The 121896-nt window shown below is 52.0% G+C and overlaps 2 protein-coding genes and 1 pseudogene across 2 annotated transcripts; 1 reads left to right on the top strand and 2 right to left on the bottom strand.

Annotated features, from left to right (window-relative positions):
• Window positions 1-2369: 2369 nt before the first annotated feature.
• On the bottom strand, window positions 2370-22978 carry LOC136303643 (olfactory receptor 14A16-like; annotated as a pseudogene).
• Window positions 22979-25695: 2717 nt separating this feature from the next.
• Window positions 25696-92701, bottom strand: LOC136303642 (zinc finger protein 420-like). The gene is made up of 6 exons (XM_066207240.1): window positions 92551-92701; window positions 92205-92370; window positions 89312-89472; window positions 82039-83002; window positions 76376-76901; window positions 25696-26220 (listed from the first exon to the last, which is right to left on the bottom strand). The coding sequence occupies exons 1-6, from the start codon at window positions 92699-92701 to the stop codon at window positions 25696-25698; spliced, it is 2493 nt and encodes an 830-aa protein (XP_066063337.1).
• LOC136303676 (spermatogenesis-associated protein 16-like) lies at window positions 55486-68770 on the top strand. The gene is made up of 13 exons (XM_066207267.1): window positions 55486-55608; window positions 55805-55885; window positions 57695-57930; window positions 58276-58444; window positions 60290-60435; window positions 61102-61191; window positions 61637-61721; window positions 62413-62560; window positions 62936-63076; window positions 63318-63430; window positions 65419-65583; window positions 66852-66929; window positions 68595-68770. The coding sequence occupies exons 1-13, from the start codon at window positions 55486-55488 to the stop codon at window positions 68685-68687; spliced, it is 1668 nt and encodes a 555-aa protein (XP_066063364.1). The 3' UTR covers window positions 68688-68770.
• Window positions 92702-121896: the final 29195 nt, after the last annotated feature.

Below are 121896 nucleotides of genomic sequence, written 5' to 3'. Positions count from 1 at the left end.
GGGAGAATTCGCTGCCATAGGGGCCGGATCTGTGGTTCACCCGGTGCCGATCGCAGGATTGGAACTGTATTTTGCTAGTGGCTTTATCGAGGGGTTTGTTGGGGTTTTATTTTGGTCAATTTTTAATATATTCTTTTGTTTTATGAAGTTGGCTGATCATTTATGACACATTCCAGGATTTATAACCATTCCAGGATTGCATGGGGAGGAGGGGCTGTTCACTGGACTCCATCCACTCCCTTGACTCCTCCTTGTCTCTGCTGAAGCCCACATCCAGCAGCCAAAGCCAGCCCATCTCTGGCCTTTCCCCCCTGCCCCAGGGGCTGCCAGAGCCAGGGGGGCAGAGGTGACCTTTGGGCTTTGCAGGGCTCAGGCACAGCGGCTGTGCCAGAGTCAGGGCTGAGGTGACACTGTGTGGGCTGGGGCAGAGCCCAGGCAGAAATGAGCCCTGAAGCAGCAGCTGTGCAGTGGTGGCCACCAGGCCGGGCTGCCAAGGGAGGCTTCTGGCCATGGCCTGGAAGCAGCTGCTGCTGCCAAGGTGCCTTTGGTGCCTCAGGCTCTCCCTGGCACAGCTCCCAGCATGGCACTCCGCACTTGTGCCTGAGCCCTTCCCTCTGTTGGGGCTGGCCTGGGGCTTTTCCTGCAGCAGGATCTGTCCTGGTCCTGGCACAGGAAAGGCAGTTCCTGCTGGAGTGGGAGGCTCTGCCTGGAATGGGCTCCAACAACTCCAGCAAGGCCCTGTTTACTTCAAAATTGCACTATATTCCAATAATTGTTATAGCTCCTATACTGTGGAGTAAATAACTTTTTTAAATTTACTCTGTGGTGTAAATGAATCTTTCTGTCTAATCCTGATCAGAATCAATCATAGCTGTATTTATAGAAATGTATCTGGTGTTCCATCATTAATCCTGTGGGACAACTTGCATTTTGGTTCAATTCCACCAGTCCGGTCTTTTACACATAAACCTTTGACAAAGTCTGGGGCTAGGACTGGATCTGGCTGATCCCAGTCTCCTTTCTGAGATGGAATTTTTAACGTCTAGGTGTCCTGGAGGAATTCAAGGGTCCATGGTGGCTGCTGGGTGTCATTTCTCCCGCTCATCACTCAGCAGGAGTTTCTCCAATGAAGAAGTGAAGCTTTTGCCTGAAGCTTTTCCCACTCTGCCCACGACAGGAAGCCCTGTGAGTGTCTGTGACATCCCGGCTCTTTGGCAGCCTGGGCACTCCTGGGATGTCACCGTGGAGCCCCCGTGAGTGCCTGTGACAGATGGGTGCCTTTGCAGCCCAAGGTGCCCTGGGATGTCCCTAGGGCATTGCTGGGACTGCCTCTGACCACAGGGCTCTTGACCATCCCAGCTCAGGCCTGGAGCCAGAGTCCCTTGCCATGGCAACCATTTGCAGTCCCATTTCCAGGGCCATGGGATCCCAGAAGCACAGAACTGGCTGAGTTGGGAGGGAACCATCAGGATCCTGGAGTGCAACTGCTGGCCCTGCACAGGACACCCCAACAATCCCGGCCTGGCCCTGGCAGCGGTGTCCAAACGCTGCTGGGAGCTGAGAGAGCCCTGGAGCTGTGACCTTTCCCTGGGAGCCTGTTCAGTGCCCCAGCAGCCTCTGGGGGAAAAACCTTTCCCTCAGATTCAACCGAAACCTGCCCCGGCTCAGCTCCAGCCGTTCCCTGCAGTCCTGTCCCTGGGCCCCAGAGGGAAGAGGTTCCACAGCCCCCAGCCAGGGACCCACTCCCAAGGCTGTTGCCAGGGTAGCCAGGGCTGGCCCCAGCTGTGATGCTCGGTTTCCACGGGCCGGGCTTTAGGAATGGGATTCCCCAATTTCCTGCTCCTGCTAAAACCGTGCCGGCCCTCGCTGACCTCCAGCCTCCCACTGAAAGTACAAAAGGCAAAGATCCCAGGCTGGGATAAGAAAAATTTATTGAGAACAGCAACAAGATAAGCAACAAATAGGAACAGAAACAATATTAATAACAGAAGGCATAATACAAACGGTGTACATGGTAAACTACAACAACTCCTACTACAACTGACTGGCTCTTCCTGGCCATGCATTTCTACCTGCCTGGAAAGGACACCCTTCTCCTTGGGAGAGAGAGAGAGAGTCCCTTTCCTGGCCTTGGCAATGACCTGAGTTTGGACTGAATACAATGACAGGGCCATGACCAGACTCTGACGGTCTTCCATCCCACCTCACATCATTGCCAGGGGCAGGGAAAGGGACAGGTGTCCTCCCAGCGTGGATCACAGTGAACGTGGGTCCCCAGGGTCCTTCCCGGTGTGGGTACTCTGATGGGGAATGAGGTTGGAGACACAGACAAAGCTCTTGCCACAGTCGGGGCACTCACAGGGCTTCCCTTAATGGTGCCTCCGTTGGTGTTGGGTCAAGGCAGAGCTCTGGGTGAAGCTCTTCCCACACTGGGGACACTCGTAGGGCCTCTCCCCAGTGTCGATGAGCCGGTGGGTGACGAGCTGGGAGTTTTGCTTGAAATCCTTCCTGCAGTCAGGGCAGCGGAAGGGCCTCTCCTCTGTGTGAATCCTCTGGTGCCTGAGGAGATTGGAGCTGGTCTGAAACCTCTTCCCACACTGGGGACACTCCTAGGGCCTCTCCCCGGTGTGGATCCTCTGGTGCTTGATCAGGTTGGACCTCTGGCTGAAGCTCTTCCCACACTCCAAGCACTTGTGAGGCTTCTCCCCATCCATGCTGCTCATGGACCACAAACTCAGAGCCCCGGCTGAAGCTGTGTCCACCTTCCTGGCACAGGTTTGGTCTTTCCTCCTCAGAGCACCCTGGGATGAGTTTGGAGCCCCTCCTCCTGTGGCATCTCTGGGGCTTTTCCTCCCCATTGGATTCCTGCACTGCAGAGCTGCTCAAAATAGTCTCTTCCATGAGGTTCTGCTGCGTGGATTTGTCCTTCCCAGTCTCCATGTTCAGCTCCTTGGCTGGGGAAGGAAGGAAGGAAAAGGAGAGGATGGGATTTGCCTCTGTGCCAGAGGGAAGGGGAAGCAGAACCCCTCAGCTCATCCCTGGCAGGACGGCATTGTCCTGCAGCCGGGGGCCATGCTGGGCTGGGACTTGGAGCAGGAGAGAGAGGGAAAGGGGCACTGACTTCTTCCTGACCTGTCTGGCTCTCCCAGGGCATCTTTCTCTTCCTCGCAGACTAAACTATAAAATTAATAAATAACTAAAGTTGAAGTATAAAAAAAACCCAAACCAAACTCTGGCAGAGTCAGAATACAACCTGACATCCGGGGAGTCCGTGTTTTGGTAGTGCTCCGATCATGTTGTACCTGCAGTCCTCCTGGAGTGACAGATGTGGTTTTCCTGAAGCAACACTCCTGTAGAAGGGTGTAGTTTTCCTCTGAAGGTCCAGTAGTGGTGTAGATGGGTCTGGTCCTCCTCTGGGAATCCAGTGGGGACAGGCTCCTTCTGGTGTTTTCAATGTCAGATTATATCCAGGTAGGAATGTTTGGCTCCTCCCTCAGGGTGAAGCATCTCACAATGGGATGATGTAATATTATCAGTCATGCAATGAGACTCAATGGCCCATTAACAGAAGATATCTGCCTGGAGGGAGGATGGGTCGTAGAAGAGATAAAGAGCACTGCCCCACCTGGTTTTATCAACTGGCCCATTAGCAGAACATACCTCCCCTTGGAGTTGTGAGGCATGGGTCATGGAAGAGATAAAGAACACTGCCCCACCTGGTTTAAACAGATGGTAAGAGAATACAAACTTTTGGTTACATCTTGCATTGCAACACGAGACAATTGATCAAATGCATATTCATGAAGATTATACACATTTAAACATGTCTTTGTGTGCACATTTTCGTGGAATTCTTTAGCTTAGTTTGACCCCTGACCTCATCTTCCTAAAGCACGTGTCACAGCGCAGATGTGATTTTGAGACTTTTGTATTTTATTTCCTCTCGAGGCTGCCTGATCTGGTTTGACAGTTATTGATGGTCAAAGGGTCGGTGGTGGATCCCTCTTGTCTCTTTTGGTGTTATTTGTCAGAGGTTTTTTTTCAATGTTATCTAATCATCCAGACATTTTAGGCAAGGTTTTTCTTTCAATCAACATCAGCTATTTCTCTATTGTCAGTCAGTTAAAGAAATAAAGTCATCAGTCATTATTTCACAACCACAGTCACTTGTGCAAAAGTTAATAACACACAGCATATTTTAATATTTTAATGTTATTATTTTCTATTAAACAATATCATTTATAGTTATGGTTATATTTATGGTTATGTTTATCATTTTTATAATATATATTTATTGTTTTACAATGTACTCTATTTCAATATTTAGCAAAACCCTAAACTATAATACATTTATCACACTGAAATATGCAATGTCCACAGGGATTAGAGTAGTACCAAAAAGGGATGACAAATTATACTATATCAAAATCAGTTAAAAAGAGATGACAAACTGTACTACATCAAAACAATTTGCAAAAGCCAACACAGAACAGCAAAAGCTAAGAACTACACAGTTATTTCTAACAGGTCTCCTGGCCCAACAGAACACCAGGGCTGTGCTAAATTTGCAGATTTAAGGAATTACAAGTATTCATGCTAGGACTACTAAGGATACATGAAAGGTATGTAAATGAAAAGGCAAAAAATCATCTTGACAGATTAAGACTGTCTTGGGTTAAAAAGTCATATAAAGGTGTAAAACAGAAAAATCCTCAGTCCGTGCTCTGCAATACTTTACCAACTCCAAAAACTGCTGTCAATCTTTCTTTTTTTGGTCTGGCGTAATGGTACATGTCAAATTCCTTGTATTCTTTCTTGATTGATTGTCCTGGGTTGAAGTATATTCTATCACCATCTTCATGAACTGTTGAAACCAGGTGAGGCAGTGCTCCCTGCCTCCTCCACTCTGGCTTATCTTCTGTTAATGGGCCATCAGCACCTTTGCTACACAGCTCACAGATAACCCCCTCCTGGACTACCTCCTGTTAATGGGCCCATCAGGCCTTATCACATGACTCACCATCCCATTGTGGGATGCTCCGCCCAGAGGGAGAAACCAAGCATTCCAGCCTGGATATAAGCTGAGACTCTGAACACCAGAGGGGCGCTTACCCACTGGATTCCCAGAGGACCCGAGCTACCAGACCTTTCTACAGGATCACTGCTTCAGGAAGACCCTGCTTCAGGAAGACCACCTCATCTGGACTGCTTCCATCACTACGCTCAGGTTGTTTTCTGACTCTGTCAGTGGTCTTTTGTATTATTGCATCGATTTTATTTTACTTTCTTTCCTTTTTTTTTCCTATTAAATTGTATCTCTGACTTGGAGCCTCTCATTTGTTTTGCCTTCAAACTACTACATTTTTGGCGCCCAACGTGGGGCACAAGGCACTGAGAAAAGTCAGAATTACAATTTTGTATTGAAGAAGACACCTGTTCACTATGATGCTCAACATGCTTACATGTGTCTTATATCTATCTCTCTATATTTTTCCACAACTGGGGTACTATCTGCCAGTCTTAATGCTCCTGCGTAGACCAGGGTATGGTACTAAAATTGCTTTAGTAGTCTACTATGTCCATTGCTTGATAAACTCTGAGGCAATGAACATTATTCAGAATATACACCCACTTTTGTTTTCTTGTTCTGGTCTAGGATGCTACATCTGGGGCCTCAACAATCTCACCCAGCCCCTGTGGGGAGGAGTGAAGAATGATTTTTTCCAGCTTTTCAGGCATGACACAGCAGTTTTTGAAAATATGGAATACCCTCTGGATGCCAAGGACAGCATGATGTTGTTGTTAGTCCTGCTTTGTCTTCTCTGCACGGCCCGCACCATGCTTAGAATCAAAACACTACATGGTATGATACAGCGTGTTCTGAAGGAAGAGGAAGAGGGAAAAAGAAGCAGAGCAACAATATCAGTGTCTACACAGAGTGTCACAGAGGTGAAAGGAACCAAAGGCAAGGCAACAGTGTCCTCATCTACACAGACCGTCACAGAGGAGAAAGAAGCCAAAAGTGAGGCAACAGTGTCCACATCTACGCAGACTGTCACAGAGGAGAAAGGGACTAAGGGTGCCATCAGCATCTCCACACAAACCATCACCGAACCGGAACAGCCTAAACCAGTAGCAGTTGCCCCCGTTCAGAAGAAGAAATCAAGGACCAAATCAGTCCGCATAGTGACTGATGAGGGTGCAGCAGGACCTTCACAATCAGCAGAAGAGACAGAGCCAGAAATCATCACTCGCTCTCTATCTCTGGGTGAGCTGCGTGACCTGCGAAGGGAATTCACCCGCCAGACCAACGAGTCCATCTTGACCTGGCTGCTCCGCATCTGGGACGCTGCAGCCAATGACACCATTCTGGATGGAAGTGAGGCCAGGCAACTGGGATCGTTGTCCCGGGATGTGGTCATTGACCAGGGGATTGGGAAAAGCCAAGAACCTCTCAGCCTCTGGCAGCGACTGCTAACAAGTGTGAAGGATAGATACCTTTGTAAAGAAGACCTCCAAGTGCACCAAGGAAAATGGAAGACAATAGAACAAGGTATCCGATGCCTGAGGGAATTGGCTGTGTTGGAAATCCTTTTTTCAGAAGATGAGAGATTTCCTAAAAACCCAGATGGTGTCCAGTGCACATCACGGATGTGGTTGAGATTTGCACGGCTTGGACCCGAGATGTACTCACGTTACCTGGCAACACTGCAATGGAGGGAAGGTGAGGACAGGGTAGGTGTCTTGGCTAATAAACTAAGAATTTACGAGGACACTGTCACTGCCCCAGTTCGTACCCATGTCTCGTCTGTGGAAACAAGACTGGCTGAGCAAGTCCGGAACTTGATTGAAGAAGGCCATCAGAAACTGAAAAAAGAACTTAAGGAAGAAATTTACCATATCCAGCCAGAGCCAATGAGAGTCTCTGCCATTAGGAGCAGGCGCTCCCCAGCCAGGGAGAGAGGATACACACCCCGAGGTAACCTCTGGTCTTTTCTTCAGGAGCATGGAGAAGACATGAGGAAGTGGGATGGAAAACCCACCTCCTCCTTAGCAGCCCGGGTACGTGAACTGAAAAGAGAAACACCTACCACAAAGAGCCCATCTAGAATCAATGTTGCTCCGGTCTCTCGTGCACAGAACTCCAGACAGTACAGGAATGATGATATGACTGATCCTCTTGAAGGAACCTCAGAAACATATTTACAAGAAGAGAGCAATGTATGCCATGACCAGGAATAGGGGGGCCCTGCCTCTAGCCAGGTAGAGGAAAGGGACAATCGGATCTACTGGACTGTGTGGATCCGATGGCCTGGAACATCTGACCCACAAAGATATACGGCTCTGGTTGATACCGGTGCTCAGTGTACTCTGATGCCATCAAGGTACGTGGGAGCAGAACCCATTTCCATTTCTGGGGTGACAGGAGGATCCCAGGAGCTGACTGTACTGGAAGCTGAAGTAAGTCTAACTGGGAAAGAATGGCAGAAACACCCCATTGTGACTGGTCCAGAGGCCCCATGCATTTTGGGCATAGACTATCTCAGAAATGGGTATTTCAAAGACCCAAGAGGATACCGCTGGGTTTTTGGCATAGCTGCTCTAGAGACAGAAGGCATCAGACAACTGAGTACCTTGCCTGGACTCTCAGACGACCCCTCTGCTGTGGGACTACTGAAAGTTGAAGAACAACAGGTGCCGATCGCCCAAGCAACAGTGCACCGTCGGCAATATCGCACCGACAGAGACTCTGTGGTCCCCATCCATAAGATGATTCGTGAGCTGGAGAGCCAAGGGGTGGTAAGCAAGGCTCGTTCACCCTTCAATAGCCCTATATGGCCCGTGCGTAAGTCCAGCGGAGAATGGAGACTGACAGTGGATTACCGTGGCCTGAATGAAGTCACATCACCACTGAGCGCTGCCGTACCAGACATGTTGGAGCTTCAGTATGAGCTGGAATCCAAGGCAGCAAAATGGTATGCGACCATTGATATTGCAAATGCCTTTTTCTCCATTCTTCTGGCAGCAGAATGCAGGCCTCAGTTTGCCTTCACCTGGAGGGGCGTGCAGTACACCTGGAACCGACTGCCCCAGGGGTGGAAGCACAGTCCCACCATTTGCCATGGACTGATCCAGGCTGCACTGGAAAAGGGTGAGGCTCCAGAACACCTGCAATACATTGACGACATTATCGTGTGGGGAAACACTGCAACAGAAGTCTTTGAGAAGGGAGAGAAGATCATTCAGATTCTCCTGAAGGCCAGCTTCGCCATCAAGAGGAGCAAAGTCAAGGGACCTGCTCGAGAGATCCAGTTTCTGGGAGTGAAGTGGCAAGATGGACGGCGTCAGATTCCCACTGAAGTCATCAATAAGATCACTGCAATGTCTCCACCGACCAACAAGAAGGAAACACAAGCTTTCCTAGGTGCCATAGGCTTCTGGAGGATGCACATTCCCGAGTATAGCCAAATCGTGAGCCCTCTCTACCTGGTTACCCGCAAGAAGAACGATTTCCACTGGGGCCCAGAACAGCAGCAAAGCTTTCGCCCAGATCAAGCAGGAAATCGCTCATGCGGTAGCCCTTGGCCCAGTCAGGACGGGATCAGAGGTGAAGAATGTGCTTTACTCTGCAGCCGGGAGCCACGGTCTGTCATGGAGCCTTTGGCAGAAGGTGCCGGGTGAGACTCGGGGACGACCACTGGGATTCTGGAGCCGAAGCTACAGAGGATCCGAAGCCAACTACACTCCCACAGAGAAGGAAATCTTAGCCGCCTATGAAGGAGTCCAAGCTGCCTCAGAGGTGATTGGTACTGAAGCACAGCTGCTTCTGGCACCTCGACTACCAGTGCTGGGGTGGATGTTCAAGGGAAAGGTTCCTACCACACATCACGCCACCGACACCACGTGGAGCAAATGGATCGCCCTGATCACGCAGCGCGCCCGTATTGGAAACCTGAATCGCCCTGGGATTCTGGAAATTATAACAAACTGGCCTGAAGGTGAGACCTTTGGATTATCCTCTGAAGAAGAGGAGGAGCAAGTGACACGGGCCGAGGAAGCCCCACCATATAACGAGCTACCAGAGAGTGAGAGACGATATGCCCTTTTCACCGACGGTTCCTGCCGAATTGTAGGTACTAACCGGAAGTGGAAAGCTGCTGTATGGAGCCCCACACGACGAGTTGCACAAGCTACCGAGGGAGAAGGTGGATCGAGTCAGGTCACAGAGCTTAAAGCTGTCCAGCTGGCTTTGGATATTGCTGAACGAGAGAAGTGGCCAAGGCTCTATCTCTACACTGACTCATGGATGGTAGCTAATGCTCTGTGGGGATGGCTGGACCGCTGGAGAAAGGCCAACTGGCAGCGCAGAGGGAAACCCATCTGGGCTGCTGAGATTTGGCTGGACATCGCCACCCGAGTAGAAAGGCTGACCGTGAAGGTTCGACACGTGGATGCGCACGTACCCAAGAGTCGGGCTAATGAAGAACATCACAACAACGAGCAGGTGGATCGAGCTGCCAAGGTGAAAGTATCTCAGGTTGATCTAGACTGGCAGCACAAAGGAGAATTATTCCTAGCTCGTTGGGCTCATGATGCCTCTGGTCATCAAGGGAGAGATGCAACATATCGATGGGCTCGTGACCGAGGGGTGGACATTACTATGGACAGCATCTCCCAGGCTATCCATGACTGCGAGACCTGTGCTGCGATCAAACAGGCCAAGCGAGTGAAGCCTCTGTGGTATGGCGGACGATGGTCAAAGTATAGGTATGGGGAAGCCTGGCAAATTGACTACATCACCCTTCCCCAAACCCGCCAAGGCAAGCGCTACGTGCTCACCATGGTGGAAGCAACCACTGGATGACTGGAGACCTACCCTGTGCCTCATGCTACTGCCCGGAACACCATCTTGGGCCTGGAAAAGCAGGTCCTGTGGAGACATGGCACCCCTGAGAGAATTGAGTCAGACAACGGGACTCATTTCAAGAATGGCCTCATAAGCACTTGGGCCAGAGAACACGGAATCGAATGGATATACCATATCCCATACCATGCACCAGCTGCTGGGAAGGTGGAACGCTGCAATGGACTGCTTAAAACTACCCTTAAGGCACTTGGTGGAGGGACCTTCAAAAATTGGGAACAGAACTTAGCGAAGGCCACCTGGATGGTCAATACCCGAGGGTCCATCAATCGAGCTGGTCCTGCCCAGTCTGAATCCTTGCATACAGTGGATGGAGATAGGGTCCCTGTGGTACACATGAGAGGTATGTTAGGAAAGACTGTTTGGATTAATCCCACCTCGGGCAAGGGCAAACCCATCCGTGGGGTTGTCTTTGCACAAGGACCTGGTTACACTTGGTGGGTGATGCAAAAGGATGGGGACACCCACTGTGTACCACAAGGAGACCTTATTTTAAGTGAGAACTGTGTGTAGGATTTCATTATATATATATGTGTGTGTGTCTGTAGTTTAAGGAAGGTATTGATTTGGGATGATGTAGATGGTAATAGAATAAGGGGTGGATAATGTCCTGGGTTGAAGTATATTCTATCACCATCTTCATGAACTGTTGAAACCAGGTGAGGCAGTGCTCCCTGCCTCCTCCACTCTGGCTTATCTTCTGTTAATGGGCCATCAGCACCTTTGCTACACAGCTCACAGATAACCCCCTCCTGGACTACGTCCTGTTAATGGGCCCATCAGGCCTTATCACATGACTCACCATCCCATTGTGAGATGCTCCGCCCAGAGGGAGAAACCAAGCATTCCAGCCTGGATATAAGCTGAGACTCTGAACACCAGAGGGGCGCTTACCCACTGGATTCCCAGAGGACCCGAGCTACCAGACCTTTCTACAGGATCACTGCTTCAGGAAGACCCTGCTTCAGGAAGACCACCTCATCTGGACTGCTTCCAACACTACGCTCAGGTTGTTTTCTGACTCTGTCAGTGGTCTTTTGTATTATTGCATCGATTTTATTTTACTTTCTTTCGTTTCTTTTTTTCCTATTAAATTGTATCTCTGACTTGGAGCCTCTCATTTGTTTTGCCTTCAAACTACTACATTGATGCACACATGTAACTCTCCAGTCAAAACCTGTCCCAGACATTTTCCCAACTATTTTACCTTTTTCTCTACCAACTGCGCCTTCTTTTCAGACACTCCAAGCCCCCTTTTCTAGCAAGGAAATTAGGCAGCTTCACAGAAAAAAAGCCTTTTCAGCTACCTTTTTCTACTCTCCCCAAAAAACCAAATGTAATTCAAATTTTAATTCAAAATCTAATTTTAATCCTAAATGCAACAACCAAATTCCTGAGGGTGAGGTAAATTCTCTTCATATTTTCTGTGTCATTTCTCACCGTTATTAATTTGCATTCCCACTTTAGCCATCAAATCCCTCCCCAGTAAATTACGCTCAAAATTAGGAACAAAATTACGCTCAAAATTGGGAACAAAGTGGAATTTGTGCATTTCAAACCTATCCTTCACCTCTACTAAAGTGCACTCACTCATCCTATCCACTCACCGCTTGAATAATCACAGATCTTTTTGACAATTTTCCCTCCTTAGGAATATAATTTAGGGTTTAAGGATAAAAAATTAACAATCCATCTCCATTATCCTCTGGACTTCTATCTGTCCATGATCCCATTGTCACTCCTGGCTACTTCTCTCCCTCCTTTCTCTTTTCTCTTCCACGCAAGCCTAACTTTAAACTTTCTCCACCTTTCCTCCCCATTTTCTTCCTGAATTTCCCAGCTCCGGGAAACAACATCCTTTTTTCCACACAACAAGAGATGATCCAGGTAATTCTCTTCTTATCCTTAGCCACTGTCCTCCTACTCAAGCACTGTCTGCTCCTTCATAATTTGTCAAGTTATTTATCCCTGCTCTTTCCAGTCTAACACCCACCCCAGTCCTGGGGGATTCTAAACCCAGCAGTGGGGACTCCACCCCAACCCGTGGGGGCTCCAACCCTATTATTCCTTAAGGGTATCGTTGCTTTTACCCAGGACTAAATCTGGGAGACCCCAGTCTTCTCAGGTCTTTCAATCCGCCCTCGGGGACTCAAAGCCCACACCTCTCACAAGTACGACTCAATCAAGCAGCAAACACCTGAATTTGGTGCAGGTGGTTCTTGTCTGCCCCTGCCGTGAGCCAGAGGACAGCTGAGCTCCCCCTGAAAATTCAGGAATCCTGCTGACAATAGGTTTTGTTTCTCTTGTCTAGGCAAGGCAAAGGTGCATCCTGCTTCTTAGGCATGTGATTAATATTTGGTGACTCCTAATAGTTAACTCATGCTTACATGAGTGAACTATTGATCACCTCCTTTCACAGGCTGTGCCGGGCTCTGGGCCAGCAGAGAGGCCGGGCAGGGCTGGCCATGGCCGGCAACAGGCCCTGAGCCCCACAGGAGGATGGAGCTGGGCCACAGCCAAACTGCCCCGCAAACCTGGGCTGAGCAGCCAGGGCTGCCAGCGCCGGGGGACAGAGGCTGGCATGGGTGACAAATGTCCTGGGCCCCCTCCTTGCTCTGTCCATGACACCAAGGGCACAGGGCAGCCTCCTCTGTGGGGCACTTGCCTGTTTTCAACGCCTTCCACAGGCGCCGGCCCTGCCCCACAAGGCCTGGGCTGAGTCCTGCCCCTGCACGCTCCCACAGGCTGAGATGGACACTGATGGTTTCTGTGCCAGGCTGTCTGAGCCCAGCCCAGCTCCCTGCAAGCTGTGCCAGCTGCCCTGAGCTCTGCGCAGCACCAAGGGCCTCTCCCCAGCACGGCCCAGCCGGCTCTGGCCCCACAGCTCTGCTCAGGGCAGGCGGCTCTGGGCAGGGGCCCCACGGCCTCAGCCCCTCGCAAGGGCACAGCAGCAGCTGCAGCTCAGAGAGGGCTCAGCCCCAGCCATGGGGAAGGTGCTGGGCCAAGGGAAGAGGAGGCTCCCTGTGTGCCCTGCTCCCCTGTCCCTGAGGTCCTGAGAGCTCTGCAGCCCCTGCTGCCATCCCATCTGCCCAGGCCAGCACAACAGCCCCGGCCTTGGGGCCCTGCGGAGCTGCTCCTGCTCCAGGCCCAGGGCCCATCCCAAAGCTGGAGCAGACAAAAAACTGTGCCCATTGCTGTTCATTCCTGCTCTGATGAGGATGGATCCTCAGCCCCTTGCAGGTTGCTGATGAATTTTACTACTGCAAAGGACTCTTCTTTCTTGAGCTCTTCCGTACAGGAAATCAGTGAAGAAAGCTCAAAAACATTTGTTCAAAAAAGTTGAACAAATCATGTCCCTGAGAATAATTTAATTTTTCAGTTATTCTATGGTTAATTAGATTTCAGAAGTGTATTCAAAGTGAATATAATATATTGAAAACAATGCAGAGAGAACTGTTTTGTCCTGTGAAGTTTTCCTTTTCCTGTTTATAGATTGATATCAGCAATATGCAATTGATATTGACCCCCAGCACCTTCTGATGCAGTCTGAATAGATATGAAAATCAAGACCCTTCATGGCTGACAATCCATCAGACTTTGTCCCCAGGCCCTCCCCACAATTTCCCTCATCCAACCCTTGGCACTCCTATGGATCAGGAGCAGTGTGGCCAGCAGGAGCAGGGCAGTGATTCTTCCCCTGTGCTCAGCACTGGCTGGGCAGCACCTCAAGTGCTGTGTCCAGTTCTGGGCCCCCCAAGTTAGGAAGCACATGGAGGGGCCGAAGCATGTCCAGAGAAGGGAAACAAGGCTGGTGAGGGGTCTGGAACACAAGTCCTGTGAGGAGGGGCTGAGGGAGCTGGGGTTGTTTCTCCTGGAGAAGAGGAGGCTGAGGGGGGACAAGGTGGTGTCAGGGCATGGGTTGGACTTGACGATGCCCAAGGTCTTTTCCAACCTTGCTGATTCTGTGATTCTCTGAAACCACCCTTGCAGCAGTTGCAGGATGACGTCTGGGCCTCCTCTTCAGAAGGTGCAGCAGCCCAGGTCCCTCAGCTTCTCCTCATAGCCCCAAAGCCCATCCTGTCAGTCTTGCAGTGTCTGCAGCTTCTCCTCATGGCCCAGAACAGGGAGCCCCAGAGCCAGACACGGCAGCCCAGATGTGCCCCCCTGGCCTGTGGTGCCTCTGGCAAGGGAGCAGCGCCAGGCCCTGCAGGAGCCTGTAGACAATTCCTGAAGCACTTGGAGGGTGATCCTGCTCCCCAAGGGACGTTCCCATGGTGCCAATTTAGAAACTGAAATGGGGAGTGGGGGCAGAGGGGAAAGGACAAGCAGGGATTGGCTGTTTGCAGGGGAGAAAACAGGGATGGGCAACAGGAAGAAATCTGGACAAGGGAAGAGTAAAGAAAGCCAAGGTGAAGCAATGGAAATGCTCAGGGTAGTTTGGGGGTGGCTGCCAGGCAGTCCTGGCTCTGAGCAACAACATCTGCAATGTCACAGGAAACTCACAGTTGATGGGAACAAACTTTCTGGCTGACTTCTGAGGGCACGACAAAGCTGAGTGGTTTCCGTCCTGTCCCCCAGCCCTTCCTGGCCCCAGGGGCTGATGGCATTTGTGCTCCCTCAGGTTCATCTCCCCACACCAGCACCATGGGGGTGCTCAGGCCTGCTCTGGGCACTGAAAACAGGGGCTCCTGAGCCAGTGCTGCCGTGTCTGTGCCTGCAAGGATGCGGCCCCTGTGTGAGCTGGGAGAGAGGCCAGGGCTGCAGAGGGGGGATGTTGTTGGCAGGTGCATGAGGATGCTCTGGGACGCTGCCTTGGGGTGTCCAGCACAGTGGGGATGGATCAGCCCCTGTTCTGCTGCTCCTTCCCGTCTCCCCCAGGGACCTTGCAGAGCCCCAGCTCTGCTGTTTGCCCCCAGCCTGCCCACGGCCACTCTGGGGCTGCTCACGGGGCTTTTCTGTGCAGAGCATTGGCCTGGGCGTGTGTCTTGGTTTAGGAAGACAGGTATCTGCTAGGTAAAATTACAATCAGAGGCTCTTTGGCAAAGATTTGGGAAATAGGAATAGCAGTTCTTTACTAGTATGTAATACAAAGCAAACAAACACAAAAAAAAACTCCCCCCCCCACCAAACAACTACAGCATTAATGACAAACGACAACAGTACCAAGAACCTTGAGGGCTTTGTTTCACAAAACCCAGGGCAGTTTGGTTTCGGTGTCCCTGCAGGATCCTCAGAGCACCAAGCTGGAACAGTGGAAAAGTCCCGGGCTGGTAGCTGGGATGGCAGGGTGTCCCGGCAGGCAGGGGCAGGATGTCCCGGCAGCGCAGGTGGTGCAGGGTCACGCTGCAGCAAGAGGAGCAGCGCCGAAGAAGCTCGAAGGCGAGGCAGAAAGCACCCAGCTTCTCCTCAGCGTGCTTTGCGGCGGCTGAGATCCTCGAGGAGCGGCCGACACGCGTCTCCCGAACGCCGGAAGCAGAAAAGCACGCAGCTGCCTCAAGCTGTGTCTTTTACCTGCGTTATCTCCCCCTTCCACCTTTTGTCCATCTCTTTGTTTCAGCCAAGCACTCTCAAGTATCCAACACCCGGTCCCCTTGGCAACCCGTGGGGAAAAAATTCCCCAGAGAAAGAAGGAACAAACCCAACCCCCAACATTATCCACCCCGAATTTTTTTCCCATACAAACATATTACATTGAGTTTTAACTATTAAAAATACATATATATATATATGCAAATATGGATGCAGCCACATTGTCATGGATAGTTCACCCCAAAACAAGGTCTCCTTGAGGTATGCATCGGGTCTCTCCATCCTTTTGCATCACCCACCAGGTGCAACCTGGTCCCTGAGCGAAGACAACCCCACGGATGGGATTGTCTTTGCTGGAGGCAGGATTAATCCAAACAGTTTTTCCCAGCATACCTCTCATGTGTACCACTGGAACCTTATCTCCGTCTGTCTTTCGCAAGGGCTCAGATTGGGCAGGACCTGCTCGGTTGGTGGAACCTCGAGTGTTCACCAACCAGGTGGCCTTTGCTAAATTAGTATCCCAATTCTTAAAGGTTCCCCCACCCAGTGCTTTCAAGGTAGTTTTAAGCAGGCCATTGCACCGTTCAACTTTCCCGGCCGCTGGTGCATGATAAGGAATATGGTACACCCACTCAATGCCATGTTCTCTAGCCCAGGTGCTTATAAGACTATTCTTGAAATGAGTCCCATTGTCCGACTCGATTCTCTCAGGGGTGCCATGTCTCCACAGGACTTGTTTTTCCAGGCCCAGGATGGTGTTCCGGGCAGTAGCATGAGGCACAGGGTAGGTCTCCAACCATCCAGTGGTGGCTTCCACCATGGTTAGCACATAACGCTTGCCCTGGCGGGTTTGGGGAAGGGTGATGTAGTCAATCTGCCAGGCTTCCCCATATTTATATTTGGACCACCGCCCACCATACCATAAGGGCTTCACCCGCTTGGCTTGCTTGATTGCAGCACATGTCTCACAGTCATGGATAACCTGAGAAATACTGTCCATGGTTAAATCCACCCCTCGGTCTCGGGCCCACTTATAGGTGGCATCTCTGCCCTGATGACCCGAGGCATCATGGGCCCATCGGGCTAGGAACAACTCTCCCTTGTGTTGCCAATCTAAATCTATCTTTGACACTTCTATCTTGGCAGCCTGATCTACCTGCTTGTTGTTTTGGTGTTCCTCATTAGCCCGACTCTTGGGAACATGGGCATCTACATGGCGGACTTTCACAGGCAGCTTCTCTACACGAGTGGCAACGTCCTTCCATTCATCAGCAGCCCAGATTGGTTTTCCTCTACGCTGCCAGTTGGCCTTTTTCCACCTTTCCAGCCAGCCCCACAGAGCATTGGCTACCATCCACGAATCAGTGTAGAGGTAGAGCTTTGGCCACTTCTCTCTTTCAGCAATGTCAAGGGCTAATTGAACAGCTTTGAGTTCAGCAAGCTGACTTGATCCCCCTTCTCCTTCAGTGGCTTCTGCAACCTGTCGTGTGGGGCTCCATACGGCTGCTTTCCACTTACGGTTCATTCTTACGATGCGACAGGAACCGTCAGTGAAGAGAGCGTAGTGTGTTTCTTCTGCTGGCAGTTGGTTGTATGGAGGAGCTTCTTCAGCTCGTGTCACTTGTACCTGCTCCTCTTCGTCCGTGAAACCGAAGTTTTCTCCTTCCGGCCAGTTTGTAATTATCTCCAAAATCCCAGGGCGATTTGGGTTTCCAATACGGGCACGCTGTGTGATGAGGGCAGTCCATTTGCTCCATGTGGCATCAGTGGCATGGTGCGTGGAGGGAGCCTTTCCTTTAAACATCCACCCCAGCACTGGTAGTCGGGGTGCCAAGAGGAGTTGTGCTTCTGTGCCAATCACTTCTGAGGCGGATTGAACTCCTTCATAGGTGGCCAAGATCTCCTTCTCTGTGGGAGTGTAGTTGGCTTCAGATCCTCTGTAACTTCGACTCCAGAATCCCAGTGGTCGGCCTCGGGTCTCCCCTGGCACCTTCTGCCAAAGGCTCCAGGACAAACCGTTGTTCCCGGCTGCAGAATAAAGCACATTCTTCACATCTGGTCCCGTCCTGACTGGGCCAAGGGCTACTGCATGAGCAATCTCCTGCTTGATCTGGGCAAAGGCTTGTTGCTGTTCAGGGCCCCAGTGGAAATTGTTTTTCTTGCGGGTAACCAGGTAGAGAGGGCTCACGATCTGACTGTATTCAGGAATGTGCATCCTCCAAAAACCTATGGCTCCTAGGAAAGCTTGTGTTTCCTTTTTGCTGGTCGGTGGAGACATTGCTGTGATCTTATCAATGACCTCAGTGGGGATCTGCCGCCGTCCATCTTGCCACTTTACTCCCAGGAACTGGATCTCTCTGGCAGGTCCCTTGACTTTGCTCTTCTTGATGGCAAACCCGGCTTTCAGCAAAATCTGGATGATCCTCTCTCCTTTCTCGAACACTTCAGCTGCAGTCTTTCCCCACACAATGATGTCATCAATGTACTGTAGATGTTCCGGAGCCTCACCTTTCTCCAGTGCAGCCTGGATCAGCCCATGGCAGATGGTGGGGCTGTGTTTCCACCCCTGGGGCAGCCGGTTCCAGCTGTACTGCACACCCCTCCAGGTGAAAGCAAACTGAGGCCTGCATTCTGCAGCCAGAGGAATGAAGAAAAATGCATTGGCAATGTCAATAGTGGCATACCACCTCGCTGCCTTGGACTCCAGCTCGTACTGAAGTTCCAGCATGTCCGGCACAGCAGCGCTCAGCGGTGGAGTCACTTCATTCAATGCACGATAGTCCACAGTCAGTCTCCATTCTCCATCAGACTTGCGCACAGGCCAGATGGGGCTGTTGAAGGGTGAGTGGGTTTTGCTGACCACCCCTTGGCTCTCCAGCTCACGGATCATCTTGTGGATGGGGATCACGGCGTCCCGATTTGTCCGATACTGCCGACGGTGCACTGTCGAGGTGGCAACAGGTACTTGTTGTTCTTCTACCTTCAGGAGTCCCACTGCAGATGGGTTCTCTGATAGTCCCGGCAAGGTGTTCAACTGCTTAATGTTCTCTGTCTCCACAGCAGCTATTCCAAAAGCCCATCTGAGTCCTTTAGGGTCTTTATAATATCCATTCCTGAGGAAGTCTATGCCCAGAATACATGGAGCCTCTGGGCCGGTCACAATCGGAAGTTTCTGCCACTCCTTCCCGGTCAGGCTCACCTCGACTTCAACCAGAGTCAGTTCCTGTGATCCCCCCGTCACCCCGGCAATGGAAGTCGGTTCTGCCCCCACATGTCCTGATGGCATTAGAGTACACTGCGACCCAGTATCTACTAAAGCTTCATATTTTTGTGGCTCTGATGTGCCAGGCCATCGAATCCACACAGTCCAAAAAACCCGATTTTCCCGTGCCTCTTCCTGGCTAGAGGCAGGGCCCCTCTAGCACTGGTTATTATTCCCTTCTTGGACGTACATGGTAGAGGTTCCTTCGAGGGAATCTGACACAGCATTCCCACCTCCGTAATACCTGGCAGCTTGCTCATGGGAGGCTGAGGCTACCTTCATTCTAGTGGAACTCCCTCTGTTAGCGTTTCTCTCCTTGAGCTCACGTACCCGTGCTGCCAGGACAGAAGTAGGTTTCCCATGCCACGCTCCCATGTCCTCCCCATGGTCCCGCAGATAAAACCACAGGTCAGCTCGAGGGGTGTACCCTCTCTCTCTCGCTGGGGGATGTTGGGCTCTGATTCTGGGGCCTGTGACTCGCACCGGTGCTACATGGGAACTGTTCCTTCTCATCTCCTCTCTCATTTCCCTCATCTCCTCTTTGAGTTCCTTCACCACCGCAGAGACATGAGCCTGCATTGGACCACTGATCATACTTTCATAATTTCTGAGCTTGTTGGCAACAGAACCCACTGTCTCTCGGTTATCCTCGGCATTAATTGTTGCGATGAATGTGGCGTATTGGGATGGTCCATGAGTTGCCAGATTCCACAACATGTGCCCTGTGCATTTAACCTTGTCGGGGTCATTATCATGCTGTCCGGTCCTCCCAAAAAGTACTTCCAACACTGCCACTTCTCTCAACTGTTGGATTCCTTCCTCAAGGGTCTTCCATCGCATTCTATTGTTGTGCTCTTGCATTCTGTCTCTGTGGACAAATCTCTCTCTCACACTCATTAGAAGTCGTTCCCAAAGGGGAAGGGGCCTTTGCTCTCTTACAAATACCTGATTTATACCTGAGTCCTGGGTCAAGGGTCCCAAATTCCTTGCTTCAGCACTATCCAGTTGCACACCTGTACCCATAAGGTCCCAGACTCGAAGTAGCCAGGCTGTATAAGCCTCACGTCCTCGTCGTGCAATATCTTTTTGCAGATTACGTAGACTTTCATATGTCAGGGACTCAGTGATGATCTCAACCTGTGGCTCTTCTGTGGACTGTGAGGACCCTCCTTTCTTACCCTTAATATCAGGATCTGACGATTTCACTTTACACTTCCTTGTTTCCACAGGGGCGACTGCTGCTGGCTGTGGCTGCCCTTGTGGTTCAGCTGGAACCTGGACAGTTGTAACATCTGTGGGTTCCACTGCTGCACCATCAGTCTCTGCCTTCTCGGGGCAGGGGGAGGGTTTTTCATGAGCTGGGGAAATGTACTCCCTCAGCATCTGGCCCATCTCATGTATCTCTTTTACCAGAACCTCAACCCAATCCGGGTGGGTCCTTTCTGAGGCAGGCTGTGGGGCAGAGTCAGGCTCTGGGGTATCATCCCTATTCTGTGGGCTAGGTATCAGGGTGGTTATCCAGGTCAATCTTCCCTTATCTCTGAATGCTAAACAGAATACGCATATTAGCAGCACCAGCCATTGTATGATATCATTAGCATTCAGAGAGGATTTAAACCCTTCAAAAACTGGTGGGGCAGACCCAAAGAGATGGGTAAAGGGTTGGGAAAAAGAAACTTCCCCCGGTGTCATTTCCTCACAGTAGGTACCATTGTTAAAGTAACTCCAAAAACACACAGTTAGTGTACGATAGCCCTGAATCCATGTGCCTGCCTTCCAGAGGAAATTAAAAATCCATGAGTTCTTCACCTTATTAAGCCATAAAATAAACTGGATGACAGTCACAGTAGCCTTAGTTATAGGGCCCATGTTTAGATAAGGGCCTGCAAATGGAAGGAATACAGCCACAACCACATGCCACCCAAACCAGGCTAAGTTAGACCACATGATGCAGCCTAATGAGGTTTTTATATCCAACGCACACAAAAGAAAGTACTAGGTTAGTTAAGAACTGCTATTTCTCTTCCCTTTTCTTTTCTCAGTGCCCTCAAGCCCCACACTTGGGCGCCAAAATCTGTCTTGGTTTAGGAAGACAGGTATCTGCTAGGTAAAATTACAATCAGAGGCTCTTTGGCAAAGATTTGGGAAATAGGAATAGCAGTTCTTTACTAGTATGTAATACAAAGCAAACAAACACAAAAAAAAAAAAACTCCCCCCCCCACCAAACAACTACAGCATTAATGACAAACGACAACAGTACCAAGAACCTTGAGGGCTTTGTTTCACAAAACCCAGGGCAGTTTGGTTTCGGTGTCCCTGCAGGATCCTCAGAGCACCAAGCTGGAACAGTGGAAAAGTCCCGGGCTGGTAGCTGGGATGGCAGGGTGTCCCGGCAGGCAGGGGCAGGATGTCCCGGCAGCGCAGGTGGTGCAGGGTCACGCTGCAGCAAGAGGAGCAGCGCCGAAGAAGCTCGAAGGCGAGGCAGAAAGCACCCAGCTTCTCCTCAGCGTGCTTTGCGGCGGCTGAGATCCTCGAGGAGCGGCCGACACGCGTCTCCCGAACGCCGGAAGCAGAAAAGCACGCAGCTGCCTCAAGCTGTGTCTTTTACCTGCGTTATCTCCCCCTTCCACCTTTTGTCCATCTCTTTGTTTCAGCCAAGCACTCTCAAGTATCCAACACCCGGTCCCCTTGGCAACCCGTGGGGAAAAAATTCCCCAGAGAAAGAAGGAACAAACCCAACCCCCAACAGCGTGTTCTGGAGAGAGCCTGGGCAAGGAGCCTGGAGCCCCCAGGCCCTGCCCTGAGGCATCAGAGCTGCCCCAGCGGTGCCCATGGCCTGTCCCTGCTGCAGCCCCGGCACTGCCACCCCCAGCCCTGTGCCCGGCGCCGAGAGCACTCAGGCCCTACAGCAACACCAGGGCCAGGAGGGCAGCGGGGCAGGGCCATGGGAGCAGCACTGCCAACACCAAGGGCTGCTGCTCCTGGGCACAGCTGCTGTGCCAGCACTGATCTGCCCCCAGCTCTGCACACAGACATTGCTGCTGCAGCTGCAGAGAAGGGAACAAAAGGGGCAGCTCTGCAGGAAACTTGGCTGGGAGATCCTTGAGTTCCTTTAAAGCCACCAAGAGTGCAGCCCCTCATTGACACAGTCTGTGGCCACAGGGGAGGTGGAGAGAAACAAAATGGGAAATGGCACAGAGAGTGACACTTTTTGAGAACAAGATTAAAATATAAAACACTGGAAAAAAACCCCACAACCAAAACAACAAGAAGCATCAAAGAAGACGTCTATTACAAGTGATTGGCAGAAATTGCCAGCAGTTTAATGTTCCCGAAAACCATCCAGTCATCAGACTCCACACTGCAGCCTTGAGCTCCTGGTTCCTCAGGCTGTAGATGAGGGGGTTCAGGGCTGGAGGTACCACCGAGTACAGAACGGACACTGACAGATCCAGGAATGGGGAGGCCATGGAGGAGGGCTTCAGATGAATAAACACTGCAGTGCTCACAAACAGGGAGACCACAGCCAGGTGAGGGAGGCAGGTGGAAAAGGCTTTGTGCTGTCCCTGCTCAGAGGGGATCCTCAGCACTGCCCTGAAGATCTGCACATAGGAGAAAACAATGAACACAAAAGAGCCAAATAATAAACAAGCATTAACAGCAGTAAGACAGAGGTCCCTTAGGTAAGACTTGGAGCAGGAGAGCTTGAGGATGTGTGGGATTTCACAGAAGAACTGGCCCAGGGCATTGCCATGGCACAGGGGCAGGGAAAATGTATTGGCTGTGTGCAGCAGTGAATAGAGAAAGGCACTGGCCCAGGCAGCTGCTGCCATGTGGGCACAAGCTCTGCTGCCCAGGAGGGTCCTGTAGTGCAGGGGTTTGCAGATGGCACATAGTGGTCATAGCACATGATGGTCAGCAGGAAATACTCTGTTATAGCGCAGAAAACTAAAAAAATACTTGGGCAGCACATCCTGCATAGGAGATGGTCCTGGTGTCCCAGAGGGAATTGTGCATGGCTTTGGGAACAGTGGTGAGGATGGAGCCCAGGTCGCTGAGGGCCAGGTTGAGCAGGAAGAAGAACATGGGGCTGTGCAGGTGGTGGCCGCAGGCTACGGCGCTGATGACGAGGCCGTGGCCCAGGAGGGCAGCCCAGGAATGGGCAGATGCCCAGGAAGAGGCAGAAGTGCAGGAGCTGCAGCTGCCGCGTGTCTGCCAATGCCAGCAGGAGGAAGTGGCTGATGGAGCTGCTGTTGCACATTTGCTGTCTCTGGGCATTGGATACTGCCATAGAGAATAGGATAGTGAAGATTTAGAGGAGATAGCTGTATCCAAAATCAAAGTCATTTCCTCTATACCGTCCCCTTGAACACACAGACACCCTTTTGTGTTCCAGAATTCTGCAGTTCTCTTTATAAGCTCACACATATCTCTCCTGGTATTCTTGGATGTTAGAAACCCTCTGCATTTCTGCTGCCCCCAGGGAGAAGAGAGCAAGCTCTGTGAGGGAAAGTGATGAGTGGAGAGTGAGGGAACATGGTTTGTCATTCTGACTTGTTTATAGAGTTTCTCTGGTGTTATGGTTTAGGTTTGCTTATCTGAGTCACAGCACCATTTATATGCTGGTTTTACATTTGCCAAATTTGTTTGCTTACTGGGAGATAGGATTTTGGGAGAAAAAGGCAAAAGCAGGCTCAACTTAGAAGTAAAAACCAATAGATTTTATTAACATACACTAAGAGAAGAAAATCAGGAAAGAAAAAACCCCACAAATTAATTTCTAAACCCAATCCTTTCTCCCACTACAAACTATTCATTTTCTACCAACCATGTAAAGAGGCAAAACTCAGAACTCTAGGTCAGCACCACTTATAAAACAGTCTTTCCTTCAGTCTTTGAGAGAGAGAAGTCACTCCTGTTGTTTGGTAACTTTCCCCAAGAGAAACAGTCTGCTTGTGCCTTCCAACTCACACAAAAGCATCCTGCCCAGAAGATTCTGCAGTTGTGCAGCTTCCCACATCATGTAGCCTTTCCCATGACTACATATGGCTGTAGATTCACAGACTGGGGTGGTACCTTCTAAAAATGAGCTGTTTCAAAAAAAAAAAAAAAAAAGCAAAGGACCTTTTTCAACTCAGGGAACAGAGATGTCAGTTCTTCACTGGCTGAGGGCTTCTTCTCATCTCTCTCTGTTCAACCTCTTATGGGGTCACAAAAATCACAGCTGCTAATTCAATATTCACTCAGCTCATCAGAGATGCCTTTGCTCAAATCCACAAATCATCTCCCTAGTTTATATTGTCCATGATTTAATAGATTATTCTAGCATATTACAGCCTGTTACCATAATCCATAGAAGATTTTCAGCCTAGAACAAAGGCAACTTGTCATCTCTACCACTTAAAAGTCACTCTTCCTTTACTGACTTTGAGATCTCTATATTGTCTTTTATACATGTCTCCAATTTGGCCTTTTCTCTCATCTCTGAGAAGGGGTAGAGTTTAAGAAAGTCTCAATCTGTGTCAGGAAAGAGTTAAAGCTTGCAGCAGCCCAAAGGTTTCAAAGCCATGCCGGTGGGGGGGAGGCTGGTGGATGCCTTTTCTTCACCCCCTCGATCTGAAGGTGTGAGCGGCTCAGAGCTGCTCTGTAAGGCCCAGCGTGGGTTGGGGAGAGAGATCCCATCCTCCCCTCGGGCCAGGGCTGCCGGGGCACGGCCCTGCCACGACCGACCGGACCCGATGATCCCTGCTGAGGCCCCAGACACGGGGCCAGCCCTGCCAGACTGCAGCCCTGCCAGACTGCAGCCCTGCCAGACTGCAGCACTGCCAGACTGCAGCCCTGCCAGACTGCAACACTGCCAGACTGCAGCCCTGCCAGACTGCAGCCCTGCCAGACTGCAGCCCTGCCAGACTGCAGCCCTGCCAGACTGCAACACCGCCAGACTGCAGCACTGCCAGACTGCAGCCCTGCCAGACTGCAGCCCTGCCAGACTGCAACACTGCCAGACTGCAGCCCTGCCAGACTGCAACACTGCCAGACTGCAGCACTGCCAGACTGCAGCCCTGAAAGACTGAAACACTGCCAGACTGCAGCCCTGCCGCCAGCAGCCAGGGGAGAAGGGCTCAGCCGGCCCTGCCTCCTCTGCGGGCAGAGGCTCTCGGAGGCCTGGCCGGGCCCGGCCGCCCTGGGGCAGCGGGGCCAAAGCCGGGCCCTCCTTGACTGCCCACGATGTTACCTGGAAGCCAGCTGGGCGGAAGAGAAGAGGGCTCGAACTCAGTCTCAGCTTTATAAGGATATTACTAAAAGTCGCATTCCATTTTCTGAGTGGTCAAAACTACATGCCAATCCCAGAACTGGCCCCTGTAAGGTCCCTGTCCTTTCCAAAGAATTCTAAGGTCCTAACAGAGAAATATTCTAGTAACCATTAAACCAAACTGTATTAACTAACAGACAACCAGAATTCCTGGAGAAGAGATGGGCTCAGGTGGACACGTTCTGCTGCAACAACTACAAGATCATGGCCATGTCTCTTGGCTTGGATGCTCCCAGAACACCTAAATGCTCCTGAATATTCCCCTGAACCTCAAATTCATGCTCAAATCCCAGTAAAGTATTCAGCTTTAGATCTCTTTGCTTAGTTTCTTTATTTTTAATCTAGTTCTGGGTGTTCTGATAGCAAAATCATGGAAATTATTCAGGTGGGAAAAACATATCCTTGATCATCCTACTTAGCTTGATACCATCAGAAGAAAAAACAGAGCAGAAAAGATATTTTTTGGCAGTAAATGAAAAAAAAATCATCGCTTCCCAATTAATTTGCAATGTTGATCAGAGTCCTGGTAGCTGTTCTTGCCCCTGCGTTCATCCAGGTGTCTGTGGAGATCCAGGGCTCTGCCCAGTGGGGGTCCATTGATGGGGGATAGGGTAAAAGCAGTGCACGAAGCTCTTCCCACAGTCGAGGCACTCACAGGGCTTCCCTTAATGGTGCCTCCGTTGGTGTTGGGTCAAGTTAGAGCTCTGGGTGAAGCTCTTCCCACACTGGGGACACTTGAAGGGCCTCTCCCCAGTGTCGATGAGCCGGTGGGTGACAGGGGTGGATTTGTACTTGAAGCCCTTCCTGCAGTCGGGGCAGCGAAAGGGCCTCTCCTCTCTGTGAATCTGCTGGTGCACGAGGAGACTGGAGCTGGTGTGAAACCTCTTCTCACATTGAGAACACTCGTAGGGCCTCTCCCCAGTGTGGATCATTTGGTGGATGATCAGGTGAGACCTCTGGTTGAAGCCCTTCCCACATTCCCCACACTTGTATGGCCTTTCCTCAGCGTGGATGTTCTGGTGGCTGATCAAGTTGGAGCTGGTGCTAAAGCTCTTCCCACATTTCTCCCACTCATAGGGCCATTCCCTGGTGTGGATCCTCTGGTGGTGAATCAGGTGGGATCTCTGGCTGAAGCTCATCCCACATTCCCCACACTCGTAGGGCCTCTCCCCAGTGTGGATGCGCCGGTGGGTGACGAGGGTGGAGTTGCACTTGAAGCCCTTCCTGCAGTCAGGGCAGCGGAAGGGCCTCTCCTCTGTGTGAATCTGCTGGTGCTGGAGCAGATGGGAGTTGGTCTGAAACCTCTTCCCACACTGGGGACGCTCATAGGGCCTCTCCCCAGTGTGGATCCTCTGGTGGCAGATCCGGCTGAACCTCTGGCTGAAGCTCTTCCCACACTCCCGGCACTTGTGGGGTTTCTCCCCATCATGAAGCTGCTCAGTGACCACCAGCTCAGAGCCCCGGCTGAAGCTTCGGCCACTGTTCTGGCACAGGTTTGGTCTTTCCTCCCCAGAGCACCCTGGGATGGGCTTGGAGCCCCTCCTCCTGTGGGATCTCTGGGGCTTTTCCTCCCCATTGGATTTCTGCGCCGTACGGCTGCTAAAAACACCCTCTTCCATGAGGTTCTCCGCTGGGGATTTGTCCGCCCTGGTCTCCATCCTCAGCTCCTTGTCTGGGGGAGGAAGGACAAAGAGAGGATGGGATTTGCCTCCATGCCAGAGGGAAGGGAAAGGAGATCCCTTCAGTGTATCCCTGGCAGGATGGCGTTGGCAGCAGGGTTGTCCTGCAGCTGGGGGCCAGGCTGGGCTGGGAGATGGAGCAGGAGAGAGGGGAAAAGGGGCACTGAGTACCTCCTCACCTGCCTGGCTGTGCTGGGGATCATTCCTCTTCATCACAGCCTTCCCCTACATCCAGCCAAGTTCTGGGAATGGGAAATCCTGGTTAGGGGAAATACAAGGGATAAGCAAATTGAGTTTGAAGGTCCCTCTGCCCAAGTCCATCTCTACAGGTCATTGGGCATGGAGGGTCCATAAAAACCTCTCAAACACCAAGATTCAGCCCTGAAAATGCCTCCCAGGAGTTCCCTGTCTCTGCTCTCTCCCCTTGGGTGTTTGGGGGTTCCCCCCATCCCAGCTGCTGGGGGTCACGCTTGTATTGTGGGTCCCCTGTCTACTCAGTCCCTGCCCTCTCCAGGCTGCTGGGAGTCCCAGGAATCGAAAAAGTTCCCCTCTTCTGCCTTGCCACTTAGGGATGCTGGGGAATTTGGAGGTGGGTCCTGGGGTCTTTTCTCCCCTTATTCTCTGCTTTGGGGTGCAGGGGGTCCAAGGAGTCCCCCCTGCCCCTCTCCAGGCTGTTGAGGGTCCCGCCAATGGCGGCGCTCCCCCTCTCTGGGCTCCCCACTTTGGGCTCCAGGGGGACACAGGGCTCTGCTCCTCCAGGCTGCCTCTGCCAGCAGCTGCCACTGGCAACTCCCAGTGTCCCCCCAAGGGGCATTTTCCACTCAGCTTTGCAGTTCTTAATTCTCCAGATATTCCCCCTAAAAAAACCCAACCCAGGGACCCCACAGGATATCTGGGCCCAGCTCCCCCTCCCCAGTCACCTGTGGGATGGGGGGTGACCATCCCATGGGAGGGGGCCTGCAAATTCAGGGAGTGCTCGACCTCATGGTTCTTCTCTTTTCCTTGATCCTCCTTTGTCCCTCCTCTTCCTCTTCCTCCTGCTTCTCCTCTTCCACCCCTTCTTCCTCCTCCTCCCTAACCCCACCTCCTTCTGCTGCTTCCATCCCTTCTCGCTCTCCTTCTCCAGCTCTCCTCTCCCAGCCCTCCTCCTCCCCCAGGAGCAGGCACACCCTGGGTGCCCCGTTCCCGAAGCCCTGGCAGCTGCAGGAAGAGCAGGGATGGAGCCGGGACAGGTCAGGATGGGCAGCGCGGGGCTCTCGGCTGCTCCCACCCGTTGGGGCCGGGGAGAACCCGGCCTGGGGAAAAGGAGAGGGAAACTGGGAAAACTGGGGGCTGCACATCCACACTGGGCCTTGCTGGGGACCCTGGCTGGGCACTTCCAGCCCTTGGGGCTCCTCTCGGGAGCTTGGATAGCTGGGAGGGGGGAATGCAGAGAGGGGTGGGGGATCCCAGCAGTGGCATCACTGGAAGGAACTGGGCTGTACTTCGTAACTGGAACATTACACGGGCAACTGGGAGTGACTGGGAATGACAACAAGCATACCGAGGGCAAATGGGATATACTGGCAGTGTCTGTGACCATAATGGGGGGACTGAAACCACACTGGGAACAGCTGGGACCACGCTGGGGAGAACTGTGAGCAAGTGGGAGTGACTGGGTCTGCACTGGGGGCAGCTGGACATGACTGGGACCACGCTTGGTAGGACTGTGATTATATGGGAAGTTGCTTGGACAATACTAGGAGCAACTGGGTGCAACTGGGACCACACTGGGAAGAAGAGGGAGCAACTGGAACCATGCTGGGGGTATCTGGGATCCTACTGGAATCACAGTGGGAGAGGCTGGGTCCTGCTGGGGGAGACTGGGATCATACTGGATCTTATTTGGGGACACAGAGGTTGCACTGAGGGTGACTGAGAGTGGTTGTGAGCATCTGGGATCAAGCTGGAAGCAATTGAGGAAAACTGGAAGGAACTGGGAACATGCTGGGAGCAACTGGGATACACTGGGAGAGACTGAAACCACACTGGGGGTAAATGGGAGCAACTGGAATCAGGCTGGATGGTGATGGGAGCAGCTGTGCCCATGCTGGGGTCCTGCTGGGATCCTATTGGAACTGGCTGGGATCATACTGGGAGTGACTGAAATAGTACTGGGAGTGTCTGAGAGTGACTGGGATCCTACTGGACTCAGACTGGGAATGACTGGAAAGGTGCTGGAAGTGTACTTCCATGACTGGAAGTATACTGGAAGTGACAAGGTGCAACTGGGCCCACACTGGGAGTGACATGGAGTCACTCTGGGCATGACTGGAATCATACTGGGAATATCTGGAAGTTACTGGGGTGACTGGAACCAAACTGGAGGTGACTGGGTGCAACTTGGATCATCTTGGGAGGCACTGGGATTACAGCAGGTGTGATTGGATCCTGACTGGGGGTTATTGGGAGTTACTGGGAGGAAAATGTGGACACCTTGGGAGCAACTGGCATCAACTGGAAGGCACTGGAACCATGCTGAGGGGAACGAGACCACAACTGGGGCAACTGGAAAAATACTGGGAACAAATGGGACCACACTTCGGGCAACTGCCAGAAACTGGGATCATGCTGGAGGCAACTGGGAGTAACTGGGAAAGACTGGGGTCATTCTGAGGTAACCAGAACCTGACTGGGATAACTGGAATATACTGGGAGTGTCTGAAATCATACTGGGGGGAATGGAACCACACTGGGAACAGCTGGGACCATGGTAGGGGCAACTGGGAGTGACTGGGACCATGCTGAGAGGGACTGGGACTGTTCTAGGGACAACTGGGAACATACTGGGAAAAACTGGGAACAACTGGAACTATTCTGGCAGCAACTGGCATCATAGTGGGAGCAGCTGGGCCAATGCTGGGTGAGACTGGGATCACACTGAGACTGACTGGACTCACACTGCGATTGACTGGGAGTGGCTGTGAATGATGGGAATCACAACGACACAAACTGGGAATGACTGGGAACATTCTAGGAGAGACAGTGATATACTGGGAGACTGGAAGTCATGGGGATCCTACTGGAGGCTACTGGGTTCATGCTGGCATTGACAGGGAGACACTGGGATTACACGTGAGGGGACTGGCATCATACTGGGATTTTACTGGGTGTGACTGGACCCTGCCTGTGGGTTACTGAGAGCTACCAGACCCATGGTGAGGATCAACAGGGGATACACTGGGAGACACTGGGAATGACAGGATGCATACTGGTGAAAACTGGGGGGTACTGGCAGTGACTGGGATAAAACTGGGAGCAACTGAACCTTGCTGAGGGAACTGGCAGTGTCTGGCAATGACTACAGGGACAACTGGGATATACTGGGAGTGTCTGAGACCATGCAAGTGGTGACTGGGACCACACTGGAAGCCACTGGGAATCTGCTGGGGGTAACTCGGGGTGTGTGTGAGGGACTGGGGCCCTGCTGGGAGAGACAGGCATTATACTGGGAGACACTAGGACTATACTAGGGGCAACTGGGAGAACTGGGAACACAGCAGACGATAGTAGGAGGAACTGAGAGCAACTTGGACCGTGCTGGGGGAAAACTGTATCATAATGGGGAATGATAGGGAGTGATTAGTGAAGTAATACTGGGAGCAAGAGAGATCCTACAGGGAGTGAGGGGAAGTGACCAGGATCATATTGGGACTGACTGGGCTCATACTGGGAGTGCCCAGGAAACTGGAACCACACGGGGGGGACAACTGGGCTCATCCTGGGAGCAGCCACTGCCGGCAGCGGGAGCCCCGAACCCCTTTCCCGGCCATCCCGCCCCTCCAGCCCCAGCACCCCCCAACGGGGTCCCGGCAATCCCAGGGGTCCCCCCCTCTCGGGGTCCCCGCTTTGGGCTCCTGGGGCTCTCCTGTCTCTGGGGTCCCGCTCAGGGGGTCCCCAAAGCCCGGATCTCTGCCGGGCTCCCCAAACCCGGTGTCCCCCCGCCGGTCCCGCCGCTCCCCACGTGGCCCCGGCAGAGCTCGGAGGGCCCGGCCCGGGAAGCCCAACCCCCACCTGGGGGGACCCGCATTCCCCCGACCCCCGCCGGGGCTCTGCCGACACTGGGACCCCCCAAAAGCACCTCTCAGGGACCCCGCCGGGATATTTGGGGCGAGCTCCCTCTCTCCGGGCACCTGCGGGATGCGGCCAATGGTGTCCGGGCGAAGGAGCTGCCGATTCAGGGAGCGGGGAACGCACGTGGTGCTTCCTCTGCCTCCTCCAGGTCCTTCTGCTCCCCCTCTTCCTCCTTCTCTGTCCCTCCTCTTCCTCCTCCTCCTCCCAGCCAGGACACGATGGCCACGGGCTGGGTCACTCCAGGCCGAGCTCGGGGGAGCGTAAGTTTGGGGGGAACAATGGGAAGGGGTTGGGAGAGGGGGCACAGGGGGATGTGGGACCCACTGAGGGTCCCCCAGTTCAGCCCAGGTGCCAGCGCAGTCCCAGGGATCCCCAGTGCAGCCCCACAGGTGCTGTGGCAGCCCCACAGATCCCCCAGCCCCAGCTCCCCGCGCTGAGCCCCGCTCTGGCTGTGCCGCTCCTGCGGCATCTGCAGCTCCCTGGTGGCCCCGTGCCGGTGCCGCTCGTTGTGCCGGCTCTGGCCATCCCAAAATCCCGGCTGGGCTCTGGCCGCCATCCCCGGCGGCTGCGGCTCGGCCCGGCCCCGCTGGCCGTGGCGGCGCTGGAAGGGAATCCCATCCAGGGAGCCCATGGACAGGAACTGGGGGAAGTCCAGGCCGGGCTCCGACAGCGCCACGGGCAGGGAGCGCAGGGAGAGGAGAACTGGGGGGACACGGACATTTGGGGGCTGGGGGGTCACGGCTGAAGGAAAGGGGCAACGGGGAGAGCTGGGAGAGCAGGGAAGGGGCTTTGGGGCTTCCAGGGTTGAGAAAAGGGGTGGGTAGAGGTGGGATGGGTGGGATTAAGAGGGTTCCTGTGACCAGGAAAGGGGGCTCCAAGCGTCCCCGGTGTCCCTACTCCCATCCAAATGTGGGGAAACCCGGGATGGTTTGGAATAGGGGTCCTCACTGTTGGGATAGGCGGGGCTGGGTGCTGGGAAGGGCAGGAATAGGGGTCCAGGGGATCTCTCTGTCAAGGAAAAGGGAGTTCTGGGGGCAGGGAGAGGCGGTGAATTATTAAAAAAAATATGAATATCGCCCCAATGCTGATATCCAACTATGACGGACAAAAGACTCTCTAACAGTTTAAAGTTAGAAAGTGTATGTTTAATTACAACACCGGGCAGCATGCGGGATAGCTCCCAAACACGCGCGCTCACAGAAGATCACAGGGTCTTTTTATGTACAGAAGTATTGAATACCCAAAACACAAATGTATATTCATGACTTTAGTACATCCCATTCCCCGCCTCGTATGGTAATTAGCCAAAAGCTATTAAGCATGCATTGTTTGTTCTTTGAAATGGGTCGGTGGTTCTTTTTATGGGGCAGGGTCTCAAAATGATGAAGTAAGTGAGTCTTCTTCACTTTGACTTTTTAACCTTTTAGTGTTGTGTGACAACTGAATCCTGTTTTCCCAGGAGTATTTGATTTATGAATTCATTGTCCTTCTTGAAGTCTATTGATTAGTCAGAATACACAAACATAAGTTGACAGGCCTCATGATTTATCAGTTCCTTAAATCTGGCTTCTGCTTATCAAAAGGGAAGTCTATCTGTCTTACTTCAGCAATATCTGGTTTAACTAAAATCTTTAATTCTTCAAAATTAATGTTTCAACTCTCACTTCCTCTGTAAAGTGAGTAAATTCTTTTACTCAATACATAGAGTCTTCTTCATCTATCCAAGTTGTACAACTAGTGTCTCTCAAGACTAATCTATACGCTTTCAATAGTGAAGTTAAGGCTGTTACTCTTTGTAGCATCCTCCAATTCCAAATAAGTATCACCACAGATAAAACTAAACTTATACTAACTAAAATAAGTAACACAACTATAGGGTGGACTAAGGTATTTAGTATACCGGTTGCTGTCGGAGACCACCCAAAAAGCTCATCCCACCAATGATGAGATACATGTTCCTCAAGCCTTTTAAAAACTCCTTTGATGGTCTCTGTGTCATGGTGTATTGTAATTAACATCTTTTTCCCCCCTTCCTTAATTTCTTTTAAGATTTCTCTCAATTCAGGATGTCTCATCTACTGAGTGACTAGAGTCAGATTCATTCCTATGGGCACAGGCAGTATTTTCTCCACAGTGGTTATTGATGTGCTACTACAGGTGCTTGATAGGAAAAATCACATCCCCTAATTCTAACAAAATTACAAACACACAAATTGAATTGCATCTCTTTTACAGTTTGGTTATCTACCCTTATGATGGGGCATGCTGTCCTTAGACAGGCACACCCCTGTCCTGTATACACCAATGAAGTTTTCTGTTTGCCTGGATGTGTTTCAAAGTGACAAATATGTTGGTCCGTAACCAAACAATTGCCTTTGTCACCTTCTAATGTCCTTTCACATATGTATCCTAGTTGTCTCCTTGCAGTACAGGGTTCTAGATTAACAGTTTGCCATTTTCCTTCAATTTCTCTTGCCCACATCCTGTGTTCAGAAGGGTACAATACAGCGCCCTCATGGTTTAACCCTAAGGGCACTATTGGGTGTATTAGGTCCACTGAGGCATCGTGTATGGTTAAAACAAAGGCTGTCACTATACTAGTCTCAGGGTTATAGGTGAAATTGACCAATACCCACCAAGACTGAAGCTCCTTCTCCATATCAGAGGCATTGTCCCAAACAATTTTGCGAATTTCGGCAGGAAATGTTCTCTCTCCACCTTCTCTGATAACTGCAGCAGCCACTGATTGCATCCACAGTTGTGCCTGAGTACACCCTAGAGCCAGCGAAATGTTTTCACTAGCTGTACTTAGCGCATTAATTATTGCCTCATGATCTCGCTCTTCTGTGTTTTCCCATTCTGGTAGTATTTGGGTCAATTTCCAATGATTGTTACCCAGTGCAAGTAGAGAGGATTGCAAAGGTTGCTGTAGTTGAACTAAATCATTCCCTACTGAGGCTAATTTATTCCTCAGTACTTCTGAATCTATGGTATTTAGGACTCCCAGTCTTGTTCCTAGCAATCTGGTGAGATCCTTCTTACTTCTAAAATTAGAAGGCATACTCTTTTGGAGCCAAGTGGTCCAGTCCATAAAGGAGTTCTTGAGAGATGGAGCACATTCTGGTTATTTACTTGTACTCCCATTTTCACTCATTTTAAAGACCACTTTGGGTTAATTATCAGCCCAATTTTGGTCTTATTGCACAGTCCTCTATTTTGAGTCTAAACTGAGGGCATTTACTCGAGTATTTGTCACAGCATTCAGGACTAATTCGGATGGGTCTCATGGGTGGGTGGTAGGCCTCATGGAACCCATCCTGTACAAATGCATACTTACAACCCCACACATTTCTTCCTTCCCACAAGCTTGCATTCGTGACTTTTAGCATCTTATTTAAAGCCTTACGAGAGTAAGCATCGTAAGCTCTCGCTTCACACTTGTTTATCTCAGTCACATTGTACCTATGTGGTATTGCGTTGATTCTTGTTATAGTTACAGTAATTACTGCAATAATTACAATTTTCTACATAATGTCCATGATAACTATTAGTCCATCTATTGGTAGTTCCGAGTGAGCTTCAGCTTCAGTTCATTATCTCCTGGTGTGATCTTCCAGATTCCTTCTGGGGCTTTCTTCACTCAGGAGTGATGGATCCAGGCTTTCTGTTCTTTGATCTTGATTGCAGTGAAGGTAGTAAGAAGCACCTGGAATGGTCCTTCTCACTGTGGTTCCAAGGTCTTTTCTGCAAAAGACTTAACATATACATACTGGCCCATCTAATTCTCTGTTTTGAGCTCCGGCCACATATTTCTCAATTTCTCTAAGTTGTCTATTCAGGGCCTCCTTATGCCTATGTAGGGTCTCTTCCCCTACTTGCATAGGTGTTGTTCCTTCTTGAACTGCATATGGCCTTCCATACAGTATTTCAAGAGGGCTTAGTTTCTCTTTTGCCCTTGGTTTTGTCCGAATTTGCAATAATGCCAATGGGAAAGCCTGGGGCCAGGATAAGTTTACTCCTTGCCCCAATCTCACAATTTGTTGTTTAATCAAGTGGTTCATTTTTCCACTTGACCACTAGATTGAGGGTGGTATGGGGTACGCAATTCTCAATCTATTCCCAAGTGATTACTCATTTGCTGCACAATTTTTGAAATAAAGTGTGGCCCTCTATCTGAGGATATGGTGGCTGGAACTCCAAACCTCGGTATTATTTCTTGTAACAGTGCTTTGGTTAGTTCTCGGGCCTTAGCTGTCCTGGCAGGAAAGGCTTCTGGCCATCCTGAAAAGGTATCAGTTAACACTAATAGGTAACGATATCCTCCCTTCCTGGGCAGCTCTGTAAAGTCAATTTGTCATTGTTGCCCAGGTCCACAGCCCTTCCCAATTTGTCCCACTTTAGGCTTTGGAGTATTTTTGGGATTAGTTTGGAGGCAAAGGCTACACTGACGAGTTACTTGTATCACTGTGCCCTGAAATTTCCTGGCCATGATCCTTTCTTTTAAATGGTTATACAGGGCATCTATTCCCCAGTGTGTTTTCTCATGCTCCCTCTGTACTAATGCTCACAACAAATAGGAGGGTACTACAAGTTTCCCTTCTTCTGTTACAGCCCATCCCTCCTGGTTATAACTTGCCTTTTCTGCTCTAATGAGTTTCTTATCCTTTTTATTGGATATTGGCTTACCGTCAATAGAAATTTTTCCATCTGGAATCAATGCTGCTTCAATTGTCTCATCAGGTATCTCACTTTTTGCTGCTTCTTTTGCCTCTCTATCCGCCAGCATGTTCCCCTCTTCCAGTTCCGAGCTCACCTTCTGGTGTGCTTTGATATGCATGATGGCTACCTTCTCAGGTAATTGTACTGCCTCCAACAGTCTCAATATTTCCTGTGCATGTTTAATACCCTTCCCTTGTGAGTTTAACAGTCCTCTCTCTCTCCAAATGGCTCCGTGGGCATGCACAACTCCAAATGCATACCTTGAGTCTGTGAAGATATTAATTCTTTTTCCTTCTGCCAGCTCTAGGGCTCGAATTAAGGCTATTATCTCAGCCTTCTGTGCAGAGGTATTTGTTGGTAATGGTTTGGACTCTATTACCTCTCTGCTTGTGGTAACTGCATACCCAGCATGCCTCTTCCCACTGATGACATAGCTGCTCCCATCAGTAAACCAGGTCTCGGCATTTTCAAGCAGGTTATCTTTCAGATCCGGGTGACTGGAGCAGGTGGCTTCAATGGTCTCCAGGCAATCATGGATCACTGGTTCTCCCATACTTCCGCTGAGGAAGGAAGCTGGGTTCACAATGTTAGTTACCACAATCTCAACATCATCCTGTTCCACCAGTATAGCTTGGTACTTCAGGAATCTCTGTGGGGAGAGCCAATGCGCCCCTTTCGCTTCCAGGACTGTAGACACTGTGTGAGACACTAGCACCGTCATCTTCTGGCCCAGGGTGAACTTGCGTGCCTCTTGGATGTTCACAGCCACTGCTGCAACGGCTCTGAGGCACCCTGGCCACCCCCTAGCTGCCGTATCTAGCTGCTTAGAGAGGTAGGCAACTACCCTTCGATACGGGCCCAGGTTTTGTGCTAGTATCCCTAAAGCGATCCCTTGCTTCTCGTGAGAAAACAAAAAGAACGGCCTACTTACATCTGGAAGTCCCAAGGCTGGTGCTGACATGAGGGCTTTCTTTAGCTGGTCGAAGGCTCGAGCTGCTTCTTTGTTCCGCTGAAGATCTTTGCTTCCTTCCATGCTCAAGGCATACAGAGGTTTAACAAGTAACCCATAATTATAAATCCACAGTCTGCACCATCCTGTCATGCCTAAGAAGGTTCTCAGTTCTTTCACTGTCTGAGGCTTTGGGGTGTGGCACATTGCCTCTTTGCGATCTTGCCCTAAGGTTCTCTGTCCAGCACTCACTTCATAGCCCAGGTAAATTACTGTTTGCCTCACCATTTGGGCTTTCTTCTGGGACACCCGATACCCCTGCAGGCCCAAAAAGTTTAGGAGGCTTACCGTCCAGTCCACACATGTTTCTTGGGTCTGGGTGGCTATTAGGAGGTCATCCACATACTGGAGCAACTGTCCCTCTCCTGGTGGAGGTTCCCAAGACTCCAAATCCTTTGCAAGCTGTTCCCCAAATATGGTGGGGGAGTTTTTGTACTTTTGAGGCAAACACACCATGTGAGCTGAGTTTTTCATCCAGTTTTGGGGTTCTCCCACTCAAATGCAAAGATTTTCTGGCTGGCTTCATGGAGAGGGAGGCAAAAGACAGCATCTTTCAAATCTAAAACAGTAAACCAGGTTAGTTCAGGAACTAAATGAGTTAACAATATATAAGGGTTAGCAACTACTGGATACAAGTCTTCAGTCATCTTATTAACAGCCTTTAAGTCCTGTACTAGCTTGTATGATCTGCTAGGCTTCTTCACTGGCAAGATAGGAGTGTTAAAATCAGACTGACACTCTTTTAGTAGTCCTATCTTCAAATGTTTTCAATAATTGGACTAATCCCTTCTCTGTCTTCCTTCTTTAGGGGCTATTGTTTAACTTTTACTGGCTGCCTTCTTTCTTTAAGTTTGACTTATACTGATAGTGCATTCTTTGCCCTGCTTGGTATGTCAGAAGCCCACACCCCAGGAAACACTTGATCTAATATTTTCCTGAAATTCTCTTCTTCATTGGCAACTTCAATTTCTTTGGTTATCATTATTAAGCTTAACAGTTCTACATATTGTTGATCTTTTACCTCCAAAATAATTTTCCCATTCTTAAATATTATTTTTGTCTCCAGCTGCTCTAGCAGATCTCTGCCCAAAAGTGCAGATGGAGCTTTAGGCATATAAAAAAAATCAATTAATTCAACATTGTTTTCCAATTTATATTTCAATGGTTTGCAAAAAAATAAGCTCTTTCAGATTGGCCAGTCGCTCCTTTTACCATAACATAGTCATTGGCTACAGGTATTAGGGCCATATTCAGCACTGAAAATGTTGCCCCTGTGTCTATTAAGAATTCTCTCCTTTTTTTCTTTTTTTTAAATGCTTTTTGATCTTATTCTAATTCTTAAGTTTCACTTGGTATTCTTCTGGTACAAAAATATGCTGGCCACACTCGACTTTAGGAATTTGTACTGGTTTCTTTAAGATCTTTGAAATTTCGTTTTCTAGCAACTCAAATATTTTACTGCTGCGTGGGCTTATAGTTCCACTCTTAGGTACTAGCCACTTGTACCCTTATCGGACCCACGAGCCTTGACAGAGTGCACCACGAAGCACAGTCCACTGATTACAGTAGCAGCCCCTCCTTGGGCAGGGGAACTCTTCTGAACCAGCCTCCCAATTCTTGTGCCTCCTATTCCTGGGCATATATCAAAATCAACATGAGAGAGAAAAAACAAAGAAACAAAACTAAACAAAAACTAGTTTGTTAACCTTAAAAAGGAGAAAGTTAGCTGTACTTTCAGCTGTTGAGGAAAGAATTACGGTTAAAAAGCAAGAAAGGAAAACTCTAAACAAGGCTCGAGGCATAAAAAGCAAAAAAGATTTTTTTTCAACATAAGGCTCGAAGCATTACCTGTTGAGAAAAGAACTTATGGTTAAGAAAAGGATAAACGTCTTTTTATTAAAGCAAACAAACAAAAAGCAAAAACAGACAAACGAAAACTTTTCCAATCAGTCAGGCACAGTTTTAGGCTTGCAAAGGAAGCAGCCAAGGTGGGGGGGAGATCCTCTATGACTCTGAATACATTCTTAAAATCCCACAGACTTCGGCCGGGACACAGCACAGACCCTCCTGCAGGAAAGCGGGGGCGGGGCTGGATCCCACACTCCCCCTTCGCTCTTCTGCAGTCGCAGCCGAGGACTACAGCACTTTGAAGATATTATCACACACTCTGGCAATTGCAAACTTCACAAACAGATAAGAATACTTCTTTTAACCAAAAACGTCCTCTCGCCAAAAATCCCTCGGCGTTTTACAAGAAGCTGGGAAACATAGCCTTAGGCTGTAAGTTCAGCCTGTTGTCTGACTACCAAGGTGACACTAAGTACCCTTGATCACCGGCTATGTCAGGCATGGATGCGAAGAGACGAAAAAAAACCTCCTTGCCTCTTTTGTTCCCCCCCCCCCTTTTTTTTTTTCTCTCTCTATAAACAGTAAACAGCTTATTCACTCACGGCCCTTTTCTACTGAACAACAAACTAATTGAAGTCACACTATCAGTTAAACGATCAAAACTAGCACACAGCCTTCCCAAATCCCTCCGCCTTCTCCGACAGAGGTATCCCTCCGCCAATGAGCGGGAGTTTTAAAATCTCTTCCGTGTTGCAGAATTTCCAAAAACAGAGATTAGTAGCACATTCCAAAATTACACAAACCGAAATGACTACTTCACAAGCTTTCACAAACCGCAACACAAACGGTACAAAACTGATTCACAATCACAAAACCTCGGGATCACCAAACAGACACAGGTCTGTCTGCAATACACACACATCCGGCGCACGGGACCACGACTCAAAACGGGACCCTTTGCATCTCAAAACTCAGGCTAGCCCCTCAGATTATGCATTAGCAAGGTGCACCTTTAAGCTACAAGCCGAAACCGGAGCTAGTACTGCTTTAAAACCAACAAGACTCAAGACCGGCGGCTCTGCTGCCGCCGTTGCTGCCCCTCCACTCGGGATGCAGCCACCAACTACCAGGTTCTTTACCTGGAAACAAAACAACCATCTACAATACTCGGCGGAGTTTTTCCAAAACTCATTCAGGCCGCTGCTTTGCATAAGACGTCTCTTATGACTTACAAGCTGCCTCTATTCAAAGGTACCTGTCTTCAGTATTTGTTCTTTATTTTATTTTTTAAACATACCTTTTTGTCCGTAGTTCCAGCAGGCTCTGGTCTGTCTCCGGGGGTGTCAGGGGGGTCGCAGGAGCCTTCTACCCAGAAAATCCTGGGGGGCAGCTAAAAGGGTCCTAGACCCCGATGGCCCCCTCGGCGAGAGAGAGCGTCTCCTACCTGGCTCGCCAAAATGAATTATTAAAAAAATATGAATATCGCCCCAATGCCAATATCCGACTACGACAGACAAAAGACTCTCTAACAGTTTAAAGTTAGAAAGTGTATGTTTAATTACGATGCCAGGCAGCGTGCGGGATAGCTCCCAAACACACGCGCTCACAGAAGATCACAGGGTCTTTTTATGTACAGAAGTATTGAATACCCAAAACGCAAATGTATATTCATGACTTTAGTACATCCCATTCCCGCTTCGTATGGTAATTAGCCAAAAGCTATTAAGCATGCGTTGTTTGTTCTTTGAAATGGGTCGGTGGTTCATTTTATGGGGCAGGGTCTCAAAATGATGAAGTGAGTGAGTCTTCTTCGCTTTGACTTTTTAACCTTTTAGTGTTGTGTGACAACTGAATCCTGTTTTCCCAGGAGTATTTGATTTATGAATTCATTGTCCTTCTTGAAGCCTATTGATTAGTCAGAATACACAAACATAAGTTGACAGGCCTCGTGATTTATCAGTTCCTTAAATCTGGCTTCTGCTTATCAAAAGGGAAGTCTATCTGTCTTACTTCAGCAATATCTGGTTTACCTAAAATCTTTAATTCTTCAAAATTAATGTTTCATTACCTGGCAGATACCTGTCTTCCCAAACCAAGACAATGGTGATGATGTTGACGACGGTGATGGATGTTGATGCCAGTGATGACATTGACTATGATGACAAACAACACTGATGTTGATAGTGACATTTACAGTGATGACAATAATGATGTTGATGATGACAATGATGACAATTGTGGGAATGCACAAGATCCATCAGTCACCGATAGACGATGATGTTGATGATGACAATGACAGTGATGAAAATGACAGTGCCACTGTCATTTGACATCCTGTTCATGCCGCGCTGTGGGAAGGTGCTGGGATGTTGATGGATGTCGATGACAGTGATGTCAGTGATGCCAGTGATAATATTGACAATGACAATGATGACAAGGACAATGCCATTGTCCCTAGACATCCTGCTTGTGCTGCACTGCCGGGAAGGTGATGGGATGGTGATGATGTTGACAGATGTTGATGATGATGTCAATGATGACATTGACAATGACAAGAATGATGACGATGATGACAATGACAATTATGACAACGACAGTGCCATTGTCCCCAGGTGTCCCATTCGGGACGGTGCTGGGATAGTGATGGATGTTGATGACGGTGGTGTCAATGATGCCAGTGATGATATTGACGATGACAATGATGACAATGACAATGCCACTGTCCGCAGACATCCTGTTCGTGCTGCGCTGTGGGAAGGCGCTGGGATGGTGATGGATGTTGATGACAGTGATGTCAGTGATGCCAACGATGATATTGACGGTGCCAATCTAATGATGGCAATGATGTCACTGTCCCCAGGCGTGCCGTTCGTGCTGCGCTGCTGGGAAGTTGATGGATGGTGATGACGTTGATGATGTTGATGGATGTTGATGATGTTGATGATGTTGATGATGTTAATGATGATATTGACAATGCTAACAATGATGATGTTGATGATGACAATGACAATGATGACAATCGTAGTGCCACTGTCCCCAGGCATCCCATTCATGGTGCGCTGTGGGAAGGCGCTGGGATGGTGATGACAGTGATGTCAATGATGCCCATGATGATATTGATGGGTCCAATGATGTCACTGTCCCCAGGTGTGCCGTTCGTGCTGCGCTGCTGGGATGTTGATGTTGACGATGTTGGATAGATGATGATGATGATGATGATGTCAATGATGACATTGACAATGATGACAATGATGATGCCAACGATGTCACTGTCCCCAGGCGTGCCGTTCATGCTGCGCTGCGGGAAGGCGCTGAACGAGCGCAAGGCCGAGGTGCGGCTGCAGTTCCGGGAGGTGCCCGGGGACATCTTCGCCCAGCAGTGCAAGCGCAACGAGCTGGTGGTGCGCGTGCAGCCGCGCGAGGCCGTCTACGCCAAACTCAACACCAAGAAACCCGGAATGTTCCTGCAGCCCGAGGAGTCCGAGCTCGACCTCACCTACGGCAGCCGCTACAAGGTACCCCAAATGGGCTGGGGACGTGGGAATGGGGCTGGGGACACGGGGACACGGGGGTGGGGAGATGGGAGTGGGGAGATGGGAATGGGGACACGGGAATGGGGACACGGGAATGGAGTTGGGGACATGGGTCTGGGGACACAGGGGCGGGGACACGGGAATGGGGCTGGGGACACAGGAATGGGGACATGGGAACGGGGACACGGGGGTGGGGACATGGGAATGGGGGTGGGGACACGGGAATGGGGGTGGGGACACAGGAATGGGGGTGGGGACACGGAAATGAGGGTGGGGTCATGAAAATGGAGTTTGGGGACACAAAAATGGCGTTTGGGAACACAGAAATGGGGCTGGGGACACAGAAATGGGGCTGGGGACATGGAAATTGGGGTGGGGATAGGGAAATAGGATTTGGGGACACAAAAGTGGAGCACTGAGACCCAAAAATGGGGTTTAGGGACCCAAAAATGGAGTTTTGAGACATGAAAATGGAGCACCAAGAGCCAAAACGGGGTTTGGGGACCCAAAAATCTAACATTAGGACCCAAAAACGGGGGTTGGGGACATGAAAGTGGAGCATTGAGATCCAAAATGGGCTTTGTGCACCCAGAAACGAGGCTGGAACGCCAAAATCGCAACACTGAGACTCAAAATTGTAGTGTTGAGACCCCAAAACTGGGGGTGGACACCCCACATCTCAGGGGGGTCCCCCACCTGGAGGGGTTCCCAAAACCCACCTGGGTACCCCCAAATCCCAGGTGTTCCCCACACACCTGGGGCCACCTCAAACCCAGAGGAGCCCCCAGAATCGCCAAACCCCACACCTGGCAGGGTCCCCCCAAAGCCCAGGTGTCCCCCCACACCTGGGGGTGTCCCCCACACCTGGGGGGTGCCCCCAGACCCCCACCCCTGACCACCCCGGTGCCCCCCAGGATGTGAAGCTGCCGGACGCCTATGAGAGGCTGCTGGTGGACGTCATCTGTGGGAACCAAATGCACTTTGTGCACAGGTGAGACGGGACAGGTGACACCTGGGGACAGGGGGGACATGGGGGGACAGGTGGGACATGGGGGCAGGTGACTCCTGGGGACAGGGAGGGCATGGTGGGGACAGGTGGGTCATGGTGGTGACAGGTGGGACACAGTGACAGGACTGGGGACAGGGGGGACATGGTGGGGACAGGTGAGACACAGTGACAGATGTGACGTCGTGGGGGCAGGTGTGACTTGGGATCAGGTGGGACATAGAGGGGAGGGCACAGGTAAGACATGGGGACAGGTGGGATGTAGGGGGTCAGGGGACCAGTACCCGTGGGACCATTTTGGAGGAGCTGAAGAGTCTGGGGGGGCACAGGTGGGACGCGAGGGGGACAGGTGAGTCCAGCTTGGGGAGGGCCAGTGGGACCAGTTTAGAGGGACAGGTGGGACCATTTTGGGGGCCCAGGTGAGCCCTGGGGTTTCCCAGGTAACCCTGGGGAGAGCCCAGGTGAGCCCAGGTGAGGTTTGGGGGAGTTTTGGGGTCCCCCAGCTCAGTTTTTTGGGGTGTCTCCTCCCCTGCAGTGACGAGCTGCGCGAGGCCTGGCGCATCTTCACCCCCCTCCTGCACCAGATCGAGCAGCGCCGCGAGCCCCCCATCCCCTACCCCTACGGCAGGTGAGACGGGGGGGCACCTGGGGGGGGGCTGGGGGTGATATGGGCTGGACTGGGGGGCCTGGGGGGCTGAGGAGTACCTGGGGGAGAACCTGGGAGGGCGGGGGGGGTGGGTACCTGGTGCAGGAATTTGGGGGTCTGGGGGACACACCTGAGGGGGAGGGGCTGGTCCCAGGGGTCCTGTTGAAGATTTGGGGGGTCCCAGAGATTCCACTGGGGGGTTGGGTTGTCCCTGGGATTTGGGGGGATCCCGGGGGTCTCACTTGGGATTTGGGGGGATCCTGGGGGTCTCACTGGGGATTCGGGGGGTCCTGGGGATTTGGGGGGTCCTGGGGGTCTCACTGGGGATTTGGGGGGTCCCAGGGATTTGGGGGGATCTCGGGGGTCTCACTGGGGATTTGGGGGGATCCCGGGGTCTCACTGGGGATTCGGGGGGTCCCAGAGATTTGGGGGGATCCCGGGGGTCTCACTGGGGATTTGGGGTGTCCTGGGGATTTGGGGGATCCCGGGGGTCTCACTGGGGATTCGGGGGGTCCTGGGGATTTGGGGGATCTCGGGGGTCTCACTGGGGATTCGGGGGGTCCCGGGGCTCCCCCCTGACCCCGTGTCCCCCCTTTCCCAGCCGGGGCCCCCCCGAGGCGGACGAGCTGCTGCGGCGGGCGGGGTTCCTGTACGAGGGCACCTATCGGTGGGTGCCGCCCCCCGGGCCCGACCCCCACCCCTGACCCACGGCTGGACCCCCGGACCCAGGGGGGGACCCTCGCAGGGGCCTCTCCAAAAACACTCCAGGGCTCTGGGCTGGGGGTTGGTGCCCCACGGGACCCCCCGTGCCCCATAATCGCCCCGATCCTACCCCATGGACCCCTCAGTCCCGACCCATTGACCCCCCCCTCGCCCCCAACACACTCCAGCCCCCCAAAAACACTCCTGGGCTGGGGATGACCCCCAAACCCCCCCCGCCCCATAGAGCCCCCCAGCCTTGCCCCATAGACCCCCCCTGGGCCCCCCAACCGCCGCAGCTGGGACCAAAGCTCCCCCACCCTCCAATCGAGTCCCCGAAGCATAATTACCCCTCCCCCCCCGCGCTGGGAGCAATTAATGCTTAACGCCAATCAATTAATCAATTACCTCGCCATTAACCAGGACCAATTAAACCCACCTTTGGCTAATTAATTACCACCAGCACCTTCTAATTGCCCCCAGGCACTTATCGGGCAGACCCCCGCCCCCCATGGCACTTATGGGGCAGAACCCAAACACTTGGGGGGGTCACGACCCCCGGCACTTTTGGGGCACCATCCCCACTGCGGGGGCGGGGGGAGCCCCTGGACCCCCAACGGGGGCGGTGCTGAGGCGCAGGGGCGGGGTTTATGCTAATGAGGACGGGGGTTATGCTAATGAGGAAGGGGGTTATGCTAATGAGGAAGGGGTTATGCTAATGAGGAAGTGTTGCCATTGCCATGGGAACACTGAAGGGGACGGGCCAATAGGCCAGCAGCCAATTCAGAGGCAGCAGAGTGGAAGGGGTGGGGCCAAAGCAGAAGGGGGCGTGGCCTTGCCGTAGCACCGGTGTCGCCGCTGTCGCCTGAGCACTCAGCGGGGGGATCCACGCCCGGAGCGTGTCAGGGACAGGCCCAGGCGTGGGGACACCAGGACACCAGGGCTGGTGGCACTGTCTGCACGCTGTCCCTGCGGCCTCGCCCCCAGCCGCTGAGGGGGCAGCAGCTCCGAGCCACCCCCTGATGGCACCGAGGGGCCTGGGGACACCGCGGGGGACCGGGCGCTGGTGTGACACCGCGGGGCCTGAGGGAGCCCAGGAGAGCCGAGGGACGGGATGGAACCTCTCTGAAGCAGGTGTCAGCCCTGGCAGAGCTGGGCCTCGCGGAGCCCCGGGGCCACGGGGAGCTGCCAGAGCTCAGGGTGGAACCCAGGCCCCCGTGTGACACCGCTGGGCCCCGTGGGAGCCAGGAGAGCTTTGTGACACAGTGGAGACTGATGGAACCAAGTGTCCCTTGGGACACAGAACGGCCAGAGGGAGCCCGGGAGAGCAGAGTGAGGTTATGGCACCTCATGGCACCAAGGCTGCAGAGTGTGACACAGAGGGGCCTCGTGGAGCTCAGGAGAGCCCTGTGAGGCTCTGGGCCAACACGGCACCAAGGTTCCCCTGTGACCTGACAGAACCTCCTGCACGCAAGGGACCATTTTCCCCTGTGCTTGGCACTGGTGAGGCCACACCTCGAGTGCTGTGTCCAGTTCAGGGTGTCTCAGTTTAGGATGGACACTGAGTGCTGTGTCCAGTTCAGGGTGTCTCAGTTTAGGATGGACACTGAGTGCTGTGTCCAGTTCAGGGTGTCTCAGTTTAGGATGGACACTGAGTGCTGTGTCCAGTTCAGGGTGTCTCAGTTTAGGATGGACACTGAGTGCTGTGTCCAGTTCAGGGTGTCTCAGTTTAGGATGGACACTGAGTGCTGTGTCCAGTTCAGGGTGTCTCAGTTTAGGATGGACACTGAGTGCTGTGTCCAGTTCAGGGTGTCTCAGTTTAGGATGGACACTGAGTGCTGTGTCCAGTTCAGGGTGTCTCAGTTTAGGATGGACACTGAGTGCTGTGTCCAGTTCAGGGTGTCTCAGTTTGGGATGGACATTGAGGTGCTTGAGTGTGTCCAGAGAAGGGCAATGAGGCTGGTGAGGGGCTTGGAGCACAAACCCTGTGAGGAACGGCTGAGGAGCTGGGGTTGTTCGTCCTGGAGAAGAGGAGGCTCAGGGGAGACCTCATCACACTCTACAACTCCCTGCCAGGTGACTGCAGCCAGGTGGGGGTTGGGCTCTGCTCCCAGGCAACCACTGGCAGAAGGAGAGGACACAGCCTAAGGCTGTGCCAGGGAAAGTTGAGGTTGGACATCAGGAAAAGATTCTTCATTGAAAGAGTGATTGGGCACTGGAATCGTCTGCCCAGGGAGGGGGTGGAGTCCCCATCCATGGACGTGTTAAAGAAAGAATGGACGTGGCACTTGTCCCTGTTTGAAAGACAGGAGTCTGCCACAGGAGGCGGGAACCTCCTTTGAAATAGAGAATGTGACCCCCTTCCCTCCGAATTATCCTAACTTTGAAATTCAGGGGCTTTCAGGCAAAGAGATGGGAAAAGGAATAACAGTTCTTCAGTAGTCTGTGTAACAAGGCAAAGCGACACAGACCCCCAAAGGAGATCACCTGATTGTAGAAATCTCCCCCTTTATGTACCTTTCTCTGTACCTGACATAACTGAAACTAGACTGAGACCCAACAGAAGTGAGCAGAAGGAAGGCACCTGCTGGCTGGCCCAGCTGCAGTGCTGCTGCCCGCAGGTTCCACCATCCGGTCACCGTCCTGCTCTGTCCACGCGTCTCTCCAGCCTCACTCCCGGCTGCCTCTCATCCTTCAAGCGATTTCCAACCATGCAGCCTGCAGCTGTGCCTTTCCCACGGGGCCTTCCCGTGAGAACAAACCTTAACCACTTCTACAGTTATAAACCAAACCCTTCGTCTCCCCCATCTTTTTTAATTAAGCAACAAAAACCTGCTAAGAAAACCCCAAACAATTTCTAAGACGTTAACAACAGTGGTAACAAGAATAACTGTTAACAGAAGCCTGCTAGAAAAAAACCAAACAACTTCTAAGACATTAATAACAGTGGTAACAGTCAGAACTATAGCAACCTTTCAAAACCTAACACAGGCATACAACCTTGTAACTATGTGCACATAGAATCGGGAGGGTGAGACAAAAGGCCGCACACACGCTGAGGGAATCCATTTAACTCGGTGGCCTGTGGAGACACAGGCATAACCTCTCCCCATGTCAAGAAGTCCATTCTCCAATCAGTAAGTCCTTTATCATCACAGGAGGTTTGGGATGAGGCTTTGTGTCAAAGGAGCTCTGCCTCTCACCTGCCGTTTGTCTTGTATCATCACGATTTAAAGAATTGAGAATGTATAAGGCCTTGGTTAGTCTGTTGTGAGGGCGCTCCAGTTCTCCCTTTCTTTGTTTCTCAAGCATGGTTTTCAAGGTCTTATGGGCAATAGCTTGCCCTGTGGGTGAGTGTGGAATGGCTGTATGGTGAGACACGCCCCGCTGCTGTAAGAAGTGATGGGTTTGCTCTGAGCTGTTTGCTCTGAGCTCCATTGTCTGTTTTGATGGTATGTGGAAGGCCTAGAGTGACAAAACAGATGAGGCAGTGCCAGAGAGCCTTGGAGGGAGTCACACGGAGTTCTTTGAAGTCTCCCCCACACAGCATTTCTGGTCACAGTTTCCCCTCATTCCGTGATCTCTGCTGCCTGGGGTTTTTACTCTAGGGAAGCTTTTTGTTTTTTCCCTCTGTCAGCACTCAGAGAAGGGAAAGGGCAGGGCACAACAACCCGGTGGGTCCAGCAGAGGTGATGCTTGTGCTTCTGTCAGCAGAGCAGCTGCTGAAGGCACTTTCAGAGTCTTCAATCAGACCTGCTGGTCACTCCAAGTCACAGCTCGGGGTTCTCAGTCACTTGTTCAAGGAGAGCTCCTTTTGCATTTTCCCGATTCCCCAAGAGTATGAAATTGAAATCACAGACTCAGGGAAGCTCCTTATCTTTATAGTGATCCCTCCCTTGATCTTTCCCTTGCAAAGTGCCCTCAGCAATGTCCTGGAGGTGATGTAGAGCTGGGAGAAGACCGGACCCACAGAGACCCTCCTGAAACCAGAAGCCCCCTCTCCTGCCTGGGCACCGCTGGTGGCACACGAAGCTTCCCAGCCTGCAGCCATGCCCAGGGAGCCCACACACCCCGTGCCTCCGGCAGGGCAGCAGGGAGGCTGCAGGCTGGGGGCTGTGCCAGCTCTGGGACATCATTCCAGGCAGCTGCACTGCCCTGCAGGCAGACACTCACCATGGCAGGGGCTGCCAAGCCTTGGCTCCGAGGGAGCTCTCCTGTGTACTCCCAGCCCAGACTGCCTTTCCCCTCTCTCTGCCTCCCACCAGATGCGAGGGATAACCCTAACCCTAACCGTCCCACCAATGGAGGCATCTCATCCTGGGTTTGCGTTCCCAGCGTTGGAGGAACACCCAGTTCCCATCCCATACCTTCCACTGAGCCACAGCAGGTGAGTTTCCTCTTGCCTCTGTACGTGTGTGCCCAGACCAGACACCTGTGTGTGAGTGTGTTCTCTCAGCTGCCATGGGAATTAATGAGCACAGAGGGCAGGAGTGAGCTGGTCCCAGGTAAATACCCAGGCACAAATGCCAGAGGTGGTCCCACGTCCCCAGGAAAAGGAGCAGGTTCCTATGGAGGACTGTAATTGTCCTGGCATTCCCTGGCCAGGCAAAGCAATTGGGTGCCAACGGCCTGAAGGAGTTTTGGACAACTTCTTGGGTGGGCTAAGAAAGGTGATTCTCACTGGGACTTGGAGCTGACCAACAGGGAGGAGCTGGTCAGGAATGGGCTCAGCAGTGTCCCCCTTGGCTGTCCCGACAATGAAATGGTGGGGTCTCAGGTGCCAAAAGGCAGTGAGCAAGGCCAGCAGCAGAGCGTGGGCCAGGGCACTGCAGAGGAGAAGAATTTGATGTTCTGGGACACAAGAGGTGCCATGGCAAAGGCAGGTCTGAAGGCTGAAGGAGCTCAGGAAATCTTAAGAGGTCCTGCAGGAAAGCCTCCTGCCAGGACAAGAAGGATCCCTCCAAATCCCCATGAAATAGGCATCCTTCTCCCGAGGCTGCCCGGCTCAACAGGCACAACTCCAGGACAGAGAGGCAGCAAACAAGAGATGGAAACGGGGCAAGTTGCAAAGCAGGGATTTAGCACACCTCGTCCCAGGATGTAGGGATGAAACCAAAAGCAAAGCTCCCAGGGGTTTGAGAGATGCTGGGAAGGGCAGAGGAAGCACCAGGAGGTGTCCAGGAATAGAAGGTCCTGCTGAGGGAGTCTCGCCCATCCTGGAGCTCTGGCACAAGTGGGCACTGGGGCTCCTGTGGGCATGTCAGCCTTCCTCTGGGAGGGATTGGGCTTGTCCATGGCACGGCTCTAGACTCTGCAGAATCTCCTTGAAGCCAGGCTGATGAGCTAAATACGTCTGCATTAATGCAGAATTGGGTCTCCAAAATCCATCTGGTTTGAATTTGTCTCCTTAGGTTGAGACCTCTTTGTTTTGTCTACATTCCTGAAGTCTCAGCCTAGGAGTTCAGGGATTAGGGGAAATCGTCAGGATGTTTACATTGGCAAAATCTCTGAGGGTGCCAAGGTCCCCCTGCACTCAAGGTCCCTCCTGAGAGCTGGGATGGGTGAGGATGGCTCATCCTGAAGCACAGTTGCTAAGGGGATCATGGAATGATGGAATCATAGGATGGGTTGGGTGGGGAAGGACCTTTAAAGGCCATCGAGCCCAACCAGCTGCCATGGGCAGGAACATCTCCAACCAGGGCGAGCTGCTCAAAGCCCCGTCCAGCGTGGCTCTGGATGTTTGCAAGGATGAGGCATCCAGCCCCTCCCTGGGCAGCCGGTTCCTTGCTTTCACCACCCTCCGTGTAAAAAATCTCTGCCTCTGGTGGGATCCCTTGGATGACAGTGTGAGGAGCAGAAGGCCAGCGCAGCTCAGGGAAGGGAGAGACTCATTCGATGGCACTGCTGGCCTGGGCAGGATTACCACGGCTCAGAAAGGCCACAGGCAGGGCAAGGGAAGCCAAACCTGGGCCAGTGGTGAGAGAGCAATCAGGGCTGGGCTGAGGGCTTGAGAGAGGATGAGGAGGATGAGGAAAGAGGACTCCCTGTCCTTGCCTGCCCAGAGGGTCCTTCCCCAAGAGCTTTGCAAGTGCCTGAGCTCTTGGTGCCCTTGGCCATGGCAGTCGTCTGCCCCAGTGAGGTCTGTGAGGAGACAGGTTGTCCTTGTGGCACTGGGGCTGTGTCCTTGCGGCCCTGGGGACGCTGGGCACCGTGACACTGCTGTCCTTCCCTGGGCATGGCCCAGCACAGCCCAGGCTGCTCCAGGGAGAGCCCTGGGCTCTGGGAGGGACAGGATCGCCCGTCCCAGGGAGCAGGATTCAGGCCTTGGCCCTTCCGCTCCCTCAAACAAAGGGTTTGCTCAGCACCAGAGCCAGTGCCCAGTGCCTCTGCCTGCAATCACAGCCTCCAATTCCCAGCTGTAACGAGGCCCTGGGGAGGCTACATCAGAAAGGGCTTTCAGTGGCAACTCTTAAGGCTCCAAGGCTCTTCGGGTTTTTCTTCTGACTTGGATTTCTTGAGGGACTGCTGCTGTCTCCTGTCAGGATCTGAGGATCCTGGACTCAGGACACCAAATCCACCCCAGGGCTCATTCAAAGGAAGAAAGGCCTAATGAGTCGTTACCTTCCCAGCCCTTTGTCAAGTCTTTAAGACTTGTACAGCTAATTAGAGAGGTTCGAGGACGTGAGATGAAGGTTCCAATGCCCATTTTGAAGGGGTGAGAACAGCATTGTGCAGCTGACACCGATCCAGGGTATCCTAAGGATATCCTAAGGACCCATGGAGAAACAGTTCCTCATGGCCCAAGACGGGATGGAGAACTCTGCCCATCTCCCCCAGCCCCGGCCCTTTGTCTCAGTGACCACCTGGGACCTGCCTCACTTTCTGTGACATGAGACTTGTCCACTGAGTTCTGTAGTGACGTTACAGCTCCTCTGCACCAACTTCCACCTCCTTTCACCCTAGATCTGGCTGCCAACAGGCACGGAAGGGTTTCTGCTAATCATAAAACAGAAAAGATGTTAGTTAAAAATAATAACAACAAAAAACCCCATAAAAACCCCAAACTATAACCACCAGCAACAAAAGAAACAAACTAACAAGCAGAACCCCAGAAGCCCACCCAGCTCCAGAGGTGGAACATGCAAAAGAGCCGGACACAACAAATGATTCCCACATCCTCCACGACCCCTGCAGGCGGTGCCCCTCGGGCAGGTCCTGCCCAGGGACCCCTCACAGCCCCACAGGTCCCGGCCCCGCTGGGTTTGACAGGTCCCCTCCCAAAATGCCGAGTTCAGTTCTGACCCAGCATTAAAAACCCCAAGACTAAATAGCAGATTCCAGAATCCTGCAAAATCCCGCCCAAGAACATTTCGCTATAAAATCACAAGTATTAACAAAAGCTGAGAAAGTCAACAACGTTCGAAAACAAGCTTCAAGCACTTGGACTAGAAGAGCTCAGGCAATAAAATGAATTGGAATGAACCCTCACTTTCTAACATGTGAGCAGTGCAATGAAGGATTTATCTTAATTTTACTGTAGCCGCTATTAATAAAGTGCAAGATTTAAGAGTCTCAAAAAATAAAAATAAATAAATAAAAAAGACCCCCCCACTATACCAAAAAGACAAACCTCATTTTTATTTACTGTCATGAAGCTCCTGAAAAAACAATCAAATCATCCTGCAAGTTCAGAGGTACAAAAGAAATCTGACTTGAGTTTCTGCACCAAATCACAGGAGGGTTTGTCCCACTGGCCATTCAGAATGGGAGTAAATGAACAAATCCATATTTTCCAAGATATTTTCCATGGTCATCCTCCATTTCTTTAAGGCAGATTGCACCAAAGACTGATTATATTCTGCCTGGGAAGAAAGATGCTTTGAGTTATTTAGGCTTTGAGGTGCATTTAAAAATGACTTTCACTAAAGTCAGATAACTCCCAGGCTTGAAGGTAAGGCTTAAATAAAATTAGCCACTTGCCTGCAATATTTGCAGACAGAACACACTGAAATGCCCTTTCACACGAAAATCTAAAACAAATCTTAAATCTAATTCTGGCCAACACCAGCCGGAGACAAGATGAGAGCTGTTACCAATTCTGAGTTTGGTTCCCAAAGTGATTGACCCCAAAGCCTGCGATGAACTTTGGCAGAATTGTGCACAGCGGCTCTGAAACCCGGGCCCGCAATGACAGAAGTGTTTGGACCTGGGTGACGTCCCTTCTAGCCACCAATTGCACAGTGACAGCTGCTGCTCCCACAGGAAAATGGGCTTTGGGGTCATTGGAAGCACCAGCCCAGCCCAGGGCCTGGCTGCATTGTAATGAACAAGAGATTCACTCAGCCAATATATCGAGCAACAATCAATTTATCAATTCATTAGTTCAAATGATAAAATGTGAGCAAAGCAGCGTGCTGGGTACAGTGGGGGGTTCCCGAATGCTGAATTTTGCTGGTATTTATTGCCCATCTTCATAAAGCACTACTCAGCCGGTTTTTTTGGTGGTTTCCTCCTAGTTTCTATTTGTGAAGTCCGATTTCCATACCTCATTGTGATCAGTTCCTATTGGTGACATCGAATTTCTATTACCCCAAGGTTGTAAATTAGTGATGGTGATGTCCGTTTTCTCTTTCCAGAATCATACATCAGTGATGGTGATGTTTGGCTTCCCCTCCCAGGATCATGCATCTGTGATGATGGGGTCCAGTTTTCCTTTCCAGGATCCTCAGTTTTTTTAGCTTAGGATAAGCTCACTTCCTTCTTTTATTTAGTGGTTACCACTCCTTTTATATATCCTAAAGCTGTAGTTCAAAACCTCTCACTACAAAGCAGCTCAAAGCTTACAATAATTTTGTTTTAAAGCAAATAATAATACTTATGCATTCTTCTATCCTATATGCTAAAGGCCTAAAAAAACCCTTTAAACTTATATTGTGAGAACTTTAAAACTCACATTATTCACGTATAAGCATGCAAAATATTTGTCCAAAAAGCCTCTTTCCATGCTCTTTTTCCTGTTTGTTTATTAAAACTCGTTTTCATAACTGTCCTGTGGCCTCATTCGACATATTTCACAACAACTACACGGGTCACTTTTTGGTGGTTTTTTTTTTTTTTTTTTTTTTTTTTTTTGTTTTTTTTTTGTTTTTTTTTTTTTTTTTACCTGACAGGAAACACAACCCCACATTTCACTGCAGGAACCCTGGCAGGGGAAGGAGGGGTTGGTTTGGAAGCTCCTGAGTGCCCCCAGTGCAGCTGAGCCCGGAGCCATCCCTGCCTTGCCGAGCAGCAGCTGAGGAGCAGGAGCACTGCCCAGTGCGCCCCGTCTGTGTTGAGAGTGTGAAAAAATGAGTTTCGCTCTCTTGGAAAAATTTATAAGTTGTATTAAAAAAAAAAAAATAGACAGTTTAGGAGACAGGAAAGCAAAGGTATCTCGGCCGAGGGTGCCTCCCTGGAAAAGGACACTCACTCCTTCAAAATCCTTGTTTTTAAGGATTAACCTTTTACATATGCGGTTTTTTTCAAACATTCTTTTGAGTCCAGATGTCCTTTTGGTTTTTGGCCCCCCTTCCTTCGAAACTTGCCCCACTGTACTAAATTATCATTTTATTAGATAGAAGTCCTTGTTGGTGCCTGGGAGTTTTTCTGATACCAGAAGATCAATGAACTCTCTCTTGTAGCCTTTGTTTCACCACTGTCTCGGTCTTATCAATTTCAGCAATGTAGAAGGATCTTCTCTCTCTGCATCTTCTGGTTTGGTCAGTTCAGATATTACAAAGAGAAAAAAAACCTAGTCTTTTTACTATTCACCCTATGTCACAATCAGAAAATACATTCATCACCTTTCTAAACTCTATTAATAAAACACAATACAGTATAATTATACAGATAATGGTCATTTTAATATTTGTGAAAAGCCCACTTTCTAATATGCATTTATAACAAGAGGAATGACAGACTTGTCTTTACAAACTAGCAGTGGAGGATCTTCTGGTAGATAAAACCAGCACTGAGAGATGAAAGAAACAATGGGGAGGATTCCACTGATTGATGAATGGAAAAGAAGATATTTGCCATTACAAACAAACTGTAGGTTTGCTGATAAATGAAACTGGATATTGAAAGAGGAAAGAAACAATGGGGGAAACCCATAAATTCCGTAAGAATTAAAAATTAAAAGGGGGGTTATACATTCAAGGGGAATTTTAGGTATTAGGCACTCCGGGAAGTCTGTAACTCTCAAGTACCTCAGCCAATGGAGAAAGAGAGAGGGAAATGCAGCCGGGAAATGAGGATAAAACAGGAGGCTGCGTCCTCCAAAATTTGAGGGAGCCCAGGGGGAATGCCCCATGGCCTCTCCCTTAATTTGAATACAGTAAAAGGACTCCTTAGTCTCCTTTTTGGACATAAACCTCTGGCGTTTGTGGATTAATTTTCCTAACAGTGTCGGGCTGGCCGGGCCTGGGCGGGCTCTGGGGCAGTTGGGCCGGGGCAGTTGGGCCGGGGCAGGGCTCTCCAACCGCCCCGGGTGTGTAACTGCAACCCGGCAGCTGCCAGAACAGCCATGGAGCCCCGGCAGGTGGGTGGGGAAGGGGCAGCTCCCCCTGTGCCGGGCCCCGAGGGGCCTCGTGGGCCTGGGCTGTCCCACAGGGAACAGCCGCTTCCCTTTGGGAACAACGGGGCATTCCCGGGGCTGTTCTGGAGCCGGCAGCAGCTTTGGTGCTGGCCGTGGGGACGAGCCTGGCAGGGAGCGGGGGCTCCTGGCCGTGCCAAGGCCTCACATCTCCTCCGTCAGTGCGGGCACTAACGAGGGAGCAGCTCTTCGCTGCATCCCCAGCACCCCAGTTTACAGCCCAGCCTCAGCGCTGCCCAGACGCCGCGCTGGGTTTCTCCCAGTCCCCTCCCAGATGATTGCTCGTGGCCCAGAGGAGCCCGCAGGGAGGGTCAGAGGGTGCTCCGGGGGCTGGAGCACTTCTGCCACGGGAAAGGCTGCGAGAGCTGAGACCACTGCCTGAAGAGGGCTCACGAGAGATCTTAGAGCTCCTTCCAGCCCCTGAAGGAACTCAGGGAGAGTTCCCTAAAGGAACTTGGGGAGGGACTTTGGACAAGGATCTGCAGGGACAGCACAAGGGGGAATGGCTCCCAACTGAGAAAGGGCAGGGATCGACTGGACCTGGGGAAGAAATTCCTCCCTGGAGGAGGAATGGTGAGGAGGGTGGGGAAGCCCTGGCACAGGTTGCCCAGAGCAAACAGAGGTTGCCCTGGAAGTGTTCCAGGCCAGGCTGGATGGGGCTCTGAACAACTTCCCTCCTGGTGTTCTCATCAGGTAAGATATTTTCCTGCAGGTTGCTTGTTCCATTTTCAAACTCTGGGGTTGAAAGGATTCCCAGGGAGGGGAGGAAGACCCGAGCTGGAATTCCTGAGCTGGGGTAGGCTGGGAAAACATTTAGGGACTATTTAGGACCAACGTCCTCAGGGACAGCCATGCAAACCTGAGTGTGCTCATCCCTGTGTTCTTCCAGGTGGCCCAGGAGCTTGGTCTGAGCCAGCAGATCCTTTCCCACATGTTCCTTCAACAGGAACCTTCCTCAAGAGCCCCAGAGGTGAGTACAGCTGTGCCGAGCTGCCTCAGGACCCTTTTGAGGTGGGACTTCGGGAAGGGAACTGCAAGAACCCTGCAAGGGGGAAGCTGCTCGGCCGTGGCTCTCCTGTCCAGCCCTGAGTGGGTTTCATTTCTCTGTGCCTCATTTCTGGGCGCCCATTTTACCCCAAAGGAGACTTCTTTTCTCTGTCTGGTTTGCTTAACAACACTTTTGACGGGGAACACGAACAAAGAGAACAGGAACCTGATCTCTGATGGTGCTGTTTAATTTCACTGTAGTCACCGATAAGGACGGGCAAGGAGACCAGCTCCTTTATAATTCTTTTATTAAGATCAGCTGTAGGTGGGGGGGGGGGGGGCTCGTGGGGCTGTGAACGACGCAGGGGAGGAGGCAATCAGCTTTGCCGCAGAGCAGAGCTGGGTTTTCCATTCCCGTGAAAGTTTTTTGGACAAAACTCGGGGCAGAACGGTGTTGGCCTCCTGGTCTAGAGATGCCGGTCTGGTCGAGTGCTGTTGAAGTTATGGTGACGAGGTGGAATCCAGCTCTGATTGCTGAGGTGCTCTATGGTTCTGCCGACCCAGAGTGGTTTTAACCTTGGCCCTTGGTTTCATGTTGGCTCATTGTTTTTAGGGTTTTTTTTTCTTCTCCTTCTGGGTGCTGAGGTCCATGGGAGTCTTCTTCATTTCCATGCCGGGTGGTGTCATTGGTGGCCATGCGGGAAGCGGCAGGGCAGGAAGCGGCAGAGGCAGCAGGGCCAGGGCGGGGGAGAGAAGCGGCAGGGGAAGCGGCAGGGCAGGGATGGGTACTCGGCGGGGAAGAATACAGTTCTAAGTGAAGAGACTTTGAGGTAAATAGCATTGAACAGGGAAAGCATTACAATAACAATGGGTATGGGGTAAACAGTATTTAACAAAGCAGACCTTTCAGTAGGTACTAGATAATGCGATAAGTAGCCTTTAACCGGGAAAAAGGCCGGTATGGGGTAAACGGTATTTAACAAAAGAGACCCTTCAATAGGTACGAGATAACAAGGGAACCAGTATTTTAACTGAGAGAAGGCATTTTACAGTAGAATTCTTTAACTGAGTTTAGAAACTTGGATTTTATTTCTTACAGTCACAGCACAAGCAATGTGCTCAGAGTAGAAATAGATTTCATATGTTTCAGCAGATTTTGAAATCGGTGCTCCATGAATGAACACGCATTCTTGTTGGGAGCAGAAGAGGCATTTCAGATGGTACTTTGGAATAGGACGGAATACCTCTGCCGTCCTCTTAGCAGGATAAAGCAGAGAAGGAACATTAGATCTCCATTCCAGACTATGAAAAGACTTTTTTTTTTTTTCCCCAGACACTTGCATTTCATTTCATTCTTTTTTCTTTTCTTCGTTTAACACATTGCCCCTTCATGTCATCTTGTTTGGTGCTAAAATCCATGGTAAAGCATTTTCAGAAATCACTTCTGGAAACAAAAGGAAGCTCTCCTGGGACATTTCACAAAGGCAGGCAAGCTGTGACAGGGACAAGGGGGAGCGGCTTTAAGCTGAAATAGATGTAGATTGGATATTAGGGAGAAACTCTGGGCTGTGGGGGTGCTGAGGCCGGAGAAGCTGTGGCTGCCCCCGAGCCCTGCAAGTGCCCCAGGCTGTGTTGGACGGGGCTCAGAGCAGCCTGGGATAGCAGAAGGGAGATGGAATGAGATGATCCTTGATGTCCCTTCCAACCCAAACCATTCCGGGATTCTCTGCAATGAATTTAAACGCCACGATTCTCCCCTCACCACCCGCTCCCTCTCCTGCAGGCGTGGCAGGAGGCAAAAGAACACAAAGAACGACCCCGGAGCGGCGCAGACAGAGCGAGACGCAAACGAAAAGCAGGAAGCCATGGGAAAGCGTCCGGGACGAGAGCAGAAACACGGGCAGAGAGCGGCACAGGGACATTCCCGGGCTCGCCGCTTCACATCCCTCCCGCCGGGCTCCGGGAAATAGAAGCGGAGCTGATCTGCGCTGACGAGGCGGACACGGAGTTCGGCTCCGGCGAGCCGGTGGAGCCGGCAGTGCCGGTAGCGGTGCCAGCGGCGGTGACAGCAGCGGTGCCAGCAGCGGTGCCAGCGGCGGTGCCAGCAGCGGTGCCAGCAGCAGCAGTGACAGCAGCAGCAGTGCCAGCGGCGGTGCCAGCAGCGGTGCCAGCAGCGGTGCCAGCAGCGGTGCCAGCGGCGGTGCCAGCAGCGGTGCCAGCAGCGGTGCCAGCGGCGGTGCCAGCGGCGGTGCCAGCGGCGGTGCCAGCAGCGGTGCCAGCAGCGGTGCCAGCGGCGGTGCCAGCAGCAGTGCCAGCAGCGGTGCCAGCGGCGGTGCCAGCGGCGGTGCCAGCGGCGGTGCCAGCAGCGGTGCCAGCAGCAGCGGTGCCAGCGGCAGCAGCTCGGGCTCCTGGCCAAGCCCGGGAGGACAGCCGCGGGCTCGGCGCTGGCGCGGGGCTCCAGGCGGCCCTGCGGGAAGGCAGCGCCCGGTGCCGGCAAGGGGAGTTCGCAGCAGCCGCCGCCAAGTTCTCCGCGGCGCTGGAGGTACGGTATCGGTGCGATTCAGGACGGCTCGTGTAGAACTCCGACTTCTTCAGAGGGCACTATAGCAAAGTTGATTGAAGGACAGGTTCTTTTTATACAGTGTTTGGGTACAATGAATAGGATCGCTCCTTTAGGGCACCACCTTTTTGCTAACGTCTCTACCAGTGATTAAGTTGGGAAAACACCAGGTGTCAGGAGGAGGATATCTACAGGGATTGTTTCGGGTTCCTCCTCACGATTTCCCAGGGCAGACTGAGAGAGTTTTGTCCTTGGCTCTCCCACAGGCTTCGAGGCACTGCCTGGAGCCTAAAATCTATTTTCTGACCACTCTCAGCTTCCCCAGTACGGGGCTAAAGGGCTGTGACCCCACGGCAAAGCCACGGCTGGGGCACGGGTGTGACCTGCAGGGCAAAGCCAGGGCTGTCCCCGCTCTTCCTGGGGCAGGAATAGCAAAGGGAACCAGGAGCAGCAGCCTGGAGTGCCTGGGATTGGGGAGAAATCCTGAAAACTGGGGTTATAAATAAGCCACAGAAGGGGGGAAGTGTTGGGCTGAACTAAAGAATGTCAGGTGATTTCGTACTTTTCTCCAGTTATTAACTGTATTAATGTGTGGAGGAAATTGAAGTCCCATAGAGTGAGGGGGAAAAAAAAAAGCTTCTCTTTTTAATCTTAGCTCTATTAGCAACAAATGCCCTCTCAATAACTGGGGAGTTTTCACTCTGCCTCAGCGAATGTTTTCTCTCCACTCTGACTGCAATCCCTTCAGCCAGGCACTTGAAACTCTGAGCAGGGCACTGCATGTTTCTTTAGCACTGTTCTGCCAAACTTGATTCGAAAACATTTGTCAAATATTAGAGATTCCCAGTTCACAAGAAAATATCCTATTCTTAATTTTTTTTCCCTGCAATAGTGAAGTAATTTCTTAATCAATAAATACTATAGCAGTCAGTGAGTAAAATGACAAAGTGTCATCTTCCTTAAGGGCTTTTTTGCCCCCTGTATTCTGATATGAGCTGTGGTAGAGGCAGCACCACGGGTCACTTAAGAAGAGAGGAGGACTTTGTCTCCTCCTGTGAGGAAAAGCTGGCGAATGAACATACCAGGAAAATGGATGAAGGAATTAATCCCTGGGATTGCAGACAGAGGGATTGGGACATCACAGAATTGTAGGGCTGGTGCTCCTCAGTGTAAGGGTTTAGGCTTCTTTTTTCTCTTGCCAAGGTCAGGATGAATACATGGGAAACGAAGGACTGAGTGTGGACTTGGACTGTTCATTATATCTTATCAATTTACAGTATTTACAGGCTCACACACTGTGAGGCACAACTAGCACGCCAGGAAAACGAGGTACAATGGAGTGCTTCTAACTCCTTCCGAGGCCTTTTAAATGATAATTACCCAGTACCAAGGTGACACTATATTATTTATTGTTTTGATCCAATAGTGACCACTCAAAACCTGCAATGTAGACCTTTTTCACCCAATTACAGAAAACCACCTAAACCCATGAAGAAGAAGGAAGAAGGTGAAGAAGGACAAAGACAACAGCCAAAATCCTCCATCTTGACTCACATGTATTACCATACACTAAAACCCCAAATTCTAAGTTTCTAGGACTCCAACACCTCAGCAGTCTCTAAATCCAGCTCTCCTCAGAAACAAAAAACCCAGAACATCCCTGAAAGATGCTCCTGTCCTCTGTGCTGAGTTTTGTAAGGCTGACTTTAGTTAAAGGCAGAGTCTATTAGACGTCAGTTTTCTCCACTGATCAGTGACAAAAAGCATTTCCACCCAGCAAATGGTGTATTTTAATATTTGGAAATCACGGTTTTGTTTCATGTGCAGCTTTGCAGCAAAGGCTTCGCTCCAGAGGATCCCTTGAAGTCCTCTCCAGATGATATTTCCAGGCTTTCCAGTTGGATCGAGTCAATGCTCATCGTCTGCTACTTAAAACTGGGGCAGCCTGACCTTGCTCTGCATCATGCACACAGGTGAGAGGAGATACAGATTAGATCCACTGCTGAGACTGAAATCCAAATTGAAGCTAAGACTAGGAATAAATGCTGTGCAGGAAGAACCAGTGTGATAGTGAGAAAAGAGGAATCAAGCAAACACACCTTACACGTGGCACTGGTGTTCGGATCGGACTGATCATCTCTGTTGAAGGGTCAAGTTTTGCCCACGTTGCACCTCTGCCTTGGACAGAGAGTATTTCAGAATACCTCAGGTTCACCTTCTGATGCATTCCAGATGCACAGTGCTGCCGGGGAGATGGGCCAGACACTGGCTGCTCCTGTCAGGGGAGCTGGGGGTTAACAAGAGCTGGTGCTGTAGCAGTTTTGTTTATGTTACTTACATGCCAAAGGCAAGAGAGACTATTACCCCCGGAACATTTTTTTCTGGAGCAATACGCAAACCTCTAATGAAATTGCATTTAGGATAAAACCACAGTGAAATGAACCTTTAAGTGACATTTTTTAGTAATGTTTTCTTCACTGAGCACAGCTGGAGAGAGAGGAAGAGAGAGGGAGTTCCCCTGACGCTTGAGATGCAGCACTGAGCTGAGGCACACAGTGTCTGCCTCAGGCACCGCTTGATTCTCAGGAGCTTTTGAGAAACCCCAGTCTCACCCTGTCCATCCCTGTTCTCTCCCCAAGGAGCATCATTCAGAACCCCTCTCACTTCTGCAATCACCTGCGCCAAGCCGCTTGCTTTCGCTGCCTGCACAGATACTCAGAGGCCGCCAGGTACTTCTGCTGCTCGGGCTTCCACAGGGCTCCTCTGCATCCCTTTCCTTGCAGCAGTGACACATTCTCTAGGAGCCAGGCTTTTCCCAAATCTCTGGGAGCCTTGCCCTGGCTTTGCGTGTGTGATCTCAGGGGCAGCAGAGCAGAGCTCCAGCCCCCCCAGTTCACATTAATGTGAATAATCCCAACTGTTTTCTGGCAGAATTTGGTGAGCTTAAAAATGCGTTTGCTGATGTTTGTCTAAAAGTTGGGCAAGGACTGGGAGTTCTGTGTGAGCTTTGGTGTTCAGCTCAGCTGACACTCTTTGAGCAGGACCTCCTTTCAGCCTGGCCACAGAGCCCCTCCTGTGGCTGTCCCCTCCTGTGGCTGTCCCCTCCTGTGGCTGTCCCCTCCTGTGGCTGTCCCCTCCTGTGGCTGTCTCCTCCACTCTCTGCTTTGTCCCCAGGAGCGCCATGGTGGCGCAGTGTCTGTACGTCCTGGCCGACGGCGCGGGGCTGCAGACCAGTGACCTCCTGCAGCTGTACTGGCAGGTAACACCTGACAACCTGGGCCAAGCTGGGAGGGACCCGCAAGGATCGCCCAGACCAGCTCCTGGTTCCCAAGAGTCACACCCTGTCCCTGGGAGTGTTGTCCAGCTGCTCCTGGAGCTCTGTCAGGCTTGGTGCTGTGACCACTTCCCCAGGGAGCCTGTTCCGGTGCCCAAACAGCCTCCGGGGGAAGAACTTGTTGCTAATATCCAACCTAAACCTCCCCTGACACAACAATTCTGGATACGGCTGCTGGAGGCATTTCACAGAATTCACGGAATCACAGAATGACTGGGTTGGAAGAGACCTTCAAGATCACCGAGTCCAACCCATGCCCCAACACCTCAGCTAGGCTACGGCACTGAGTGCCACGTCCGGTCTTTTTTTAAACACACCCACGGATGGTGACTCCAGTCCTTTATTATTCTTTCCATGAAAAGCTTTTTTCCTAATACCCAACCTGTATTTCCCTCGAGACTGTGTCCTTTTTTCATAAGGCTTCATGATGAGGCTTTCAGAGAGCACAGAATCATTTTTTCTCTCCATCTGAACGACAGTTTCTCTTGTCCCTGTCTCCTGCTTGAAGATGGAGGCTCATGGAGTCTCCACCCAAACCACCTGGTTGTTTTGTTTGGGTTTTTTTTCACTAGCCTTTACCCAAGGTGAAACGTATCATTTCTTTGCCCGTTTTTAGGCTATGATTCAAGAAGCCCTCAGTGGAGAAGACTCTTTTTCTGCTCTGTACACACCTTTTGAGAAAGAGGACAAGGCTGACAAGATAAAGGAGGCCAACAAAACCTTTGCTGAGAAGTACCCTGATTATGTGCAGCACATATTTACAGGTAACAGCAGGTTTCAGCTGCCCTTAAGCACTGTGGATTCTGTTTGTGCAGCCGAATTCAAAAGGGTTGGAGGCAGTTGGAGGGTTTGAGCTGCTTGGCCTTCAAACACTTCTGCTGCTCTGGGGAATTGGGCTGAATATATTTATCTCAGGCATCAGCAAAATTTAAACTGTTGATGCAGACAGGTGCAGAGCCCAAAGATTCAAAGCCCAGTGAGAGCTGGATGTGTTGGTTTTGTCATCTGTGTTTTGGCAAGGTTTCTGGAGACCATTTCACTCCTTCTTAGACTTCCCTTTTCTTTCCTGCATAAAAGTAACTTCTCTTACAGCTGTAAAGAAATATGACAGTGGAAATTATTTTCCTTTCCCTACGCAGATCCTTATGGAATTCACCTGTTGCCAGAGAAGGCTGAATCTCACCCTGGCCAGCAGTACTTACTGACTCTTGGCTTCAGAAACAGAGAGATTGGTAAAACCGTGGAAAAGTTTGTAACTCGAAAACTGCCAGTCTTTCCAGGTGTGCCAACTTGCTGAAGAACTGGCCTGGCTCAGGGGGGACCCCCACAGTCCTTACTAGATCAGGTCGTGAGGGGTGTCTCAGGACCCATTTCCATCAGTGGCAGCAGCCCTGACAGCCCAGGCAGCTCTTCCCATCCTCTTCGCTCCTCCTGCAGTTCATCCAACATTCTGCCAGATCCCCTAAAGAAAATGGAGATGAATGAACGAAGCCTCTGTGGCTCTGTGATTTCATTTCCTAGGCCAGAAAATAACTTTCAGTCCCAGCACGGAGGAAGAAGCCGACACCTTTTGGCAGAGCACTGAGGAAAGGATCATGGCAGCCTTGGCTTTTATCGGAAGCACCAAGATAAAGGTGAATATCCCATTCCGGTTATGTGGTGTGTGGGAGGGACATGTGCTTTTGGGGAGGAATTCCTGCTGCTCATGCTCCTCCAGGGTCTGGAAATGCTCCCTGGAGAGGATCTGTTCCTGCTGGGGGCATTCCCTTGGATGCACTTCAAGAAGCTGCACCTACAAACAGAGTGTGGGTTGGACACTGGAAACACAAGAAAATCCTGCTCTTTCTGAAAGCCCCAGAAAAACTGCAATTTTTAAATTTTTGACCCCTCCCAATTCTCTCTTTGCTTTTGGAGATGAGATTCCTCTATTGCCACTACTGCAGTCTCAAAAGAGTAACAGGAAGAGAAAAAACTTTGAAATCAGGCAGGTTTTGCATTCCCCACGACTCCCCTCTTCTGTAAATGGATTTGGAGGAACGGGACCACACAGTTCGAGCAGAGATAAGCAGAGAGGTCTGCTTCCCAGGGCACAGGGAAAAGGAACGCATCCTGTCAGAGATGAGAGCAGAGTGCTGCCTTAGGGCTGCCCAAGCCAGTCCCCACTGTAGGAATTTACACTGCTCCCGCAGAGCAGTATTTTCCACTAGCTTTACACCTCCCCTCTGACATTTAAATGTTCTTGCTGCAGCACAAGTGCCCTCGCAGAAAAGCCAGGTGAGACCCCAGCAGCACAGAAGGCAGCAGCCAACTGACCTTTTCCCCAAGGAGGTTGGCACAGCAGCCCCGGGGTCCGGGCAGGGGCTGCCCTGGTGCCACGTCCACAGCAGCCAGGACAGGGAACTGGGCTGAACCAGGGGTTCATAACCAGCCTCAGGGATCAGTGTGGGAGCTGCCACGGAGAGGAGGAAAGCCCCAGGGGAGAAGAGAGAGTCACTGAGTTGGAACAAACAGCTGCCAGGTCCATGTCCATAGTCAGAGGAAACACATTCCCGTTCCCTTCAGCTTTCAGAGCGTTCAGTGATCCCAGCAAGACCAAACCTCTGACCCATGAGCAGATGGCAGTGCCAGTCCAACGTGGCAACAGAGATGGGCACAGGGCCAGAGCTGCTCTGCTGATGGGGACTGACATCTCTTTATGGCCCTGACAGAGATTTTTGGGCCACTTTTGTTTCCTTTAAAGTATTCCACAATTGTCTTCAAGCCACAAACATGATTCCACATTATTTCCATCACACATCAGCTAAATTAAAAATGGCCAAACTTCAGCTACAGACTCAAGCACTACCACTTACTTGGATAGGAAAAGATAATATATTTGGGGTTTAACAGAACAAACACTTCTTTCTGCTGCCCTCTTCCTCATTTGTGGATGCAAACATGCGATCTAATTTGTTCTGCTCAGGCTGGTTTTGACCAAGCCCACTCAGTGCTGAACCCAAGCTCATTCAACCATGGCACCACTTAAGAGAAGTCAATTCTGCCCCCCCGGTTTTGCAGCCACACAGCCTGGAGTTCAGAACATCATTTATACACACTCTGTTGTGGCTGAGATAGGAAAGGAAAGCTGGAACATGCTCCAAACCGGCCATGGTCCTGCTGCCTGGAGGCCAGAGACCACCTCTGCAGGTTTCAGTTCCTCCAGGGTCTGTCTTTGAAACCATGGATTGGTCTGCACCCAAACCATGAGCTGACAGCCTGCATGCTTTCCCGAGACTGGAAAAGCCATCCAGGAAAGTCAGGCGACATTCAGTGGAGGGGGTGATGGAAAAACCCCTTCCAAAGGAGAAAATTGTGTTGGTGTTTGTTATCTGCTGTCTCCCCTTCCCATCTATCACGATGACATCTTTATTTTCCTAGTCTTCCTAGAGAGCTCGTGGCAAGAAAGTCTTTTTGCTGCCTCTCTGAAGGCTGTCCCAGCAGCATGGTCTGAAAGGCGCTGGCTGGCTCACTGCTGACAGCAGGACCAGCCAACACAGATGAGAAGCCTGGAGGCACAGGACACCGAGGATCAGGGTGCTCCCTGTGCCTCTCCTCTCACCTTCTCTTTTTTCTGGGCACACAGGATGAGCGTGGCCCCTGTACACGGGCCATCGAGAAGTTCCACCATGCCAGCCTGCTCAGCCACCTGCAGAGAGGGGAGGAACACGCCCAGGTGATGACCCAGGCCATGGCTGAGCTGGCCACTGTTCCCTACCTGCAGAGAGTCTCTCAGGAGGATGGCCAGCTGGTAGGTTTTGATTTCCAACACTTGTTTTGGCCTCTGCAGGCTGAGAGAGGGAGAGCAGGAAGGGCCAGGGCAGAGTTCTGTGCTGTTGCCATGTGCTCTGGAAGTCCTTTCTCCAATGTAGGGACCTGAAAGGGTTCTCAAATCCTCCTGCAGTGCTTTGACAGAGGAGGAGCTGATCACCTGCAAGGGTGACTGACAGAACCACCAGGACTCACCTGTCACTGTCTATTGAAAATCCCTTCTCTGCCCCCAAAACCTCTCCAAATTGGTCTGGAAACATGATAGCAATGACTCAGCTCATGCTGCCTTGACACCTCTGACACCTCAGAAGGCACCTGCAGCAAAACAGCCTGAACTGGAGTACAGCTGAGAAGGAGGGGGGGGAAAGGAGGGAAAATTGATTTTCTGTGCTGGGTGCATCTAACAGACATGCTCCCTGTCTGGGAACAAACCTGTCTGCCAGCTCCTGGTAATTTGTCAGACTTGCTGCAGAGGTGAAGAATCCGTCAGGCTGTTGAGAAACACGGACTGGGCCCTTGGCAGACCCAACCCAGCTCCAGCAAGAGCCAGCAGTGGGATGAGTGCTGCAGCCAACGAGGCCAAAAGGGATGGTTTCCAAGGGGGTTGGGAAAAAAGAGGAGGGGGAAGCATCTCCTTGCTGTGGATCAGTGGCCAGGTGGTGTCTCCTCACCTCCCCTGAAGGGATGCCTCAAGCCTTCTGCCTTGAGCACACCCAGGGATGCTGGTTCCTACAGACACGGTGCTAGTAGATCTTAATTCCTTGTCACAAGTAAAATGCTTGTGAAGAGACTCCAAAAACTTTTCGCTTGGATTCCCTTTAACTTAACCCAACGTTTTGGAAGATAATTTTTTTAGAGAGCACCAACAGCACAGGTTTCAAGTACCAGTTTTCCCCAGTTTGTTCCTAAACACTGATGTTAAAGGGCAGGACACCCTGGATCCAACCCGTGTCTCTCTGTCTCTGAATTAAGAGTATTTGAACCATTTTCCAGGGGTTGGGAAGGGTGCAGGGTGAGGCAATGCCAGGACTACCCTGCAAGGGGACTGTGGGGAGGCAATAAAGGTATTTCAGATCTACAAGAATGCAGTGCAAGGGCTGAAACAAAGATGAGTTGGCCGTGCTCAGTGTGTGAAAAATGAGTCGCAAAATCCTCATTCAAGGATTTGAATTCGGGTTTATTTTGTGCGTTCAGAGAAATGATTTCTCTGTGAATTCCACACTGATTGTTTGTGTCCCGGTGCCACAGCTGCAGTCACTGATGGCAGACGCCGTGGACATCCTGGCAGGAGGACCTGGAGAGCGTGCGTGGGCTAAAATACAGAAGGTAACAAACAGCCTGCAGCAAAGGGCAGGAAATGTCCCTGAGCCTGGTCTGTTCAAACGGCAGAAAAGACAGGAGGTGCCAGGGTGAAACCAGAGCAGGTGAAACCAGAGCAGGTGAATCCTGACCCATGCCTGGGCTCAGGCAGCAGCCGCAGGGAGACGTGTCTGATTCGCCTGGGAGCCAGCGAGGGTCCGGCTGCATCCCTGCCGTGCAAACACCATCGCTGCCGCGGCACCAGCAGCAGCGCAGTCATGTCAGCACCTGATGTGCCAGATCAGTTCTAATTCGGGGGGCTGGAGCCCACTCCTGTTCTATAAATATGAAAAGCACAGGCAGACCGTGCCAAACAGCAGTTCCGGGTAGGGACATCATTCCTCTGCTGCTTGCTGGTGGCATCCCCAGCAGCGCAGACGCTGCTGGATGGCCCTAAAGGAGCTGCCGTAAATCCTGCTGCTGTTCTGGTGTCCCCTTTGCCCTCACTCCACACCCCACCCACCACCTGGGACCCATTTTCCTTCCTCTTTCTGCCCTTGGTGCTCACGCAGAGACCAGCACTGCCCCCAAAACAGAACAGGCACGTTTAACAGAGGAGGAAAGTCGTGCAGACACTTTAATTTGGTCTCTGGCTGAAGGGTCCTGCGGGCTCGGTGGTTGTGGTTAATAGGGCCAAGCACTATGGGATCAGTCTTCCCCAGACTTCCCATATACTAGCTGAGGACTTCCAAGGCTTTTCTTTCAACGTCTTCAAGACAAGGCTGGCATCAGAAACGCTCTCTCTGCTCCTCTGCACGTTTCTGTGCCGAGCACATCACAGCAGAGCCGCCCCACGAGGCTCTTTGGAGAGCCCCAAGCTCCCCGTGCTCCTGTGGCAGTGGATCTTTTGGCAGCAAAGGAGCCAAAGCCCAGGCACAGGTGCCCCTCGAGCTTCAGCAGCACAGCAGAAAACCCTTTCCCGTGGCCTCGTGCACGGTGCAATGTGCAGCCCATCCCCTGAACAGGTCCCCCTGGGCAGCTCCATGGGCACCAGGAGGAGGAGGAGGAGGCAGAGCTTCTCTCCCAGACTCTTTGAGCCCTGGGTGCCCCAGGGCAGCAGATGGAACGGTGCAGAAACTTTCCTGCTTGCCTCTGTCAAAAACACACCCCCTGGCTGACCCAAAGCACGGCCAGAGCATCTGGCACAGCTCCAGGCCAGGCCAGGGCTGAGGACACTTTGGGGACAGCTCAGGACATGGATCTGTACAAGAGGAAGCCACACTCAGACTGATTTGCTTTGTGCTGTGCCTGAAGAAGCCACACTTCACTGAATGCCTGTCAGCATGGCAGAGCAGGAGTTTTTTTATTTTTATTTTTAATTATTTCAGCTTTAAATGCAAGGGGCAGATTGATTCTTTAGATCCTCCCACGATGCAGGGTCTGTAGAGCAGAGCTCTGTGTGAAGGGAGTCTGTTCCACAGCAATGAAGGAATTGAATCCAAACAGAAATGGAGAAAACAAAAATAACGACAAACTCGGGTATCACTGCTGCCACCAGTTGTCCAAGAGGAGCCCCTGTGTATTTTTGTTTCTAAGTGCTATCAGTTTTGAAACAAACGAACTGCAGCGGCTTTTAAAGTTTTTATGGAAGCGAATGGACTTGCTTGTGACACCACTTCTTTGGGATTGCAGGTGGCACTACTCGAAGAGTACCTGAGGGAGGGAGAAGAGTATTTCTTAAGCACCCCACACGTGCAAATACCCGGAAGGGAAAACATCAACTAGACTCCAAAGGGACAGAAATATTTGAGACTGAAAAATACAAACATGTTCATTCCCAACCCAGAAAGCTTGGCCACAGGGCCCAAAAAAAGACGCATAGTTTTTGCAAAAAGTTGACTTTGTAGGCATTTTGTAGCTGTTGATACCAATTTGATAGATGGCAATCTCATTTTACATTGTATTAACTTGAAGTTGTATTAATGTAAATTTAAATTGTAGTCAATTATATTTGACTGTATAAATATAACTTGTATTTTAAATTTAAGTGGTATTACGTAGTATTTAGTGGCATTAACTTTAGTTTGCAAATTTAAATTCAGATTGCATTCATTTGTATTTACTTGTAGTAATTTTAAATTGTATAAGTTTAAATTGCTATTGTATTAAACTGTATTTAGTTGTGTAAATTTAAGTTGTATTGCTTTCAATGGTATTGAACAGTATTTAGTTGCATTAACTTTAGGTTATGTGAATTTAAATTCTATTAACTATTGTTTAATTGCATAAAACTAAGTTGTATCAGTTTAAATTTAAATAGTATTTACTTGCATTAACTTTAAGTTATATGAAATAAGGCTTACATTCCAGTAAGTTAGATTTACTTGTATTAATTTTAAGTTGTATGAATTTCAATTTAAATTGCAATTGATGTTGTAAACTTTTAAGCTGCATTTGTTTAAATGTCAGTTGTAGTAAACGGTACTGAACGGTATAAAATGTGAGTTGTACGAGTTTCAATTTAGATTTTATTCAGTTGTGTGAAATCTTACTAGGCTGTATTTAATTTAACATTACCAGCAACACCAGCCTTGTGCTCTGGGCATATCCTGTGTCCACGCTCAGTCCTGTCCTGCTGGCCCGAGCAGCTCTGGACACGGGGACCCCTCCATCCTAAGCTGGGCAGAGGATTTTGTCACATTATCCCTTTTCTGACCCAGAGATGGGGCAGCTGAGAGGCGTTTTAAAAACTTTTATTCCATTTTCAGTCTCGTGTGAAGGGTGAGACAGTACAGATGTTATAATTATTGCCATCAGAATCAGGAGCCAAACTATTTCCTAATTACAACACATTATAAGGGTTTTTTGGCCTGTCAGCTTTTGCCACACAATGCTGTAATGCCTTAAAGCCAATCATCCAAAATTACTCCTCGTGGGTCCTACTACAATGCATCTTTCAAAGTTTTATTTCTCCAAAGTATCCAGTCTTATTTGCAAGGCCATCATTTGAAACTTGTTTCCAGTTCCATTTCTCTCTCAACAACGTCCGTCCTATTCCATGGCATTTCTAAGTCAGCATTTCTTATCTCAGAGTTTGCATACAGACACATATACTGTGTGAGCCTTCCGTCAGGCTTTGAGAATTCTCTACAAATCCGTTTCCCACATCCTTTCCCTGAGTCATCGGGACCACCCGAAGGGGAAAAGTGGCCCTGGAGGCTGCGGGAGCTGCAAGGGCAGGGACACAACAAGAGGGGAACAGGAGAAAGTGAAAAAGAAACACAACAGGAGGGGAACAGGAGAAGGCAAAACAGAAACACGGCAAGAGGGTGTGAAAAACGAGGTTTGCTTTCTTGGTAAAATTTAAGAAGTTTAATAAAAACACAATTAGGATACAGAATTGTTACACATTCAATAGATCCTAGTGCATGATTCAAACATTCCTCTTGAGTTTGAATTCTCTCTGTTCAGTTTTAACTCCCCCCGAACCATTTTATCTTGCAGACCCTTCTGCGAGTGGCTCCATTCCTCTGCTAGCACAGGTTCAATAAATTCCTTCTTGGAGCTTTGATTCACCACTGTCTTCATCTGGATAATTCAGGAATGCCAGAGGACCCTCTTCATCCTCCTGGTTTAGCCAGTTTAGATGTTGTAAAAACGGTCTTTACTTTTAACACTATGCCACAACCCCCGCAAAAAATATACACATTCATCACATCACCATTTCTAAACCCTTTTAATAATAAAAGAAACTAGATGAATACAGTAAAACCTTCCCACGTTACACATGTAGCATTCATTTTAGTATTTGTGAAAAGCCAACTTTATAGTATGTACCTATAACAGCTCCAAGGCAGGTACCTGAGATGATTTTTGGAAACTGGATCTTCTGTGAATCAACCTGACATTGTTCCCAGGCATCTCTCAGTCTCAACCTCCAGTTTCAGGACAACAAATCCTGTCTGGCAGCCCCAGATTGCTCCAGGGAAGCTGACCTTGATCAATTTCCGCTTTTGCAGTGAACCTGCATCCTCCAGGATCTTCCTGAGACTCCTCCCAGGTACCTCCTGGAGTCTTTGGCACACAGAGGTCTAAGGAGCTGAGACCCCGGGTAGCAGTCGCAGAGGGCTCCAGGGAAGCTGCCCGAGGGGATTTTGTGCCAGGAAAGAGGAAAGAGCTGTGCAGGCCTGCAGGAGCACAGGGGCAGCCCCGCTGTGGGTGTGAAACGTGGGGTTGTGCTTCCTCTCAGGTAAAACAAAAAAGGTGGCCGGTGTAGTTGTTGTGAAATATGTCGAATGAGGCCACGGGACAGTTATAAAAATGAGTTTTAATAAACAAATGGAAAAAAAGCATGGAAAGAGGCTTTTGGACAAATATTTTGCATGCTTATAAGTGAATAATGTGAGTTTTAACATTCTCACAATATAAGTTTTAAGGGGTTTTTTAGGCCTTTAGCATGTAGGATAGAAGAATGCATAAGTATTATTATTTGCTTTGAAACAAAATTATTGTAAGCTTTGAGCTGCTTTGTAGTGAGAGGTTTTAAACTACAGCTTTAGGATTTAAAAAAGTGGTAATCACCTAAATAAAAGAAGGAAGTGAGCTTATCTTAAGGAAAAAAAAAAAGTTAAAAAAATTGAGGATCCTGGAAAGGAAAACTGGACCCCATCATCACAGATGCATGATCCTGGGAGGGGAAGCCAAACATCACCATCACTGATTTCTGGCCCTGGAAAGAGGAGCTGGGCCTCACCATCACCGACGTATGATTCTGGGCACGGGAAACTGCACATCACCATCACTAATTTACAACCTTGGGGTGATAGAAATTCGACGTCAGCAATAGGAACTGATCACAATGGGGTATGGAAATCGGACTTCACAAATAGAAACTAGGAGGAAACCACCAAAAAAATACCAGCAAAAATCAGCATTTGGTGTGCAGCTGGAGGGGAAACCCCCCCACTGTACCCAGCACGCTGCTTTGCTCACATTTTATCGTTTGAATTACCAAATTAATAAATCGATTGTTGCTTGATATATTGGCTGAGTCAAGCTCTTATTCCTTCCGTGGGGACTCGGGAGCAGGTGAATGTGGCTCCTCTTGTGCCAGGGTGTGTCTGTGTGCCCCGCTTGGCACCTTGAGGAGCAGCTGGATGTGCCTGTGGCTGCGGGCTGTGTCTGGGGTGCTGCTGGCCACTGAGGCTGCCTGCTGGCAGCTTTGGGGGTCTGGGGGGGAGTCACATCTGCCCTAAAACCCCCTCCCAGCCCCACAGACACTCCCAGACACCTCAAACCACCCCACAGGCCCTGGCCAGGACTCCCCCAAACACTCCCTGCAATATAAATAGCCCTAAAAGCCACCAAAACCCCTTTCCATCTCCCCCAAATTCTCTCCAAGCCACACAGCCTGGCCACGACCACCAAAACCCCCTCACAGACTGTCCCAAAAGCCCCCCAAACCTCCTCCCAGTGCTCCCAGGAGTCCCTAATACCCCTCCCAGTCCCCAATGGCACCGACCAGGAGAGGTTGGTGCACAGGAACATCCCCAGCCAGGAGCAGCTCGGGCACTTCAGCAGCGATTTGGGCACTTGTGGGGGGGACACCCTGGATGGGGAGACCCAGGCCAGGGACTGGGACAGACAACCAGAATTCCTGGAGAACAGCCGGGCTCAGGGGGACACGTTCTGCCAGCACAACTAGGAGATATAGCCCCATCTGCCTGGCTTTACAGCCCTACAACACCCAAATCCTCCTGAAGACTCCTCTGAATCCCAAATTCACCTCAAAATCCCAGTAAAATGGTGCAGCTTTAAATCTCTGTTTCTTTATTTTTTACCCCAGTTCTTGGTGTTTTGATGGGATAAAGATGGAAATTATTTAGGCTGGAAAAGACCTCCAAGGATCATCTTAGCTTTGTTCAATGTCACCAGAAGAAACAATTGGATGGGGCATGTTTTTTAGGGTGTAAAGTTTGGGTTTTCTTCCTTTTGTTCCTTTTTATAGATTTTTTCCCCCATTTCTTGCTAGGAAACACTAACAACTGGGCACTTAAGAAAATGAAAGAAGTGATCAAGCTCAGGGGAAGAGAGCATCTGGTTGCACTTCTTTTACTTAAGAATTTCTTTCTAAGGGGCAGAGATATCGAGAGAATTGGGCAGGTAAAAGATGGGGCTGGGGCAGCTGCTGGCTCTCTCTCTCTTGGCTTCAGAGTGTTAGGAAAATTATTCCACAAACGTCAGAGGTTTCTGTCCAAAAAGGAGACAGAGGAATCCTTTTTCTTTATTCGAATAAAGGGAGAGACCATGAGGCATTTCCCCTGGGGTCTCTCAAATTTTGGAGGATACAGCTTCCTATTTATCCTCATTTCCCGGCCGCATTTCCCTCTCTCTTTCTCCATTGGCTGAGGTACTTGAGAGTTACAGACTTCCCGGAGTGCCTAATACCTAAAATTCCCCTTGAATGTATAACCCCCCTTTTAATTTTTAATTCTTACGGAATTTATGGGTTTTCCCCATTGTTTCTTTCCTCTTTCAATATCCAGTTTCATTTATCAGCAAACATACAGTTTGTTTGTAAAGGCAAATATCTTCTTTTCCATTCATCAATCAGTGGAATCCTCCCCATTGTTTCTTTCATCTCTCAGTGCTGGTTTTATCTACCAGCAGATCCACTGCTTGTTTGTAAAGACAAGTCTGTCATTCCTCTCAAGAGGAGGAAGGTCGGAGCTGCTGCTTGGGGAAAGGAATTCCCTGCTGCTGCCAGAGCCCAGCCCAGAGCTGCTTCTTCTGCCATGGGGTGATCCTCTGCTCGTGAGAGCAGCCACTGCACTGGGACCTCATCATCATCACCTACCTCACTGTTAGAGATGAGTAGTATGATGATTGGCTCTCACAATTATTGGATGAATACTGTGTGTACATTAAAAGAAGTTCTGTTGATGTATGGTTGTGTTATTGTAGTTTGTTGTTTGGACACCCCCAGTTCTCTCTACAGCCCCCTTTGCCCCCCTCTGTATTGCTGCCACTGGACAGTCTGGGTTGGTCCTTTCTCCTTATTCAGTGCTTTGTTGTGTTTGTTGAGGTTTAATAAAGCTCTGAAATTTTAAAGTGAGCGGTCGTTTCTCACAACTGGGGACTCATCTGGCATTAAAACCTCGTCTCCATGGCCCTAGGAGATTTTCGACGAGAGTTCCACCCCCTGATCTCGTGGCTCGATTGGCTTCTCCTGGGGTCATTGCTGATTTGCAGGTCGACACCTCGGGGACAATAAAGGACCAAATAAGGATAAAGAGGAGGGGGAAGAAGGGGAAAGGCCCCCTGAAAAACTGCAGATGGAAAGATCTGGAGGATTGAGAGTATTGTGCGAGGGGGAGACGGAGTCCGGGAGTGTGCTTGGGGTGTGAGTGGGATGCAGTCTGGGAGTGTGGTTAGTGTGAGAGTCAGACTTGGGAGAACTGGTTTGAAAAGGCACTGTTCTCATAACTGGTTTGAAAAGGCACCATCCTCATAAGTGGTTTGAAAAGGCACCATCCTCATAACTGGTTTGAAAAGGGACCATCCTCATCATTGGTTTGAAAAGGCACCATCCTCATAACTGGGATGGCCAGATTGCCCATAATCTGAGTGCAGGCACCTCAGCTCTGGTCAGCACTGCACAGGATCTGTACCTGAGTCTGTTGGAGCTTGAGGACATTGGACAGTTGGGTGGATTTGGAATGTGTCAGATTGGAGGCAAGACACGAAGTGCACAAGAGGTGGGGAGAGGCTGCTGGAAGCACCAGGCACGGAAACACCAGCCTGGCTGTGCGGGGGTCTCCAGGCCACGGACCCTTGCATGGGGCAGCTGGGAATGGGGAAAGCTCGTACTGGGGAGGCCTGGCATGACAGCACCTCACCTCCAGTCACGCTGCAAGAAGGACTCCATTTTTGGATGGCAAAGAAGAGTTGAGCGGCAGACTTTGGGAGGGCCCAGGGTTGGCTGATGTCATACCAGGGGTATAAAAAGTGGAGCTGCCATTTTGTGGATGAGCCTCTGGCAGTCGGCCGCGCTCCCAGTGCTGTCCCTTTCTCCCTTTGTTAAGGTTCAACAAACCTTTGAAATTTTAAAGTGAGTGCTTGCTTATCAAGTGTTACTCATTAAAAGACAGACCTAGCACCATCTGCTCGGGTGCCCTGACCCTGAGTTTGCCTCTCCTTGCCCTGCTGGGAGCCAGGCCCCTGCTGCCCCACCCCGCTGCTTCTTGTGCACTGCTCCAACCTTTCCCTGCACTGCAGCCCCACACCCCTGCCTGTATGTAGTTACACTTAGAGTTATACTTAGTTTTATTAGTTTTAGGATTTTTTAGGGGTTTTTTGGAGGTTTAGGTTTTGGTGGGTTGTAGGTGCGAGATTTTGGTGTTTTTTGGTGGTTTTAGTTTAGGATAGGTTAAACAATTTTAAGGGAAAAAAAAAAAAGTTTAGGGAGCTTGTTTGCTTCAGCTAGCTAAACTAACTAAAAGCAAAAAAAAAAGGTTTTTGTTTGGTTGTTGTGTTTTTGATGAATACATAGGGTTTAGAGAAAAAAATGTGAAGGAGTGAATGCTGTTTTTCTAAAACAAATTGTGTGTGGGGTTTTTTTGTTTGCTTTGTTTTTAGAGCTAGTTTTAAAGACACAGAACACATACAGAATATACAGAACAGATGACTGGGGATATAAGCATGCTAAAGTTACTTTAGGACATTTTACTCTCTATCCCCATATTGTCAACTTACTAAAACTAATTGGATTGTAACTCTACATATAGGTGCCAGCCCAGCTTGCTGCTGGGGCCCTGGGATTGACTGCCCCAGGGGTTTGTGACGAAAAGCCTCTCTTCATTCCTTCCTATCTTGGTCAAGCTGCCATTATTACCACATGCTCCCCGAGCTCACACCACAGCACCCCTGCGGCTGTAGGGGAATCAGGGGAAAGTGCCCACGGCCAAGAAGGGGTCACTGGGTTTGTGGTTCTGTTTGTTGTTAATGCGGTAGCTGTTGTTGTTTGTTTGCTTTATTATACACACTACTAAAGAACAGTTATTCCTATTCTCATACCTTTGCCTGAGAGCTCCTTAATTTCAAAATTATAATAATTTGGAGGGAGGGGGTTTACATTTTCCATTCCAAGGGAGGCTCCTGCTTTCCTCAGCAGACACCTGTCTTTCAAACCAAGACAAGGTAAAAAATCAGCTCTTCTCAATGAACTTCCAATGTCGATCTGAGTCTCAACAGATGTGCCTGCCCCTGTGTTCATCCCGGTGCCCATGGGGATCCAGGAGGATGTGGTGACCACCAGCCAGGTGTCTTCCCAACCTGGATTACCAGGAATGTGGCTCACCAGGGCTCTCCCCAGCGTGGGTGGTCTGATGGGGGATGGAGTTGGAGCAGAGGATGAAGCTCCTCCTGCAGCTGGGGCACTCGCAGGGCTTCCCTTACCGGTGTCTCCATTGGTGCTGATTCAAGACTGAGCTCGTTCTGAATCTCTTCCCACACTCAGGACACTCGTAGGGCTTCTCCCCAGTGTGGATGCGCCAGTGCCTGACGAGGTGGGAGTTGTACTTGAAGCCCTTCCTGCAGTCGGGGCAGCGGAATGGCCTCTCATCCGTGTGAATCCGCTGGTGTACGAGGAGAAGGGAGCTGGTCTGGAATGTCTTCCCACACTCAGAACACTCGTAGGGCCTCTCCCCAGTGTGGATCTTCAGGTGGGAGGTCAGGTGGGAGCTCCGGTTGAAGCTCTGGCCACATTGCCCACACTCGAAGGGCCGTTCCCCGGTGTGGATGCGATGGTGGATGATCAATCCAGGGGTGTCCCTAAAGCCCTTCCCACACTCAGGACACTCGTAGGGCTTCTCCCCAGTGTGAATCATCTGGTGGCGGATCAGGCGGGACCTCCAGTTGAAGCTTTTCCCACATTCCCCACACTTGTGGGGCTTCTCCTCTTCATGAAACAGCTCATGGACCACCAGCTCAGAGCTCTGGCTCAATCTCTGGCTGCCTTCCTGGCACAGGGTGAAGAGTCTTTCCTCCTCAGAGCTTCCTGGGCTGGGGCTGGAGCTTGTCCTGTGGGATCTCTGGAGATTTTCCTCCCCACTGGATTCCTGCCCCGTGGAGTCACTCAAATCAGCCTCTTCCACGAGGGTCTTTTGTGGGGATTTGTCCTCCCTGGTCTCCATCCTCAGCTCCTTGTCTGGGGAAGGAAGGACAAGGAGAGGATGGGATTTGCCTCCATGCCAGAGGGAAGGGGAAGGAGATTCCCCCCAGTTCATCACTGGCAGGGGGGTTGTCCTGCAGCTGGGGCCATGCTGGGCTGGGAGATGGAGCAGGAGAGAGGGGGAAAGGGGCACTGACTTCCTCCTCACCTGTCTGGCTGTCCTGGGGCATCTTCCTTTTCCTCACAGCCTCGCCCTCCATCCGGCCAAGGTTTGGGAATGGGAAATCCTGGTTTGCAGGCAAAACAAGATGTGAGCACCTTGGGTTTGAAGGTCCCCCTGCCCAAGTCCATCTCTAGAAGTCAGCATCATATGTCCATAAAAATCTGCCCCGAAAAAACCTCTTAGGAGTTCCCTGTCTCTGGTCTCTCCATTTTAGGGTTCTGGGATTCCTCCCTGTCCAGGCTGCCAGAGGTTCCAGGAATCTGAAAACCTACTCCCTCTTCTATCTCCCCATTTAGAGATACCAGGGGCTTTTGGGATCCTAGGGTCCTTTCTCCCCTAATTCTCTGCTTTGGGGTGCAGGGGGTCCAAGGAGTCCCCCCTGCCCCTCTCCAGGCTGTTGAGGGTCCCACAAATCATGGTGCTGCCCCCTCTCTGGGCTCCCCACTTTGGGCTCCTGGGGGACACAGGGCTCTGCTCCTCCAGGCCGCCTCTGCTGGGAGCCACCACTGGGACCCACCAATGTCCCCTCCAGGGGCATTTTCCACTCACCTCTGGAGATCTTTATTCTCCAAACATCTCCCCCCCAGAAAAACCCAACCCAGGGACCCCTCCAGGACATCTGGGCCCAGCTCCCCTCCCCGGTCACCTGCGGGATTGGTGGGGGAGGTGGGGGGCGATTCTCCCATGTGTTGGGGGGCTGTGAATTCAGGGAGCTCTCGACCTCCTCCTTCCTTCTCCTTTTCTTGATCCTCATTTGTCCCTCCTCTTCCATCTCTCCTCCTCCTCCCCCAGGAGCAGCGACACCCTCGATGCCCCATTCCCTGTTCCCCAAGAGTCAGCTGCCCCTGACCCTTGCTGGGGACCCTGGCTGGGCACTTCCAGCCCTTGGGGCTCCTCTCAGGAGAGCTGGGAGGGAGGAACACAGCGAGGGGTGGGGGATCCCAGCAGTGGCATCACTGGGAGGGACAGGTTTGTACTGGGGTAACTGGAACCTTAGTGGGGCAGCTGGGAGCGACTAGGCATAGCTAAGAGCATGCTGAGGGCAACTGGGATATACTGGGAGGGTCTGTTAACCACACTGGGATGACTGGAACCACACTGGGAACAGGCAAGACCATGCTAGGCAGAACTGGGACCATGCTGGGGGCTCCTGGGAGTGAATGGGATTGACACAGTGTACATTGGGGGCAACTGGAAATGTCTGGGACCATGCTGGGAGGGACTGGGATTATATGGGGACAGGACTGGGACTATACCAGGGGAAACTGGGCACAACTGGGAGGAACAGGAAGCAACTGGAACCATGCTGGGGGAAACTGGGATACTACTGGATTTCAGTGGGAGCAGCTGGGCCATGCTGGGGTAGACTGGGATCATAGTGGATCATAGTGGCAGCAACTGGGACTGCACTGAGGGTGACTGGGAGTGGCTGTGAGCAACTGGGATCAAGCTGAAAGCAACTGAGGACAACTGGGAGTGACTGGGATATACTGGGATAGACAGGGAATCACAGGGATCATACTGGAGGCTACTGGGGTCATGCTGCCATTGACAGGGAGCAACTGGGGGCCACTGGCCTCATCCTGGTAGTGATTGGGAGTGACTGGAATTAGACTGCAAGTGACTGGGATCATATTGGGATTGGCTACAATCATACTGGGATTATGGATTAAGGCATGACTAGACCCAGACTGGGGGTTACTGGGAGCTACAGGGCCCATGCTGAGAGCCAACTGCTCCCACACTGGGAGGAACTGGGAGCAACTGTGAATGATAGGATGCATGCTGGTAACAACTGGGATGCACTGGGAGTGGCTGGGATAAAACTGGGGGCATCTGAACCACACTGGGGTAGCTGGGAGTGCCTGGGAATGACTACAAGAATGTTCAGGACAACTGGGATATACTGGGAATGCCTGAGACCATGCAGGTGGGGACTAGGACCACACTGGGAGCCACTGGGAGTGTGCTGGGGGCAAGTGGGAGTGACCGGAGCCCTGCTGGGAGAGGCTGGGATCATACTGGGAATTACCGGGACTGTACTAGGGGCAACTGGGAGAACTGGGAACACACTGCACAAAAGCTGGAGGAACTCGCAGGAACTGGGACCGTGCTGGGGGCAAATTGTAACGTAATAGGAAATGACTGGGAGTGACTGGGTCATACTGGGATCAGGCAGGGAGTGAGGGCAAGGGACCAGGCCCATATTGGGACTCACTGGGCTCATACTGGGAGCAACAGGGATCCTAGAGGGAGTGAGAAGTGATCAGGATCATACTGGGACTGACTGGGCTCATCCTGGGAGCAGCCGCTGCCGGCACCGGGAGCCCCGAACCCCTTTCCCGGCCATCCCGCCCCTCCAGCCCCAGCACCCCCCAACGGGGTCCCGGCAATCCCAGGGGTCCCCCCCTCTCGGGGTCCCCGCTTTGGGCTCCTGGGGCTCTCCTGTCTCTGGGGTCCCGCTCAGGGGGTCCCCAAAGCCCGGATCTCTGCCGGGCTCCCCAAACCCGGTGTCCCCCCGCCGGTCCCGCCGCTCCCCACGTGGCCCCGGCAGAGCTCGGAGGGCCCGGCCCGGGAAGCCCAACCCCCACCTGGGGGGACCCGCATTCCCCCGGCCCCCGCCGGGGCTCTGCCGACACCGGGACCCCCCAAAAACACCTCCCGGGGACCCCGCCATGTCCCCCGAGGGGGGAGCCCTGCAAGCCCCAAACATCCCCCAAAAAAACCAAACCCAGGGACCCCACCCGGGATATCTGGGGCGAGTTCCGCCTCCCCGGGCACCTGCGGGATGGGGCCGATGGTCCCGGGGGGCTGCGGGTTCAGGGAGCGCTGGGGCCGCCCGGTCCCTCCTCTGCTCTTCCTCCTCCCGCTTCCCGCTGCCGCTCCGCCTCTTCCTCCCTCCCCCCTCCTCCTCCTCCCCCGTTCCCGAAGCCCTGGCGGCCGCGGGAGGAGCGGGGATGGAGCCGGGACAGGTCGGGATGGGCAGCGCGGGGCTCTCGGCTGCTCCCACCCGCTGGGGCCGGGGGGAACCCGGCCCGGGGAAAAGGAGAGGGAAACTGGGAAAACTGGGCGCTGCACATCCACACTGGGCCTTGCTGGTTGGGAAATTCCATCCCCTTGAGCTCTTCCCAGAGGCCTGGAGATGTTGGAGGGGGGACTGCAGAGACGGATGAGGGATCCCAAATGTGGTATTTTGGGGATAGGATCCGTGGGGATGGGAATGTCCTGCTCCCTTCCCGGGGCAGGGTCACCCCTGAGCTAGGTGTGCAGGGCAGGACCTTGCCCTGAGCCCAAGCCCTGTCCCACCTGCAGGATCTGCTTCCCCTGGGCCTCTTCCCCCTGCGGCCCCAAGCCCAGCTTGGTGCTAAACAAAGGGGCTGGGCCGGGGTCATCCCCCGGCGGGGGCTGCGCACCCCCTCTGCCCCCTCCCCAAATTCCCCCCGGGGGCAGCAGGAGCTGGGGCAGGAGCCCTGTGGGGGGGGGAAAAGGGGGTGACACCGGCATGGGGGGTCACACACGCTCTGGGGGACACACACGGGCCCTGGGGACGCCCCTCACCTTCTCCTGCAGCGCCAGGAGGATGAACCCCAGCATGGACACCCCCACCCCCAGCAGCATCTTGGGGGGTGGGGTCTGCTGGCAGCTTTGGGGGTCTGGGGAGGGGGGTCACATCTGCCCTAAAATCCCCTCCCAGCCCCACAGACACTCCTGGAACCCTCAAACCACCCCCCCAGCTCCTGGCCAGGACCCCCCAAATGCTTCTTGCCATATAAATGGCCCCAAGAACCACCAGAACCCCTTTCCATCTCCGCCAAGTCTCATCCAAATTCTCTCCAAGCCACACAGCCTGGCCAGGACCACCAAAACTGTCACACAGACTGCCCCAAAAGCCCCCCAAACCCCCTCCGAGCAGCAGAAATGGCCCCAAGAGCCACAAAAGCCTCTCCTAGTTCCCCCACGATCCCCCAAAACTTCCTCCCAGTGCCCCATGGCACTGACCAGGAGAGGTTGGTGGACAGGAACATCCCCAGCCAGGAGCAGCTCGGGCACTTCAGCAGCGATTTGGGCACTTTGGGGAGCACACCCCAAAATGGGGAGACCCCCGCCAGGGACTGGGACAGAAAACCAGAATTCCTGGAGAACAGCTGGGCTCAGGTGGACACATTCTGCGCACACACGTATGAAATTGTGGCCCTGTCCGCCCAGCCTGGGCAACCCCCACAAATCCCAAAAAATCCAGTGAACCAACCCCAAATGCACCCCCAAATCCTGGTAAAACAGGGCTGCTTTAGATCCCTTTACTAAATTTCTTTATTTTTACCCCGGTTCTGGGTGTTTTGATGTGATAAAGATGGAAATTATTCAGGTAGGAAAAGATCATCAAGATCATCCAGTACTGCTTGATGCCACCAGAAGAAACAATTGGACAGAGCAGTCAAGGTTTTTAGGGTGTAAAATTAGAAAATCAGATCTTCCCAGTGAATTTCCAATGTCGATTTGACTACTGATGGATGCTCCTGCCCTTGGGTTCATCCAGGTGCCCATGGAAATCCAGGAGAGTGTGGAGACCACCTGCCAGGTGGGAATTCCACTGGGAATGTGGGTCACCAGGGCTCTGCCCAATGGAGGTCCTCTAATGGGGGATGAAGTTGGAGCAGTGCACGAAGCTGTTCCCACAGTCGGGGCACTCACAGGGGTTCCCTTACCAGTGGCTCTGTTGCTGGTGTCTCAAGGATGAGCACCAGGAGAAGCTCTTCCCACACTGGGGACACTCGTAGGGCCTCTCCCCAGTGTGGATGTGCTGGTGAGTGATGAGGTTGGAGTTGTGCTTGAATCCCTTCCCACAGTCGGGACAGCGGAATGGCCTCTCATCCGTGTGAATCCGCTCATGTATGAAGAGGTCTGAGCTGGTGTGAAACCTCTTCCCACACTTGGGACATTCGTAGGGCCTTTCCCCAGTGTGAATCTTCTTGTGGGAGGACAGGTGGGAGATCCCGCTGAAGCTCTTCCCACATTCCAAGCACTCATAGGGCCTCTCCCCAGTGTGGGTCCTCTGGTGGCTGATCAGGTTGGAGCTCTGGATGTAGCTCTTCCCACATTCCCCACACTCAAAGGGCCTCTCCCCAGTGTGGATTCTCTGGTGGACAATAAGGCTGGATCTCTGGATGAAGCTCTTCCCACATTCCCCACACTCGAAGGGCTTCTCACCAGAGTGGATCATCTGGTGGACGATCAGGTTCGAGCTCTTACTGAAGCCCTTCCCACATTCCAAGCACTCACAGGGCCATTCCCCAGTGTGGATCATCTGGTGGCGGATCAGGTGGGAGCTGTCTCTGAAGCTCTTCCCACACTCAGGACACTCGCAGGGCTTCTCCCCAGTGTGGATCATCTGGTGGCGAATCAGGTGGAAGCTTCGCCTGAAGCTCTTCCCACACTCCAAGCACTTGTGGGGCTTCTCCCCATCATGAGGCTGCTCATGGACAAGCTCAGAGATCCGGCTGGATCTCCAGCTGCCTTTCCAGCACAGGTTTGGTCTTTCCTCCTCAGAGCACCCTGGGGTGGGTTTGGAGCCCCTCTTCATGTGGGATCTCTGGGGCTTTTCCTCCCTGTTGGATTCCTGCGCCGTGGAGCTGCTCAAAACAGCCTCTTCCATGAGGTCCTGCTGAGGCAATTTGTCCTCCCTGGTCTCCATCCTCAGCTCCTTGTCTGGGGAAGGAAGGACAAGGAGAGGATGGGATTTGCCTCTGTGCCAGAAGGACGGGGACAGAGATCCCCTCAGTTTGTCCTGAGCAGGACGGCGTCGGTGCGGGGTTGTCCTGTAGCTGGGGCCATGCTGGGCTGGGAGATGGAGCAGGAGAGAGGGGGAAAGGAGCACTGACTTCCTCACCTGCCTGGGGCTCCCAGGGCATCTTCCTCTTCCTCACAGCCTTCTCCTTTCTCTAGCCAAGGTTTGGGAATGGGAAATCCTGATTAGGTGAAAAACACAGGATGAGTACATTGACTTTGAAGGTCCCTCTGCCCAAGTCCATCTCCGGAAGTGACCAGACATCTGGGGTCCATGAAAACCTCCCAAACACCAAGATTCAGTCCTGAAAATGCCTCCCAGGAATTCTCTGTCTCTGGCCTCTCCCCTTTGGTGTTCGGGGGTTACCCCCTGTCCCAGCTGCTGGGAGTCAGGCTTGTATTAGAGGTCCCTTGTCTACTTGGTTCCCACCCTCCCCAGAAATCCAAAAAACTCCCCCCTCTCGTGTCTCCCCGTTTAGGGATGCTGGGGGGTTTTGGGGTCCCAGAGTCCATTCTCCCGCAGTTCTCTGCTTTGGGGTGCAGGGGGTCCAAGGAGTCCCCCCTGCCCCTCTCCAGGCTGTTGAGGGTCCCGCCAATGGCGGCGCTCCCCCCTCTCTGGGCTCCCCACTTTGGGCTCCTGGGGGACACAGGGCTCTGCTCCTCCAGGCTGCCTCTGACGGCAGCCAACACTGGGACCCCCCAGTGTCCCCTCAAAAGGCATTTTCTGCTCAACTTTGGAGTTTTTCATCTTCAAAATATCCCCTCCGAAAAAACCCAACCCAGGGACCACCCAGGATATCTGGGCCGAGCTCCCCCTCCCCGGTCACCTTTGGGATGGGGCGTGATGATGCCACGGGCCGAGGGCTGTGAATTCAGAGAGCGCTCGACCTCGTGGTCCTTCTCCTTTTCTTGACCCTCCTTTGTCCCTCCTCTTCTTCCTTCTCCGGCTCCTCCCCTTCCATCCTTCCTCCTCCTCCTCCCTAACCCCACCCCCTTCCCGTACTTCCATCCCTTCTCGCTCTCCTTCTCCATCTCTCCTCTCCCAGCCCTCCTCCTCCGCCAGGAGCAGGCACACCCCGGTGCCCCGTTCCCGAAGCCCTGGCGGCCGCGGGAGGAGCGGGGATGGAGCCGGGACAGGTCGGGATGGGCAGCGCGGGGCTCTCGGCTGCTCCCACCCGCTGGGGCCAGGGGGAACCCGGCCCGGGGAAAAGGAGAGGGAAACTGGGAAAACTGGGCGCTGCACATCCACGCTGGGCCTTGCTGGGGACCCTGGCTGGGCACTTCCAGCCCTTGGGGCTCCTCCCGGGAGGGGGGAACACAGAGAGGGCTGGGGGATCCCAGGAGCTGTATCACTGGGAGTGACTGGGTTATACGGGGATCGTGCAGGGAGGAGCTTAGCCCATGGTGGGGGAGACTGCAATCACACCGAGGGAGACTGGGATCATACTGGCATCATACTGGGAATGAGTAGGAGCCTGCAGGGCCAATTAAGACGATGCGGTGGGCAAATGGGATATACTGGGATTGACTGGGATCATGCTGAGTGTGACCAGGAGCAGCTGTGAGCAACTGGGATCATGCTAGGAGCAACTGGGAGGAACTGGGAGTGACTGGGTGTGTGCTGGGGCTGATTGGAAGCAACTGGGCTTATACTGGGAGGAACTGGGATCATGCTGGAGGTGACTTGGATCATACTGGCAGTGAGTGACTACACTGAGGCTGACTAGGAATGGTTGTGAGTAAACGGGATCATGCTGGAAGTAGCTGGGAGGAACTGGTAGTGAGGGAACTGGGGGAGAGTGTTTTTTTCCTTTGGAACCTCTGCACGTTGTGATTTCACAGCCAGAACAGAACACCTTCCAGCCAGTCCTGCTCCTTGAGATGTCACAGGCACCTGTGACTTTGCAAGGAGTGGGGCAGTGATTTACTCTGGTGCCCATGAAATCACAAGGAACAAAGCTGTCATGTTCTCTGGTGCCTGTGACATCACAGTGACCAGGGCTCTGATGTGCTCTTGTGCCTGTGATATCACAAGGAGAGGGATTGGCTGTGATGTGCACTGCTGCCCATGACATTGCAAGGAGCAGGGCTGTCAGGTACTCTGGTGCCTGTGATAAGACAAAGAGTGGGGCCTGGCTGTGATGTGCTCTGGTACCTGTGACATCACAAGGAGCAGGGCTGGGATTTTCTCTGGTGCCTGTGATGTCACAAGGAGCAGGGCTGGGATTTACTCTGGTACCTGTGACATCATAAGGAGCAGGGCTGGGATTTACTCTGGTACCTGTGACATCACAAGGAGCAGGGCTGGGATTTACTCTGGTGCCTGTGATGTCACAAGGAGCAGGGCTGGGATTTACTCTGGTGCCTGTGATGTCTCAAGGTGCAGGGCTGGCTGTGATGTGCAGGAAATAAGAGACACGGGCTCCGCTACGTCAGCAAAGCAAAGCCAGTTTAGTTCACAAGTTCACCAGTATTCATAGGTCTCTATGTTCCGTACAAAATTTTCCACTCAGACCCTTTTGCCCTTGTTCCTTTAGTAACACATTCTTTTCTATTTTCAAGTCCTTCTTACATTCTTGCACTAGCAATGGCCTTGTTACTTTCTCTCTCGTCAGAGCGGTCAGCGTGATCAGACATGGTGTCTTCACTTTTGTTCTTGCCTTGAGTTTATCTCTCCCACGGCTTTCACTGTACCAGGGCCAAAGGGTCTGCCGGTGCCACCCAGCTCAGCTTCTGTAGCTGTCTGATTTTCCACAGTGATGTGCTCTGATGCCTGTGCCATCCCAAGAAGATGCGCTGTGATGTTCTCTGGTTCCTTTGATGTCACAAGGAGCAGGGTTGTCAGGTAGCCCTGGTGCCTGTGACATCACAAGGAGCGGTGCTGTGATATGCTCTGGTGGCTGTGACAACACGTGGAGCATGGCTGTGATGTGCATTGGTGCCTGCCTGTGACATCAAGCAGAGAGAGGACACATTTCACAGTCCTCTGGTGCCTGTGAAATCACAAGGAGCAGGGCTGTGATGTGCTCTGGCACCTGTGGCATCACAAGGAGAGGGACTGTGCCCAGTGAGCTCCACTCCCTGCTGATCCCTGGCACACGCTGTCCCTGCAGGACCCCTGTGCTTTCCTGGCAGCTCTCAAATCCCTCCAGACAAACATTCCCCTGCCATCAGCCCTGGCACAAGCTGTAGAGCCCCAGGAAGGTTCAGCACAGACCATTCGCCATCTGATGGGCGCTGGCCACCAACAAGCAAAACCTGAGTCTCTTGTAGGCTGCAGTGGGACCCTGATCTCATCCCACTGAGCCCTGGAGGAACAAGGAACACAAGGAGCCTCTTGAGAGTTCTGAGAGTGACTTTGGAGGGACAGCAAAGCTTTCCGTGGCCCAGCACAGAGCCCTGGGCCGCAGGACCCTGCTCTGCACGACAGCCCTGGGCACCCCTGGCTGCAGCCCCGGCTGCTCAGCCCTGCAGCAGAGCCCGGCAGCAGGGAGCTGCCCTGTGCTGTGCCTCGGGTGGTGCAGCAGGGACACCCAGCCCTGCCCTAGGGCCACATCCCTGCCCTGCAGCGACTCTGAGAGTCCTCCTGGAAGGGCCTCAGAGCTGTGGGATGTGCCAGCTTCAGGAGATCCCTGCAGGAGCTGCAGCTTCTCTTCCCCCAGCCAGAGAGTGACTGTTCCCGACACTGTGAGGATTTCTCCTCTACTGAGCCCTCAGTGAGCTCTGCTCCGTGCTGCCAGCCCAGGCTGAGTTGAGCCCCTCAGTGCCTGTGTGCTGTGCCTGGGGTGGCTGCAGGCAGTGCCCCAGCCCTGCTGGGCTGTGCACAGGAGCTGCTCTTGGGCAGAGCTGTCTCTCTGCAGCGCTGCTCTTGCCAGGAGCTGCGTCTGTGCCAGGAGCCCGGCCCAGCTCGGCAGCACAGACACAGCACAAGGACTTTCATGACCCTCTTGGGGTTTGTACTGAGGCTCTCAACATCAGTCCCTGAGAGGGAGCTGAAGAAACCTCTCCAGAGCTCCCGGTCAGAATGCAACTCCAAAGTTTCTTGAAGTTTTAATGGGTCCTGCTGAGGGGCATGACCGAGAAAGTGTCCCCAGGCCCCAGCCACAGCAGAGAACTGTAGGCAGTGATGACAGGTGGGGACAAAGAGAAGCCAAGTCTGGGTGTCGTGGGGCACAGCAGCCTCTGTGCCACCAAGGGCTGTGAGCAGACACCTTGTCCTGAGGCCCTGGGGCCTCCTGGCACAGCCTCAGCAAGGCTGGGCACTGTCAGCCCCTTGTCCTGCCCTCAGCATCCCCCTCCCATCCCAGTGGCCTCAAGGATCTGCTGGAAGGAGTCCCTGAGGAGCCTTGGCCAGGAATGGCCCTGGTGGGGCTTCTAAGGGCCTGCAGGTTTTTCAAAGGACTTGGGGTTTTGCTTCTGCCTTGGAGTCTCTGAGAGGTTTGTGCATTCATGGCCTCCAATTATCTGCTGTAATTACTCCCCTGAGATTCTTACTCAGTAACAACATTCAGGGGGCTCATTAATGCTTTGAGATACTCAAGGTGTTTAAGGCACTTTGGATTTTCCTTTCCACACTGAGTCTCTGAGAGGTTTTTGTGCAATCCTGGCCTCCAATTTTCTCCTTCAAGGGCTCCATGAAGAGCCTGTGTTGGGGATGGACCTCAGTGGAACTCATTAATTCCTCGAGACACTCTGGGTTTGTGCTCTGACTTTGACTCCTGGAAAGGTTTGTGCCATCTCCTCTCAGGCCATGAGGGCTCAGCAGCAAATGCACCATGGGGCTCATTAAGATCAAACAAGTCCTGACACACCATGGCTCTGCCCTGATCTCTCTCTGTTGTAGTGCAGTTCACTAGGGAGCTTTCCTACTGCAGTTATGGAGGAATATTTCAAAGAGCTTCTAAGAAAGACACATTCTTATTTTAAAGGGTGCATTTTTCTCTTTAGAGAAGAGGTGATTGCAACATTCACTGACTGGTATTGATCCAGGGACTCTCCTAAGCAGGTCTGGCGTGCTCAGAGAAGCTGTGCCTTGATGTCTGACCCAGTGTGGAGAACCTTGCTCCACATTCCCCAACCCCCTCCTGTCTCTGCTCAGTCACCTGGGATCTGCTTTGTTCAGAGAACTGGCTGTACACAGGCAAAAAGGTGTTTTATTTTATTTTTTAAAAATTTTTTTAAGCAATCTAAAAATCCTAAGGTTCCCCATTACAAACAGGTACATTCCTCAAGGGTGTGCCAAGCCCAAGCTGCCACTAATGAGGTTCCCCTTCCAAAGGGCAGAACCCCACAAGGAATGTTTTGCACCTTTGGATTCCTTGGTTCCACGAGGCCTTGTTGTGTCACAATGGTCTCCTCGGATCCACAGTGTCACAATGGTCCCTTGGCTCCATGTGGCCCCACAGTGTCACAGGGGCTTCCTTGGTTCCATGGGCCCCAAAGTGTCAGAGTGGTGTCTCCTTCTTCCTACAGACACCAGCAGCAAACCCCACTGCCAGGGCCAAATGCCTGGAAGAAGGAGGAAAGGGGGAACATTTGGAGTGATGCTTTTTGTCTTCCCAGGTCACAGGGACGTGGGGTGGGGCCCTGCTGTCCTGGGGATGGCTGAACACTGGCCTGCCCATGGGAGGGGGTAAGAGACAACAACCTTGAGAGAGACACAACAGTGGAGAGGTCAGGCAGAAGGCTGGGTTTAAAAGACCGTCATCAGCACAGGAAGCATCACTCTAAGGCATTCTGTTGAAAGCTGACATTTCAGGGCTTTCTTGTATATTCAGAGATGGATGAGCAAATAGCAACTGGAACAGCGTCAGCTTTCTCTGTGCGCTGAGAAGAGCTGTAATCTTTTCAGCAGTGTGCCCTTGCTTAGGGCAAGGATGTCAGACTTCAGCAGCCTTCGCTCTCCTGGGGGGCTTCTCTTCACAGGCAGGCGCTAAAAGCGGAATAAAACAGCGGCGTAAGGCGCAGCACAAAGGAAGCCCCGGGGCTGATCATTTTAAACACCGCCCTTGCAGTGACATTTCCCGAGTGATCCTCAGCACCCCGGGCCGCAAACAAACCCCGCTCGGGGCGAGCACAAGATCCGCGCCCAGCGCTGAGCAACAGCTCGGGCCCAGCAGGGCCTGGGAGGAGGCGGGGGCGAGCCCCGGGCCGGCTTCCAGAGGGGCTTCGGGGCTGGGGGCGAGGGCGCCGAGCGCCCTGCCCGTGTCCCCCTCGGCTCCGCGGCCCCACGGGGCAGAGGCCGGTGCCGGGGCTCGGTCCCTGCTGCCACCAGGGCGCTGCCGAGGGCTCCCCGCCCGCCGGCGCCGGGCCCGCGCTGAGGGAGCGGCGCCGCCATTGCTGCCGCCCTCAGGGGCTCTGAGGGGAGCGCGGCTGCCGCCAGCCCCGCTCGGCTGCGGGGAGAAACGGAGAGTAAAGAGAGAGAATAAACAGAGAATAAAGAGAGAAAACAGAGAGGGAGAGGGTAGAGAGAGGATAGAGAGAGAATAGAGAGAAAGACAGAATAAAGAGACAGTAAAGAGAATAAAGAGAGAGAAAGACAATAAAGAGAGAGACTAGAGAGTAAAGAGAGAGTAAAGAGAAAACAGAGAGAGGGTAAAGAGAGAGAATAAAGAGAGAGTAAAGAGAGAGAAAGAGACAATAAAGAGACTAGAGAGTAAAGAGAGAGTAAAGAGACAGAAAAGAGAGAATAATGAGAGAGGGAATAAGAGAGAATAAAGATAGAGAGGATAAAGAAGGCGCAAATAAAGACAGAGAAAAGAGAATGATGCCTTTGTAACTTGGGCCAAAGTTACAAGACGCTTATACAGTTTGAGTTATAAGATATATAATATATAACCTGAATCATAACTTTTTATATCTATATAACCTGAATCATACCTTTCTATACAATGTAATAGCTACTGTATTGTTAACTAGTGTCTTAACACTTAAATAAACAGAAACTCAGCAGGTGAATAATTTCAAAATAGACAAGTATAGCTATACTGGGAAGCAGAAGCATGTACTAATGGGAAATTGGCAAATGTAAATCCAATTAGCTACAAAATGGAGAATTTAGACCGGTTAGATCCAGAAAGACCAAGGAACACCATAACTGCATGTGTTTGATGCTGTGTTGTATAGGTACAACCTTACCAAAGGGAAGGCGTTGTAAAATCATGGCTCAGGGCTCCTGCTTTGGCCAAGCAGAAGAGGGCTATGGGAAAGTGACTCAACTGAATTAAAGGTAGAAAAACAAGTTATGTAACCATATCGTGTTCACATTTTGGGGCATGGTGGTCGGTTGAAATATGTTTGTTATGATTTAAAACTGTGTAGCTAATAATAAGTGCTTTAAAAGGCCAGGGTTTTGGAATAAAGCAGCTCTCCTTTGCACCTGCCTGGGGACCCTGCGTCACTCCGGACCCTCGCCTCACCATGATGTTATAATGACGCGGCAATATTGAACAATAATTACTGTGTAAATAAACCACAGCACATGACAAGGGTGGGTGAGATAGGTGGAGATATCCCCCTCACCACCAGCACTGCAATAAACAAATACCTGCTCTATAGACACCAGTCTATGGGGATTTATTTCCAGCCTTTTTCAGGCATCAAGGGAGAGAATAAAGAGAGGGAATAAAGACAGAGAGTGTAATGACAGAGAGGATAAAGACAGAGAGAGAAAAGACAGACATTGCTGCTAAAGAACATCCGAGCAGTCCCAAACACCTTCGGACAGTGGCCCCAATGGCCACGCTTGGGGGTGTCACCATGGCCAAGCAGGTCAGAAATCCCCTGTGGAGATACCTGGAGTGGTTGAGTGAGATGGGACACCAGACACACAGGATTTAGTCTCACCGGGATAAAGAAATAATTGTTTTGGTCTATTTGGGATAGAAAATGACTTTCAATTGCATTAGTCTGTTGTACATGGGGTTCAAAAGGCATAATAAATACTAAAATGAAATAATGATGAATACCTGTGGTTCTTAAGGCATAAAGTAGTTAGGAGCAACATATCTACTGATAAAAGATTTAATAAAAGAAAAGCTATAGTATTAAGAATCTTCTGCAGTTTTGTCAGTGGTTCACAGAATCGCAGAATGACTAGGTTGGAATAGACCTCCAAGATCATGGAGTCAAATCCATGCCCATACAACTCAACTAGACTATGGCACTGAGTGCCACATCCAGTCTTTTTTTAAACGCATCCAGGGATGTGACTCCACCACCTCCTTGGGCAGATCATTTCAGTACTTTATTATTCTTTCCATGGAAAACCTTTTCCTAATATCCAACCTATATTTCCCTTGGTGCAGCTTGAGACTGTGTCCTCTTGTTCTGTTGCTTGCTGCTTGGTGAAAGAGACCAACCCCCACCTGACTACAGCCACCTTTCAGGAGATTGTAGAGGGTGATAAAGTCACCTCTGAGTCTCCTTTTCTCCAGTCTAAACAACCCCAGCTCCCTCAGTCATTCCTCACAGGGCTTGTGTTCCAAGCCCCTCACCAGCCTCGTTGTCTCCTCTGGATGTGTTTGAGCATCTCAATGTCCATCCTAAACTGAGGGGCCAGAGCTGGACACAGCACTCAATGTCCATCCTAAACTGAGGGCCCAGAGCTGGACACTGCACTCGAGGTGTGGCCTCACCAGTGCCAAGTACAGGGGAAGAATGACCTCCCTGCTCCTGCTGGCCACACCATTCCTGATCCAGGCCAGGTGTCACTGGCCTTCCTGGCCATGTGGGCGCACTGCTGTCTCATGTCCAGCTGCTGTCACCAGTCCCCCCAGGTCCCTTTCTGCCTGGGCACTGTCCAGCCACACCATCCCCAGCCTATAACATTTCAGGGGTTATTGTGGCCAAAATGCAGGACTCAGCACTCGGACTTATTAAACTTCATCCTACTGGACTCTGCCCATCCATCCAACCATTCCAGGTCTCTCTGCAGAGCCCTCCTACCTTCCAACAGATTGACACACACTACCAGCTTAGTGTCATCTGCAAATTTACTAATGAAAGACTCAATACCCTCATCCATGTCACCAATAAAAATATTGACCAGAGCTGGCCCCAGCACAGACCCCTGAGGAACACCACTGGTGCCTGGCTGCCAGCTGGATGCAGCACCATTCCCCACCACTCTCTGGGCCCGGCCATGCAGCCGGTTCCTAATCCGGGGCTCCTGTCCAAGCCCCGGGCTGCCAGCTTTTCCAGGAGTGTGCTGTGGGAGGCAGTGTCAAAGGCCTTGCTGAAGTCCAGGTACACAACATCCACAGCCTTTCCTGCATCCACCAGGCGGGTCACTTGATCAAAAAAGGAGACCAGGTTGGTCAAACATGACCTACCTCTCCTAAACCCATGCTGGCTGGGTCTGATACCCTGGCCATCCTGTAAATTCTGTGTGATGACACTCAGTATAAACAGTTCCATTACCTTGCTAGTCAGGCTAACTGGCCTGTAATAACCAGGACCCTCCTTCCTACCATTTTTGTGAATGGGTGTCACATTGGCCAGCTTCCAGTTATCTGGAACCTCACCAGTGAGCCAGGACTGATTGTAAATGATGGAGAACGGCTTCGCAAGCTCATCTGCCAGCTCCCTCATCACCCTGGAGTAGATCCCACCTGGGCCCATAGATCTATGAACATCCAAGTGGCTCAGCAGTTCTCTGACTGCTTCCTCTTGGATAATGGGGGGACCATTCTGTTCTGGACCATTTTTTTGTCATCCTTTAAAGAAGTTGCCATTTTAAATTCAGACTGAACTTTGGCCTCCCTGATTTTTTTCCTACATGCTCTAGCAGCCCCCTTAAATACTTCCTGAGAGACCTGACCCTCCTTGCAAAGATGATATATCCTCTTTTTATTCCTAAGTTCCTCCAAAACCTCCATGCCTACCCAGGCTGGACATTTGCCTCGTCGACTTCTCTTTCGGCACGCAGGGACAGTCTGTCCCCGTGCCCTCAAAAATTCTGTTTTGAAGAATGCCCAGCTTTCCTGGGCTCTTTTGTTTTTAAGGGCTGCTTCCCAAGGAACTCTCTGAGTAAGTCTCCTAAACAGGCCAAATTCTTCCCTCTGGAAGTCCAATGTAAAAATCTCATTGATGTTCCTCCTGGTTTTGCCAAATATCGATATTCATGAATATTTCATGATCACTGTGCCCCAAGCAGCCTCTAACCACCACATCTCCCACCAGCCCATCTCTGCAAACAACAGATCTAACATAGTCCCTCCCCTGGTGGGCTCACTCACCAGCTGCAGCAAAAAGTTGCTCTCCACACACTCTAAAAACTTCCTGGACCGCCTCTTTGCTGCTGTATTAAGTTCCCAGCAGATGTCTGGCAGGTTGGAGTCACCTACAAGAACAAGGGCTGATGATCCTGAAACATTCTCCAGCTGCTTAAAGAGTAAGTTGTCCACTTCTTCCTCCTGGTTGGGCGGACGATAACAAACTCCCAGTAGGATGTCAGCCTTGTTGGCTTTCCCCTTAATTTTTACCCATAGGCATTCAACCCCAGTACCCCAGTACAGCCCAATCCCTCCGAGTGATGCCGCTCCTGGGATCCCCCAGCCCTCTCTGTGTCCCCCCCTCTCGGATCTCCAGGCTCCAGAGGGGAGCCCCAAGGGCTGGAAGTGGCCAGTCAGGGTCCCCAGCAAGGCCCAGTTTGGATGTGCAGCGCCCAGTTTTCCCAGTTTCCCTCTCCTTTTCCCCGGGCCGGGTTCCCCCCGGCCCCAGCGGGTGGGAGCAGCCGAGAGCCCCGCGCTGCCCATCCCGACCTGTCCCGGCTCCATCCCCGCTCCTCCCGCGGGCTGCCAGGGCTTCGGGAGCGGGGCACCCAGGGTGTGCCTGCTCCTGGGGGAGGAGGAGGAGGAGGGATGGAAGAGGGGGGGATGAAGGAGGAGAATGAGAAGGGATGGAAGTACATGAGGAGTGTGGATTAGAGACAAGGAGAAGCAGTGATGGAAAAGGAGGAGCGGGAGCAAGAGGAGGGACAAAGGAGGATCAAGAAAAGGAGAAGGAAGGAGGAGATTGAGTACTCCCTGAATTTAAAGCCCCCCACCCCTGGGATCATCACCCCCCATCCCACAGGTGACCAGGGAGGGGGAACTCGGGCCGCATATCCTGGGTGGTCCCTGGGTTGGGTTCTTTTTGGGAGTTGTCTTGGTTTAGAAAGACAGGTATCTGCTAGGTAAAATTACAATCAGAGGCTCTTTGGCAAAGATTTGGGAAATAGGAATAGCAGTTCTTTACTAGTATGTAATACAAAGCAAACAAACACAAAAAAACTCCCTTCTCTACCAAACAACTATAGCATTAATGAGAAACGACAACAGTACTAAGAACCTTGAGGGCTTTGTTTCACAAAACCCAGGGCAGTTTGGTTTCGGTGTCCCTGCAGGATCCTCAGAGCACCAAGCTGAAACAGTGGAAAAGTCCCGGGCTGGTCGCTGGGATGGCAGGGTGTCTCGGAAGGCAGGGGCAGGATGTCCCGGCAGCGCAGGGGGTGCAGGGTCACACTGTAGCAAGAGGAGCAGCGCCGAAGAAGCCGAAGGCGAGGCAGGGCCTGGACCAGCTCTCCGCGGGTGGCCGGGAAAACTCTGGATTCAGGCCGATCCGGTGATAGTAGATTTCCCAGGACTGGATCCCTTTGGCCACAGTGAAACTCCTCCAGCCAGCAACAGCCGTTCTCCGCTCGGCGTGCTTTGCGGCGGCTGGGCTCCTCGAGGAGCGGCAGACATGCGTCTCCCCGAACACCGGAAAAAGAAAAGCACGCAGGTGCCTCAAGCTTTGTCTTTTACTTGCGTTATTTCCTCTTTCTACCTTTTGTCTACTTCTTTGTTTCGGTTAAGTACTCTCAAGTATCCAACACTTGGTCTCCTTGGTAACTTGTGGGGAAAAAATTCTTTAGAGAAAGAAGGAACAAACCTAACTTCCAACATTATCCACTTCGAATTTTTTTTTCATACCAACATATTACATTGAGTTTTAACTGTTAAAAATTCATATATATATGCAAATATGGATACAGCCACATTGTCATAGGTAGTTTACTTCAAAACAAGGTTCCCTTGAGGTATGCATCGGGTTTCTCTATCTTTTTGCATCACCCACCAGGTGCAACCTGGTCCCTGAGCGAAGACAACCCTACGGATGGGATTGTCTTTGCTGGAGGCAGGATTAATCCAAACAGTTTTTCCTAGCATACTTCTCATGTGTATGTTAGGGGTTAGGTTTGTTCCTTCTTTCTCTAAAGAATTTTTTCCCCACAAGTTACCAAGGAGATCAAGTGTTGGATACTTGAGAGTACTTAACTGAAACAAAGAGGTGGACAAAAGGTGGAAGGGAGAGATAACGCAAGTAAAAGACAAAGCTTGAGGCAGCGGCGTGCTTTTCTGCTTCCGGCGTTCGGGGAGACGCGTGTCTGCCGCTCCTGGAGGAGCTCAGCTGCCGAAAAGCACGCGGAGGGGAGAACGGCTGTTGCTAGCTAGAGGAGTTTCACTGTGGCCAAAGAGATCCAGTCCTGAGAAATCTACTATCACCGGTTCGGCCTGAATCCGGAGTTTTCCCAGCCACCCGCGGGGAGCTGGTCCAGGCCCTGCCCCTCCTTCGGCTTTCTTCGGCGCTGCTCCTCTTGCTGCAGCGTGACCCTGCACCCCCTGCCCTGCCGGGACATCCTGCCCCTGCCTGCCGGGACACCCTGCCATCCCAGCGACCAGCCCGGGACTTTTCCACTGTTCCAGCTTGGTGCTCTGAGGATCCTGCAAGGACACCGAAACCAAACTGCCCTGGGTTTTGTGAAACAAAGCCCTCAAGGTTCTTGGTACTGTTGTCGTTTGTCATTAATGCTGTAGTTGTTTGGTGGGGGGGGGGGAGTTTTTTTTTTGTGTTTGTTTGCTTTGTATTACATACTAGTAAAGAACTGCTATTCCTATTTCCCAAATCTTTGCCAAAAAGCCTCTAATTGTAATTTTACCTAGCAGATACCTGTCTTCCTAAACCAAGACAGTGTACCACTGGAACTTTATTTTCGTCTATTTTTTGCAAAGGCTCAGATTGGGCAGGACTTGCTCGGTTGGTGGAACCTCGAGTGTTCACCAACCAGGTGGCCTTTGCTAAATTAATATCCCAATTCTTGAAGGTTCCCCCACCCAGTGCCTTCAAGGTAGTTTTAAGCAGGCCATTGCATTGTTCAACTTTCCCGGCCGCTGGTGCATGATAAGGAATATGGTACACCCACTCAATGCCATGTTCTCTAGCCCAGGTGCTTATAAGACTATTCTTGAAATGAGTCCTATTGTTTGACTCGATTCTTTCAGGGGTGCCATGTTTTCACAGGACTTGTTTTTTTAGGCCCAGGATGGTGTTCCGGGCAGTAGCATGAGGCACAGGGTAGGTGTCCAACCATCCAGTGGTGGCTTCCACTATGGTTAGCACATAACGCTTGCCCTGGTGGGTTTGGGGAAGGGTGATGTAGTCAATCTGCCAGGCTTCCCCATATTTATATTTGGACCACCGCCCACCATACCATAAGGGCTTCACCCGCTTGGCTTGCTTGATTGCAGCACATGTCTCACAGTCATGGATAACTTGAGAAATACTGTTTATGGTTAAATCCACTCTTCGGTCTCGGGCCCACTTATAGGTGGCATCTCTGCCCTGATGACCCGAGGCATCATGGGCCTATCGGGCTAGGAACAACTCTTCTTTGTGTTGCTAATCTAAATCTATCTTTGACACTTCTATCTTGGCAGCTTGATTTACCTGCTTGTTGTTTTGGTGTTCTTCATTAGCTCGACTTTTGGGAACATGGGCATCTACATGGCGGACTTTCACAGGCAGCTTCTTTACACGAGTGGCAACGTCTTTCTATTCATTAGCAGCCCAGATTGGTTTTCTTCTACGCTGCCAGTTGGCCTTTTTTTACTTTTTTAGCCAGCTCCACAGAGCATTGGTTACTATCCACGAATCAGTGTAGAGGTAGAGCTTTGGCCACTTTTCTCTTTCAGCAATGTCAAGGGCTAATTGAACAGCTTTGAGTTCAGCAAGCTGACTTGATCCTCCTTCTTTTTCAGTGGCTTCTGCAATTTGTCGTGTGGGGCTCCATACGGCTGCTTTCCACTTACGGTTCATTCCCACGATGCGACAGGAACTATCAGTGAAAAGAGCGTAGTGTGTTTCTTCTGCTAGCAGTTGGTTGTACGGAGGAGCTTCTTCAGTCCATGTTACTTGTTCTTGCTCTTCTTCGTTCATGAGACCGAAGTTTTTTCTTTCCGGCTAGTTTGTAATTATCTCTAAAATCCTAGGGCGATTTGGGTTTCCAATACGGGCACGCTGTGTGATGAGGGCAGTCCATTTGCTCCATGTGGCATTGGTGGCATGGTGTGTGGAGGGAGCCTTTCATTTAAACATCTACCCCAGCACTGGTAGTCGGGGTGCCAAGAGGAGTTGTGCTTCTGTGCCAATCACTTCTGAGGCGGCTTGAACTTCTTCATAGGCGGCCAAGATCTTCTTCTCTGTGGGAGTGTAGTTGGCTTCAGATTCTTTGTAACTTTGACTCCAGAATCTTAGTGGTCGGCCTCGGGTCTCCCTTGGCACCTTCTGCCAAAGGCTTTAGGACAAATTGTTGTTCCTGGCTGCAGAATAAAGCACATTCTTCACATTTGGTCCTGTCCTGACTGGGCCAAGGGCTACTGCATGAGCAATCTCCTGCTTGATCTGGGCAAAGGCTTGTTGCTGTTCAGGGCCCCAGTGGAAATTGTTCTTCTTGCGGGTAACCAGGTAGAGAGGGCTCACGATCTGACTGTACTCAGGAATGTGCATCTTTTAAAAACCTATGGCTCTTAGGAAAGCTTGTGGTTTTTTTTTGCTGGTCGGTGGAGACATTGCTGTGATCTTATCAATGACCTCAGTGGGGATCTGCCGCCGTTTATTTTGCCACTTTACTCCCAGGAACTGGATCTCTCTGGCAGGTCTCTTGACTTTGCTCTTCTTGATGGCAAACCTGGCTTTCAGCAAAGTCTGGATGATTTTCTCGCTTTTCTCGAACACTTCAGCTGCAGTCTTTCTTTACACAATGATGTCATCGATGTACTGTAGATGTTCTCGAGTCTCACTTTTCTTCAGTGCAGCCTGGATCAGCCCATGGCAGATGGTGGGGCTGTGTTTCTACCCTTGGGGCAGCCGGTTCTAGGTGTACTGCACGCCCTTCCAGGTGAAAGCAAACTGAGGCCTGCATTCTGCAGCCAGAGGAATGGAGAAAAATGCATTGGCAATGTCAATAGTGGCATACTACTTCGCTGCTTTGGACTCCAGCTCGTACTGAAGTTCCAGCATGTCTGGCACAGCAGCGCTTAGCGGTGGAGTCACTTCATTTAATGCACGATAGTTCAGTCAGTCTCTATTTTTTATTAGATTTGCGCACAGGCCAGATGGGGCTGTTGAAGGGTGAGTGGGTTTTGCTGACTACTTTTTGGCTCTCTAGCTTACGGATTATCTTGTGGATGGGGATCACGGCATCCCGATTTGTTCCATATTGCCGACGGTGCACTGTCGAGGTGGCAACAGGTACTTGTTGTTCTTCTACTTACAGGAGTCCAACTGCAGATGGGTTTTTTGATAGTCTCGGCAAGGTGTTCAACTGCTTAATGTTCTCTGTCTCTACAGCAGCTGTTCTAAAAGTCTATCTGAGTTCTTTAGGGTCTTTATAATATTTATTCCTGAGGAAGTCTATGCTCAGAATACATGGAGTCTTTGGGCCGGTTACAATCGGAAGTTTCTGCTAGTCCTTCCCGGTCAGGCTTACTTTGGCTTCAACCAGAGTCAATTCCTGTGATTTTCCTGTCACCCTGGCAATGGAAATCGGTTTTGCCTCTACATGTCCTGATGGCATTAGAGTACACTGCGACCCAGTATCTACCAAAGCTTCATATTTTTGTGGCTTTGATGTGCCAGGCTATTGAATCCACACAGTCCAAAAAACCCGATTTTCTTGTGCCTCTTCCTGGCTAGAGGCAGGGCCCCTCTAGCACTGGTTATTATTTTTTTCTTGGACATACATGTGTTTTGGTTTAGGAAGACAGGTATCTGCTAGGTAAAATTACAATCAGAGGCTCTTTGGCAAAGATTTGGGAAATAGGAATAGCAGTTCTTTATTAGTATGTAATACAAAGCAAACAAACACAAAAAAAAAACCTCTCCCCCCTCCCACTAAACAACTACAGCATTAATGACAAACGACAACAGTACCAAGAACTTTGAGGGCTTTGTTTCACAAAACCCAGGGCAGTTTGGTTTCGGTGTCCTTGCAGGATTCTCAGAGCACCAAGCTGGAACAGTGGAAAAGTCTCGGGCTGGTCGCTGGGATGGCAGGGTGTCCCGGCAGGCAGGGGCAGGATGTCCCGGCAGGGCAGGGGGTGCAGGGTCACGCTGCAGCAAGAGGAGCAGCGCCGAAGAAAGCCGAAGGAGAGGCAGGGCCTGGACTAGCTCCCCGCGGGTGGCTGGGAAAACTCCGGATTCAGGCTGAACTGGTGATAGTAGATTTTCCAGGACTGGATCCCTTTGGCCACAGTGAAACTCTTCTAGCCAGCAACAGCCGTTCTCCCCTCCGCGTGCTTTTCGGCAGCTGAGCTCCTCCAGGAGCGGCAGACACGCGTCTCTCCGAACGCCGGAAGCAGAAAAGCACGCCGCTGCCTCAAGCTTTGTCTTTTACTTGCGTTATCTCTTTCTTCTACCTTTTGTCTACTTCTTTGTTTCAGTTAAGTACTCTTAAGTATCCAACACTTGATTTCTTTGGTAACTTGTGGGGAAAAAATTCTTTAGAGAAAGAAGGAACAAACTTAACTCCCAACATTATTTACCTCGAATTTTTTTCCCATACTAACATATTACATTGAGTTTTAACTGTTAAAAATAGATATATATATATGCAAATATGGATGCAGCCACATCGTCATGGGTAGTTCACCCCAAAACAAGGTCTCCTTGAGGTATGCATCGGGTCTTTTTATTCTTTTGCATCACTTACCAGGTGCAACCTGGTCTCTGAGCGAAGACAACCCCACGGATGGGATTGTCTTTGCTGGAGGCAGGATTAATCTAAACAGTTTTTTTCAGCATACTTCTCATGTGTACTACTGGAACTTTATCTCTGTTTGTCTTTTGCAAGGGCTCAGATTGGGCAGGACCTGCTCGGTTGGTGGAACCTCGAGTGTTCACCAACCAGGTGGCTTTTGCTAAATTAGTATCCTAATTCTTAAAGGTTCTCTCACTTAGTGCTTTCAAGGTAGTTTTAAGCAGGCCATTGCACCGTTCAACTTTTCTGGCCGCTGGTGCATGATAAGGAATATGGTACACTCACTCAATGCCATGTTCTCTAGCTTAGGTGCTTATAAGACTATTCTTGAAATGAGTCTCATTGTCCGACTCGATTCTCTCAGGGGTGTTATGTCTCCACAGGACTTGTTTTTTTAGGCCCAGGATGGTGTTCTGGGCAGTAGCATGAGGCACAGGGTAGGTCTCCAACTATCCAGTGGTGGCTTCCACTATGGTTAGCACATAACGCTTGCCCTGGCGGGTTTGGGGAAGGGTGATGTAGTCAATTTGCTAGGCTTTCTTATATTTATATTTGGACTACTGCTCACCAGACTATAAGGGCTTCACCCGCTTGGCTTGTTTGATTGCAGCACATGTTTCACAGTCATGGATAACTTGAGAAATATTGTCTATGGTTAAATTTACTCCTCGGTCTCGGGCTCACTTATACGTGGCATTTTTGCCCTGATGACTCGAGGCATCATGGGCCTATCGGGCTAGGAACAACTCTCTCTTGTGTTGCTAATCTAAATCTATTTTTGACACTTTTATCTTGGTAGCCTGATTTACTTGCTTGTTGTTTTGGTGTTCCTCATTAGCCTGACTCTTGGGAACATGGGCATTTACATGGCGGACTTTCACAGGCAGCTTTTCTAAACGAGTGGCAACGTTTTTCTATTTATTAGCAGCCTAGATTGGTTTTCTTCTACGCTGCCAGTTGGCCTTTTTCTACTTTTCTAGCCAGCTCCACAGAGCATTGGCTACCATTTACGAATCAGTGTAGAGGTAGAGCTTTGGCCACTTCTTTCTTTCAGCAATGTCAAGGGCTAATTGAACAGCTTTGAGTTCAGCAAGCTGACTTGATCCCCTTTCTCCTTCAGTGGCTTTTGCAACTTGTCGTGTGGGGCTCTATACGGCTGCTTTCCACTTACGGTTCATTCTCACGATGCGACAGGAACCGTCAGTGAAGAGAGCGTAGTGTGTTTCTTCTGCTGGCAGTTGGTTGTACGGAGGAGCTTCTTCAGCCTGTGTCACTTGTTCTTGCTTCTCTTCGTCCGTGAGACTGAAGTTTTTTTTTTCCGGCCAGTTTGTAATTATTTTCAAAATTCCAGGGCGATTTGGGTTTCCAATACGGGCACGCTGTGTGATGAGGGCAGTCTATTTGCTCTATGTGGCATCAGTGGCATGGTGCGTGGAGGGAGCCTTTCTTTTAAACATCTACTCCAGCATTGGTAGTCGGGGTGCCAAGAGGAGTTGTGCTTCTGTGCCAATCACTTTTGAGGCGGCTTGAACTCTTTCATAGGCGGCCAAGATCTCTTTCTCTGTGGGAGTGTAGTTGGCTTCAGATTCTTTGTAACTTCGACTCCAGAATCCCAGTGGTCGGCTTCGGGTCTTCCTTGGCACCTTCTGCCAAAGGCTCTAGGATAAACCGTTGTTCTCGGCTGCAGAATAAAGCACATTCTTCACATCTGGTCTTGTCTTGACTGGGCCAAGGGCTACTGCATGAGCAATCTCCTGCTTGATTTGGGCAAAGGCTTGTTGCTGTTCAGGGCCTCAGTGGAAATTGTTTTTCTTGCGGGTAATCAGGTAGAGAGGGCTCACGATCTGACTGTACTCAGGAATGTGCATCTTTTAAAAACCTATGGCTCTTAGGAAAGCTTGTGGTTTTTTTTTGCTGGTCGGTGGAGACATTGCTGTGATCTTATTAATGACCTCAGTGGGGATCTGCCGCCGTCTATTTTGCCACTTTATTCCCAGGAACTGGATCTTTCTGGCAGGTCTTTTGACTTTGCTTTTCTTGATGGCAAACTCGGCTTTCAGCAAAATCTGGATGATCCTCTCTCTTTTTTCGAACACTTCAGCTGCAGTCTTTCTCTACACAATGATGTCATCAATGTACTGTAGATGTTCCGGAGCTTCACTTTTCTTCAGTGTAGCCTGGATCAGCCCATGGCAGATGGTGGGGCTGTGTTTCCACCCCTGGGGCAGCCAGTTCTAGGTGTACTGCACACCCCTCTAGGTGAAAGCAAACTGAGGCCTGCATTCTGCAGCCAGAGGAATGGAGAAAAATGCATTGGCAATGTCAATAGTGGCATACTACCTCGCTGCCTTGGACTTTAGCTTGTACTGAAGTTTTAGCATGTTCGGCACAGCAGCGCTCAGCGGTGGAGTTACTTTATTCAATGCACGATAGTCCACAGTCAGTCTCCATTCTCTATTAGACTTGCGCACAGGCCAGATGGGGCTGTTGAAGGGTGAGTGGGTTTTGCTGACTACTCCTTGGCTCTCTAGCTCACGGATCATCTTGTGGATGGGGATCACGGCGTCCTGATTTGTCTGATACTGCCGACGGTGCACTGTCGAGGTGGCAACAGGTCCTTGTTGTTCTTCTACTTTTAGGAGTCCCACTGCAGATGGGTTTTCTGATAGTCCCGGCAAGGTGTTCAACTGCTTAATGTTCTTTGTTTCTACAGCAGCTATTTCAAAAGCCCATCTGAGTCTTTTAGGGTCTTTATAATATCCATTCCTGAGAAAGTCTATGCCCAGAATACATGGAGCCTCTGGGCCGGTCACAATCGGAAGTTTCTGCTACTCCTTCCCGGTCAGGCTCACCTTGGCTTCAACCAGAGTCAGTTCTTGTGATTTTTTCGTCACCCCGGCAATGGAAATCGGTTTTGCTCCCACATGTCCTGATGGCATTAGAGTACACTGCGACTCAGTATCTACTAAAGCTTCATATTTTTGTGGCTCTGATGTGCTAGGCCATCGAATCCACACAGTCCAAAAAACTCGATTTTCTCGTGCTTCTTTCTGTCTAGAGGCAGGGCCCCTCTAGCACTGGTTATTATTCTTTTCTTGGACGTACATGGTAGAGGTTCTTTCGAGGGAATCTGACACAGCATTCTCACCTCTGTAATACCTGGCAGCTTGCTCATGGGAGGCTGAGGCTACCTTCATTCTAGTGGAACTCCCTCTGTTAGCGTTTCTTTCTTTGAGCTCACGTACCCGTGCTGCCAGGACAGAAGTAGGTTTCTCATGCCACGCTCTTATGTCCTCCTCATGGTCTCGCAGATAAAACCACAGGTCAGCTCGAGGGGTGTACCCTCTCTCTCTCGCTGGGGGATGTTGGGCTCTGATTCTGGGGCTTGTGACTCGCACTGGTGCTACATGGGAACTGTTCTTTCTTATCTCCTCTCTTATTTCCCTCATCTCCTCTTTGAGTTCCTTTACTACCGCAGAGACATGAGCCTGCATTGGGCCACTGATCATACTTTCATAATTTCTGAGCTTGTTGGCAACAGAACCTACTGTCTTTCGGTTATTCTCGGCATTAATTGTTGCGATGAATGTGGCGTATTGGGATGGTCCATGAGTTGCCAGATTCTACAACATGTGCTCTGTGCATTTAACCTTGTCGGGGTTATTATCATGCTGTCCGGTCTTCTCAAAAAGTACTTCTAATACTGCCACTTCTCTCAACTGTTGGATTCCTTCCTCAAGGGTCTTCCATCGCATTCTATTGTTGTGCTCTTGCATTCTGTCTCTGTGGACAAATCTCTCTCTCACACTCATTAGAAGTCGTTCCCAAAGGGAAAGGGGCCCTTGCTCTCTTACAAATACCTGATTTATACTTGAGTCTTGGGTCAAGGGTCTTAAATTCCTTGCTTCAGCACTATCTAGTTGCACACTTGTACGCATAAGGTCTTAGACTCGGAGTAGCCAGGCTGTATAAGCCTCACGTTTTCGTCGTGCAATATCTTTTTGCAGATTATGTAGACTTTCATATGTCAGGGACTTAGTGATGATCTTAACTTGTGGCTTTTTTGTGGGCTGTGAGGACTCTCTTTTCTTACCCTTAATATCAGGATCTGATGATTTCACTTTACACTTCTTTGTTTTCACAGGGGCGACTGCTGCTGGCTGTGGCTGCCCTTGTGGTTCAGCTGGAACCTGGACAGTTGTAACATCTGTGGGTTCCACTGCTGCACCATCAGTCTCTGCCTTCTCGGGGCAGGGGGAGGGTTTTTCATGAGCTGGGGAAATGTATTCCTTTAGCATTTGGCCTATCTCTTTTACTAGAACTTCAACCTAATCCGGGTGGGTTTTTTCTGAGGCAGGTTGTGGGGCAGAGTCAGGCTCTGGGGTATCATCCCTATTCTGTGGGGTAGGTATCAGGGTGGTTATCTAGGTCAATTTTCTCTTATCTCTGAATGCTAAACAGAATACGCATATTAGCAGCACTAGCCATTGTATGATATCATTAGCATTCAGAGAGGATTTAAACCCTTCAAAAACTGGTGGGGCAGACCCAAAGAGATGGGTAAAGGGTTGGGAAAAAGAAACTTCCCCCGGTGTCATTTTTTCACAGTAGGTACTATTGTTAAAGTAACTCCAAAAACACACAGTTAGTGTACGATAGCTTTGAATTTATGTGCCTGCTTTCTAGAGGAAATTAAAAATTTATGAGTTTTTCACTTTATTAAGCTATAAAATAAACTGGATGACAGTCACAGTAGCCTTAGTTATAGGGCCCATGTTTAGATAAGGGTTTGCAAATGGAAGGAATACAGCCACAACCACATGCCACCCAAACCAGGCTAAGTTAGACCACATGATGCAGCCTAATGAGGTTTTTATATCCAACGCACACAAAAGAAAGTACTAGGTTAGTTAAGAACTGCTATTTCTCTTCCCTTTTCTTTTCTCAGTGCCCTCAAGCCCCACACTTGGGCGCCAAAATTTGTCTTGGTTTAGGAAGACAGGTATCTGCTAGGTAAAATTACAATCAGAGGCTCTTTGGCAAAGATTTGGGAAATAGGAATAGCAGTTCTTTACTAGTATGTAATACAAAGCAAACAAACACAAAAAAAAACCTCCCCCCCCCCACCAAACAACTACAGCATTAATGACAAACGACAACAGTACCAAGAACTTTGAGGGCTTTGTTTCACAAAACCCAGGGCAGTTTGGTTTCGGTGTCCCTGCAGGATCCTCAGAGCACCAAGCTGGAACAGTGGAAAAGTCTCGGGCTGGTCGCTGGGATGGCAGGGTGTCCCGGCAGGCAGGGGCAGGATGTCCCGGCAGGGCAGGGGGTGCAGGGTCACGCTGCAGCAAGAGGAGCAGCGCCGAAGAAAGCCGAAGGAGAGGCAGGGCCTGGACTAGCTCCCCGCGGGTGGCTGGGAAAACTCCGGATTCAGGCCGAACCGGTGATAGTAGATTTTCCAGGACTGGATCCCTTTGGCCACAGTGAAACTCTTCTAGCCAGCAACAGCCGTTCTCCCCTCCGCGTGCTTTTCGGCAGCTGAGCTCCTCCAGGAGCGGCAGACACGCGTCTCCCCGAACGCCGGAAGCAGAAAAGCACGCCGCTGCCTCAAGCTTTGTCTTTTACCTGCGTTATCTCCCCCTTCCACCTTTTGTCCACCTCTTTGTTTCAGTTAAGTACTCTCAAGTATCCAACACTTGATCTCCTTGGTAACTTGTGGGGAAAAAATTCTTTAGAGAAAGAAGGAACAAACCTAACCCCCAACAACATGGTAGAGGTTCTTTCGAGAAAATTTGACACAGCATTCCCACTTTTGTAATACCTGGCAGCTTGCTCATGGGAGGCTGAGGCTACTTTCATTCTAGTGGAACTCTCTCTGTTAGTGTTTCTCTCCTTGAGCTCACGTACCCGTGCTGCTAGGACAGAAGTAGGTTTCCCATGCCACACTCTCATGTCCTCCCCATGGTCCCGCAGATAAAACCACAGGTCAGCTCGAGGGGTGTACCCTCTCTCTCTCGCTGGGGGATGTTGGGCTCTGATTCTGGGGCCTGTGACTTGCACCGGTGCTACATGGGAGCTGTTACTTCTCATCTCCTCTCTTATTTCTCTCATCTCCTCTTTGAGTTCTTTCACTACTGCAGAGACATGAGCCTGCATTGGGCCACTGATCATACTTTCATAATTTCTGAGCTTGTTGGCAACAGAACCCACTGTCTCTCGGTTATCCTCGGCATTAATTGTTGCGATGAATGTGGCGTATTGAGATGGTCCATGAGTTGCTAGATTCCAAAACATGTGCCCTGTGCATCTAACTTTGTCGGGGTCATTATCATGCTGTCCGGTCCTTCCAAAAAGTACTTCCAATACTGCCACTTCTCTCAACTGTTGGATTCTTTCCTCAAGGGTCTTCCATCGCATTCTATGGTTGTGCTCTTGCATTCTGTCTCTGTGGACAAATCTCTCTCTCACACTCATTAGAAGTCGTTCCCAAAGGGGAAGGGGCCTTTGCTCTCTTACAAATACTTGATTTATACTTGAGTCCTGGGTCAAGGGTCCCAAATTTTTTGCTTCAGCACTATCCAGTTGCACACCTGTACTCATAAGGTCCCAGACTCGAAGTAGCCAGGCTGTATAAGCTTCACGTCCTCGTCGTGCAATATCTTTGTGCAGATTACGTAGACTTTCATACTCAGTGATTATCTCAACCTGTGGCTCTTCTGTGGACTGTGAGGACCCTCCTTTTTTATCCTTAATACCAGGATCTGACGATTTTACTTTACACTTCCTTGTTTCCACAGGGGCGACTGCTGCTGGCTGTGGCTGCCCTTGTGGTTCAGCTGGAACCTGGACAGTTGTAACGTCTGTGGGTTCTACTGCTGCACCATCACTCTCTGCCTTCTCGGGGCAGGGGGAGGGTTTTTCATGAGCTGGGGAAATGTACTCCTTCAGTATCTGGCCCATCTCATGCACTTTTTTTACCAGAATCTCAACGCAATCCGGGTGGGTCTTTTCTGAGGCAGGCTGTGGGGCAGAGTCAGACTCTGGGGTATCATCCCTATTCTGTGGGGTGGGTATCAGGGTGGTTATCCAGGTCAATCTTCCCTTATCTCTGAATGCTAAATAGAATACGCATATTAGCAGCACCAGCCATTGTATGATATCATTAGCATTCAGAGAGGGTTTAAACCCTTCAAAAACTGGTGGGGCAGACCCAAAGAGATGGGCAAAGGGTTGGGAAAAAAAAAAAAAACAACCTCCCCCGGTGTCATTTCTTCACAGTAGGTACCATTGTTAAAGTAACTCCAAAAACACACAGTTAATGTACGATAGCCCTGAATCCATGTGCCTGCCTTCCAGAGGAAATTAAAAATCCATGAATTCTTCACCTTATTAAGCCATAAAATAAACTGGATGACAGTCACAGTAGCCTTAGTTATAGGGCCCATGTTTGGATAAAGGCCTGCAAATGGAAGGAATACAGCCACAACCACATGCCACCCAAACCAGGCTAAGTTAGACCTCATGATGCAGCCTAATGAGGTTCTTATATCTAACGCACACAAAAGAAAGTACTAGGTTAGTTAAGAACTGCTATTTCTCTTCCCTTTTTTTTTCTCAGTGCCCTCAAGCCGCACGTTGGGCGCCAAAAACTGTCTTGGTTTAGGAAGACAGGTATCTGCTAGGTAAAATTACAATCAGAGGCTCTTTGGCAAAGATTTGGGAAATAGGAATAGCAGTTATTTACTAGTATGTAATACAAAGCAAACAAACAAACAAAAAAAACCCTCCCCCCCATCAAACAACTACAGCATTAATGACAAACAACAACAGTACCAAGAACCTTGAGGGCTTTGTTGCACATAACCCAGGGCAGTTTGGTTTCGGTGTCCTTGCAGGATCTTCAGAGCACCAAGCTGAAACAGTGGAAAAGTACCGGGCTGGTAGCTGGGATGGCAGGGTGTCTCAGAAGGCAGGGGCAAGATGTCCCGGCAGCGCAGGGGGTGCAGGGTCACGCTGTAGCAAGAGGAGCAGCGCCGAAGAAGCCGATGGCGAGGCAGGGCCTGGACCAGCTCCCCGCAGGTGGCCGGGAAAACTCTGGATTAAGGACGACCCGGTGATAGTAGATTTCCTAGGACTGGATCTTTTTGGCCACAGTGAAACTCTTCTAGCCAGCAACAGCCGTTCTCTGCTCGGCGTGCTTTGCGGCGGCTGAAATCTTCGAGGAGCAGCAGACACGCCTCTCCCCGAACGCCGGAAAAAGAAAAGCCCGCAGCTGCCTCAAGCTTTGTCTTTTACTTGCGTTATCTTTCCCTTCCACCTTTGTCCATCTCTTTGTTTCGGTTAAGTACTCTCAAGTATCCATCCCTTCGTCTCCTTGGTAACTTGTGGGGAAAAAATTCTTTAGAGAAAGAAGGAACAAACCTAACTCCCAACACCAGGGCACCCCCAGGGACACTTAAGGGACAGCCAGGGCACCCCAATGACAGCCAGGGCGCCCCCAGGGACATCAAGGGGACAGCCAGGGCACCCCAGGGACAGCCAGGGCACTCCCAGGGACACCAAGGGGACAGCCAGGGCACCCCCAAAGACACCTAAGGGACAGTCAGGGCACTCCCAGGGAAAGGCAGGGCAACTCCAGGGACACCTAAGGGACAGCCAGGGAACCCCGGGGACACCTAGGGCACCCACAGGGACACCTCGGTGACAGCCAGGGCACCCCCAGGGACATGCAGGGCACCCCCAGGGACACCTAAGGGACAGCCATGGCACTCCCAGGGACACATAGGGGACAGCCAGGGCACCCCAGGGACAGCAAGGGCACCCCCAGGGACACCTGGGCGACAGCCAGGGCACCCCCAGGGACACTTTGGGGAGAGCCAGGGCAGCCCAGGGACAGCAAGGGCACCCCCAGGGACACCTGGGGTACAGCCAGGGCACCCCGAGGGACACCTAGGGGACAGCCAGGGCACCCCAGGGACACCTAAGGGACAGACGGGGCAACCCCAGGGACACCTAAGGGACAGCCAGGGCACCCCCAGGGACACCAAGGGGACAGCCAGGGTCGCCACAGGGATAGCCAGGGCACCCCCAGAGACAGACAGGGCCCCCCCAGAGACACGTAGGGGACAGCCAGGAAACCCCCAGAGACACCTAGGGGACAGCCAGGGAACACCCAGGGACAGCCAGGGCAGCCCCAGGGAAACCTAGGTTACTGCCGGGTCACCCAAAGAGACACTGAGGGGACAGCCAGGGCACCCCCAGGGACAGCCAGGGCACCCACAGGGACATCTTGGGGACCGCCAGGGCACCCCCAGGGACAGCCAGGTAACCCCCAGAGACACCTAGGGGACAGTCAGGGCACCCCCAGGGTCACCTAAGGGACAGCCAGGGCACCCCCAGGGACAGGGGACAGCCAGGTCACCCCCAGAGACACCTAGGGGACAGCCAGGGCACCCCAAAGACAGACAGGGCACTCCCAGGGACACCTAAGGGACAGCCAGGGCACCCCAGTGACAGCAAAAGCACCTCTAGGGACACCTAGGGGACAGCCAGGGCCCCCTCCGGGACAGCCAGAGCACCCCCAGAGACACCAAGGCGACAGCCAGGGCACTCCCAGGGACACCTAGGGGACACCCAGGGCACCCCCAGGGACTCCTAGGGGACAGCCAGGGCACTCGCAGGGACACCTAAAGGACAGCGACGGCATCCCCAGGGACACCTAGAGGACAGCCAGGGCACCCCATGGACAGCCAGGGCACCCCCTGAGACACTTAGCGGACAGCAAGGGGAGCCCCAGGGACACCTAGGGGACAGCCAGGACACTCCCAGGGACACAGAAAGGACAGCCAGGGCACCCCCAGGGACACCTAGGGGACAGCCAGGGCACCCCTAGGACAACCAGGGCACCCCCAGGGACACCTACGGGACAGCCAGGGCACCCCCAGGGACACCTATGGGAAAGCCAGGGCATCCCAAGGGACACCTAACGGACAGCCAGGGTACCCCATGGAGAGCCAGGGCACCCCCAGAGACACCTAGGGGACAGCCAGGGCACCCCCAGGGACACCTAAGGGACAGCCAGGGCACCCCAGGGACAGCCAAAGCACCTCGAGGGAAACCTAGGGGACAGCCAGGGCCCCCTCCAGGACAGTCAGGGTACCCCCAGGGACACCTACGGGACAGCCAGGGCACCCCAGGGACAGCCAGGGCATCCCGAAAGACACCTAGGGGACAGACAGGGCACTCCCAGGGACAACAAGGGGACAGCCAGGGCAGCCCCAGGGACACTTTGGAGACAGCCAGGGCACACCCAGGGACGCCAAGAGGACAGCCAGGGCAGCTTCAGGGACACCTTAGGCACAGCAAGGGCACGCCCAGGGGCGCCTAGGGGACAGCCAGGGCACCACAAGGGACAGCTAAAGGACAGCCAGGGCACTCCCAGGGACAACTAGGGGACAGCCAGGGCACCCCAGGGACAGCCAGGGCACCCCCAAGGATACCTAGGTGACAGCCATGGCACCCCAAGGGGCACCTAAGGGACAGCCAGGGCACTCCCAGGGACACATAGGGGACAGCCAGGGCCCCCTCATGGACAGCCAGGGCACCCCCAGGGACACCTCAGGGACTGCCAGGGCACCCCCAGGGACACCTTGGGGACAGACAGGGGATCCTTAGGGACATCTAGGGACAGCCAGGGCACCCCCAGGGACACCTAAGGGACAGCCAGGGCACCCCAGGTACAGCCCGGGCACTCCCGGGGACACCTAGGTGAAAGTCAGGGCACCCCCAGGAACGCCTAAGGGACAGCCAGCGAAGCCCCAGGGACATTCAGGGGACCCTCAGGGACACCTTCGGGACAGTCAGGGCCCACTCAGGGACAGCCAGGGGACCTCCAGGGACATCAAGGGGACAGCCAGGTTAGCCCCAGGGACACCTAGGGGACAGCCAGGGCACCCCTAAGGACTCCAAGGGGACAGCCAGGGCACCCCAGGGACGGCCGGGACACCCCACGGAGGAGCCAGGGCACCTCAGGGACAGCCAGGGCACCCTCAGGGACACCAAGGAGACAGCCAGGGAACTCCCAGGGACAGCCAGGGTACCCGCAGAGACGCCTAGGGGACAGCCAGGGCACCTCCAGGGACACCTAAGGGACAGCCAGGGCAACCCAAGAGACACCTAAGGAACAGCCATGGCACCCCAGGCACACCAAGGGGATAGCCAGGGCACCCCCAGGGACATCTTGGGAACAGCCAGGGCTTTTACAGGGACAGCGAGGGGACCTCCAGGGACACCTAGGGGACAGCCAGGGCACCCAAGGGACAGCCATGGCACCCCCAGGGACAGCAAGGGGACAGCCAGGGCACCCCCAGGGACACCTAGGGGACAGCCAGGGCACCCCCAGAGACACATAGGGGTCAGCCAGGACACCCCAAAGACAGCCAGGGCGCCCCAGTTACACCTAAGGGACAGCAAGGGAATGCCCAGGGACACATAGGGGACAGCCAGTGCACCCCCAGGGACAGCCATGGCACTTCCAGGGACACCTAGGGGACAGCCAGGGCACTCCAGGGATAGCGAGGGCACCCCCAGGGACACCTAAGGGACGCTCAGAGAACCCCCAGGGGCATCTAAGGGACAGGCAGGGCACCCCAAGGGACACCAAGGGGACTGTCAGGGAACTGCCAGGGACTGGCAGGACACGCCCAGGGACAAATCAGGGACAGCCAGGGCACCCCCAGAGACACCTAGAGGAAAGCCATGGTACTCCCAGGGACACCTAGGGGACAGCCAAGGAAATCCCAGGGACACCAAGGGGATAGCAAGGGCACTCCCAGGGACACCAAGGGGACACCCACGGCATTCCCAGGGACATCTAGGGGACAAGCAGGGGACCCCCAGGGACAGCCAGGGCACCCCCAGGGACACCAAGGAGACAACTACGGCACACCAGGGACACCTAAGGGACAGCCAGGGCACTCCCAGGGACAGTCAGGGGACCCCCATGGACACCTAGGGGACAGCCTGGGTACCCCAATGACAGCAAGGGCACTTCCAGGGACACCTAAGGGACAGCCTGGGCACTCCAATGACAGCCAGGGCATCCACAGGGACATCTAAGGGACAGCCAGGACACCCCCAGGGACACCTAGGGGACAGGCAGGGGATCCCCAGGGTCACATAGGGGACAGCCAGGGCACTCCCAGGGACACCGAGGGGACAGCCAGGGCACCTCCAGGGACACCTAGGGGACAGCCAGGGCACCCCCAGGGACACCTAGGGGACAGCCAGGGCACCCCAGGGACAGCCAGGGCACTCCCAGGGACACCAAGGGGACAGATAGGGCACCCCCAGGGACAGCAAGGGGACAGGTAGGGCACTTCCCGAGACACCAAGAGGACAGCCAGGGTACTCCCAGGGACACCTAGGGGACAGCCAGCGAACCACCAGGGACACCGAAGGCACATCCAGAGCACCCCCAGGGACACCTAGGGGAGACCCAGGACACTCCGAGAGACACCTAGGGGACAGCCAGGGGCACCCCAGGGACACATAAGGGACAGCCAGGGCACCTCAAGGACAGCCAGGGCAGCCACAGTGACACTTAAGGGACAGCAAGAGCACCCCCAGGGACACCAAGGGGACAGGCAGGGCACTCCCCGGGACAACAAAAGGACAGCCAGGGCACTCTCAGGGACACCTAGGGGACATCCACGAAACCCCCAGGGACACCTAGGGGACAGCCAGGGGCCCCACAGGGACAGCCAGGGCACTTCCATGGCCACCAAGGAGACAGCAAGGGCACCCTTAGGGAAAGACAGGGCACCCCCAGGGACATCTAGGGGACAGCAAGGGCAGTCCCAGTGACATCCAGGGCACCCCAAGGGACACCTAAGGGACAGCCAGGGCAGCCCCAGGGACACCTAGGGACAGCCAGAGCACCCCCAGGGACACCTAAGGGACAGCCAGTGTACCCCAGGGATAACCAGGGCACCCCCAGGGACACCTAGGTTACAAACAGGTCACGCCCAGGGACACCTAGACGACAGCCGGGGTACCCCCAGGGACAGCCAGGGCACCCCCAGGGACACCTAGGTGACAGCCAGGGCACCCCCTGGGACACCTATGGACAGCCAGTGCAGCCTGAGGGACACCAAAGGGACAGCCAGGGCACGACAAGGACAGCAAGTGCACTCCCAGGGAAACCTAGGGGACAGCCGGGGCGCCCCCAGGGACAATAAGTGGACAGGCAGGGCAGCCCCAGGGACACCTAAGGGGCAGCCAGGGCTCCCCAAGGACAGACATGGTATCCACAGGGACATCTAAGGGACAGCCAGGGCACCCCCAGGGACACCAAGGGGACAGGCAGGGCACTCCTTGGAATACCAAGGGGACAGGCAGGGCGCCCCAGGGACACATAAAGGACAGCCGGGGCACCCCAGGGAGAGCCAGGGCACTCCCAGGGACACCTAGGGGACAGTTAGGGCACCCCCACGGATAGACAGGGCACCCCCAGGGACACCTCGGGTACAGACAGGGCACCCCAAGGGTCACCTAAGGGAAAGCCAGGGCTCGTCCAAGGACAGCCAAGGCACCCTCAGGGACACGTAAGGGACAGCCAGGGCACGCCAGGGACAGCCACGGCTTCCCCAGAAACAGCTGAGGGACAGGCAGGGCACGCCCAGGGACACCTACGGGAGAGTCAGGGCACCCCAAGGACAGCCAGGGCAGCCACAGTGACACCTAAGGGACAGCAAGAGCACCCCCAGGGACACCAAGGGGACAGGCAGGGCACTCCCAGTAACATCCAGGGCACCCCAAGGGACACCTAAGGGACAGCCAGGGCAGCCCCAGGGACACCTAGGGACAGCCAGGGAACCCCAGGGACACCTAAGGGACAGCCAGTGTACCCCAGGGATAGCCAGGGCACCCCCAGGGACACCTAGGTTACAGACAGCTCACGCCCAGGGACACCTAGACAACAGCCGGGGTATCCCCAGGGACAGCCAGGGCGCCCCCAGGGACACCTAGGTGAAAGCCAGGGCACCCCCTGGGACACCTATGGACAGCCAGTGCAGCCTGAGGGACACCAAAGGGACAGCCAGGGCATGACAAGGACAGCAAGTGCACTCCCAAGGAAACCTAGGGGACAGCCAGGGCGTCCCCTGGGACATCTAAGGGACAGCCAGGGCACCCCCAGAGACACCTGGGGGACAGCAAGGTCACACCCAGGGACCCCTAGGGGACAGGAAGGGCGCCCTCAGGGACACCTAGGAGACAGCCTGGGCACCCAGCGGGACACCTTGGGGACAGACAGGGGATCCATTGGGACGTCTAGGGACAGCCAGGGCACCCCCAGGGACACCTAAGGGACACCAGGGCACCCCAGGGACAGCCAGGGCACCCCCAGGGACACCTAGGTGAAAGTCAGGGCACCCCCAGGGACACCTAGGTGACATCCAGGGCACGCCAGGGACACCTAGGGAACAGCCAGGGCACCCCCAGCGACACCTAGGGACAGGCAGTGCAGCCCGAGGGACACCAAAGGGACAGCCAGAGCACCCCCATGGACACCAAAGGGTCAGCCAGGGCACCCCCATAAACGCCTAGGGGACAGCCAAGGCACCCCAAGGACAGCCAGGGCACCCCCAGGGACACCAAGGGGACCCCCAGGGACAGCCAGGGCACACCGACGGACACCTAAGGGACAGCGAGGGCACTCCCAGGGACACCTAAGGGACAGGCGGGGCACCCCAGGGAGAGCCAGGGCAGTCCCAGGGACACCTAGGTGACAGCTAGGGAACCCCCACGGATAGACAGGGTACCCCCAGGGACACCTTGGGGACAGACAGGGCACCCCAAGGGTCACCTAAGGGTAAGCCAGGGCTCCCCCAAGGACAGCCAAGGCACCCTCAGGGACACGTAAGGGACAGCCAGGGCACCCCAGGGACAGCCAGGGCTTCCCCAGGAACACCTAAGGGACAGACAGGGCACCCCAGGGACACCTAGGGGACAGTCAGGGCGCACCCAGGGACACCTAAGGCACAGCCAGGGCACCCCCCGGGGACACCAAGGGGACAGCCAGGGCACACCTCAGGGACACCTAATGGTCAGCCAGGGCACCCCCAGGGACACCATCGGACAGCCAGGGCCCACTCAGGGAAAGCCAGGGCACCCCAGGGACATCAAGGGGACAGCCAGGGTAGCCCCAGGGACACCTAGGGGACAGCCAGGGCACCCCTAAGAACTCCAAGGGGACAGCCAGGGCACCCCAGGGACTGCCGGGACACTCCACGGAGGAGCCAGGGCACCTCAGGGACAGCCAGGGCACCCTCAGGGACACCAAGGGGACAGCCAGGGAACCCCCAGGGATCGCCAGGGCACCCCTAGGGACAGCCAGGGCACTCCGAGGGACAGCCAGGGTACCCGCAGGGACGCCTAGGGGACAGCCAGGGCACCTCCAGGGACACCAAGGGGATAGCCAGGGAACCCGCAGGGACATCTTGGGGACAGCCAGGGCTTCCACAGGGACAGCGAGGGTACCTCCAGGGACACCTAGGGGACAGCCATGGCACCCCCAGGGACAGCAAGGGGACAGCCAGGGCACCCTCAGGGACACCTAGTGGACAGACAGGGCACCCCAAGGACTGCCAGGGCATCCCGAAGGACACCTAGGGGACAGCCATGGTACCCCCAGGGACACCTAGGGGACATCCAGGGCACTCCACAAAGAGGCAGGGAACCCTCAAGGACACCAAGGGGACAGCAAGGGCACTTACGGGACACTAAAGGGGACAGCCAGGGCACGGCCAGGGACACCAAGGGGACAGCCCGGGCAACCCCAGGGACAGCAAGGACAGACGAAAGGTCACCTAAGGGATAGCCAGGGCACCCCAAGGACAGCCAGGGCACCCCCAGGGACACCTAGGGGACAGCCAGGGCACCCCAGGGACAGCTAGGGGACAGCCAGGGCACTCCCAGGGACAGCCAGGGCACTTCCAGGGACACGTAGGGGACAGCCATGGCACCCCAGGGACACCTAGGGGACAGCCTGGGCATTCCCAGGGACACGAAACGGACAGCCAGGGCCCCCTAAGGGTCACCCAGGGCCCGCCCAGGGACAGCCAGGGCTCCTCTAGGGACACCTATGGGACAGCCAGGGCACGCCCAGGGACAGCCAGGGCACCCCCAAGGACACCTAGGGGACAGCCAGGGCACCGCGGGAACAGGCAGGGTAGCCCCTGGGTCACCTAAGAGGCAGACAAGGCACTGACAGGGACACCTAAGGGACAGCTAGGGGGCGCCCAGGGACAGCCAGGGCACCCCCAGGGACACCTAGGGGACAGCCAGGGCACACCCAGGGACACCTAAGGCACATCCAGGGCACCCCCAGGGACACCTAGGGGAGAGCCAGGGCACTCCGAGAGACACCTAGGGGACAGCCAGGGGCACCCCCAGGGACAGCAAGGGGACAGCCAGGGCACCCTCAGGGACACCTAGTGGACAGACAGGGCACCCCAAGGACTGCCAGGGCATCCCGAAGGACACCTAGGGGACAGCCATGGTACCCCCAGGGACACCTAGGGGACATCCAGGGCACTCCACAAAGAGGCAGGGAACCCTCAAGGACACCAAGGGGACAGCAAGGGCACTTACGGGACACTAAAGGGGACAGCCAGGGCACGCCCAGGGACACCAAGGGGACAGCCCGGGCAACCCCAGGGACAGCAAGGACAGACGAAAGGTCACCTAAGGGACAGCCAGGGCACCCCAAGGACAGCCAGGGCACCCCCAGGGACACCTATGGCGAAGGCAAGGGACCCACAGGGACACCTAAGGGACAGCCAGGTCACACAGGGACAGCCAGGGCACCCCCAGGGACACCTAGTGGACAGCCAGGGCACCCCAGGGACAGGCAGGGCGCCCCCAGGGTCACCTAAGGGAAAGCCAGGGCACCCCAGGGACAGCCAGGGCTCCTCTAGGGACACCTAGGGGACAGCCAGGGCACCCCCAGGGACACCAAGAGGACAACCAGGGCACACCCAGGGACACCTAGGGGACAGCCAGGGCACACCCAGGGACAGCCAGGGCACCCCCAGGGACACCTAAGGGACTGCCAGGGCACCCTAACAGAAACCTAAGGGAGAGCCAGGGCACCCCAGGGACACATAGGGGACAGCCAGGGCCCCCTCAGGGACAGCCAGTGCACCCCCAGGGACACCTATGGCACAGCCAGGGCACCCCCAGTCACACGTAAGGGACTGCCAGGGCACCCCAGGGACAGCCAGGGCACCCACAGCGACACCTAAGGGACAGCCAGGGCACTCCCAGGGACAGCCAGGGCACTCCCAGGGACACGTAGGGGACAGCCATGGCACCCCAGGGACACCTAGGGGACAGCCTGGGCACTCCCAGGGACACATAGGGGGCAGCAAGGGCATCCGCCTGGACGCCTAGGGGACAGCCTGGCCATTCCCAGGGACACGAAACGGACAGCCAGGGCCCCCTAAGGGTCACCCAGGGCCCGCCCAGGGACAGCCAGGGCTCCTCTAGGGACACCTAGGGGACAGCCAGGGCATGCCCAGGGACAGCCAGGGCACCCCCAAGGACACTTAGGGGACTGCCAGGGCACCCCAGGGACAGCCAGGGCACCCCCAGGGACACCTAAGTGACAGCCAGGCCCCACCCAGGGACAGCCAAGGAACACCCAGGGACACCTAGGCGAAAGCCAGGGCATCCCCAGGGACACCTACGGGACAGCTACGGCACCCCCAGGGACTGCCAGGGCCCCCCCAGGGACATCTTGGGGAGAGCCAGGGCACCCACAGGGACAGCCAGGGCACCTCCAGGGACACCTAGGGGACAGCCGGGGCACCCCCAGGGACACCAAGAGAAAAGCCAGGGGACCCCCAGGGACACCAAGAGAAAAGCCAGGGGACCCCCAGGGACAGCCAGGGCACCCCCAGAGACACCTAGGTGAAAGCCAGGGCACTTGAGTGACATCCAGGGCGCCCCAAGGGACACCTAAGGGACAGCCAGGGCACCCCCAGGGACACGTAGGGACAGCCAGGGCACCCCCAGGGACACCCAAGGGACAGGCAGGGCACCCCTTGGACACCTAGGGACAGCCAGGGCATCCCCAGGGACACCCAAGGGAAAGGCAGGGCACCCCTGGGACAGCCAGGGCAACTCCAGGGACACCTAGGTGACAGCCAGGGCACTCCCAGGGATACCTAGGGGACAGCCAGGGCACCTCAGGGACAGCTAGGGCAGCCCCAGGGAATCCTAGTTGACAGCCAGGGCACCCCCAGGGACACCTAGGGGATAGCCAGGGCAGCCCCAAGGACACCTAGGGACAGCCAGGGCACTCCCAGGGACACCTCGGGGACAGCCAGGGCACCCCCAGGGACACCTAGGGCCCTCCAGGGCACCCCCAGTGACACCTACGGGACAGCCTGGGGACCCAAGGGACAGCCAGGGCACCCCCAGAGACATCTAGGAGACAGGAAGGTCACCCCCAGGGACACCTTAGGGAGAGTAAGGGCACCCCAGGGACATCCAGGGCCCTCCAGGGACACCTAGGGGACAACCAGGGCACCCCCAGTGTCACGATCCACTCACACAAGCGGGGTTCGTGATGGTTTGTTTTAGGGATCTCAGAGCACGAAAGACACAGCGGGGGACAAACTCAGTTTACTCAATCACAAATGCACCTTTATTTAATGGCAAGAAATGCGATAGTAGGGAGAGAAAAAGAGAATAGTTAGAATAACAGAAAAGAGGGAAAGGGGATTATAGCTACCAACATGGAGGGTCGAGTCCTCGAGGCTTTTGAAGATGCCTATAGACGCGAGTTTCTCCAGTGGGGTGATCACAAAAGTGAGCGGGGATCTCCAGGATTTTTATAGTCCTCTCCGAAGCGACAGGCAGTTGGCCAAACAGGTGGGGGAAATCATTGCAGTGTGTTCATTTAGAGAACCCAGAACAAGTCGGTCGTCAGCAGGTACAGCGTCAACTAGTACAAGTCAGCAGGTGCAGTGTCAGTAGGCACAGTCACTTCACCGTGACTTGCCCATTGTTTCTGCTCAGGTTCTGATGTTCCGATATGCGTGCTGGGTTTTTCCATCGAACACACCTGCAGGCAGCACTTGGCCAACATCCCACCTCAGCCAGGCCAGAACTCCTGTGTTGAGATTTTAAAGTCCCTTTTAGGGGTTTCAGTCTCTGTCCTTGACGATGGTCGTGAGGCAGATGAGGGATCTTTGGACCGTCTCTTACACCACCCCATGACTCACGATTGTCGTCAAGAGAGCTCCTTCTGCAGGGTTCCGTAGTCTTGCAAAGTCTTCAGGACTCGTCCATGTCAGTAGCATATCCCGGAAAAAACAGGGACAGTAGAGAGTGTGTGTGAAAGAGAGAGAGAGAGAGAGAGAGAGAAATAGGAAAAGGAAATAAAAACAAAACAAAATCAATCAATATTGGTTAAAACAATTTCATCAAAATAATCAAAACAAATCATCAAATTTCTTAAAGTTATAACAATTTTCAAACAAAAGCTTAATTTTGATTACAATATAACATAATTAAAACAAATAACAATAATCAAAACAAGCCATTAACATTTTCAAATTAATCTGCTGTTGGAGGTCTAATTTTCGCTGTTTGGGTAGTACATCTCGTGTCAATAACTTTGGGAGTGTCTTTTGCAAAAGGGGTATTGATTAAACTGTGTGCTTCCATTAGAAATGCCAAGTGTGTCAACTTCTTCATCATTTTCCAATTTAGGATGTATAAAATGACTGATAAAACAAAACCAATCAAAACCAAAATCAAAAAAAACAACATTGGGATGACACACTTTGTTTAGGATACCTGTAGCCGTAGGTGACTACCCAAAAAGGGTATCCCACCACCTGTGTTCAGCATCTTTTCTTACCCTTTCCATGACATGATGTATTTTTCTCACTTTGTAATGAATAGTTACCACGGTTTTCTGTCTGTTTTTCTTGATCTTTTCCAAAATCTCAATTAAATCCTGATGAAGCAACAATTGCTTCACCAAAGTAAGATTCATCCCAGTAGGGGGAGGCAATAATTTGTGCATCACTGTATAATCAGATTGTAAAAGGTGATAAGAGGTAACTGGGGCTATGTATAAAAAAAAATCACATCCTGTAATTGTAGTAAAGTTACAAACACAATAATTTGAGTGATTCTTAAGATTCACTACTATTTTTTCTACAAACACTATATCACAAGCAGTTTTAAAGCATGCACACCCATTGCCTATATATATTAGCACTGTTTCAGAAGTCTGGTTAGGGTGAATTTCAAAGTGGCAGATATTTTGTTCAGTGTCCAGACAAATGTCTTGGGCTATGATTGCATTACTCTCACAGATGAAACCTTACTGTTCCTGAACAACACATGATTCTAAATTAACAGTTTGCCATCTCTCGCCATTTTGACGGGCCCATTCTCTGTGCTCAAAAGCATAGAGAATAGCTCCATCATGATTCAGTCCTAATGCAATGATAGGAAATATCGAGTGTACAGAGGCATTACATATGGTTAACACAAAAGCTGTAACTGTGTTGGTATTGGGGTTATAGGTAAAGTTTACCAATTTCCACCAGGATTGGAATTCCTTTTCAAAATCATTTGCATTGTCTCAAATTATTTTCCAAATTTCAGTAGGAAAAGTGCCTTCTTCTCCTTCCCTTATGATTGAGGCAACAACTGTCTGCATCCAAAGCTGTGTCTGGATGCAGCTAAGAGCCAAAGAAACATTGTTTTGAGTAGCACCAAGAGCATCAATTATCATTTTGTGATCATTCACATTCACCTTTTCCCAATTTGGTAATATGTTTGATAGCAACCACTGATGTGTCCCCAAAGCCAGTAAGGATAACTGCAATGGTTATTGTAATTTGGTCAAATCTTTAGTTTTGGCAGCCATTTTTTTTATTAATACTTCTAAAAATTCCCAATTTAAAGTATTTATCATGGTTTATATGACCTTCATGTCCCTCGGAGTTCTCCTGCAAAAAGTAAGCACAACAAAATCTGCCACCAAAAGGCAGAAAGTTAAAATGATGGAAATTCTCCAGTGTGCATTTATTCGATACTCTTTCTCTAGAGCATCAAAGGTTACCCATGTGTATTTATTCAGAGGGGGTTTTAGCACTAGTGGTACCTCCCCCACCGTGGGGAGGTCCACCAAAACAGGTTGTCCAAGGTAATGTGCTGGATTCTTGGAATCACTTGGTCCCCGTAGTGAGGGAACTATGCTTGGAGCTGTTGGGCCAAAAGGAAAAGCATCAGTAAACCAAGGACTTGCTGACTGTTCGGGGGAAAAGGGAGGGGTAATGACTGAGGCAGGTTTGTCTTGGATGCTATCCAAGTTTTCTGCTTCTTGTACTGCCAGTTTTTTCACAGCTCCTTCGGTTATTGAGATGTTACAATAATGTTCAATCTGAGCATACCACTTTCTTACTGAGGCTGTTTGGGCCACCCCGTCAGATGGGGGAGTCCCAGTAGTGACTGTCTTAAAAACTTGGAAAGGCCCTCTCCAAACAACTGGTTGTTGTTGTTGTACAATCTTCTCTACTTCTATGAGAGCTAGGCTAACCACAAACAAGCCTTTTTCCCAGGTAGTATACTTCTTTTCAGCATCTCTGAAACCACGGGAATAAAAACCAACAGGCCGTGTAGGACCCTCAGGACCCCACAGCCATATGTGTACTGACAACCCTGA

This window comes from Chamaea fasciata, unplaced genomic scaffold (assembly GCF_029207755.1).
Source record: "Chamaea fasciata isolate MVZ Bird 193981 ecotype frontalis unplaced genomic scaffold, bChaFas1.0.hap1 SCAF_40, whole genome shotgun sequence".
Classification (NCBI taxonomy): domain Eukaryota; kingdom Metazoa; phylum Chordata; class Aves; order Passeriformes; family Sylviidae; genus Chamaea; species Chamaea fasciata.
This window is presented reverse-complemented; position numbering and strand designations above follow the sequence as displayed.

Excerpts from the sequence above, each read along its gene's own strand:
- LOC136303676 (XM_066207267.1), top strand. The coding sequence starts at position 55,486 with ATGGTGAGGAGGGTGGGGAAGCCCTGGCACAGGTTGCCCAGAGCAAAC. Across the intron at positions 65,584-66,851 it reads CTCAGGAGGATGGCCAGCTG|CTGCAGTCACTGATGGCAGA; the intron begins GTAGGTTTTGAT and ends CCGGTGCCACAG. Across the intron at positions 66,930-68,594 it reads CGTGGGCTAAAATACAGAAG|GTGGCACTACTCGAAGAGTA; the intron begins GTAACAAACAGC and ends TTGGGATTGCAG.
- LOC136303642 (XM_066207240.1), bottom strand. The coding sequence starts at position 92,701 with ATGGGCCCAGGTGGGATCTACTCCAGGGTGATGAGGGAGCTGGCAGAT. Across the intron at positions 92,371-92,550 it reads GACACCCATTCACAAAAATG|TGACCCGCCTGGTGGATGCA; the intron begins GTAGGAAGGAGG and ends TTTTTGATCAAG. Across the intron at positions 26,221-76,375 it reads CGAGCTCAGTCTTGAATCAG|CACCGGCGCATCCACACTGG; the intron begins CACCAATGGAGA and ends ACCCTCGTCACC.